Source organism: Artibeus jamaicensis, unplaced genomic scaffold, assembly GCF_021234435.1.
Source record: "Artibeus jamaicensis isolate MK-2021 breed Jamaican fruit bat unplaced genomic scaffold, CSHL_Jam_final scaffold_1689, whole genome shotgun sequence".
NCBI lineage: Eukaryota > Metazoa > Chordata > Mammalia > Chiroptera > Phyllostomidae > Artibeus > Artibeus jamaicensis.
The window spans coordinates 6,923,682-7,066,670 of NW_026522029.1; the positions used below are offsets into that span (position 1 = coordinate 6,923,682).

Genomic DNA, 142,989 nt, shown 5'->3' on the forward strand with positions numbered 1-142,989 from the left:
GGGTCTTAAGCAACCTGTTTGCCCTCAGTAGGGCCCATAAAAAAAGTATTTCAAGTAATTTTCTGTCTCCTTAGGGATAAAAGTTTAAGGCAGACTATCCATCTAGTCATTCATTCATTTCTTCACTCAAGAAATATGGAGTTCAAATCAGAGATTTGGCAAATAAGCAAAAAACACCCAGTCAGAGCAGCAAAATGAAAAAAGAATAAAGAATAGGAATAGTATAAGAAGCCTCTGGGACAACTTTAAATGTACCAACATTCACATCATAGGGATATCAGAAAAAAAAAGAGAACAAGAAATAGAAGACCTATTTAATAAATGATGAAAAACTTCCCTAACCCGGTAAAAAGAAATAGACATACAAGTCCAGAAATTGCAGAGAGTCCTAAACAAGATGAAGCCAAAGAGGCCCCATACCAAGACACATCATAATTAAAATGACAAAGGTTAAAAACAAAGAGAGAATCTTAAAAGCAGTGAAAGAAAAACAGTTATCTACCAGGGAGCTCCCATAAGACTGCCAGCTGACTTCTCAACAGAAACTTTGCAGGCCAAAAAGGACTGGCAAGAAACATTCTAAGTGATGAAGAGCAAGCACCTACAGCCAAGATCACTCCACCCAGCTAAGCTATCACTTAGAATTAAAAGACAGATAAAGAGCTTCCCTGACCAAAAAAAAAAAAAAAGCTAAAGTTCTTCATCACCACCAAACCAGTAGTAGTACATGAAAAGTTAAAGGGTCTGCTTTAAGGAGAAAAAAATAATTTAAAATGTAGACAATAAAATGGCAATAAATACATATTTCTCAACAACTGAATATAAAAAACAAAATAAGCAAACAAGCAGAACAGAAACAGACACAGGTGTGTGTCAAGGTCTGGTCAAGGCCTGGCCAAGGTTATCCAACTGTAGAGCAGAGACCATTGTCTAGGAGGGAGAGATTTGAGAACTCTGGCTCCAGGAGCTCTTTGTACTGATGGAAAAGGTCGTCTTTGTTTCCAGTGCGCAGATGCGCTTCCCCAGTCCTGGCTGTCGTCCTGGCTGTCATCACGTGTCTCTGGCTGAGGCATGACAGCTACGAGAAGAAAAAAGAAAATGCCCTCTTGTCTCGGCAGAAACTGAGCCCTCTCGTTCTAACTTCCCACTCCCTCATCTACAAATGAATCAACATCCATACCCAGTCTCACCTCTCCCCCCCAAACTAAGTATTCGTTCACCACATGAAGCCAGTCTTCTGCCTAAACCCCTGACTTCCACCTTCTCGCCCTCCTCTCAGACTTTGCCCTTTCTGCCACTTTACCTCTCATCCCTGCTGGTTCCTACCCCTAATGATCATAAACACAATCTTTTTTTTAAAAAGGTTTTATTTATTTATTTAATTCTAGAGAGAGGGGAAGAGGAGGGAGAAAGAGAGGGCTAGGGACATCAGTGTGCAGTGGCCTCTCGCATGCCCCCTGCTGGGGACCTGGCCGGCAACCCAGGCATGTGCCCTGACTGGGAATTGAACCGGCGACACTTTGGTTCCATGGCTGGCACTCAAACTACTGAGCCACACCAGCCGGGGCCATCTCATTATTTATAGATGTCTGAGGCTACTTCCAGTCTGAAGCTGATTCAAACGGCGTTTCCATGATCATTCTTGTACACATCTTTGTAGTGTGCATAGATGCATATTTCCTCATCCGTTTTTAAAGGAAGGAAGTAGTTTGGGTGGGACCAGCTTGAAATAGGTTAGGAAAATTAAGGCCCAACAACACTCAACCAATGGGACAAGTTTACCGTGAACACGTTTTAAACTGACACAGATGCCTGAGACGCAGGTGCAACCAAGGGCATGTGCTCAGGGAAGACATGTGTCCTTGTGCTCGGGAAGACACAAGGACAGGGAACAGAAACAGACTGTGTAATTAAGTACAAAATTGCAGAGGCCCACGGGAGAGGCAACTTTTAGAATCTCCGGGCTATGACCAGACAGCTTAATACCAGGGCTGGATTCCCGAGGCCTGCTGACCCAAAGTCTGCGACATGAGAGTCACCCTGAGGCCATACACAGGAGGGGACAGGAAGCTGTAGCTTGGTGGGGGGGTCGTATCCATAGATCTTAGATCTCTTTCTGCCAGTGTCTTATTCCCTCTGCCTCACATGCCTGAAACTGAGACGAAAACCCCTGAGAGAGGAGCAACTTTGGGTGGACTCCACTCCCTCCTACAGAGGCGGGTCTCGGGAGGGGGAGGGCGCCAGGGCAGTTGCCTTGGGAGTGGGCGGGGCTTATCAGATGCAGATTGTCAGGCCTGACCACTGAAGCTAGAAGTGTGGGTAAGTCTGGAAGCCAGTGGAGGTGAGAAGGGTGAAGAAGGAGCTGAAAGGTTGTACTGAGCTCTGGGATTAGAAAACTGGGAGTGCGGAGAGCCCCGACCGGCATCGCCATCATCCCTTCCATTCGCATCACAGCACAGTTGACAAAGAGCTTTCTGTTCCTTTCACCTGTCGTTGGTGGTGGTGGTGGGGGGGGGGCCGGTGAAACTTACCCTGATTTTAGGTTCCGTTGCCTAGAAACACGCTGGATGGTTTGTTTCTTTTCATTTTACATTTGACATATCAGTGAAATCATATGGTTCTTTTCCTTTTTCATCTGACTCACTTCAGTTAGCGCAATACTTTCCAGATCCGTCCACGCCGTCGCAAATGGCCAGTCTTCATCTTCCTCTGCCTGAGTAGTAGTATCCCATTGCCCACAGGTGCCGCATCTCATCCGCTGAAGGAGAAAACAAACGAACAAACAAAAAACACTCACAGACACAAACAGCAGAATGCTGATGACCGGGGGCGAAGGGGGTCGTGGGGAGCCGGGAGGAGAGTAAAGGGTCAAACACACAGCGATGGAAGGAGACGAGGCTTCTGCAGGCGGTGAGAACACACCAGAGTGGACACAGATTTCGAATTACACGGCTGTGCCTCTGAAACCTGTGTAACGCCCTTGACCTGTGTCACTCTGGTAGGTGAGGAAAAAACGAAACGGGCCGGAGAGAAGGCAGGGTCAGGACCCCAGGCAGCACCTGCCACGCCTCTGCGGAGGAAGCCCGTCCGCTCGGTTCCCCTTGGCTCCTTAGGGAAGTGGAACCGGGCTGTAAGCAAGGCAGGCACACGTGTCCCTGGGGTAGAAGGACAAATACGGCAAAAGGTCTAGAAACCGCAGTTCCTGGGGGAGAAATGGAAGGGCTGGAAAGGTGTGCCCGCTCTGAACAAGCTACTCCCTTCTGGGATCAGTGGGGAGCGGTCTGGAAGGGGCGCGGGGGCCCGCGGGACACTGGTAGCCGGTGCGGCGAAGGTAGGGGCTGGCCTCTCCCGGACCCCGAGCGCTTGGGGACTGGGGGTTGAGAGAGGCACGCTTCCCGGGGCGCCCCACGGAGGGCGGGAGCGCCCTCGGTCACCCCGGGCCGCCCGCCCGGGCAGAGGGAAGAGCGGCCCGCCCAGGTGCGCCGGGGGTTGGGCAGAGTCCGGAAGGTGCGCCGCCCAGCTCCGGGCCCGTCCCCTCGGCCTCCCCCCGCGTGAAAGTGAAAGTGTCGGCGGCGCGGAGGTCGGCACGGGGGCGGGGCCGGCGCGGACCTGGGAGCGGGCGCCGGGCTCCGGAGGGGCCATGGACGGGCTCGGCCGCCGCCTCCGAGCCAGCCTGAGACTGAAGCGCGGCCGTGGGGGTTAGTGCCGGGCCGGGGCGCGGGGCACGGGCGCGGTGGCCGCGCGGGGACCGCGGTTAGGACACAAGGTGACCGCGGCACGGGCCGGGGCCGGAGGCGCGGGGTGTCGGGACCCGGGAGCAATCTGCCGCGTCCCCGGGAGGGCCGGGCAGGGCTCAGGTGAGCGGAGAGAGGGCGCAGGTCGGGGTGGACGGGGCCTGCTGGGGACCAGCTCGGAGGTCAAAGGAGCGGCCGGGCGGAGCGGGGGCGGTGAGGGGGTAGGCGGCCGGGCAGAGGAAACGGTGGTGGGGCCCCGGGGCCACGTGTCCTTCCATCCAGGAAGCTTGTGGTGCAACCGCAGGGCGCCCGGAGCGCCCTCCGGGGAGACCCCGCCCCAGCCCCGCCGCGCCCCGCCCCTGCACCCCGAGTAGCTACGGGCCAGAAAAGCCGGTCTCCCGGGCGACGCGGAGCCCCCGCCCTAGGCCGTCGAGGGGCCGCGGAGCGAGTGGCCGGAGCTCAGCGGCAGCCGTCGAGCGTGAGAACCACACCAGTCCCGCCTCCCGAGGCCCCTCGGTGAAGTGAGAAGTCCTCCCGGCGTGGTCCGGGTCACGTTAGAAGTCGATGCTCATTTTCTTCTTTCTCAGCGGGGCGACTGCGCTTTGGAAAGAGGGCAAAGGGGAATTTGCTCATTTTTTTTCATTCATTCGGCAAACATTGACTGCTGCCTACCTCGAGCCGGTCCTGCGGCCGAGCAGCCGGAATCCTGGGCGCTCCGCCCAGAGGTCCGGCTGTCAGAGGAGAAGGTAGCTCACCCGACAGCGCAGATCCACCCCCAACCCCACCCCCGGCAAATGGAAAGGCTGAACCCAGCCACCCGCTACTTCCCGGCCCAGAGCTGGGGAGGCCTGGGGCCTCCGCCATCACCCCTGCCCTCCACCCCCAGCCCCGCCGTTCTGCCTGAACATGGGGTTCAGTATCTGTGGTTTCACCCTAATTGAGGCAGAGAGGTCAGAGGCCACGCACAGGTGGGGATAAAGGTCTGGGATAAAGGTCTGGGACTGTGCAGTGTCCGGAGCAGAATGCGGGGTAGGGCTGCGGTCCTCGATTCCAGGAAGGTGCTGGCCTGGTTTCTCATGGTCTCTCTAATCCTGAGATGGCTGTGTGAATGGAAGGGGCCCGCTTCCTCAGCCCAGAGGAGACAGTCCAGTCATTCCCACCCACCCTGGCCCCCAAACCGAGGTCGTGTTTGTGCCCGAAGCACCTCCTGGACGTTGAGGAACTGGGAGATCAGCAGCCAGTGCTACCTGTCCTGAGGTCTGCCACCTGCCAGGCCTGGGCAGTGCACCCTTTCCATCCTCCATACCTGGGGTCTGTCCTCCACCCTCCCGGGGAGTTCCACGTCCCTCCAGGGCAGGTGTGTGTAGGAGTGTGCATGTGTGTGCGCGTTTGTACACACAGGGATATGTGAGTCATCCTGGTGGGAGGGGTGGCAGTGGGGGTGGTCCCGGGTTGCCAGCAGCTGTGCTAGAAGAGGAGGGGCAGCCTTTCCAGAGGAAGCTTGCAGAGACTCCTCTCCCCGAACTCTAGCTTGTTCTGGGACTTTCCTCAGGTGGCTGTGGGAGGCGCTTGCCGGTGGAGGAACAAGTGAAACCGGACTCCTGACTTCCTTAGAAAGGGTGGCTCCCTCCGCAATTAAAAACCCAGGGCACTGATTCCTTTCCAGGGCACTGGGGATTAACCCAGATGACCTAGATGGAACGTGCCTGTTTGACAGACGGACGGACGTGCCTCCTCGGCTCATGACCCCCTGGAAAGACAGATGAAAGCCATCTTCCTGGATTTCCTGGGCCTCCACCTCCCAGTCCAGTCAAGTTTTGTTTGCGTTTATGCGTTTTGCTGTGCTCTCGGCCAGCCCGACAGAGCAGAAGGGAGTGGGCTGTAGATTGCAACTCAAAGGACCTGGGGAAAAGAATCATCTCCCGTGGTTCCGGGACGGTCGGTGAAAAGATGTGGGTTCTCCAACCAGAGGCCCCCGCGTCTGTGGGACATTCTCTGTGTGCTGCGTCCAGAAGGCAGGAGCAAGGGCGCAGGACTCTTGCTGTGACCACCCCCAGCAGATCCTGTTAACAGTCCCTGGATTACGCTGTGCCTCAGTTTCCCCCGGGGCATCAGCCAGGTGCTTATTCCTCAGACAGGTGGTGAGGATTGGAGACAAGTCTGCGTGAGCAGTGGTGAGAGTTCTGAGTGTCTGGGATCACTGTTCTCACCCTGACAGCATGCGTTACCCCCTTAGCTACTGCGATAGGGCTTCTCCCAGGAGTCCTGGTGGGGCCACTGAGTGCTGGCTTCTATTAGCCCAGGGAAAGCTGGGTCCAAAGCTCTTAAGAGCGAGGCAGCTGTCTCCTCCATTCCAGCACCCCGCTTTCTTCCAGCGGCTGCTAATTCTCTGCAGGAGTGGCAGGCTCTGGCATCAAATGTTTTTAAAGCCTCCTGGCTTCTGTTGGGCGCAGCTTCCTGGCCCAAGTGCTTCTCTCCTACTTAGTGTGTTCACTCACTCGGGGGTTTTCTGCGAGACTCCTAGGCGATTTATTGCCGTTCTGTCTCTCTTTTTCCCAGCCTCCAGACACAGCCTCCAGAAGCCTCTAGAGCCCCAGGGGCCAGCTGCTCTGCTTTTAGCTTGAGCAGAACTGTTGACCTGGCCCAACAGAAAAAAAAGTCTGAGCAGGAGTAGGGGTGTGGGGGGATCACCCTGAGGCTTTTGACCTTCACTGAACGACCCTCAGGCTGCTGAGGCAACCGGTTCACCACTGTAGGCCAGGGACACTGTCTGGAGTCAGTGCCTCCAATTCGAAAGAGGGATCCCCTGCTGGGACCCCAGAACAGGTCCCAGTGAGAGAATCTGTCTCAGGAGGTGTGGCCAGGCAGAGAGAGGTGCCCCCCTGCAGATCAGAAATATCAGGAACTCTCAGCTCAGAGATGGACTTCGCTTCCGTTTCACCACCAAGACAGGAGACTCTTAGTTTCGTCTTGATGTCCAGGTTCCCCTCTTACTGGAACAATTTCTCTGTTTCAGTATCAGGGAAAGCAATGGCATCCTCGCCGTGGGGAGTTTGGTCCTGTGCTCTTGCTTGCTACCCGGAAGTCCTGGAAGTTCTGATGTGCACCAAGTGGTCTCGCAGGGGGCCGGGGCAGCTGTTGGCCAGGCAGAGAGGCGAAAGGCCAAGAGTCAAAGTTAGGGGCTAGGAAATCGAGGTCCTGCGACCAGCCCAGTGAGGTTCCAGTGCCTACAGTCTGAACTTATCTCGAATTCTTCTCTTTCCTGAGATTGTAAATAAACCCTCAGTACAACCTGCAACCCAGAATTCAAAGCTTTTAGCAGCTGGGCCTTTGGAGGTGTTTACTCACGACCTTTTGTCTCACCACACCCTGGGGTTCTTGGGAGGAGCTGAGGTCTGAGCTGCCGAGCCAGGATGCTGCTGCCTCCGTCAGTGCAGGCGTCCTGCCGCCTTCCTGGGTCCCGTCACATCCTCCTTGCCCAACCATTGGGTGCCCAGGATGGAAACTGCTCCCCCTCATCTGGAAGACAACGTGGGGCTTGTCTTCAGGGCGCTGTGGTCGGATGCTGAAGCAGCAGCCCCTTTCTCAGGCTTTCTGTAGCCAGCCTGTGTTGGAGAAAAGGGCGGCGCCCCATGCCCTCGCAGGCCCAGGACGATGGAAGGACAAGGGGTAGGCAGGATGCTCAGGCTGCTCCCCAGATGGCTGCCTCGACTCCGCGCAGGTCTGGACTGGGTTGCCCACTTCCCTTTTTCCATGGTGACGCTCTTCCATGGGGCTGTTTCTTCCTTGAAATGCTTCTTTCTCTTCCTTTTGTATCTTGACTGCCACCTAGGGCCCCACGTGACTGGGCTGGGAGGCTTTCTGTGCAGGATTCCCTGTGGGGGGATTGGTGTGGTCACAGCCACGTGGCCATGGACCTCTTCTGACTTAGTGAGCTCCGGGCTACTCGGTGCACGCTGTTTTGGGCCCCGTGCTGGGCGCCCTATAGGTGGGCAGAGTCTCTGTGGCACCCTGGGGCACGGGGCCTCCCAGGGGCCCTCCCCAGTGTATTTCCTTGGCTTCCACATCAGTGGTTCCTTTTCTCCCCCTGGCTCTGCGTGGTTTCACATCTCCCAGAGCAGGCACGGAAACTGCCCACTTGGCTCCGGTCCTATTCCAGGATCCGAGGCCCCAGGCATTCTCCAGGGGCCTTGGCATTGGCGGGGTGGGTGGGGGATGGGGGCGCCTGGAGGTGCCGAATTTGCCTGCAACCCTGCAGTCTCCACCTGGGGCACAGATCTCTGAGACACTGAGTGGGCACCATGTCTGGTTTTAGGGTCTGTCCAGGGCAATCCGGGGGAAGCTGCAAAGGAGCCAGAAAGGGCCCCAGAGCACTGTTTGTCCAGCTTCGGTGGAGGGCAGCACTTTTTTGAATACCTCCTGGTGGTTTCCCTCAAAAAACAGCGGTCAGGGGAGAATTATGAGCCTACGATCACCTACCAGTTTCCCAAGGTAAGGACTGCAGGAGGGGCCGGGGGCAGAGGACAGGGTGTCTGAGAGGCAGTGCGTGTGGCGGGTGGGGGGGGGCCCTCTCTCTCTCTCTCCTGCCTGGGCTGGCTCAGTCTGGAGCTGCCCTGAGCTTGCCCACTCCTGTCTCCCCGTAGGCCCGGCCCTGGGTTCTGTTATCACCCGCAGAATCTAGGTCTGGCTTCTCTGCGAGGCCCTGACCTTGGCGCCCTAGCTGGGAAACTAGGCTAGTTCTCCTGCCCCTTTCTGGACCTCCTAGTTCTCCCAGATTCCACCCCCAGCCACCCTTCTCTATAGAGAAACTTACCTTCTACCAGAACTCCTTGCAGGCACCCCCTCCCTGGGCTGGGTGGCAAGGAGAGGGTGGGGCAGCCACACGCTGGGCTCCTCGTTTGCTCCTGCACTGGGTGACAGAGATTTCATTGACCCTGAGAGTGCGACAGATGAGCTGGCCGTGTGTCTTCTCTGATGTGGTATGTCGCTGACGTGGTCCCTGCAGGAGGCTGGGCCTTCTGTGCTCAGGTGTGGCCCTGGTCCCCTTCCTGACTACGCAGACCCTCGGGACCCTGAGGTCTCACTCTGGTTCATGTAGATCTGGCCCAGGAGGGGCTGTTTCCGCCCTGGGGTCGCTCCTGCCAGACCCAGAACCAGGTCCCTGTGTAGAGTGACCCGCAGAGGCACACTTTGACCCCACACCAGTGGAAAGCTTCTTCTCAGAAGGCTTTAGGGGCCTCAGATGGAGCCTGCCCCCCTCCCCAGCCCTCTCCGGCCGCACCCAAACCCACCGTGGGCGCATCTCCTTTCCTGTCCCTTCCAGCGGGAGAACCTGCTTCGGGGCCAGCAGGAGGAGGAGGAGCGGCTGCTCAGTGCCATCCCCCTGTTTTGCTTCCCAGATGGGAACGAGTGGGCACCACTCACCGAGTATCCCAGGTAACTGCTCGGCCCTGCGCCGGGGACTCTGGGATTGGCAGGGAAGGGACAATGTGAGCTGTGGCTCCTCTGGTCCCTCACTTGGTGTATAAGCCCATTTCTCACCAGCTTTCCTCCTGATGGGGAGGGATTCAGTTGATTGATTTATAACCACCTGGCCTGGAGGCCCTGGAGACCAAGGATCTTAGCTGACCTGGTTGACCATGACCTCTGCCCAGAGAAAGGCGAGATTCCCTCTGCTGTGCTAGGAGTGGCAGGCTGTGCTTTCACTCTGGACATAGTGAAAACACTACGTGAAAACACTGTGTTTTCACTTCTGTGTCAGAAGCTGGACGTAGAGGAAGGCCCCTGGCCTCAGAGGGTGGCATAGCAAAGTCCCTGATAGAATGAGCGCCGGAATTTGGCTGTGAGTTCGAATGTTGGCTTATGAGTTCGATGACCTTGGATAAGAAGTGTCCCCTTTGCCTCGGTTCCTTCAACTTTAAAGCGGGCACCATCATCAAACCTATGTCAGAGGGCTGTTCTGAGAGTTAAATGAGGTGATGCATTTGGAGCTTGACATCAATAAGCACTTAATACATTCCTTGTGCTGTTACCATTCTCATGACAAATCGGCAGCTCCCTGAGCCCTCTTCACCCCCCTCCGTTCACCCGCTCCGCTCCACCCGCCCCCCCCCCCCACTGGCCACCTTCTGCCTTGCAGCCTAGCGCTCAAATGAACATCTGTGTGCTCTCCCCAGGGAGACCTTCTCCTTCGTCCTGACCAATGTGGATGGGAGCAGGAAGATCGGATACTGCAGGCGCCTCTTGGTCTGTGCAGCTCAGAACTGCCCCTTCCTCTCCGCCGCCTGCTCGGCTCCACAGCTGGGCTGGCTCCAGCCTCCACTGCCAGAGCCCGGGCTCCCTGGCGGCGGGGGTTGTAGTGAGAGCGCAGCTCAGCACCGGTGGTCATGTTAGTGCCCCCTGCAGCCCCGTAGGGACAGGGACACATGCCATGGCCCCCCCCCCCCCGGCCCTGCAGGGGCCTCTGCTGGCCCTGCCGTGGTCTTTGTTCTCCCCACTCGAACCCCACCCTGCCCTCAGTGGGAGGCCCCACCTACTCCTCCGGGCCTTCTTGACCAGGCCTTGGGGCCTCGGCCCTGGGGCCTCCCAGAGCACAGCCCGGGATATGAAGTCCTACTCTGGCTCTCATGGGTCTCCAGGTCACTTTCACAGTGCTGTCCTCCCTCGCCATTTTCTCATCCTGCAACACACTTGTCCCCTCTCTCCGCTGACCCCAGACGACTGCAGTGCTTGCCTGTGAGCCCACCAGCCCCCTTTGACTTGGGCGGCCGCTCTGGCCTCCTTGCAGCCTGAGCCGTGACGAGGGCCTCTGCACAGGCAGGCCTTCCTCCACCCAGCCTACCTCTGACCACGAGTCCTCCAGCCCCAGTCACCAGCCTCATGGGTGGGGGGGACTCAGGGGCGGGGGTGGGTGATAGGGAATAGACAGGAGGCCACAGGTAGAGATACAGGACAGACACAGGGAAATGAGGGGGCGGTGGGGAGGCGAGTAGCAGGGGCATGGGCGAAGGCCCTGGGGGGGCCGCCGCCCTGAAGGAGGCTCTCTGCCCCCCAGCCTGCCGGCCCTGGCCCTCGGCTCCCCAAGGTGTACTGCATCATCAGCTGCATCGGCTGCTTCGGCCTGTTCTCCAAGGTAGGGCCCCAGCGGATTCCTCGGTGGGTAGGGGGGCTGTCAGGCCTGTTCTGCTCCCCTGTCTGCGTGGTTGCCTGCCTTGCCACGCTTCTTAAGCCCTCAGGGAGCCCCACCCTCACAGCCAGGGTCAGGCGAGGCCCACGTGAGGAAATTGAGGCAGACAGGGGCTCGGGTTGGACTTGACTTTAGGGAAGAGTGAGAAGTGAATCCAGGGGACCATCTGCCCTGCTGAGTGCCCAGGGCTCCGATTCCAGGTCAAGTCAGAAAGCAGCTGGAGGGACAGTGGGGGGGGGGGCAGGTTAGAGATGGGGAGTTTTCCATTTCTTCCTCTGTCAAATGCGTACAATGACTCAGCACCTTCCTATCTCATGGCTGGTGTGAGGCTCAGGTGAGGTGGTCTGTGAGAAAGGTGGAGCTCTAAGAAATGTGGAGACAGTTGTCGTACAACGTCAGACTCCCTCCCACTCGTCCCTGGGCAGCAGGGACATCAGGGCCTCCGGGACTTCTGCTGGAGCTCCTCTGAGAGCCCGAGTTGGGGTCAGAGTGGGCCCTCAGAATGGACGGGGCACAAAAGTGTCCTCTGCCTGAGCCAGCCCCTTGGAAGACGAAGGCAGGGACCTCCGTCAGCCCCTGCTTGGGTGGGGCGTGTACCTGCGCAGGGTGCTGGGGGACAGAGGCTGGCCCTGGCCCTGGAGGGGTGCCCGGGGGAAGCTGGAGGGCAGAGTGATGCCTGAGACGACCAGCCTCCTAGGCTCCCACTGCACCGAAGGAAGTGGTATCCCCGTGGTTGATGCATTTACTCGAGCATGACTCTCTGGGGGAGGCAGTTTATGCTGATGTTAGAAGGAGAACATGGATGAGTTGAGAGAGGATGAGGAAAAGCACTAGGCTGGTCCATGCCAGGGCGGAGAGTGGACCAGCTGGTGAAGGGGCCGGGAAGAGCCACAAAGATTGGCTGGACCAGCGCAGGAGACACACGCACGCACGCACGCACGCACGCACGTGCGCGGTGTCCGTCGCCAACCCAGTCACCTCCCTTTGAGCCACGCCTCCCGTGGTCCTTCCCCGCAGATCCTGGATGAGGTGGAGAAGAGGCACCAGATCTCCATGGCGGTCATCTACCCGTTCATGCAGGGCCTCCGGGAGGCGGCCTTCCCTGCTCCTGGGAAGACTGTCACTCTCAAGAGCTTCATCCCTGACTCGGGCACTGAGGTGGGTTCCAAAGAACCCACTCCCCGCCGGCTGAAGGGGGCAGGCTTCTGTAGTGTCTCTAATCACAGCCCTTCCGTTCACCGGGTTAACACTCAGAGAAACAGAGCCAGGCTCGGGCCTGGGTCTTGGCTGGATTTATTGGCAGAGCTGAAAATCAGACCCAAGGTTTCTGGTCCTCCCAACCGGATGCTGGTAAGGACCTGGTCACTGTTTGAGCCACCAAGACTTTAAAAAAAAAAAAAAAAGGTTTTATTTCTTTATTTTTAGAGAGGGGAAGGGAGGGACAGAGGGAGGGAGGAACACATGAATGTGTGGTCGCTTCCTGTGCGCCATCTACTGGAGACCTGGCCTGCAACCCAGGCACGTGCCCTGACTGGGAATCGAACCAGCGACCTTTTGGTTCACAATCTGGCACTCAGTCCACTGAGCCCCACTGGCCAGGGCAAGTCTTTTATTTATAGTAAATAAACCATGTGAGCTGAGGCTCCTGGTGCTAGAATGGACTATGCCTCCAGCCCCCACCCTGCCACTTGCCTGTATACCCCACCCTTGTTTCCCTATATCTCTACCTATGGGCTCCATCTGTCTATGTCTTATTGCCTCTCCCCACCCTGGGTCCCCACCCCTGGGTCCCCACCCATGCCACATGGGGATGCCATTGTTTTTAGGCACTAAGCAGACAGAGCAGAAAGTAGAACATTGGTTCTTGCTTTTGTTTTTTTAAAAATTTAATAGTTTTCCCCCCTTTTTTATTGAATTTATTGGGACGACACTGGTGAACAAAACCATGCAGGTTTCCGGTGCACAATTCCACAGCCCATGCTCTGTACACTGTGCTGTGTGTTCACCACCCCAAGTCATGTCTCCTTCCATCACCACTTACCCAGAATATTGCTTTAAGTATTGCAGTGCTGGGCCCGTTCCCCTGGACAACTGTGGGCCCCTCTGATCCTCGGCTCCCCCATATGTAAACCAGGGGAGGGGCTGGGCTTTTCCCCTTACTCAAAAAAGAAGGATGGAATGATTGCTGGGCACCCAGCTCACTAGTTTCTGGCTCTTAACACGGTGAATAAAATGAATGTGATCCCTGACCTCATGGAGCTGAAAGTCCGGTGGGGGAGATGGACGTTAAATAAGGAAACAGACAAATAGATCATGAAAAATGTATGATTGTGACAAAGGGCGAAAAACCCTGCATGCTTAATGAGAAATGACACATAGCCTCAGGTGGCCAAGGGGGGCCTCTGAGACTTGAGGGGGCACAAGAAGGAAGGGAGAAGGGCAGGGCAGGGAGGTCCTAGCCCGCAAAGTGCAGGACAGGCCCGAGGACCAGAAGGAGGGGATGGGGCGGAGCACGGCCAGGGAGGTGGCATGTGCTCCGTGAGGCTGGGACGGAGGCAGGACCTCATGGGCCATTCAAGGGAGGACAATGTCCCTGTTACCCCTAGGAGGAGGGAACCTATGGGTGGCTTTTCCTCAGGAGAGAGAGAGGAGCAGATCCGGCCCCGTGGGGACAGTGGAGGCCGGCAAGGACCCAGCATTCTGGGGCCCAAGAGAGGTCTCACTGTGGTGACACCCTCTGTGTCTGGCTTCCCCAAGTTCATCTCCTTGACGCGGCCCCTGGACTCCCACCTGGAGCACGTGGACTTCAGTTCTCTGCTGCAGTGTCTCAGCTTTGAACAGATTCTTCAGATCTTCGCCTCTGCAGTGCTGGAGAGGAGAATCATCTTCCTGGCCGAAGGTCTCAGGTGGGTCTGGCCACTGAGCAGCTTGGCTGCTCTGTGTGGCATCCTCGGAGTCAAGGGAACAGCCGTGAGGGCCTCGAAGGGTCGGGCTGCAGGACCCGTGTCCTCCCGCTTCTGGGTCTTGATCTGCGCTGCTTCTGCCTCCAAACTGGACTGGGGCCCAAGCTGAAGCAGGTGTCCGATTTAGCCCTGAGAAGGCTCCGACGTGTCCCAGGGACACCCTGGGCCGACACCTGGCGGGTGGGTGCAGGTATGATTCTGCTCTTAGAAGGCTGAGGGAGGGAAGAAGGGCAAGGATGGGGCAGAAAGGAACATAATAGAATTAAGGTCAAGGCCATTATCCACAATGACAAACACACGTCATCTATCCAGTCACTCATTCAACACTGTGTGTCAGCTGTTTGTCCTATGCCAAGCAGTCAGGAGGACACAGACAAACAAGACATGGTCTTTGTCCTTAAGGGGATGTAGAATTCTCTAGAAGTTGAAAGCCTAGGTGTTCAATCAGCAGAAGGAGGTTCAGGTGCTGTTCTTCTGCCTCAGCTACGCGGTAGGTTCCCTGAGGTTAGCTCCTTCGCTTCTTGAAGTCATGACTTTCTCATGGGTAGAACGTGAGGAGAATGGTCAGACCTATCTCATTAGGTTGTGGTGAGGACTCCACAGTCCGCATCAGGCACAGGTTAGTAAGGGAGAGCTGATATTCTGAGTAATAAGCTCCCCATTCAGTATGTCCCTGTGTGTCGTCACAGCAGGGCACTGTCATGTCTTGGTCTGAGAAAGACAGCGGGAGACACAGGACACAGGGAGAAGGAAAAAGTATCACAAAACAGTGGGAGGTTCCCCTTCTCTTCGTGTCCGAGGAGGGAGAAAGCCAGTGATATTGGCCCGACTGCTCTGACTTTACCTTTTAGGGAAGAAGAAGAAGGAGAAAAGGATTTGAGGGACCCAAATGTTAGGCCAGAGATGGTCAGGTGAATGTCATAAGTTTTAGAGAAAAGCAGGCTTGGGCAGGGAGTGGGCTGAAAGGCGCGAGTTGTGGGCGAATCCAAGAGGGAAGTGGTGTAACCTTGTGTTTTGGCCCCAGCTTCTCCCCTCCCAGCCCTGCAGGGAAAGGCGAAGTCTCCCTGGGGCTGGGGCTAGGAATCTGGCCCTTCCCCTCCCTCCGATCAGTGCTTAGGAGTGACCGCAGGTGTCAGCACCCCTGTGGCCCGGACTGGGCGAAGCCTGCCAGGACTTCCCTCTCTGGCCTTAACTTTCTCGGGGACATCCCACCTTCCCCACTTCCTCCCCGCACCCTTGGTCGGATTCCTGAAATGCAGGCAGCCAGGGGACTCCAGTCAGCCTGAGCCTGGGCGAGACTCAGGCTCTGCCTCCCTCAGGAAGCGCTGTACTAGCTCCAGAGCAGGAACTGGAACAAGGTTTCCGCATCTGTGTTTTCCTTGGCTGTGGTCTGGGGGTCCCCAGGAGAGATGAGGAGCTATGGCAGCTGGTGGGGAACAAACGAGTGGGGTTATGCGTGTGGGTGGGCGGGGAGTGGGTGAGGGGTTGGCCTGAGCTGGGACTTAGGAAGTAATTACCCGGGAAGGCCTCGCTGGGAAGAGGCGAGGGCCCCCTTTGTGGGGCTTTCCGGGTAGGAATTGCTGGGAGAGGTTCCTGGAATCCAGGAATTTCCCAGGCTAACTCAGCCACCGGCCTGGTAACTTGAAGTAACCTCCAGTGGCCAGAGGGAGCCGTGAGAGGTAAACACTGGGGCGCAGTGTTTACGTGTTCGTCTCCTTAACGACACTGTGAGTTCCTTATAAGCAGGTCAGCGTCTTGCACTTCTGCTCTCCACACCCTGAGCACAGTGGTGAGCACACAGAAGGATGCTCCGTGGACGAGCTGTTTGAGCCACGGCACTTCTCCTGCCCCCCTCTCTGCAGGGCCACTTGTATTTTTGTCCAGTAGTGAGCTCAGAAGCCTGAGAAATAGGGGCCCTTCTGCACCTGTGCATGCGGCAGGCACCGCAGCCGCGGCGGGTGGTGGGCAGCGTGGGGGCCCCGGGGAGGAGGCGCCGGGAGGCCGCTCTGACTCTCGTCCTCTGTGTCCTGTGCCCAGCACCCTGTCTCAGTGCATCCACGCCGCCGCCGCGCTGCTTTACCCCTTCAGCTGGGCACACACCTACATCCCCGTGGTCCCCGAGAGCCTCCTGGCCACTGTCTGCTGCCCCACTCCCTTCATGGTTGGAGTCCAAATGCGCTTCCAGCAGGAGGTTTTGGAGAGCCCCATGGAAGAGGTACGACCCAGGAGGAAGAAGAGGAAGTGTGACCTGGGGCTGGGCAGACCTGGATTCGAACCCCAGCTCTGCCACTCGGGTCTGCATGATTTGGGGCAAATTGCTTTACCTCCTGAGGCCTGAGCTGCTGCTTCCATAAAAGGGGGGGGTGACGGTGTCCAGTTTTTCGGGATTCCAGGGGAGATCACCCACATGAAGTTCCTTGCCTGGTGCCGACATAGTGGACACTCAGGAAGAGCCAGCTCTCTCCTCCTCGCTGCTTTCCCTTTGGGCTTCACAGGCAGCATGTACTTACTGAGAGGTCAGCCGACTGTCCTAGGCCAGCTGTCCCACTGAGCAGGCCCTGGGGTGAGCCCTGTCCCATCCCAATGGATGAGCACAGCTGGTCTACACAACACACTCCCCTGGAATTCATGCACATTCCTTGGACATGAGCTAACGAATGCAGCCCTACTGAAAACCGAATCTTGAAAATGCAGGTTTCTGTAGCATGAGCTCTCTTGCTGGTGAGCTCAGAGCTCCGTTGACAACCGGGGGATAGCCCTCCGATTTTGCCAGCTGATTCCGGGGCAGTGCCCCAGATGCCCCAACGGGCTGGGTGCTGAAAACGGACGCTCAGAGCATACGTCGGTCCCCAGTGTTGGAAAGACAAAGTGTGTGTCCTGCTTGGAGCTGTCAGTAGGAGCTGCGAAGGGTTTGCATGTTACGTAGCTCAAGTGAGAAGAGCAAACCAGGTCCGTGCGTCTGCCCTGGCTGACCTTGACTATGTCTCCATCCAAATGTCCATCTAGTGGACATTTCGGAGGCACAGGGAGAATCCAGTGTTGCTGGGAAGGAAAGAATTGTTTCCCTTCCTTGCTTCCTGGTCCTCCTCAGAACTGCTGAGTACACACGCCCTTTGAACGAGCCCTTGCCCTGTGACTAACTGGGACAGAGTATCAGCCCTGTGTTTAGCAATAAGACCTAAAATGTCTCAATATCATTAGTTACAAAACTTCCTGATGCTGCAGCTCCAGCTTTTCAGAAGCTGTGGCCCCTCCCACTGAGGGCAGGGCGGGAAGACACCCCACGGCCAGCAGAATTCTGCTCCTGCCACTCAACAGCCTTGGCCTACTTTCTGCCTCAGTGGCTGTTCTGCAATGGGCAGGGGGTGCGGTGGGTGTGGGGGCTTCCCTGACCCCCCACATAAGCCTTCTGGAAGGGATTACTTGATAGTAATAGACTCAAACACTAGAAAGATTTTGGGGAACAACTTCACAAAAAACAAACTCTTCCCCCTCACGCTTAGCTCCCAACCCCCAAAACAAACAGCCTTCCCTGAATGAAGGCAGGTGAGACTAGCATAGCACCCAGACCCCCTTCTGCACCTGCGCAGGCGCACGTGCGCAAGCGCGGGCGCGCAGTGGTGTCAGGTGCGCACAGGTTCGACTTCTCTCCCCCCGGGCGCGGCTCACCATGGTGCCTGCTCTGTCCCTTGGCTTACTTTCCAGTCCCCGCTTCTCCTTTTATTTGGAAGAAGGGAGTACGGAGGGATTGTTCACCCAACTGTCAAGAGCAATTGTTCCAAACTGAAAAGAGGAGCCCAGCGGGCATCTAAGTGCCCACCCGGGTCACTCGGCCGGAGGGGGGGGGGGACTGTGGCAAACTGCTGAGCCTGTGCTGAGCCCAAGGGGGCAACTGCACTCAGCTCCCTCTGAATGTTGGTCTTTAGAAACGAGGGCCAGTGTTGACTTCCTGACTTTTTTAAAAGCCCCAAGTCTAAATTTTCTGTGAAATGTTCCAATTTAAACATTGGACACAAATTCAGTCTGAGAATGCTCTGAGGATCCGAGAACACAGCTACAGGTTGGAATCCCACCGGTGGGCCGGCTCTTTGTAACATGTGCTCTCCGGCAGAGAGGGAGCTGGCCCCAAACCCAGGCCTCGGAGCCCCAGCCCTGGCTCACCTGCAGCCCCCTGGTCTCCGCACTGCCTTCTCTCCCTCTTCTTGTCGACCCTGCGCTCCTTTTCTTCTCTGGCTGTTTCCTAAAGCTCGGAGGGAGTTTTAGCCTGCTGCAAGCATGTACAGGTGAAGAGGTGTCCATCCCTGTCCTAACGCTGGCCCGAGGGAGGGGGCTGACAGCCAGTGCAGGGAGAGGGACGCCACCCTGAGGACGGGGCACTCTGGGCATGGAGCTGGCTCTTGGACTTCTCCGAGGTATGACTTCAGGCTTCTTGAGTCGGGATACACCTACCTGCCTCCACAGGACTGCTGGGAGGGTGAAATGAGATAAATGTGAAAAGCACTTATCTTGTTCTAAATACTCCACCTATAGAAAAATTACTCAATGCTTAACTAGGTGGGGCGTGGCTATGACGTCCCCCATACTATGTTCTCCTCTCCCAGCTGTGTCCCCTCTCCCACACCCTCGTCCCCTCTCCCAGGGAAGGGAACTGAGATTTCCAAACCCGAATGGCGAGGAGTGAGTGTCAGACAGGAAATGAGAATCCAAGAGGCTGATATTGTTGCTACTAGGGCTGAAATGGCCACGTAGGACCCTCTGCGGTCTGTGAAGACAGGGGAAGAGAGAAAGCCATTTCCGTGTTTCTTTCAGGTCCTGCTGGTGAATCTTTGTGAAGGAACCTTCTTAAAGTCAGTGAGTATCCGGGCTCTCCGCAGCCCCGCCACCAACTCCCCGACTCTAGGCTCATCCACGCCCCACTGATTCCAACTTCAGTACTTTTGTTGAGCGAGAACCCGTGCTCATAGGGCCTTTCCTCCCTCAGGGAGCCCAGGACAGACACCCAGGTGACTTCACGACACGGCAATCAGGCAGTCGGTGTTAGAGCAAGGGTATAAACCAAGTATCAGAGGGGTCGGGAGGAGACTTACTAATGTTTACAGTCAAACTGAAGGCCAAGAAGCAGCTTCTGTTGCTTTTCTCCTGTGTGGCCAATTATTAGTTAATGTGGGGGTGGAGTCAGGGGTGCTCACTTCACACCTCCTCCCCGACTGCCTGGCCTCTGAGCTGACTCTGTCCCCTACTAGGTTGGTGATGAAAAAGACATCCTACCGCCCAAGCTTCAGGACGACATCTTGAGCTCTCTCAGTCAGGGGATCAGTGAGTTACAGAGTAAGTCCTAGGCCCCTCTTATTTGGGGTTTCTCCACGAATCCTGAGGGCATGATTCCCGGCCACTCTCCCAGAACTGAAAATGAACCTACTCACAGGCCTGGGCCAGTCCCAGGGGCCCGGCTTCTCAGGCAAGTCTGAGCTTTTCTTCCTCCTCAGCAGTGGCAGAGTCCCCAGAGCGGGCCTCCCATTTACTGAGTCGATCAGTAGTTATGAGCCCCCCGCCCCATCCCTCCCCACTCCCCAGAGCTTTCCCTGCTTCTGCTACCCTGAGGTGGCCTCTGTGTGTCCTCTCCCAGCTTCTGAAAAAATCAACGAGCATGTCTCAGGCCCTTTTGTGCAGTTCTTTGTCAAGACTGTGGGACACTACGCTTCCCATATCAAGCGGGAGGCGAGTGGGCAAGGCCACTTCCAAGAACGGGCCTTCTGTAAGGCTCTGACCTCCAAGACCAAGCGGCGATTCGTGAAGAAGTTCGTGAAGACTCAGCTCTTCTCCCTTTTCATCCAGGAAGCGGAGAAGAGCAAGAACCCTCCGGCAGGTAGGTCTCCACCCCTAGGATAGCTGTGGTCTTATCAGTGGAGTTGTGAGGAAATCAGCTGAAGCCCCAGGAGATGCGTCCTGGGCTGATACTTGGCAGAAGTTGCCCTCTGCCTTGGCCAGGCCAGTGGGAGGTCCTTGCTCTTTGAGCCTGGAGCTAATTCCCACTAATTATTCCTTATATGCTTGTTTTGGGGCCAAACAGAATAGTGGCTCTCTGGAGGCCCGGAGGGCATGGGAGTTCCCCAGCAAGAATGTGGGGAGCAGAGGACAGAAAGGCTCTTTCTGAGTCAGGCCCCCGAGCCCGCAGCCCGCCAGGCCAGATGAGACGCTCTAACACAGGCATCTGAACCCACAGGCTATTTCCAACGGAAAATACTTGAACATGAGGAACAGAAGAAACAGAAGAACTCGAGGTAAAGACTGTGAAGTAAGACCCTTGGTGAACAGCAGTGATGGGATCTGCGACCGGTTCTGGACTTTGGCCTGGAACCACGTGGTAGGACCGGCCGAGGGCTCAGCCCCAGGAGTCCAGGCTTCTTCTGCCTCTTGCTTCAAGCTGACGTCCTGAGTCTGGGATCCATGGAATCTGCTTTCTCAAGACGTTGGAAGCCTTGACCTCTGGGCTCACAGAGCAGCGCTGGCTTTCAGCAGAGGCGACGCAGAGCAGGGAACAGTAGCACAGGTGTTACAGACTTAGAAGCTGCTGTAGCCGCCCCGTCCCAGGAACCGCCATTACCAAATCCTCCAGAGCAAGCGGCTGTGGACACGTGAGGATAAGAATAAAATGAAAGCCTTCTGTTGTCTGTACGTGTTATCTTGGGCTTCCACCACGGGGGAGGACCAGAAACACAGGGGAGTGGCTGTGAGCGTAAACCACCAGCAGTGGAGGTCCTGGTGGCCCAGAGCTCTGGGGCTGCGTCTGAAGCGGCAGAATTCTGGGGTCCCCAGCTCCAGCAGGACGGGGAAGGGAGACAGGCACAAGCGGCTGCCACACTGGGGACAGGACAGCAGTTCCTGCTTCCAGACGGGTGCGCTTCCCAGCATCCTGGGCGGCTGGGCTGCTGGCGGGAGCAAACCAACTGCAGTCCCGGGTAACTCAAGGGCAGGAATCGCAGCCACAGAGGCCAGAGCAGAGCACTGCGCTGCTTCCATAAATAGGCAGTTCGGAACCTGCAGTTTCAGACATCCAACTTCCCACTTGTTATTTTGGGACACCCAGCCCTGGTCTTTACAGGGATCCCCAAGCTGACTTTTTTTCCTCTTGAGAAAAGAGAACCCTAAGAGTCTGAAGGTTAGTAGTCGCCTTGTCTTCCTTCCCTCTACACCTTCACTACTTTCTGCTGAAATAGTGGGGGGATGGCGAACTTTTAGAAGCTTCTTGTCTTTCAAAACCTCCACCTCTTTAATGTGTGTGTGAGTGTGGACCCCGAGGCCCCAGAACTCCAAAGAATGCAAATGTCTTTGGAAGGTGGGACAGGGTGACACCTACAACAAAAAGCCCATCAAGAAGAGGTTGAACATAGCTCTACGTTTTAAACACAGTTCTACGTTAAACAGTTTCTACAGAACAGAAAGGTCACAGGACGCATGACAATGCAGCCGACCAAATTTTCTTATTTATTAAAGAACAAAGTTTGCTTAAAGTTTTAAAGATGACATTTAAACTTAGGTTGCCCTTCTGCTGAATAAAACCAAGGAAAAGGCTGGCTTTCAGATCATATATTTATTTAAAAAAATAAAATGGATTGACAAAGGTACCACATTATTCTGCATGCTGACAGGGTTCCCCAGCCTGTGAGAGACACAGTTTCCTGAATAATAAAAAAATGACTCCTCAGCAATGTGAAGAGGGGAAACCATTCAATCCAATTTCAAGGTCTTTATCACCAGGTCCACCTTGCCAGCTGGTGGGACATATCTGTGCCACAAGCTGAACTCCTTAGTACGAAAGTTTGGGAAGACACTAAAGAGATGTTGCTGAAAGATGATTTGTTAAAATGACAAAGCAACCGCCTTCCGGCCTGCAAATATTCTATGTAAGAAATCACCGAGGGGGATCTGCCCCCGTGACAATTTTACTCCGAGTCCAGGACAGTTACAAATGCAGGCATTTCTTCCTGCTTTCGTGGGCCAAACCCTGTATCACCAACACGCACATTTGAAGGACAGGACTTGGAACTCCCAGTCTCACACAGGGTCATAAAGGAGTGTTACCAACAACAAAGAATAAAAGTTATACAACAATGATTATTATAAATTATATTTGTTCTTGTCCTCCCCACATTGATTCTTTCCTGCAGAAAGCATGAGTTTCCAGCACAACACCGATACATCCCTAGTGATGGTTAGGCTGGGCTGCAGAGGCCTTGATTCTGAAGACGTGTATATGCAGGTGCGACGCGATCTGGTTGCAGACGCTGACGCAGTAGCGGATCAGATCGAAGAACGAGAAGACCTGGAAAGGGGGAGACAATCAGACAGGTTCCTGGGGCCTGCCCGCCGCCCCTAAGCTTCCCGGACGTGGGGAGGAGCGGCGTCTGACCCTGTGCTCTGCAGATTTACCCTCAGTTCTGCGCACTCTAGTAACTCCGCATCCCGTTGATTCTTCTCTATGTCAAGGATCAACAAACTCTTCCTCTGAGAGACAGTCATTATTTCATGCTTTGCAGACCTCACTATCTCTGTCACCAAAGCCCCATGTGCTCTGCCGTCACAGCGTGAAAGCAGCCACAGACAACAGATGCACGAGTGGCCATGGCTGTGCTCCAGTGAAGCCTTATTTACAAAATCAGGCCGCTGGCCCACAGGGAAGTTTGCCAGCTCCTGCCAGATGCAGGGAATTTATAAGCCCTCATGCAGGCAGAAGTAATAATAGTGCAAAAAATGGCCCAAAGACAAAGCTCTGAGGAACTCTCACAAAAGTCCCACAAGTGTGGTTTTGACATTCCAATAGTTACAATTCTAAGATCTACTCTTGGCTCTGGCCCAGCAAAACAAGATAGTAAGTAGCCACCACACCATGCAATGCAATACCCACCAGGGCAATCCAAAGTACAATGTATTCATCAATGAAACTGTTAAAATACTGGTCCAGAAACAGCAGGGCCGGGCCTATAAACGCTGTGTCGTGCAGGTGCATCTCACTCTTGGTCATGTGTGCCACCTAGGGATAGAGGAGAATCCATGAGGCATGCACTTTTACGTCAGAGCAACTGTGAGCCACTGAGCAAACCTGCATTGTTCTGTGGCGTCGAGTTTCAGGAATTCGCTAGCAGTATCTGTTGCAATTTCCAAAACTAAAACACTGACAACACAAAGTGTGTGAGAGCTACACACCAAAGGGGTCTACCATGTCAACTAAAGCCCCCAAAGCTGCTTCTCACTAGGAGCCTAATTCAACTGGATAGTTGGAGATTGACGAATGCAGATGAACAAAGCAACCGAATGCAACCATGGAGAGAAACTGTAGTGGCTCCCAGGGCTTCCGATCATCTCACTGCAGCTTCACAGAAGATGCAAACGGTGCCCGTGCTGATGTCAAAAAGTTCTGATCGGAGGGGAGCAAACCCTAGACCTCCTCAGCACACTCTGGAATGAAAACCATGCTACAAAATCAAAATAGGATGAAAATGAAAAACAAAATCTTTCGTGCTTACCACAAGCTTATTGGTGATTTTAGCAGACACGAAGCCGAATGTCAGTATATAAAGGCAGGGGTGCTTTTCAAAGAGCTGGACCGCTGACTTCTTGTAGATCATCACAGCCAATGTGATCACGGATCCAATGTGGAGGAAAGGAGAAAGAACGCTGGTTCCCTAGGTGGGGCAGAGAGAAGAGGGGCCACGGCATTCGATGGTGATCACCTCACCCTGCTCAGCCCCCGGAGAGTCTCTCTTCAGGACGGCTAAGGAAACGCGGGGGCCGCATCAGTGATGCACACACTGAGGACTCTACTGTCACGCGGCCAGGCTCGCTTTTTAAAGAAGGCCACATTTTGGAACATATATGTATATAAAGTGTGTGTGTATGCACCACAAAATGTGCACATAAGAACATAAATGGATGCATATATGAATAAAACTGAAGTTCTGGATACTACTTTTTTTTTTTAAGACTGAGTGGAAACTCCTAGTTACGAGTTACTACTTCACACAATTCAAACAAAAACCAAAGTGACCACAGACCATAAACCATGCCTGGGAATCCTAAGACATACTCACGGCGATCGTGGATCCATTTTTCCCAACTCCACCCGTGAAGATCACACGGAAGTAATTCGTACAGGAAAATATGGTCCCTGCTACAGTACAAAGTGCAGGGAAAATTTTCACTTGGATATTCAGCACTGGAATCTTTAGTAGGTAGAGAGAAAGAACAATTAGAATACATACAAATTAAAAAACGAAAACAGGACAGGCAAACATTCAGTTCACACTCTGAGTTGTTCGCCATGCCCTCCAGTTTACTAAATACGTAAATCAATGGAAGTTTCTCTCTCCTTTCCATTTATAAGCAATATGACAAGTCTCAGATGAGGCTATCCAGAAATTAATCTCACTTCCCACATCAATTAGAAAAAAAGGACCCAACTTTATCCACTAAGTCACACACTAAGTCCGGCTCACCCCCGCCCCGTTCCGAAGTCTGGCCGCAGTGAGCCAAGCTGCCTTCCAGGGCTTACCAAAGAAGTGCACTGTGCCTTCCTCACTGTGCGTTTTTCACTCTACCTCTACCTGTGATTCGTTACTAATTGTTATGCTAGATAATGCATGCATCATAAAAGACTAAAACCTTTGCAACTAGACTGAAAAAAAGCTGTAAACCAGAGAAGGGAAGACCAAAGTTCTACTCAGAGGAGTTCCCAGCCCAAACTGTTAGAGTGCAGGCAGCTGGGAAACGCAGAGGGCAGCTAAGGAGGAGTTGGCGTGCGGGGAGGGGGAGGGGCGTGGTGAGCACAGCCAGGTGGGGGGACAGCTCCACGGCTGGGTGTCCAAAATCCGCTCGGAGAAAACTACTCCCCAGAAGAAGTAAGCGAAACATTTTCATAGCGTGCTGAAAATGACTGACTTCCTCAAAATAAGGGGGACTGAAGAGTTCAAGCTCATGTATTAACCTGGCAAGTACAAATCCACCATTTAACACGAAATATACCTGTACTAATATTTAAAATCATTTGGGAATCTCTCCCTTTCTATACCTCTCCATTAGCTTTTCCGAAGTCTAGACTTTGGTCCAATACGGGCGGAGAAGAAAGCGCCAGTAAAATGACATCATCTCACAATGGAAACAAATGGCTGTAGGAACAAGATCCTGCAACACACTAACAGGTAATGAGTTCTTACGGTAAAATCGTTTTAACGAGGGCTGTGCATGCTTTTTTTTTTCCCAAGGGCAGCCATCTGCCTACACTTTCAAAATCGAATAGGAAATGTGAAGTTTCCTATCTGCATGTATAAAACTGCAGTAAAATTGGTAGAGACGTAAATCTTAATGTTTTAGATCATCAATTTCTTCAACAATCTCAAGACCTCAGTTTGTTTACACAACTCTGTGACCTCTTGCAAAACTGCAGCTCTAAAAAACAAAAAAACAAGCTGAAACCAACTGTTCAAGTTTCAAGTTGTACTGTGGCAGTGTTTAAGTTTCTAAAGTGAAGTAGGTCAACTTAAAACGCCGGCCCAGAATCCTCGGGCCATCCTCCATGGGTGTCTTCCTTTCCTAATTCATCTCCAAACCCCACACGCCCAATCCAAGACTTGTTTTCAATTAAGGGGAAAACCAACACCATGGCTGCTTTGAACTCCAAGAGAACATTCTGCTATAGTCCAGGAAACTGGAAATATTAAAATCTCAGTCAGGTGCACCTGGCTGAAACTCAATATGCAGGGCGGTTTCTTTCTCCCCTGCCCGGTGATGAAGGACCAGTTTGGCAAGAGGGAAACACTATACTCGCCCAGATCTCAAAAGAAGGGAAGCGTGACAGGGCCCTGCCCCTGCCTGGGCCGGCGGGCTGAACGCCAGCGGGCTGAACGCCAGCGGGCTGAACGCCAGCGCCACCATAGCAGGGACCTGGGCCGCAGCTGAACTGCACAGCGTCACAGCTGAACTGAATATTTAGAAAGCGCTTTTAGGTCATGGAAATAGTTGACCTTTGGAAGAAGAGAGAATAAACAGAAACGTTAGAAAAGCCAGCAAATTAGTAAATGGCTTGGACCACCAGGCAAGCAAGCAAGCAAGCAAATACAGACTCAGAAGCAAGTACCATAAACATTCTTAGGACCCTCTTCTCTTCTGTCCATGTTAGCTACACACACCAAAACACAGGCTGCTGAGTGCAGGATCTGGTTTGATTTTATATTCTCTCTCGAGCCCCGCATATTGTAAGGGCTCAATATATACTTGTTGAATGAAGATCTTTTCCCTTTTTCTTACTCTCAAAGTAGAACTACTGTTTTGAGAGTGTACAGACACACTTACTTGCCCTGGCCGGGTGGCTCAGTCGGTTGGAGCATCATCCCAGACACCAAAAGGTTTCAGGTTTGATTCCCGGCCAAGGCACATACCTAGGCTGCAGATGCGATCCCCAGTTGGTGCATGTATGGCAGGCAACACATTGATGTTTCTCGCTCTAAAAATCAATAAATGCATCTTCAAGTTAGAATTAGAAGTAAAAACAAAAAGACACACTGTGCCCCCACAGTAAGAGAAGAAAGGAAGTCAGCTACCAGAAAATCTGAGGCAGAGCGAGGGGAAAGCTGGGGCCAGGTATCCCAAGACTCTCCAGTGGTCCCTTAAAAACCTGCACCAAGGGAACCACTTACAAGTGTTGCCATTTTCACCTCACACACAAGCTTAAGGGGGTGGGCACATTCCGTCTTTCCCAATCTTTCTCCTTCTGTTCGCCTGGAACTCATCCAAGGTGGACCAAGTGCATCCACTCCGTAGAAACAGCCAGAAATCGGCATGGAAACACCTCTATCCCCGGCCTGCCCAGAGTCTAGGCAGCCTGTGAGGCTGGACGGGGCAGGAACTCTTGCAGGTCATGGCCTTTGCCTGCAGCCAGGGGAAAACCCTCTGGATTCCTGCCACGAAATCATGTACCCAAAATAATGCCAAACTATTGCAATTCATGTTTTAAAAGGTTAGAAATAGAAAAAAGAAAGATCTTAAACCCTCCAATTTACCAGATTTCAAGGGACCCATGCTTTGGCAATAGTTTGGGTTAATGTAGGGTATCAGTTACTTACTGATAGACTAGTTTTCTTATGAGCATAGTAAGAAGTTTTTATAGGCTTTGTAAATTTCAGCAAAAATAAAAAGTATTATTTTGAGATTAGATACTTTCTTCCAAAGAATGTGGATAGGACTATTTGTAAATCCTTTTTAATGTAAGTGAATTCCACAAAGCTACAACGTAACAACAGTTAGTGTCCACTAAGTGTTCAACAGAAATCCCACTTAGGTCGTGTACTTTAGGAACAGATATGAATTACACGACCCAGTAAGCCTTCAGTTCTCCCTATGAATACGGTGTCTCATAGTTTAATACACATTTAACCCACTGCCACAGTTAGAAGAATCAAAGGCAGTGAAAGCAACCATGAGGGGATCGTTTGTGGGTCTCCTTCCAAGTAACAACAATATTCCTCTCCACCCCCTTTTTAAAGACTGATATGGTGATATGGAGAAAGATAATTCCAGGACACTCTAAAGGGATCCATACCTTCCGGGAAGCAACACACACGCGCACGCGCGCACACACACACACACACACAATGTGCTGCTGTGTTTCTCTCAACATGTGAACTGTGCACTGACTTTTATGTGTGGAAATATTATTTTCCTTAAAAAAAAAGAAAAGAAATAAAAAACAAGATGAAAAACACCCACCCAAATCAACAAATATGAACTACAACCACGGTAAAAACGAATCCCTTTTAAGAAAAAAAAAGAGCAGAAAGAAATGGGCAACCCATATGCAGTGGACATAAGTCACTTACCTTTGCAAGCAGCTGACCCTCTGGAATCAGCTTTATGAAGTCTTTTGCACTATTTCTATTTGTTTTTACCATAAATTTGCCTTCTAAATGTTAGTAAATGAGGATTTAATGAGGATTTGAAATGATCTTTTTAATGAGGATTTGAAAAGCAATTTCTGCTTTATGACATCAACCTCACAAGAGATGGACATTTCCACTTCCAGGCCCTGAACAACCCCCCTCTCTGCTCGGGTGCACACGGGAGCTGGAGCACTCCATGCAGCGGCCTCTCCTGTGCGGACACACGCAGCAGCGCATCCGCAGGGCCAAGTGCAAAGGGAAGGTGAAATGCCATGGTCTCGGGTCTGGCACGGGAACCTGGAATCGCTCAAAGGGCACAGAGTGGTCCCCTCAGCCTCCAAACATCACCAGTGATGTCAAGTGCTTCCCTTCTGATTGTCACCAACTGTGGCAACAGTTGGGCCAGTGATGCCAATAGTAAGACGGGGCCCTGGATGTCTGTCTCCCTGCTGCCACCCCACCTCCCTGACACTGGCACTGGACTGCCAGGCCTGCAAACTCTGTGTCAGTCTTGGGTCCTCAGATCACTTTTTAAAACATTTAGCAAGAAAGGAGGACTATATGATCTTAATTATCAACAGACAGGACAAAGTATTTGATCCTCTTAAAAGAAAAACATCACATCTGCTGTGCACACGCACGGGCTGTGTGTATAAATCCGAACTGAAGCAATGCGACAGGACATGTGACACGGGCAGTCACGCATGTGTGCCTGCTGCTGACTCACTTCGGGACGATCACGCCAGAACCCCACTTTCTCTGTTATCACTGTGCTGAAACTATCATAATTTATATCTGTTTAAGATATTCAAAATAATTTTGGAGAAGGGTAGATTTTGGCAGAAAACACAAAGCCTATGTAAATAATGTAGTCAAGAGATATACCAAATTTAAGTAGAAGTAGGCTTTATGACCCAGTTTTAGGAAAAGAAAAATCTCTCCTTCCTCTATGGCTAAATTGTCTTAAAAATGCAGTTACATAAATTACACACACATTGTGTGTATATACACACATGTATATAAAACTATGTGTTTGTGTGCACATGTGTATACACATGCGTGTGCACACACACACCCTAGTGGAGAACAAAAGTAGTAAAATTCTGCAGTGAAATCTACAGATCTCGGATTTCACCAGCACTGGGGACCCTACTGGCTTTTGAGACTGATGTGAATCTGAATGATATTATGTACATGACTGAAGTTTCAAAATTTTCCTGGTTGACAATGGATTATTTTTATTCCTGCATCTCCCTGCTCACAATACTATCCCCACCCCTCTAAGTGTGCAGGGCATTAAACAAGTTCTGGTAATAAATCTGAGGATTCTTCCAGTGTCTCACTCACCATCTTATACTGACTTGGGTGAGGGAAAATCCTACAGCACTGACTTCAATAAGCATTTGTTCTGTTTTGGGGGCCAGAGTTATTTACTACCCTGAATTTGTTACTCAGCTTAAGCATATGACAAGAAAAAAAGGTCTGATTTAATCTAGTCATTAACTTGACACTCAGTACTTGCTGTTTCCTCAGCTGTAAAACGGAATGACCAATAATCATTCCGACAGCCTTCAAAGACAGCCCCGGAGTGCGCCTACATGTCCCACGGAACCCAAGGAGTGGAGCCCGCCCGGTCCTAAAGGGAGTTTGTGTCCAACTCTTGCTGAGACTTGACTTTTTCAGAAAGAATAAAATAATTTTACACATCGCTCTTTAACCCGATTACCTTACATGAGAAACACAAGCAAAAGACAACATGCATTACGGGGGTACATAATGTGAACAGAATTACCATAGATTGCCAAAAAGGTGGTCCTCCAATCACTGCCAGCAAATGCATGATTATTATGAAGATTTGCACTTCAGTCACATCAATTCTAATCAGGTACAAAAAGCCAAAAAAGCAGAATTACTCAAAACAATTTCATGTTAATTAGTTGCAAGCTTAGCAGCATCCCTCTATCATGCACAATAGAAAAAATCTCAAATGTCGAGGACAGGGGAAAAGGGGGTGTCAAAAATTTGTTATGAACAAAACCAAATAAAATCCAGAGCCTTTTAATTGAAATTGAGGAATTTCACAGAGCAATAAAAACCCCTCCTTTTTCTGACTCAAGTTTGGACTGAACCTATAGCTTAACCTTTCCAACCAAAAAACAAAAACCAAACAACGGAGGCACCTTAAATTTTGAGTGTTAAGCAGAGGATTGTGTTGCACTGCGCTGCTCCATAATAGGAGGTCTCGAAAGAAGTGCTTTGTAGTGTCAGGGGAAAAATGGCGAGCTGTCACTAAAGTGACGAAGTCACCGAGACCCTGCAAAACGTACTGCCCTAGAGATGGATCCGTTTAATGCCTTCTGTGCTGTGGGTGTGAAAAAAGTTTCACCCGGTTCTCAAATTCTTAAACTTAATAGTTCAACCACCCTAAAATTTCTGGAAAGAAGGTAAGGAAAGCAGCCAAGAGGTATTAGCTTTGAGGCAGCTGGAAATGATCTTACAGTCTACAAGAGACACACCTGGTGTAAAAACAGGGCAGCGGAAGTCAATAGTCGGAAGTCTGGGAAGAAGAGTGTGGGCAGCAAGACTGACGAGCAAAGCACACAGTGGTGTTTCTTTCCTGCCGGTACTTTACAGAAACTGGAGATGTCATTCTCAGAGTACTGGACACAAATGCCTTTGAATTTCGAGGACTTATCCTACAGATATGCTTGCACCAAGTGTCTGCACCAGTTATTCATTACAGCATTATTTATAACACAGAAATTATGAATGAGGGCATGGCTGTTGACATTACGATACTTTGATGTAACAAAATATTTGGTAGCTTTAAAAAAAGAGTGGGCGGCTCCATACAGTGATATGAAAACACATCAAAGATTTTTTAGATAAAAAACATGTGCTAGAATGTGTATATTATTTTTAGTATAAAAAAGAAAAATAACTCCATTTTCATTTCTGCCATTCATTGCATAACAAATTTCTAGAAGGATGCACACACACTGAGAACAGTGGTGACGTAGCGATGAGGCCAGTGCGGGGACTGGACGGCTGGGAAGTGAGGACGGGAGGGGACTGTCTAACTGCATTGCCTTTTTTAAGTGCAGTTTTTAAAACAAAGTAAGTTATCTTTTAAGAGAGCACTTTTTTAAAAAGTCTAAGAAAAATAGACATCAACAACAGCAGGGGGTTCAACTCCCAGAGCAGAGCTCTCACTTCTGAAACTGATGGTGAAAACAACCTACAACATGAGCCGATTCGGAAGTTCGTGCGCCCATCATAAGTAACCAGGTTGAAACCAGTCTCTCACCACTAAAAAAACTTGGTATTCGTTTGCTCAAGAATGTTTTTTTAAATAAACTTATTATACTGAAAACATATAGTGATATACACATTTCGGGGGGAAATGGACTGAATTAGGCTAAAAAGAATCTGTAGCGCTGACCTGGTGAGTGGTGTTGCCAACAGGGGAAATTACACCCAGTAGCAGACTCAGGAGACTGAGCAGGTGTCAGAGATGATCGATTCTGTCTTGGGTGGAGGAGGGTAGACATCTTACAACATTTTGCTGGATATGTGAAGTAGCCTTTTGGGAGGGGAAGGGCCAGAAGTATAGAATTACAAAATAAAAATGGAGGGAGCCTCATGCAATTATTTGTACCTTGGATAAATGTAAAAGAGAACAGAAAATACGAGAGATCTTCACAAAGCCCCAAGCTGGAGTACCTACCACATGCATTGGTCTGAATTCCAATCAGACTCACTATTAACTGAGGGATGTGGAAGGATTAAAATGACATTCTGGCAAAGTGGGAAAACCTATTCATCATTTGTTTTCCAAAAATTTTTTATGTCATATGCATTTCAAAGATATACTTGCAGTTAACTTGCAAACATAAACTGTTCAGTTAAACTACACATGGTAAACGTAACTGGGCTGTGTTTGGGGGCTGGAGCTTGGTTAACACAACATGCACTGGGGCGACATTCGGGACGGCAAGGAAACCCTGGTCTCAATTTGACTTGTGAGCTATCCCTCAAGAAGCAGCATTTTGTTTACAAAGTCATGGAAGCTGTCTGGGATCCTATTCAGAGACTAGATTGCTATTTCTAGATTTGCAATTATTAATAAACGGACCTGAAGTCCTAGGGAGCTTATGCATAACCAGCATATGGCATTCATTACGTACTTTACCAGAAATACCAGGGGTGAAGATGAAGACTGGTTGACTGGGATAAAGATCAGCTGGAAATTCAATATACTGCCTTTCAATATTTTAGTTCCTGCCCTTGATAAGGGGCAAACTGGGTATGGCAAGCTTCGATTAAGGTTACATAACATTACCTGTACAACTGAGTGATAGCTACAAGTGTTTTAAATTCAAGTGCCATATGCAGAGTCTAAGCATCCATTTTTGAGGTCAGCCGAATGATTTAAAACAGTATTTATTCACCACGTGAATGACCACATGGATCTTTAGATTATCTCTGAGGACACAAAAAACCCCCAACCCACCTGGTGACTTTGAGTCAGAAGAGGAAAGCAGCCAAAGGCCAGAACAGAGTTAAGTCCTCTTAAAGGGGCTGAAGTTTAGGTCTCAAATTTAGGAGGCAGACTATTCTTATTGCCTGGAAACAAGATTAAAGAGGAGTCCCTTATTTAGCAATAATCTTGGAGTTAAATGAAGGGATCCCAGACATATTCTTCCATTCAAACTAGCATAATCAATTCTGGGAGTAATCTGGAAACTATTGGGAGTCACTACTATAGGTCTTAAAATTAGTAATAATGATAATGACCACGTATTATATGCCAGTCACTGTAGTTACTGTGTTAGATTTTTGACTCAATCTTCAAAAATTTCCAAAGAGGAAGGACCTATTACCACTATTCTATAGATGAGAAATTAAGTCAGACAAGCTAAGTGACTTTTCCAAGGGCCCGTGACAGAGACAGTAAGTAGTGTTCCTAAACGCTTCTAATTTTTGTGTACTAATCAGCTGAGATAGACATTGTCATATGTTTCTAACTTGCTATCACTAAGATGTCCATATGTTTCAGGATGATGCTTCTCATATCCTAACATAATTTTCCCTAAAATGGTAGAACTCGACAGGCAATAGATGACATAGAAAGGTTAGATGCTAATAATTAAATTAATTTGGAAACAAATTAGAAACAACCACTCTTTGTGAAGCTATTTTCCTCCTGAATTTTGTTTGGAAAAAAAAAAGGCACATCTGACAATTTCATTTCAATGACCAAATCTGTTAAAACAACAAATACTAAGAGCAAATCTCTGCAAGTTAGCAGCAACTGCTAAAAGTGAAGAAGACAAGTATTATCTGGAGAAAAAAACATTTTTCATGATGTTAAAATTCAAATGCATTCATTTCTACAAAAATTTTAATAGGAAGGGCTCCATAAATATAGGGTGCTTTGTTATCATAGATTAGAAAGTAAATAATGTAGTCAATATCTTGACCATTAACTTCCTTAAGAATATTGGTGGAAATGACCTTGGGTGAAACCATGTGGACAGCTGCAGTGAGCATGAAGTATCAGGCCACTGGCATAGCACCAAGACAGGCTCGCAGTGAAGGGCCGCTAACGTACAGCACACCCTGCACTACACGCATGCAAATACGTTGTAAAGACAATGGAAAATGGCTTTACTTTTGTTCTTAAAAAATGCCTATAGTACTTAGTATTCTCTACATGCCAAATTTGTTTTGGGGAAAAAAAGACTGCAGAACATCCCTCACTATTACTTTGTCCCCAAAGCCATCCTTACTGCCACTGAACAACTGGATTTACAGTGCAAATAGATACCTCTCAGAAAGAACTCTGCTACCAGAGACTGGGTACTGCTATCAGATTACTGAGCCATTCAGGGGCATGAGGTCTCACTTTGGGAAACTGAATGCAGCCTTGTATTGCTAGAATCATCTGTTGGGTGTCCATATGAACAGTTTTCCAATACTCCCTAACTGCAAAATAAACAGAATCTAAGCTCTATTTTTCTTGTCAATAAACTTTTTCATATTAAAGTGTGAAGGATTCAGGGCCAGGCTACTGGGAAACCATTTCCTAATAAATTTTGAAAGTTTAAAAGTAGTAAGGTAAAAAAATCACACTTCTAATACATGAAGACAAAGATACATTACTTACTCTTAACATTAATTACAGAAATATGTTTTTATTTTTTAAAAAACCTGAAAAAGCAGTCAAAGGATGACTATAGTAACAGGAAAGTTAAGAATACTTAGTTTTAAAAGCACAAATAAGAGGAAAACAGAAACCATAATAGAAGAATAGCTTCTAGCATTACTTAAAAAAACAAAACAAAACCTGAAAACAGAGGCGGAAGAATTAGCACTACATTACTTTAAGAAGTTAAGAGAATAAACAGAATCATTTCTACGTGACTATAAAAAAATCCCCTCAACTTACCTAAGGAAAACTCTGCTTGCTTTATTCTGTTTTCAAAATATAAATATCAAAAACCATTAAATATAATGGTGGAAAGGTATTTATTTAAAAAATACTACAAAGAGCAAAAATGATATTAGGTATAATAGGTAAATGGGATTTTTAGCATCAAATCATCAAAATATTATTTTTTAAAAAACTCTGCTAAATAGGGTGGATTTTTATTGCCCTATTACATATTAAAATTATATTTTCTAATAACCTGCTTGTCTGTGAAAGACCACCAGAGGGACTTTTGATTTTTTTGTTTGAGTTCATCAGTCTGTGCATGACAAAGGGGCTGTCTTCACTGCGTTCACGCCGTGTTCATGACCAGCATGAACATTCTGGCAGTTACCGTGAAGTTCCAGAACCAGGGCCCCAGGGTTCCTGTGAGAAGCTGGCATATTACAATTATGATCTGGGACTCTGTAACATCGAATCTATGCATAAGGAAACAAACATTTCAAAATAACTTTACTCAGAGCTTTTGCTAAAGAGCTCGACTAAATGACACAAATCGGTTTAAAAGGCAGTGTTCTCGTTATGAAGGCATCTAAAGAGTCAATGATACGGTTTATACAGTACCACCGCTGTCCTGTGTTGACACGTGTATTTCTTACCCAAAGCAAAATAGTATAAAAGCTTGAAAATTAAAACCGTCTAACACAGTGAGTAAATGACTTGTAAATCAGCAGCTGCAAAAAGTAGAAAAACGCATAGTCAACTTTCAGTTATCCAGGAATGGTGAGTACCACTTGCCAAATAACCACACCGTGATATGAGTCCCTTGGGCAGTGAGCCCGTCTGCGCTGTCTTGAGGACAAATGCTTCCCAGAAGCCCCCAGGCGGGACTTCTGGGCGTCTGAGAAACCACTGCATCTCACACCCCTTCCCGCCATCTCAGCAAATCAGCTTGAGTCGTGGAAGGGCAAGCGGGAAAATGGGACTTTCTGGGAAATGGTTAGGGCAAATTCGAAGTGGCCATTCCCTTGTCCTGTTTCCTGACAATCTGTTGTCCAGAATCTTATCCTTTTTCCTCTTTCTCTTCCCTTAATTCTGAACCAGCATTATAAACATTTGTGATAAAAATAAGTAAAATGCCCAATTCAATCACTGAAAAAGTTTTGGGACACAGATGGGGACTGAAAAAAAAAAAAAAAACCTAGTGGTTTCAAACAGGCTTCAAATAAAACCGACAATCAAAACTAAGCACCGAGGAAGCTAATGAGACAGAGAGGCCCACAGTTTCACCCAACGGCAACGAAGTCCAAAGGACACTCTAGCTTTTACATTAATACAAACAGTGGTTTTAGGGTGTTATCTATAATATTTTGATAAGATAAGCAGAGTCCAAATGAATGCATCATTTCTGAGAAGAAATACACAGGAAGGAAACAGAAACTAAAGGGAAATCTCCAGCGTTTCCTAACCCATGTGATAGCCTGACCGGTACGGCTCAGTGGGTTGGGTGTCCTTTCCATAAAGCAAAACGCTGCCGGCTGGATTTCTGGTCAGGGCACGTGCCTGGAGCCCGGTCCCTGGTCCAGGTTAAGTTCCAGAGGCAACCTGATTGATACCCCTCTCCCTCCCTCTCGCCTTCCTTTCCCCTCTAAGAATAAATAACTAAATCCATGTGATTCAACATTTACAGATATGCAGATCCTATAAAGTCATTCAATAGGAAGTTCCCTAGTTCTCTTAATCCACAGGAAGTGGACCATACAACAGATTTACTAAGAGGTCTTAGAATACTTATTCTTTAGAGGTTACTGGGATAAGAGGGTAAACTGCCCTGGCTGGTATGCTCAGTGGATTGAGGGCCAGCTGTGAACCAAAGGGTCACTGGTTCGATTCCCAGTCAGAGTATATATCTGGGCTGCGGGCCAGGCCTTCACTAAGGGACACGTGAGAGGCAACCGCACGTTGATGTTTTTCCCCCTCCCTTCCCCTCTCTCTAAAAACAAATAAATAAAATCTAAAAAGAAAAAAAGGAAGGTAAACTGGATTTGTTAGACTGCCAGTAGAATATATAGCCTATTAACTGTTTTCATTTAATTATAGAAAAAAAGTCAGGAGTTACTTAGTTACATAGAAATAAATCGTGGCAGGGTTTTTCACTAATATAAACATGAAACCTCAGAAGCATGAATTGAAAAATGTAATCAAGTGAAGGTGAACACTCTGCCTGTCATAATTATAAATAATAAGAACACTAGAAGTAACATCTATAAATTTAATGGACTCACAGAAGGAACCTCAAATACCATCCTATCCAAAACCCTTTTTTAATGCATTAGAAAATGAGGCCCATGAGAGTTACGGGCCTTGCTCAAGCCGCTATAGCAAAGAGAGAACTTGGAGACAATGTTTGAGGCAAGACATACAGGCCTGAGTTCAACTTACTATAATTTCTTGCTTTCTTCTCTCCTGAAAAGATAACTTGAAGTATTTTTTTCTGAATGGTAATAAGAAAGAATTCCACCTTTCGTAGCATGAAAGATGTTTTAAGGCCCATGTTTTGCATAAATTATAGTTTATTAAAGACTGGCAACCCTCGACAGGGTTTCTAAGTGTTTATTAAAACGGTTCTAACACGTTGACAAGTCTTGTACATAAAAACACCTAGATATGGAAGGTTGAGACCTTAAGAGAGGAAATGTGAATTCCTGCATTTAATATAATCCATAAACATGTTAGAGAATATTTTACAGGTGTTTACAAATGAGCTTCAAGTCTTAATTCTCATCTTCTTCCACTGACTCAATCCTTCTACAAAGTTCTAGCCTCTAAGCCTTTTCCCTCCCCCGGCTTCCACACCCTAAAGGGCTAAGCCAGTCTAGAGGGGTCCCCAGGAGTGGTCCACAGCGCCATGAGACCTCTCCTTGGTCACTCCAGACACACTGTTAGGGCAGAGGTCTGTCTGCATGTGACCAATGCTACATTCTCGGCAGGAGGCAGCTCTCACTTGTGATCAGAGCCAAGTGCTAGAAGACACGGCTCATAATTTCATGGGGGACGTATCCAAATAACAATGGCTTTCTCACCATACTTGACTCTGAACGAAAATTATTTACCTGTGGATTAATTAACTTATTGTGCCTATTTTTGTTCAAGATACTAAAAGCACGTTTAATAGGAACTAAAAATAGTGACATTAGGAGACTAAGAAAAACTAGCCAAAGTTTCTTACTTGGCAAAAATACTATTTTATAATGTTACTAAATGTGTAGCGGCCCAAATTTACTACATATGAAAAAGAAATGCTTGTGATTTTTTCACTCTCGTGTGTAAACATCAAAGTAAAACAATTACAATAGAGATATTTTAAAATAAAATTCCAAAGGTTGTTTCTACTTTCCTCTGAGGAAAAAATTATTTAAAAAAATTTCTTTACTCAAATTGCATTTGAGAGTTGACCTTGTTCTTTCCTAATTTAATAAAAGTAGGGCTTTCTCCTCCATTCATACAACTTTACTTCATTATATGTGAGTCTATTCTATCTGCTCTTGAAAAACACATAAAATCCAAAATGGAAGTTTTGGGACTTCTTTAAAATTAATCTCTGTATTATCTCACATGCCTCCACTACTTTGGCATTTGGATAAATAGCTCCTTAAAAATAAAGCATTTGCAGTAAATTTCTATAAATATTGTAGCTTATTTTTAATTAAAAATGGATTCAGTGTTGCTTTCATGTAAATGCAGGATTTCAGAAAATTGCATACAATTTTCCCAAAACCACTCCGCGGTAACATTATTTAAACTGAGATGTTAAATTCAAACTAGCCTCAACACCTCTGCATTTTTCCCACCATCAAGGCGGGACTGTGGTCTCGGAGAAAGAGGGCCCTCCCACCTAGTCCTTTCCAGTCAACTTCTTGTGTGCGCTGGAATCCTTCCCATTAAAATTTAGACAACACCCTCCTTCTTCCTCTGAGCCGACTCCTTTCCTCTAACCAGTGCCTCGCTGCTTCCCGTCACACCCATTTTATAGAGACCTGCACTGACGGTGTGCTGCCTGGTCCCCACAGCCTGGCTCCTACCCAGCGCCACTACAGGGAAACCACTCTGGATGGCCTCATACTGCCAAATTCAATGCACAATTTTCCATGCTCATTTTGAGTCTTGGCAGCACTTAGCATTGTTCTCTTTTGAACTTCATCCCTCTCCTGGCTTTTCATTTCAGGTATGTCTCTGCCTACTCCAGCTATTCAATAATTTCGTGGGCTTCTTTCTAGGCTTGCTCTCTCTGTTTTCTGCTATTCTCATCCTAACTGGGCATCTAAAAGCCCTCACATACAGGATCTAGACAGAACTCTCCCTTCAGTTGGCTCCTTTTCCCGTGGTACCTTTCTCCGCCCTCCGCCCAACCACCTGAGAGGGTGCAGGGGAGTCATTCCAGTCTCTGCTCTCTCGTTCACTCTCCCCCTCCAAACAGGGACTATGCCTGACAGTTCCTATCTCTTAAACCTCTCTACGGCCCCAGCCCAATGGCTCTGTCACTGTACCAGTTCGTTCAGACCTCACTCCTCACATCAATTATGCAGATGCCTCCTAAGGGGTCCCCTCACTTCTGTCACAGCCCCCTCCCACCCACTCTCCAAGGTGCTGTCAGCCTGAGCTTCCAAAGGTGCTTTGGTTATGTCCCTGCGTTAGGTCCTGCAAAAGTTCCCCACAGACTCAGGGTCAAGGCCCACATCTCCTGGCAGGACAGGGAAGGCCCTGAATTTTCTGGATCTTCTCCAGCCTGTCTCCTGCCACCCCTATGGGTACCCGATGACCAAACAATATGGAGCTGCTTGCAGTTCTCCGAGCACGTATTTTATCAGAGGACCACACCACCAGGGAAACTGTAAGGCTGGCAAAGAGAAAGCTGTGATAGCAAATCACTCCTACAAACACCATCCATTAACTCCTCCTGTGTTTCCACGGTTTTCGCTTTCCTTCCTTCAGTTCCCACACCATATGGTTGGTGCTGCTTTACTTGAAAGGGAAAGAGAATAAATTAGGGCTGGATAAAGAAGCTTTCAAAATAAGGGCCTGAAAGTTAACTCTGCAATAATACCAATGACACATAAACTACGTGAAATCCAGATACTAAAACTTCTACTATCTTCGAACATAGTAACTCCACAAAAAAATTAAAATTTAATTAGGGCAAATCAAGTGATCTTAGAACTCTATTAAGTTTGTAATTCGTAATTTTCCCTAATGCAGACAAAAACTATGCAAACATTAAGATAAAGTAAAAGCTATGAAAATAATATGGAGAAAAAAATACTGGTACATAATATTTTCAATTACCGTTTTAAAAAAAATTATCAGAAATCCTCAACATTTTCTGAGCACTGACAGCTTTAAATTGCACACTCGCAGGCACTTAAAATAAGGAAAACATCTTAAGAGGGGCCGTATACATGTTCTCTAAACCCCTTTATTCTGAAATCATTCTGAGACATGTCTCTTAGTTAGCGTCCAAAATACTCATAATTATTCAGTTGCTGTCATAAGCTAAGAACATCTTATATTTAAATAAGTTTAGCAAAATCATCTCAACTACACCTGTAGGAAACACCTGAATTTCTATGTCCTCTAGATTTTTCACAGCCTCAAAAACTAAACTTATTAGGAATCTCAAATTTAAAACTCCATTAAAGAGTCATCTCAATTAGAGACCGGGTTAAGATGTTCTATTGTTTGCCTTCATATTTTTATTTGGACATTTCATGATGTATTCTGGGTCTTTTTTTCAGCTTTTTTCTCTTTTCATCCTGTTCCATGAGAACAACGGACCGCGAGCAGCGCAGACGGGGACTGTGACGCTGACACTCCAGTTGGCGAGATCCATCCTAAGCTCACGCCGAGGCTGGTTTACTTACTCTCGTGCCAACCGAATGATCAAGAGCTTAGATTGTTATAGATTCATAAAAAAGGTAATAATGTGAAAAGGGTATAACCTAATTAAGCTATGATATTCAGGGATGAGAGCTGCTCTTTGCTCTCATAAACAACCTTTTCTTTCCTGAAAATAAATTTTCATGTCAAAATAAAACAGAGTTAAGGTGAGTAACAGCAGAGAAAAGGAAAGTGGATTTGTCTGATGGAAAGACCAGTGGATTACGAATGAGGAGGGGCTACTACTTTTCTCATCACTTTAAAAATACACATTGGGCCCTTGGCTGGTGTGGCTCAATGGGTTGAGCACCAGCCTGCAAACCAAAGGGTTGTCAGTTCAATTCCCAGTCAGCGCAGAACACATGCCTTGGTCACAGGCCAGGTCCCCAGTGTGGCGGCATGTGAGAAGCAACCACACACTGATGTCTCTCCCTTCCCCTCTCTCTAAAAATAAATAAAATCTAAAAAAAAAAGTTTTAAAAATATTGACTGGAAGGTTCTAGTATTTCCTTTCAAAAACCATGGCAAAAGGACACATAATGGCGACCATTAGGTAACAGCTATAATAATCAGGGTTTTCAACTTCTCTCATTTACCAATTTAGTGATCTGACCAGTCCCTAACACTCCAATACCTACGAAGCACACTCTCCGCATTTGAAAGGAGATAAACCAGCAGTGAGTGTTACTTACATCCCGAATCGCAGCGTCCCGGAGACGTACGTCTGCCAGTGAGCACAGTAGAACATGAACGTCCCGGCAAAACAACAGAAAAACATCCAGTCCGGATTTGTTCCCAGCTGCACCGCAATGCAAGTCCCGAGAACCACGAAAACTGCAAAAGAAAGAGCACAATAAAAACGGAACAACCTGAATTTAACAAGTGAGCTGAAGTGATTCTGCAGGAGGCAGAAAGAAGGAGCGCTGTATAAACGTACCATCTTCTCTCAGTTACCAGGGGTGACAGGAAAGAAGAATATAACCTTTTATGTTATATTTTACCCTATAATTTCAATCTCTTCTTTCGCTACACCATTTAGTGAAACCTATGTTTCTGAAAGCGATGAAAATACTTTAGCATTTTTTTGGAGTATTCCCCAACCTAGTAATTGTGTATTTTTTTATGTATGTAAAAATTTTGGTAATGTTACATTGAGTGATAGTACATTAATGAACAGTAAAAATGACAAGGCAGAGAGTCAAAAAGAAAAAAAAAAGGCCTAGATAATTCACAAAGGGACCTACTTGATTCAGATTGACAGCTGTCTTTTTTTTTTATCATTACCTAAGGACATTCTTTTTGTTTGTTTCACTGCTTCGAGAGAGAGAGAGAGAGAGAGAGAGAGAGAGAGAGAGAGAGAGAGAGAGAGGGGCAGGGAGAGAAAGGTGGAGTTGAGAGAGAAGCGTCGTTCGGCTGCCTCCCGTAGGCATGAGGACTAGGGACCGTGCGCATCCCAGCGGGGATCAGGCGCATCTGGAAGGGGTTGCCCCGCCCAGGGGCTGAACCTGCGCACTGGGTATGCGCTGCAACTGGGAACCAAACCCACTGCCTTTCCGTTGTGAAACGAAGCCCCAACTGAGACACGCTGACCAGGCAACAGCTGTCTTCTTATTTAGCAGATATTATGAACTTCCTATAAAAGTTTGGAATTCAGACTAACGTGCAAAAACGACTATCACTTAAAATAAAAAACACGGTACCTATCATTCTGCTGTCAGAATGGTTAACTTTTAAGTAGAAATTAAAATTTCCCAATACAGCTAATGATCAAACATTAACCAGATTTGCAGTTTTTGAAAATACTAAAACTTGTACGAAATCCCTCATTCTGATAACTGCTACAACACCACCAAGCTCCTGTTGATCACATCCCTTCTGTCACTTCCAGTCATTCACACTCAAGAACAAATTGGCACTACCTGTGGACAGGGAGTCGCAACCGTGGTCGAAGAGCTCCCCCAGGGGAGAGCTGCTGTTGGTCCTTCTCGCCTGCTTCCCGTCGATGGCGTCCAGAGACTGGTAAATGAAAAGGCCGCACGCACAGGCCACGTACGCCCACAGTGGGGCCTTCGGGGGAGACAGAGAACACAAGACCATTGAGACACGTTTGCCGGGACATCTGGCTCCCGTGCTCCATCTTCATTCTCCAGAGTCACGCTGCTGGCTGCGAGCGATGGGAGGGAAGACCCAAGTGCCACAGAATGAAAAAAACCTTCTGAAACGATCCGAACTGTCAAGGGGTGAAATTCCTTGCTCACATGTCTGTTGAAGCAGAAGCTGGATGCCCACCTCACAGGGTCATCACAGAAACCCAGGACAGATCAGCCTAGGTGATTTCTATGAGGCTCCTTCAACATTTAGATTCTAGAGTCAATGAAGGAATAATCTAGCAGTGTTTTTCCCAAATTGCATCTTTCAAGATGTTTATAAGCATTACATGAACAAAGACTTCCATGCTAAACCAAGCTCGTGTGGGCAACACTAGGTTATACGATTTCCCTTGGACTTTTCCCACAGGACTTTTCCCAGCCCCTACACCATGACCATCGCAGGCTGTGAATCCCCTGGACGGGGACTCGATGCACTCCCACTGCCCAACCTGAACACGTAACTAATTTTAAGCACATGTCTTCAACGTTCCATGGAATGACACGGGAGAAATAATGACCCAGTACACAGAATACTTAAAATATGACTTTCCAATTAGCTATGGTCATATTTTTTAAAATATTTTCCCCTAGACAGAAAATGAACCACCAATATTGATTTTAAATGTTGTGCATTAAAAAAGGAGAGCTTCTATTTGGATTGGTCTCTTTAAAAACATAGAATAATGTTTTGTACCACTTCTCACTATTTCCCACACCTAGGCCAGAAGACACTTTTTAGAAACACAGTGTATTTTCTCAGGTATTGGTTATCAAATTAAACTATGGGGATTAGATGCCCAGAGCTGCACATAATCTTCAGTATAGTCTGCACTGCAAGGGTTTGTCTTCCTCTGACAGAGATCCATTTAGGTCTGTTATTAAAGGTCAGGAAGGATCTTTCCTTTAACAGGTTCTTGGAGCCTCAAACTTTACAGGCCTGGGGCTGCCGAATGGACTACGGCACAGACCCTCCCCAGGACCCAGCTCCAAACCGGAAAGCAGGAACTGCGGTTACGCCACCGCGGCGGGCAGGTGCAAGCACCGGACGCAGGGGCCAATCCCGTGAGACTAAGAGCCCCGTCCTCTGGACCCGAGTGTGGCAAGAGCTGCTGCTCTTGCTCCTGGAGGAATCCAGTCCCTGTACAGCAGCGCTGTGTGGCTAGTTTAGATTCATTAAAACTAAAAATTCAATTCCTCACTTGCAGCACGCTCATTTTAAGTACTCAAGAGCAACCCCTGGCTGCGGCTGCCGTAGGGGAGCGCGCAGACACAGAACACGCCCAAGGTCACAGGCACGCCTACCGACCAGTGCTGCTCTAGGGGTCTGCAGGGCCAGGGACTCCCGGGGTCCGAACTTAGGATTCTACTGTGGCAAAGAGTTACTCCGGGGCAGAGGCAACTTTTACTATATAGGCATCACCCTAAAATGCTGCAAGACAGTAATTACCTACACAAGAGAGAGAACAAAGCCTTCTTGTCTTGTCTTTGAGTGTCTCTTTCTTCCTGTGAATCGGCAGAACGCTACACTAACATTCGTCTACTTCTTCCTGGTTGCCATTACGTCACAGCTCTCAGAGGCATTTTAAGAAGGCAGACTTCTCATTCAGGAATCGGTATGGCCTCCGCTGGGCTAGGAGCCTGGAGGGACCGCAGATGAGTGAAGGAACGCAGGGAGCAATCAGGCAACCATTCTTACATGGACGGGGGGGAGCTGGCACGAGCAAACAACCTTATCCATTAACTTGCAAAATCTTCAGAGATGGTTTTGAGTCAATTCAGGTGAAAAATGTAAAGAAACTTGAGGTTTAACTGAGATTTTCAAACAGAACTGTAGTGCATTTACCTGCACTCACATATATATACATATGCTGATACAAGAGTGGTTTTTTCCCCCCTGGGAGAACACAACAGATTGTTAAATGAACGTATGAGGAGGAATTGGAGGTAGTGGTGGGGAGGCAAGTCAGGGGACAAGGAGAATATTTTTTGTTTTATACCTTTCCGTTTGAATTTTTCTAGCTATGTAATTTTTCCCGTTTTCTTTTTAATGTCCAAACGAGTCAACTGGGCAATGAGATCATGGGCACTGTGCCATTTTAATTATCCTTCCATTTTTCTACATTTTAAAATACTTTAACAAAATTTTTAGTGAGTTAAATAAAAAGCACTAAATGTAGCAACACAAAAACAAATGAGTATTAACAGAAAATAGTATTATCATATTCCAAAAGTTATATTTAAACCTGAAAGAGCTCTTATTGGTAACTGTCTATGACCCAGTACAGGCTTTCCTGTGTATAAAATAGATAATACCAATTTCCTTTCTCTCTCTTACATGGCAAGGATAACTCAAGTATATGTAACATAAATCAAGCTGCTAGATAAATTCTAAATTAACTTAAGGATACTAAAACCAAAGCTACTAGCAGATGAGGTTTAAGTGCTTAGTAACATAAATAGATCATGAGAATATTTCGGTATTCCATACAAAGAGCGGGAAATCTACATTTTTGCCTTAGGAGTTTGAAAAACAAAGACTTATTTTCCTGTCTTATCTACGGGAAAGTTTGTTTTTCCCCCCTAATAAAAAAGGCAAACTCAGCTGAACCCACTTTAATAGTGACAGTCTCTTCTTTTTTTTCTTTTCCAAGTTTCAAATATTTATTCATCAGTGTAAACTCCAACAAAAGGCACCAACACGATTTCGACTTTGGAGGGGAAGTACTTCCTGGTCAAGTGAGAAACCGTGCGCGCGGCCCGGAAGACCTTCGTTCCCTACTTCACTGTGACCTACATTCACCGAGTAGGACTTGTACTGACCACTGGGCCCCAGTTTGTTCTGGGCTTCTGGGTTATGCTTTCTGTCCCAACAGACATCAGGACTGAACAATGACAGGCACAGGGCATACAGCACTGCCTCAGTACCCCCGGCTCCAATAAACATAAAGAGGGAGTCGAGCCTGGATGCTGCCTGGCCTGACCACGATCTGCCGGAGCACTGTTGAGGCAGAGGGCCTGGCGGCGGGTAGCCAGTCCTGACATACCTTCCTACTAGAAAGACTGATATCTGAGACTCTGATGTAGTTTAAAACACCAGTAACTTAAAAATACATGAAAGTTCATAATACTGCAGACATTTAATTTGATGCTCACCCACTGAGAGGCTGAAAAATATTAGAGCTATAATGAATGAGAATTTCCCTGGAATTCCTGACTATGGAACACTGAAAAAGAAAACAAGTAAGAAATTCAATGAGAACTTAGATGAACTGTGAGTCCATATACAATTAATTTATTATTAGAAAAAAATCAGGAATGGGAGGGGTTGTGAAAGAATAGGTTATATACTCAATATTTTGGACCAGTGAATAACTATTTATCATTTACTGGGCAGTAGGTACTAGGCACTCTGAATGCACGATCTTATTTAATCTTCCTAATACTCCAAAATAAGGTTTAAAAGGATAAACTGTGACTCACTCCAGATCACAGAGATAATAAGAGCCTATCACGGAGAACAGCCATGACCCATTTTAATGTGTTCTAATCGAAGCCAAACAGGAGTGCCACCACACAGCTGTAAAGGCACCCAGGCGTGGTCTCAGTGGGACATGACCTTCCCCTGCAGGGCACTGAACGGGGGCTCAGTCACAGTCTACTCTGATTCCTCCCAGCAGCAATTCTGAAAAGTGTTCTGTGATTAAAGTGGTTCCTATTCTGGAACTTTCCCCAAAGATTTGACTAATTCTAGGGTTACTCCAATAGTTCCAAAGCACTTAAGAACAGAGGCTGAGGAAAAGTATTTTCGGGAGCATGGTGCCTGGCACACTTGGGGTGGGCAGTTAGGGGCCGAGCTACCTCTTAACCTGCTCTCACTCCCCGATCGCCATCCTGGAACTTGCTCAGGGCTATTGGAAGGCTCTTACTGGAATCAACTGGCTCCCCTGTTGTTCTTCTGTACATCTAAGGACGTGGGATATCCAGTCCAAATTCCTCCGGAAGTAGCTGCTAGGTTCTCAAGTAAGCCACTTGTAAAACAGCTCAAAGGACAGGTGATGAAGAACCCACGGACACATCTGTGGAGGAGACTAGTCCATGACATGACCGCAGCCTGACCGCTGCAGGACCTGCCAGCTAAACCAGAAAGGTCTGGACCAGAACAGAGACAGCTTCTGGAGAATCCCCCCAACGGTCCCCCAGAAGCTGCTCCTGTGCCCCAGACGTAAGTACTGGTTCCTGGAACAGGCTGCTGCCCTGCCCCCACCAAGCCCGTCACACCCAGGTCCTCTACCCATCCTGTCCCGGGAAATGTTCCCAACCACATGTAAACAATCATATTGGTTTTTGTTTTTAAAGTGTCCTGACTGATCGAAGGAAGACAGTTAAGAAAATGAGGAAAAAGCAGAAATATGTTCACACACTCTATGGACTGAGTCTGTAGTGAAAGAGGAATGAAAATCAAGTCATTCAGGGACGAGGGGGAGTGACCATCAGGAATAAAAAAAAACAACTTCAAGTGATGAAAACAGGAAGGGACGGATGACAACAATTTTATCTCAAAGGGCAAATCGTGTGGAAAGATCACTTAAGAAAATTGTTACTTCCAGCTTCAAACAAGACATAAAATGTAGCGGCCATTATGACACATGGCTCAAAGTCACTCTGACACCGTTAGTTCAGGGTTACCCGTGATGGGTCATTCTGATTAATAACGGGAAAACAAATGTTTGATTCTTTCATCTACTTGTTTGCTTTTTGACAAGGTAATTTTAAAACCAAAGAAAACATCAATTTACCCATTCTGACAAAGGGTTCTAGTTTCGGTTTTGAGCAATGACTTCAGAGAGTAAAAGAGGAAGCGGTGGTAGAGAGTTGCATCTGAGAAGACACAGGGATTGTCTCTGACAGCAATTCGAGTCCCTGCTTCCTTTCTTTAATGGTGGTCATGGCAGGAGATACATTGCATTGACTTTTTCTGATCGCTTTTGCCTGGTCACAGTGACAGAGACATACCTGAGGCCTATCAGCCACATGTTTACAGGAAGAGAAAAGGGATATTCAACAACCTCCCTGGAACCCCTAGGGGAACTCAAGAGTTAGACATTCTGGCTGTAGTTATAGCTGATAGGCCTCAGTGATTAATGCACGTGGAAAGCTATTATTTCGAGAATTTGAGTATATACCCTGCATGACTCCAGGAGGTCAACAAGCAATTCAAACTCTGTGCCCCAGAGGCCTGCAAGCCATGGACTGGATGGAGTCTGAGCCACTGTGTTCAGGGAGGGAATGTCAGCGATACAGATGAAGAACTGTTGACTAACAGATAGAGAAATACTAGGAAAATCACTGGATTGCTGGTCTTATCTGATTAACCTTCCCCCCCAAATCCCTTACCTACCCTTTTCTTCTCCCTATGAAAAGGCTGCCGTGGGATGAGATGCTCAGACGGTTTTTGAGAGTACACAACCCACCATCTTCTCAGATGGCTAGCATCTGAGTAAAGCACCCATCAAGATTCAATCTTTGTCTCTACCTCCTGGTTCCGGGAGTGACAGGGAGCATGAACGCTGACTTTTCCGGTTCAGAATGGAGAGAGCAGCACTTTTGATAAGGCTAATTTACCGCCAGCCACCTCACTGCCAGACTTTATTCTCTGATTATTTTAACCTTTGCAAAAACTTGATTCAGCCATTCAAAATGAAATAAAAGTCTTTCGTAAAGAATTGAGATTTACTAATTTTAAAAGGAACACTTTGTATGTTAATCCCTGCTAACATTAATAAACTTACCAGAACCAGGGTCCACCCTTTACTTAAGCATAGTATAATGAGGTAGGTGGTAGTCTCGAGTTTTATTACCAGTCTGTGAGGATATTTCCAAACAGTTGACGGACAGCTGTCAGATTATCTTATCTTTCGCTGCCATGACCTAGAAACCCCAATGACAGTGTCTGGCGCCTAAGAACTGCTCTTGTCGGGAAGGAAGGCCTCTTACCTGCTCTGTGGCTGTAGGGCAATAGAAGACTAACAGAACAGTCGTGCAGATGTTCACTGACAAGCCAACGATGGTGATGAGGTTTGGGGCGATCCAGGAGGGAACCCTGCCCACTAGCCACTCCCAGTACCGCTGCATTAAGGGCTCAAGCAAGGACCGTCCAGCGCTCTGGTATCTGTGCTCTTCTAGCCGCTTTAGCTGGTGTCTCGACAGCGGTGGTGTCGGTAACTGGAACAACTTGTTCAGGATACACCCGGGAGTGCTCACGTGCCCGAAGCCCCCGGGGGACTCGAGGTGAGAGTCTCCATATCGTTTCCTTGTTGACCGATGCCCACTCATGGACTTCGGCTTTCTTTTATTTGGAGAGAATACTTTATCTTGTTTTATAGCTTTTTGTGGCTATTTACCTGGGGGGAAAAGAAAGTCAGTCAGCCATTACAACAATGCCAGTAAATTTCTTTAAAAAGTTAAACTGGTAATAGAATAATGCGTATCAAACAGGAATCGGAAAACCAGGGGTCTGCTTTTAGTTCTTGTTCTTATTGAGCCAAGTGAAGTCATATGACCTCACCTTTAAGTGAAAAATCCGAAGGCACTTTACCAGTAGTGTGCTTCCTGCGCCCTTACAGTTTGCCTGACTTCGAAGCGCGTGCTCCTTCTTCCTCTCACTGCTGTCAGTCGTATAAGGGAGCCAATCCTAGAAAAGATCTGGTCACTTCGCAGATGTGAAAACTGAGGCTCAAAGGCACGCCGTGAGAGCTGGCAAACTAGTATGAACATCAGAGGAATGACCTGAATACTGTGGGCCTTACGCTAGACTTTAATTTAATGCTGATAGTTAACATTTACTGAGCACTTACTGTGTACTAAAAACTTGAATCATGTCTTATATATTAATTCATTTAATCCTCACAACAGCCCTAGGAAGTAGGGACTATTGAAGATCCCTAATTTTACAGAAAATGAAACTAAGGCCCAGACAGTCTAATTAACTTGTAGAAGTGTGTAAGTGAGGTTCAGACAAACACAGGCTTTCTCTTTACGCCAGATGAAAAGACAAAACTTCTTGGGAGTGGAAAGGACTATTCTGTGTACGGCAATCCAGGTGGGGGCAAACAGCGAGGAAGACGATGAACTTTCAGAGGATCAGATGTGTACTAGCAGAGTGGCCCGGGAACCAGAGCAACGAGGTAAAGGTCTGAGCGCGAGGTGGTGGCTGTTCACCGAAGACTCGGAGTCAGCACATGACTCAGATGGGATTGGAGATGACACAGTTATGTTACTCAGCAATGTAAGAAAGTAATGGCAAGTATATTTTCCAGATTAATAGGGTAGATATATATGTATTTTTTGGACCATAAGATGCATCTAGGTTTTAGAGGAAAATAGAAAAACAAATTTTGAAGCAAAAGGTGTGGTAAAATATTTAATTGCATACATAACATAATATTTCACCAATATAAGTGTAAAAAGAACTAAACAGCAGCATTAACAACCATTATTCCTCCCAAATGGGGGGGTGGGTCTCATAGTCCGAAAAATGGGGTAGTCATCCCAATACAGAGAGCAGTGAGAACACCTAAAAACTAGTATGGGACCTTACAGTTGTGAAGTGGTAAGGGCCTAGAGTAGGGCAGTAAAAATGGAAATATGAAAGTCACATATTTAAGTAATTTTGCCCTGGCTGGTGTGGCTTGGTGGTTGAGTACTGGCCTGCAAATGAAAGGGTCACCAGTTCGATTCCCAGTCAGGGCACATGCCTGCGTTGCGGGCCAGGTCCCCAGTAGGGGGCGCATGAGAGGCAACCACACATTGATGTTTCCCTCCCCTCTCTCCCTCCCTTTCCCCCTCTCTCTCCTTTCCCCTCTTTCTAAAAATAAATAAAATATTTTTTAAAAATCTTTAAGTAATTTTTTTAAAAGAAAGGAGGGTGAAGGCACAGAGAAGAAGAGTAACCAACAGAGACTAGCAGTACTACTGTAAAAAGGCGGGGGTTGAGAGAGAAGCCAGCTGTTTACTTCGGCTTTTGGCGGCAGGATGGTGAGGGGAGGACCTGGGGAAGAGGGTGCGAGGTGTGCACATGCAACTTCCAAGTGCAGGTGTTTCAGACAAAACTAAAGCACCGGCATCGGGTCCCAGATGAGAATTTCCAAGTTATCATCTTAGAAGCTAAAGTCTAGTGGAAGGCAATAAAACAGAAAAGTTCTCGAAGGGATTAAGTATGAAAAGAAAAGGAAACTCATGATTAGTGAGCAGGGGGCAGAGAAGCCACAAGAGGATTTTTTTTTTAAAGAAATAATCTTCATAGAACTAAAAGGAAGGGGGCACCAAACCGAGAGCGGCGCACTCTGACCCTCTGGAGTTCAACACGGAGCCATCCTGGCTGCTGCAGAGACCTGCAGAGATGCCACACTGCAGGAGTCCTAAAGGCGACGGCGGGGTCTCGGACATCCCCACGGTGGGTCTGGTACCAAAACGTGCCCAGGACTTCTTGCCTCTGTCGCCGTAAGTTAACAAATTCCAAAATTTCAATGTCATGTAAGATCTAAAGTGGCATCTCAAATTGCCAGCAATTACAACACGCAATAATTGTGTGTGTGAAAAAGGGGTTGCACACTGAACCTGACCAGTTCAGGGGAGGGCTGCATGGCGGCCACACAGACTCAGAGACCAAAGGTCACCACACAGGATGGTCTGAACACAAAAATCCTAAGGAATGGCCGGCCTGTAGTTTCCTCAACAAAGTCCATCTTTAAGTGAGCCTGCCCACTGTCTTTCTGCACGTAAGATAACATAGCCTCGGAATGTCTCCTTTCCCAGACCCCTCAGGGCACACCCATCACCCCAGAGCACAGACCACAGAACCCCTCATTGTTACCTTGTTCCTCCAACACCACCCCCACGGGCTGTAAATGTTCATTGTCAACCAACCATCCTGCACCCACCGATGTAAAAGAAATTGGTGTCTCTATGTTGCACTCTTTATCCAATCTCAGCAAGTCCCCAGCTTTGCTTTTTCCCACCCCTCAAATCTACCACCAATGAATTTCATGTAACACCCCAACATCTCCTCCTTTGATTCTGATTATAAAATAAGCTGCAAAACTGCTGTTCTCTGAAACATTTTCTCAAGCCACTGAGATTTGGCTTCCTGCAACTGTTGTCAGTTTGCCTCAAATAAATTCATCAAAGTTCTCTATAGGTTTGGGCGTTTAAGTCAACATGTGTCACAAACCAATTGATTAAAACTGTCGTTAAGCAATATTTATGTAATGTCACACCACCAGTTACAAACCGAGCTCATTTTAGATCAAAGGACAGGCTGATAACCAACACAATACTCAGCTTTGTGGTCAGCCAGATTTTCTATTCAAACTGAGTAACGCATTTTCATAATTGATAAGCTACAATCAATCAGCTCTTATGGAATTCCACTTGAAGGAATAAAAAGTTTAGCCAACCTAATTAATGTTTTATGACTGTAATAGTACTCCATCCCTTATTTTTTGTTTTTAAGGTGACATATTGACGGTGCTAGCTTGCTTTTGGCACTAACAGCCACCAGCAACTGATCCTAATGGTTTTAAGTTTGAGCATTTGGCAAGACTGTACGATAAACTGATACTTTCCTTCTGAGTGTTTTCCCTGCTGACCTAGATTTTTTTTTTAGCCTTCTATTTCTCTTTTAGAAAAAAGTCTACATTTTGACAAACCTTTCTAGATCTAGCCACTGTATAATTCACACATGGGGGAAAAAAAGCCAGTAAGTGTTTGAACATTTCGATTTGGCAAGATTGTCTCTGTGATGCTATTAGCAACAAGATTGCAAATATACCTTCAGATCCATGTAGCCTCTGATATACTTTGCTTTCAACACAGACGGGAGATTGGAGAGCCACCAGCATCTCCACTCTTCCTTCCTCCCATTACACCCGAAATACACAGGCTGTTGACATGAAAATCATCTCAGGAAAAAAGAGGAGCTCCCGGATTTTTGCACAGGAAAAGCATGCATATTTCAAGAGAGCAGAGCACAGGGCAGGTGACTACAAGAGGAAGACAGGACTACCTGGAGAGAAAGGACACAAGGATGTGGCCTGGAAATATGGAAAAGAGGTACAAATATTACAAAAAGATTATTTTAGCCATTTAGAATTTTTATCTAAGCCAGGCCTCTATGCCCAAGAAGATAAGGAGCAAAATGTTATTTTCTTGTCATACGATAAGGAACTTTAAAAAAATAAAGTAAAACTACTGTTGGTCAGCCTGGAAACTTAGCCACCAGTCATACGTTTTCAAGAGAAAATGGATTCCAAGTTAGAAATGCATTCAGCCAGTATGTGAGTGCAGTAAACTAGAGAGACACAGCTCCAGCTCCTACGTCCAATGGGAAAATAACTCCAGGTAAACAAGCAAATAACATTACACACTGTGATGGGTACTATGAGGAAAGCAAAGCGTGGAGCCAGAGAACAGCTGAAGGTGGCTGAAGTACAGGAAGAGGCAGCACTTACACCAAATTCGGAGGGAGAAAAGGAGCTAGCCATTCCAAGGGCAGGAGAAATCATCCCTAAAAAGGGAACAGGCCCTCAGGCAAGAAAAAGCTTGTCTCGTCCAGGGGCCTTTGAGATCAGCAGGGCTGAAGAGTGGTCAGCAAGGTGGAAGAGAGGAATAAAATAAGGATGGACAAGCAGGACAATGCAGAGGTGTACAGACACGGCAAGGAGTTTCTATTCTGCTGTACGGGAAGTCATCAACGAGCTTATGAAGAAATCTGTAATTTTGTAATACTGCCTATTTGTTAACTGAGGATATGTTTTCATAAATCATCAATAGTAAAAGCAAATGCTTTAAAGTAAAAAACTCCCATCACCTGGAATTTCATTTCCAGTTATTACCGATCACAGTCCTATAGTTATTATAACCTTTCTACTTGTCATCAGCAAAATGCTCCTCCTGTTATAACCTGGCTATAGGTCAACTCTCTTTGCACAGCACTAAACACATTTTAAACTTGCTCTGGTTGCTGTTTCGTACTGGTGGCGGTGGTAGTGGTGGTGGCCGTGGTGGTGTTTTGATTTTTCCCCACCTATTCTGTAAGGTACGTGAGTGCAGGGGCCATGCCTGTCTTAACATTCTTTACCCAGAATCTAACACCAAGTAGGTAATAAGAACTAAGTAGTTCTTATTTGTGGAGACAATGAATAATATGGCTCATCTAGTATGTAATGATCACTTAGTTGTTGCAGACCCTGAGGAAACAGAGACTGACATATGCCATCCACACCCACAAGAAGCTCCAAGGGGGTCGTGGGGTGTCTTGTAAACACCAGAGTTATAACAGCTATTGCAGGAATCCAGAGGAGAGGGCACATAGGGCCTGACAAAAATATTTCTTCATGCAGGCATGAAGACTCTTACGTGGAAAGTCCAACAAAGGTACAAAAATATAATCAGAGCTATTTCACGAACACCTTCACTTAAGTTATACGCAATTTGTGGACCTTAAGTCAGTGATGCAAAACATCTGTCCTTACAGCGACTGAGACTAATGGCACTCAGGCTACATCACTCCTGTGTTCAGAACTGGGGAGCATCTGACAGGTATCACACTGAAAAAGGAAGCCACTGCTCAGCAAAACATCAGTGAGCTTACACAATACCCAACCTGTAGTGGGAGATTCCAGAATCCCCAGCTCCCCGTGCCTGGGTGTGCCAAGTTTTGAGCTGCACTGATTCAGCAGTACATTTGCAATCCTTCCAAAGGTACTGGTGACCACACAGCTCTCCGAAACCTTCCCTGCACTGCTAAAGGAAAACACTAATGGCCAACACTATTTGCAGGGCTGAGCACAGTACAGAAAGCAAAGTAACACAGAAAGAAAGAAAACCAGCAGGATCACAGGACTACATTCAGCATTATTTAACAAGTGATACACAAACAAGCCAGCAAAAACAAAAGCCTTTTCAGGAGACTTGGAAGCAAAAACAGTACTGTGTAAAACAATTTAGATCTACCCTTTTACCAAAGTGAAATCTCGCATTCCTTAAAAATAGGAAACAACTTCCTCCAGTTAAAAAAAGAAAAAAGCAAACAGCCTAGCATTTTGTAGATTGTTTCCTGTTCCCTTTAAAAAAAAAAAAGGCAGCCCAGCGTGACCCTCGAAAAGAACATCGCTTTGAATCAGCTTCAAGAACTACTGTTGCCCAGAAAACAAGTCGACAATGCAATAAAATGTAATTGGAGTTATTTAAAAAAGTGTGTTCTATAGCAAACATTTCATAGTGCTTTTAAGGTAAACTTTGAGAGACTGGGTGTGGGAAAGGAGAATAAAGGTATAAAACCATGGTTGTAACTATTCAATCATTTATTAACTGGACAACAAATAAAGACGCCTCTGCTGGAACAGGTTAATTCAAGAGGCAGATTTATCTAACTTATTGCTTAAGGGGAAGGAATGTAAAGACTAGCTGCATTAAGGGACTTTGACTAATTTTTCTCAGCACAGAACAAATACGCAGCAAAATGCCTTTAGAGTCTCAATCTCTGGAATTTTATGCCAACGTCAACAGTTGTACAGTAGTAATGCTCGAACTGTCCTCACCACGGTCTAACTCGTGTGGTTAGCCAATCCAACACACACACACACACACACACACACACACACACGGAACACATCCCTACTAGCTCCAAAGTAGGAGCTGAGTATCTGTCCGCATACAAGACAAGGCACTAATATTTGATACAAGATAACTCTAAATTTGCTCACTATCTGAATATGGATTCACTAATGAACTAAGAGATTTCATTGACACAAAAAACCAAAAATGACACAAAAACGGCAAGCACCGAACCGGAGAAAACAAGTCAAACGTGGCTAAATGTAAAGATCCCATTCATCCAGCGCTCCCGGAACACCGGCAAACGCCAGCCACCCTCCGGCCCTCTCTCCTTCCAAGAACAGTGCTCAAATACACTCTAGCTGGCGAACTCAGAGCTCGTCCACACACACTGACGTTTCGAGAGAAGTTGCTGACCGAGACGCGTGGCACAACCACGAAACACCAGCACCGCATTCCAGAGGGAAGGCCACCCCGGCACAGGATGGTGTGGACCTGCCAAGCAAGGTCGGTTCCGCGTGGGCAGCGCCCCCAACCCCGGTCCGCCCAAGCCTGGCCCGCCGAGGCTCTGCCCGCTCTGACTCCCGCAGCAGTCCCCGGGCTCCCGCGCTGGCACTGGCCACCCCGAAGTCTCCCCTCAGGCCCGAGGGGCCCTCGCCCCTCGCGCTGCCGCGCGCGAGGCCACCCAGCGGGAAGAAGGACGGTGTCCGCCTCGCGCGAGTCCACACACAGCTATGCCGACGCCCCACCCCGCAGCACGCAGCGCTCTCTGCACAACTCCCGAGATTCGGGAGCCCCAACACACGCACACCCTGACCGTCTCCCCAAGACCGACACTCCCAGACTTACCCGCACACCCGGATAAGCAAGCACACCACTAGAATGAAGACCTCCGCCTCCAGCCGACTGAGTGACTCTGATGGGCGGCAGCACGTTCACGACACTTTCGCGACGGCCGTAAAGGAGCACGGGGTAGGAGCGATCGGAGGCGCGGGCGCGCTCCTCCCCGCGGTGAGCGCGCCCGGGCCCGCCCTCCCTGCGCCAGTGCGCGCCCCGGGCCCCGCCCCGTCTCTGTCCAGCCCGCAGGCTCCGGGCCCCAGCGGTCAGCCCCGGCGGGCTCATCCCACCAAGGTAGGCCGAAAAGGGGTGAGGAGCGGCCCCAGCCCTCTCTAGGGGTGTGTGTCAGAGGGTCGGGAGGGTCCGGCAAGCCGGGGATGTGGGCGCATCCTGGAGACCCGAACCCCCCGGGGCGGGCGTGCGAGTCATGTGGCAGCTTTGCTGCTTCCAGAGACAACACTGTGAGAGGCGCGGGAGAGGGGCCGAGTGGTGGCCGCGGGAGGGCTCCAGGGTTCCCCGGGGTCGGGGGTTCTTGCAGGCTGGGCTCCGGTCTCCGCGCCTCACCTTCTTGGTCTCTTTCCCCCTCCCCCATCCCCGCTGCCCTAGCCCTGCCAAGCTCCTCCTCCCGCATCTTTTCCCAGCCCTCAGGCGAAGCCGGGCCAAGGTCTGGGTCCAAATGTTTCGCGCCTCCGGAAAAAGGGCTGCGATCTAAACATGCAGTCTCCTGGTTTTGTTTGTTTTAAGCGGTTACAGAGAACTTTTGCCCCAGTCCCACAAAAACTGAGGTTGAGGACGCGTTCCAGTTGTCACTCTGGGTTCAGATTTCTCGGTGGGGAGGTCGGGGGAAGGTTTGAGATAGAGATCTGCGGTGGCGGTGTGTGTTTGTTTACTCGAAGTTCAAGTCTACTGAGCGCAGTTCTGTCGCGGGGCTGGCGGAGGGGTGAGCCCAGGACCGAAAGGTAAAGGCAAGTCCTTTGTGTGCACAACAGGGCTTTACCGTAAGAGGCATGTGAAAAACACAGAAAGGATTTTTTTCCAGATCTCCCAGATACTAACTTATTAATCAGTTCCCAAATGCAGTTCTGTCATTTACAGTGCATCATCAGATTCTCCCCCAGTTCCCTGTAATATTTGATCCAACTTATTAAAAAAAAGTTGCTTAATCTTCTAGACTCTAGGGTTTAGGCATTGCAAGAAAATGTAATTTGTTAGACGGCCAATTTAGAGTTTAGAAACAACCGTTTTCTTCTATACGGCGGGCCTTCTCTAGAAGAAGCATGGGGCTTTCTTTCTTCACTTGTAATATCCAGAGTTTTCTTTCTTATCATTTCTTAGCAGCCACCACTTACAGGAGACAGCATCAGGAGTTCATCTTATTACCAGTGGCATTTAAATATTTGTGAAATTAAAAAAATTGTAACTGCAATTCTGATTCATGGAATGTTAGAGAAAGCAGAGAAAATAGGTGAGAGATGCAAGAACATTTTGTAAAACATCTGTCGTGCCATGAGAAGGTTATTCCTGAATCTTTTTAAGGATTCGCAAAGGTTTCTTAAATTATTAACCATTAAACTTCTTATTTTGCTTGGTTGGCAGTTTGCCAGCCTTGCTTCCAGCTTTCCAGTGTGAAAATACCAGGGCAATACTTCTCTTGCTCACCTAGTCCGTGCACGTGAATTTCCCAGATGTCATTAACAAACTGGGCAACCATTTCAAGCCTGCTTCTCGTGTAAATTGTCAGTTGGAACAACTAGAACTCCCCCCCCCCAAACCTAAGGAGATAGGAACTGAAAATGACTTATGTATACCAAGAATTAAGTGTTTTTCCCCATCCCTGTGGCTAGTATGGCTGTGCAAAACTGATGTTAGCTGTCATTATTATATGTTTCCTTGGTTCTACTCAAAGGAACAATTTTGAGATGGCTACTTTACAAATCAGAATATAACTCGGAGAAGCTAAACAACTTGCCTGAAATCATGCAGCTGGGACACAATAAAGCTAGGATTTGCACTTACATAAATCTGATCTCACAGCTATGTTCTTTCAGTTGGATCACAAAGAATAGTGCTTTATCTTGCTTAATAATGAGCTATTATTCTTTCATTTTTGTTTTTCCTTCTACCAGGGAAACTCAGTCGTTTTTTTATCTTTTTTGAGGTTAATGAAAGGTGTCTAATAGAAAGGATTCGAGAATTGATATTCTAGACGTAAAATAGTTAATTCTAAATGGTGCAACATCATTATAAAACACACAAGTATCAACTCTATAGGAAATAATAGCGTATTAATAATGCAATAGCATAGTGTTCTGCCCGTGAACAGTATTGGTGCACTGACTTGAAATTGTACATTTTTAAAAGCATCTGAGTTGAAACAACCTCTGATTGCCTTCGTGTGTAGATTTCAGGATATACAAAGGGGCAGGTTTGGGCAGATTTGAAGACTGATACTGAAACAGGTAATGCATCTTTTGCATTCTAAAAGAGGAACAAACATCTATTGACCACCTGTGATACTATGTTATCCATGTGACCTATTGCGTATATTATGTCATTTAGTTCTTCATTAACCTCATGAAGTGAGTATCATTTTAGAACATTTCACAGTTAATACTAAAAGCTAACATTTATGTCAGCATTGTGTTCTGTTCTTTACTTGTGCTATATCAGTGCAGTTTTGGCAACGACTGTCTAGCACAGTGCACTAGAACTTTCCCATGAGAAGGGAAACGTACTCTGTCTTCACTGTCCTGTGTGATAACCACTAGATGTGTGTGTCTTTTGATTACTGAAATTTTCAATTTTATTTTTAGTCAATTGAAATTTTAATTTAAGTAGCCACAGGTAGCTAGTATCTACTGCATTGGACAGTGCAGCCTTTGCCAATAATATTACGCTCAATTTTTAAAAGGAGAAACTGGTTCAGAGAAGCAGTTTAATGAAACTTGCCCAAGTTCGTATAATTTTATAAAAACAATCTTTTGAGCAGAGGAGCAATACAGGGAGGTTGATTTGGTGGTGCATGTGGAATGGATGGAGGGGAAGGAGGAAGGCAGTTAAGCTGAGAGGGTGGAGACTCTGACTTGATTGGTTACACTGGGAATTGGGGGGAAGAACAGTTGCAGGTGACTGGGGGTAGAGTCGCCACCACTTAGTGGCACCCTGTGGGGGCTTTGGAAGAGAGAACCCACGGTTACTTGGAGGTCTTAGAATCTGGGTAACCCTGAAAAATGATAATACTGTTTACTAAAACAGAGCAGTCAAAAACCTTTTGGGGGTTTAGAGGTTTGGTTCTGGCAGTTTGTTAACTCAGAAAATATTTGTTGAGCCAGGCCCTCCTCTGCACTTAGGTAGAGCAGTGGGCTCCCCATGGTGGATTTTATCCACTTAAGACACCCTCCTCCATTACCCTCCTCCATTTTCATCCTCTGGAGGACAATGAGCTGTAAGAAGGTGCAGATCCAGTGTCCTCTTATGCAATGGACATTATTTCCAGATGCAAAAGGACTAGGAAGGTATGGGTAGAAGATGGCATTTGATCTCCATTCTGAACACCAGGAAGGATTTGGACGTACAAAAAGGATTAAATGAGGAAGAGTTTTTGTTTCTAGCCGTGGGGTGGACAAAATGTTTTCAAAATTCCTTTTGCCAAAACACCTAAATGTTAGATAAGTTACATTAGCCTTTGAAATGCATGGCAGGTCTTGTAGGAAAGACAGGGAGACCCCCAGGGGGAAGAAAGTCAGGCAGCTGAGGCCGGAGGAGTAAACTCGAAGTGTGTCTCCTTTGGGGGCATTTGGCTGATAGCAGAAATGAAGCCCAGTTGGGGATAGGCGATAGGCTCCCCCTGCTCCCTACCCGTGGCAGAGAGATAAAACCGTCCGCCTTTGACTGGATGGTGTACAGTTGAAGGTGTACAGTTTCTAGAGGCAGCATTCTTGGGGTAGTTTGTGTAAATGGCATTTCAGGGGATGACTTTATCATAACAAGTAAAATGTAAATATCTCTATTCGAACTCATACAACTCATGGCCTTACACAAGCCTCTTCCTGCAACATTATCCAGAATCCTCAAAAAAAAAAAAATGTGTACAAAATCAGTGAATGGTAGGCTAGGAAAAAATACTCTATCTTGGCAAAAGAAGATCGCAAAGAAATTTATTCATTTCCACCATAGCTCTAGATAGGGGAATAAAGGTACTACCTGAGAAGAGAAAGTGTTAATGACGTCAGATGTTAGACCTCGGTCCTTGAATTCAGCTAAGAAAAGAATTCAGAGCCAAGGAACTCAAGTCCAAGTGAAAGTGTATTTAGAAAGTTACAGGGGTAGAGGTAGTGAACCCTGGAAAAAGTGAGCCACGGAAGAAGTGAGTCAGCTGGGCTGCACAGACTCAGGAAACAAGTTACAGAGGCAAAAGAAGGAGCCTTGGAGCTTAGCAGCAGGGACATGTGCTGGGCCCAGGGGGAGTGCGGAGTTCCTGGAGGCACCTCTCCTTACCCCCTCCACCCCCCAGACATGTGCCCTCTGGGAGTGTGCTGGGTCCTTTGTCTTAAGGGCTTTCATCGGGAAGTCTCCGGGAGGATCTCAATAGAGTATTCATCAGCTTCCCAGGTGTTTCTCAGGGTCCTGGTCTCCACTGATTGGTCAGCACCAGAGCAGGGGATCATTTGTCAGTGCAGCTGGTCCTGATGTCGGCAGGAACACGGTGGTGTTCCTCCTGGTCTCGCTGCTTCAGAAGCCTAGTTGTTAGGGCTACTGTGCCTAAAACTCTGTCTGTGGTCAGCAGACCCTAGGCTTTGTTCCTACAATTATTTGATGCAGACCGGAAACTCATTGTCCTGAGGATGTAATGCTTAAGGAACTGGTCATTCAGGGGCTTGTATGGGAGCCCCATGAGGCTTTTCTCCGGCCCCCTTGTTCCTCCTCTAAAGGGGTCTGCCATGTGACTAATGATATGCAAGAGGAGGAAAGGTCACCCTGAGGGTGAGGTCCCACTCTGCAATAATTGTCCTCCCAGTTCTGCCTGCTGCTAGGTACCTAGGGCTTTCCACCCTGGTGACTTTCCTGTGGGTCCCATCCTTTCAAGTCTAACTCCCTGCTGTATCAAGACTGCAGGGTCTGCCCCCACTTAGGCCCAGGATTCAAACTGACATGGGCTAAAAAACCTGGAAGCCAAGAAATTAAAGTTGGCCCAGGCTGGTAATGTGCCAGAGTACCTAGCAAAAATAAATACAGACCCTCCCTGCAGTCATTCACCCTTAGTCACAGCCTTGTAGGATACTGTCAACGGAGCTCAGCATAAAAAACCATCAAACTCATGTTCAAGGGTTGGCAGAACCAGCACACGGGGTACTAGACTCCTAGGGATTTTAGACTTGAATAATCAGAAACAAATTCAAATAATATTTAAAGACATGAAAGGAGAAAAAGATTTTTGGAAGTACTGTGCTTCAAAATTTATGGAAATTGAGTACTGTCCCTGAAACCTACCCTGGGGGAAGCACTCTAGGAATGGATCTGGGAATTGTCCTGATTAAGTAAATAGATGAGAAAGTGGTGGACTGTTAAGGCCTGACGAGGGAAGTAGAACAGGAAGGAGATTATGATAATTCATATTAGAATTACTCAAATCAAGCCTAGAATGATGGCTTTAGGGACAAAGGAAAAGAAACTACCTTAGCAAGATTTGACTATACATGTTTAGCAACAAGTCAGCTGATCGGAGTAAATGAGAGGTACGAGTCAAAAGTGTCTGAGGTTTCACTATTTGGAAAGTCAGTCGCAGAAGAGGAAGCCGAACTCACTGGAGGGTGGGTGGAGATAAGAGTTGTAAGTCTGTACAAAGTTTATGGGAAATTCCTACGTTTTAGTCCATTAAACTGAGAAGATACTCCTCCGCACATGAAATTATTTTCACATGCTTACGATTGCAATTTGTTGATATTTCTATATTTGTCGGGGTCCAGCTTAGCAGGGTTCAGAGTCCCTGAAGGATGGACGGCACAGGTGACAAATGAAGAGTCAGACACCCGGTTGGATGCCGGAGAACAGGGACTGACCGAACTCGCAGAGTTTGATTTAAGCTTTATTTTTGTACAGAATGTTACATGGCATCAAAAGAACAGGTGCATGGCATGAAGTTATGTTAAACAAAGGTTATTTTGACCAGGAGAGTCATTAATTAGACAATTAGAATTAGCTGATGTACAGAGCTTTGGATGTCTTATTATTTATTAAAGTTCTTATAATTAGGCATGGGGCAATTATTTCTACTTACTTAGTTTGTAATAGTTAATTAGCTTGTCCTGCTTCTTTTATCTGTCTAATTCTACTTGATATATATTCCTGTTTTAGGGAGAGGAGGTGCTGCTACTCCATCAGCTTTTAGATATTCAGGGGCTACTTCATTAGGGGGGACTTTGTTCTCTGGCCAATAAATTATTTTGTATAACTTCATTGGAATTATGCGGATCATTGGGCCTGAAATGCAGGTGTCTAAAAATCCCACCACCTACTAATCGCAAAAACAAACATGCAAGGGAGAGGTAGACAGGAAATCCAGCCACAGTTGCCTCTGCTGTGCAGAGGCATCTCATCCGTCCCGACTGTGTCAAGGGACAGCGCTGGTCGGCTCCCGACATATATTTATTTTAAAAAATGACATGCACGAAGAGACAGTGTGTGTTCTAATTCACACTATTGACCCATTATTACTTATTGACATCCTCAGTCCAGAGTGTGAGGGAGAAAGCAGTGATGTGTGGTCTGTGTGTGTTTAGGCCCTTTCTTTCCCCCTTTCACGAAGGAACTGGAACTCGAATGGTGAACAAAACAGTGGGTTCCTGCTCTCACAGAACTTGAAGTGTGGTGAGGAAGATAAAACCAAAACCAGCAGGCACCAGCTAAGTGCTGTGCGTGTCCTGGGGGGAAGTAAGGGGTGCCCGTGGAGACAGAGCAGGGACACTCAGCTGAAGGCGAAGAGCTGAGCCTTGAAAATGGGCAGGAGTTCCCTGGTGGCAGTGGGGAGGTACAGGCATTGGCACCGGGGTCTGCTCGCCCAGACAGCACAGTGTGCGTGAAGGTGTGTGCGAGAGCGCGGCGTGTTTGGAGATCTGGGAGAAGTCTGCTGTGGTCGTGCAGCCTGGCAGTTGGTGGTAGAATGGAACGGCCTGGGTTTGAGTCCTGTCTCCACTTCCCCATGACCTTGGGCAGTTCTCTTAACCTCTGTAATTCTGCCGTGAGAAGTAAATGCATTTAAAGTGCTTAGTACCACTGCTGACACAGGGTAAGTCTGCTTTTGTGGTGATGATGAAGATGATGAGCAAGGAATTGGGAGCAGAGTGGTCACAGAGGAATAGATAAATCGAGTAGAGATGAGACAATGCAGGGACCTTCTAGACCATGTTAAGGAGGAAAGAACCTTTAAAAGGAGATAGGGGAAGCCCTGAAAGATTCTTCATGGGAGAAGAAGGTGGTCAGGTTGATATTTTAGAACTAGATGGGTCATTCTGGTTTGAGGGTGCTGTCTAGATTGGTTGAGGTCCAGTCTGGAGGGGGACCGTTTAATGGGCTGTATTAGTGAGCTGGCCAAGAAGTGGCAGTGGTTTAGGTGGGGTAGTGGCAGCGAAGGTGGAGAGAAGAGGTGGATTTAGAGGACATTTAGGAGGAATAAACAGTGCTTGGTACTTGATTTTGTGTGGAAGGATGGGAGAGAGGTTTCTGGTTATGGCAAGTGGGTGAGTCTTGCTTTTATTTACTGAGAAATTGAAGGAGAGCAGGTGTTCAGAGATGTGTGGGCGACGATTTCAGAAGGGGAACAGCTCAGGGTGCTAAGTCCCAGGTTTGGGGAGTGGGGTGGCTGAGGGGGAAGAGATGAAATGCTCGTGAATAATCGCGTCTGGTTGGTTTTTTCCTACTTCAGAAGACCTGTTTGAGATGTGGTGGTTTCAGCAAGGCCTCAGTTTCCTCCCTTCGGCCCTCGTGATTTGGACGGCCGCCGCCTTCATCTTCTCGTACATCACCGCCATCACCCTCCACCACGTCGACCCTGCTTTGCCTTACATCAGGTCAGTGACCTGTCCTGTACAGGGGACTGTGTGTGTCTCATTCATGGTCTTGTGTTGAAGCTGAGGTGTAACATTAGCATTTTAAAATTCAGAGTTTATGTTTGGCATTGCAGGGATGAGAAGACTGTAATGAGGAGGGTGCCTTTGGCTCTCCCTGGGTGCTGGAGACATGTGGAGACAGAGGGCTAAGATTCAGGTGGGGAACTGCTTAGTGAGTTGGGACCCATCAATGTCTTGTCCTCCAAACAAGTATTTGACATCATCTCAGCAGATAGAATTGGAGTAACTTCACCCTAAAATGTAGAAAATGCTGCAGACAATAATAATATTAAAAGATAATAGTAGCGATGAACATTTATAGATCCACATACTGTGTACAAGGTAATGTTCTCAGCATTCTTCGGGTCTTAAGTGAGTGAGTCCTTACGGCCATCCTTTGTGGTGGGAACTATTCCCCCATTTGAGGAAACGAGGTCTGGGAAGGTTCAGTGATTGTCCAAGGACGCACGACTCAGTGAGGGACAGAATCGAGATTCGAGTTCATCGCTCGGGGTGCCTCTGGAGGCCATGCTCTTAGTTTTTAGGACATGTCGCCAAGATCCTGCTGACTTGGTCGGTATCAGAACTTGTTGACGATATTTTTGGAATTTCAAAATTACTGGTAAGGATAGGTCCTCGGTTTCATGTATGTCTATAACCTTTTTCCCCCGACTGTAAACGCCGTATGTGTTTATCATAACAAATTTGAAATGGTACCAGCGTGATGATCAGCCTTCCTCTCCCATCTCCCTCAAGTTCTGCCTCCACACTGGCGATCAGTGTTTGGCGGATTTGCTCCCAGAGTTCGGCCTGTTTTGGTCGTGTTGGAGTTGTTTCATCTATTTGTTTTCCTTATGAAAAGATAACTTTTCCAATACACAAAAGAGGAAACTTTTAAAGGATGAGAAGCCAGCAGGCAAATCTGTTTTTCGTAAATGTCAGGAAGAGACCCGGGTGTCCCTGTCACGCTTGTTTCCACAGAGGTGCAGTGTGGTACGGAGAGTATCAGCCAATCGGGGGCCCTCGGGGAAGACGTACAAAGCCCAAAGATACTTCTTACTTAAGGTTCCAATTCTAGGATCATTTGATACATGATCACCAGTGTTTACTACCTTGCCAGAGCTCATGTAGCTTAAAGAGCAGGTCATTCTTCAGTAACTCCAAGAGGAGATACATAGAGAAGGTTCCTGAGGGTCCTGCATTTTTATTTCCCCTTCAAAAACTTGTCTGCTTTCATTTTAAAGAGTTTTAAATAACTTAAGAGGCCCTTTGAGTTCTTCAGTTTCAGTTCTCTGCTGGTACTGCATGTGATTTCCTGACCAATAGTCCCCTAGACACTTCCTTTCCTGTCTTTTTTTTCTGCTAGTAAAATTACCCCAGGTTCTTGCCCCAACATTATAATATATTTAAACTCAATGCTACTTAACTTTGAGCTCTGTTAAGCTCATTTCCTTCACCCAAAAAATGATTAAGTTAAGCTAGTTTTTTTCAGTTCGTAAACCCTAACTAAAAAGTTTGTTACAGCTGCCAAGGACATAGCCAAAAGTAAATTTCACTTCCAAAACAATTCTGCACATTGGCGTCCGGGGTCCCCTGGGTTTGAGTGGTGCCCCGGTGGGTGCGTGATGCCGGCCCATGGGGTACAAGATGAAATTATTAGAACTTCCTTTGTGTACTTTTTAAATCTCAAAATACTTAAAGTTAACATGTGTGGAATAATACATATATTTTGAAGTTACGTGATCAGACTTTTTTATGGTGTGTGATCAAAAGCGTGCGCTGACCCCTGGGTGGAAGGCGGTGCTCTCATTTGCAGGCCAGTTTCCGTCTGTGTTCGGAGCCAGGGAAGGAGCAGCCTAGCTGGCCCACTTGGAAACGCACGCTTTGTTTACTTTTTGGCTAATCCAGAACAAGAACATCATTTGGAGTGCAACTTCTAAAGTTGCACCATTTTTTTCTGGTAGGAGTAGTACATACATGTTATTCTTGAAAAGTTGAAGGGGAGAGAGATCGGCAGCAACAAAAGAAAACAAAATCCCCACTCCCTGAACGCGATCAAAGAATAACAGAATCTTTTGTATGTGATGATACTTTGTAGAGTAGGCCTTCAAATTTATGTTTGGTGCTTTACTGAATCCACACTTGACGCTTTACCTTTCTTGAACATAATCCAAGGGTTCACCGAATTTTCCTGGTGCCTTATCAGGAATGCCTTTGGGTTCTCATTTTTGTTCTCATTAGTGTCTTATCTGAGATCCTTACTGTCTCTCTCTTGAATTGCAGCATTTCAATTCAAGGCCAGAGACTGTCTCTCTAGGCATTGCAGCAGCTTGAGGGAAGGGGAAGGCATGCACGTGCAACGTGTGCCTGCTGCTCTGGTCGATGTTTCACATGCGTGACCACAGTTTCAGTTCTGTCCACTCAGTGAGGCTGGGAGGAGACTAATAACGCCGTTTGGCAGAAAGTCTTAGGAAGATAAAGAAACACACCCAAGGCTCCACTGTTAGTAGATGGTGGGCTGTTAAACTGGATCTGTGTACGCCAGGGCTCCCCAGCCTGTGGGTCACCGTTGGGCCTTCTGAAGTCTGTCCTGGGTCACCTTATTGTGTGCCCTCCGCCTCCCCCCCGCCATTCCCACAGTAGGATAGCAAGCCAAGCTCCCCTCACCCATCCACAGTTGGCTTAAGCTCCGCCTCCTGTCATGTGACCCCCCAACATCTTCCACAAAACTGGACCCTAGTGCCAAAAAGGTTGGGGCCTGCCAGTGTACACCACACTGCCCTGAGAGACAGGCATTGCGATGCACTGTAGTAGCTGGTTTCAGTGCAGGTCTGGCCAGAAGGCTGTGCAGGTCAGCGGTCTGCTGGAGGAGTGGTCAAGGCCACGGGGAGCTGAGGGCTCCAAACCGGTCTTGAACAGGAGCGCCAGGAGGCCAAGGGCGTTGTCTCCTGTACTTACCACTACATTCCTGTTCCCAGAATGCTGTGTGGCACATGGTAGGTGCCTGATGAATGTCTTTTAATTAATTAGGAAACGATTAAATGTTAATTGAGTTACAGGCAGCGTCAACAACAGGTAGCAAAAGACCAAGTTGTGCAATGACATGTGACGGTCAGAGAACATTCAGGAAAGACAGATAAATGTCTGCCCGATGGATGTGAGTTCAGCGCATTCCTGACATGCGAAGGGTGGCTTTTTGTCAGTTTACATTGATTTCTGTTGCATGAAAAAAATAAAGTGATATGAAAAAAGTGAACAAGGCAAATATTGTGAGCCTGAATGGTCATGCTCCGTTATGAAATTACAGGAGGTGAGTGTGGGTTTATAAAAAGATAAAGGACTCAAATTTCTTATCCCTTAGAAGAAGTCCACATGCCTCTTTTTTTTTTCTTTCAGTGACACTGGTACAGTCGCTCCAGAAAAATGCTTGTTCGGGGCAATGATGAATTTCGCCGCAGTTTTATGTAAGTATGAGAGTGGTTTTAACCGACGAAATTTATAACTAAATCGCCCTTTGACCTTTAGACAGTATTTGTGTTACTTGTTTTACTTCTTAGTCACTACACTTGAGGGAATGTTATCACTAAATTATCAGTCATACACACGTTCCTTTTAAAAGAAAAACAATTTCTAGAAATGCCAAATTATGGAAAATCTTAAAGAAAACCGTAGGACCAGTTGACTACTCATTTGAATACAGTTGCAAAGTATAACCTAGTGTTCCCGGAGGCCTTAGGGCCTCATGTCGGTTTCTTAAGCGGCCAGGAGAGGTCAGAGTGGTGCACATTGACCCCAGCGAATTTCCTTTGGGGTGAATCATTAAGAAGTTGGACAATGGCAGTGGGACCACATTTAGATTTTTGAGTGATATTCTAATGCCAAAGGGGTGGAGTTCTACAGTATTTCATGTTCCTATTGATTACTTATTTTTTGAACCAATTCTTTATTAATGGTTTACTAAAACATTCTTTTTTCCACCAGCTGTGATTGTTTTAAACATTCACATTCTTTCATACAAGGTCAAAAATTACAGTCAAGTAAATGATTCAATGTACAGAAATTCAGCTTTTCACTAAAGTTTTTAAACTTTCTAAAACTATATTTGCTATACTTTTGAGTTCTTTAGTAATATTTTGCTATGGAAAGTTCGAATTGGCTCTTTCTTGACTGATAGAGAGGGTGAAGTGTTTGTACCTTCTGTGGAATTGCTACATCTGCTTGGGGCAAGTTGTAAGATTTTGAAATAAAACGAAATGAGAGTGAGGCAAATAATCTCGTGGTAGTTTTTGCCTATGCACATTTTATCCATATTCTAGAACTAACTACTTGAGGCTTTTAACATTGAACATACGAGTATTTTGTTTTATATAACATTTACCACTTGAGATTTTCAGAAAACACAAAACTTGCATCTTAAATTTTATTCTAACTATTAGTAAATATTAATCCACCCCCACCCCCTGCTCAGTTCCACAGAGATTATCAGTAGTTTTATAACGCAACCTTAAATTTTCTTTAAAATCTACAGCTTTCGTTTTTCATTGTTGTTGTTGTTGTTGCTGTTGTTTTCCGGCGTGGGGATGGTCATCTCCCAGATTAATTTAAAAAGGGAAATCTATGTTTCTGGATAGTAGTGACCTTGAGAACTATTCATTGGCAATTTATGTCTCAGTTATTTATTAACTCGTGTTTTTTGGATTCTCTCTTCCCAGGCGTTGCTACCATTTACGTTCGTTATAAGCAAGTTCAGGCCCTGAGCCCTGAAGGGAAGTGTGTCCTCAGATTAAACAAGGCTGGCCTCGTGCTTGGGTTGCTGAGCTGTTTGGGCCTTTCTCTCGTGGCCAACTTTCAGGTTTGTGTTATAGCCCAGCCTGTTTTCCTGAAGTACCTAAACCCTAAGCATTCAGTTACATACTGATCCTGTTTCTTTTTCTTAACAAAACAGAATTCACTGCTTTGAAATTATTCAGCCTTTTTAGCAATAGCTGCATTCACGATTAGAAAACTCCATTCTCAGTAATCTCTTGGCCAAATATAAAGTATTCTATCTTTTTAAGGATAGACAGGACTCTATTTATTAGACACTTTATTACTACTTAGTTGGCGATTACTCCAAGACCAGAGAGAATTAATATAAGTCTCAGTGACACAATTATAGATTTAAGCTATTTTTTTAAATATGCCTGATGAGAGACACGCCTTTACATGTTTTGCATCCCGGTCAGACATCCCCATCGATCGCCTGCATTCCTAGGTGCCCAGCCCCTAGGTGAGGAAGCAAAGGAAGGATCTGTAGCTCTTCCAGCTTTTTCTGGGGAACTCTTAACATGAAAGTAGCAGTCCACCTTCACCAAATATTTGCAAACTCTCCACATTTATTTCTACCATGTTCTTTCAGATAAGCTTTTGTTACTGCCACTTCTTTCCTGGGCCTGTGGTGCTTTTTGATTGATCTCTCCAACAATCTTTAAAGTTTCCATTTAGATATTTGGTAACCTAGTTAGACATCTGATAACTAGTCAGACATAAAAACACACATCATACAAATACATATATTAGAGGCATACTCTGTCTGTCTTATTCAAAGTTCTCTATTCCTGTCATGTCTGGTGGTTCTTTCCTTTTTTTCAGTGTCTTAGTAATGGCTAACACTAGGAACCTCTGTAAGTATGATGCTTACAGGGCTGTGCTTGCTGCCGTAACCAAGCCCAGAATCCCAGTGTCTGTTTCACACATACATGTATCCGGTGCACGCACAACAGAGACATTAAGAAGGCGAATTACTCAGAATGAGGGTACAGAGGTAGACAGCAGTCCAATCCCATAAGACCTTTGAGTAAATGAAGCAGTTGGGCAGTTTATCACATTACTTTCTCTCTCGAGTATATCTCTTTTCATGTAACTTTAGACCTGTAGAATTTTGAGCAGGGGGACAGCCTCATTCTGTATCATTCCCCTTACTAACGTCTCCACTGTACGTACAATGGGGACGTTAGTAAGGGGAATGATGCCTTTGTGCCTTCAATAAGGCAGGTTTACTGAACTCCGTTTCCTATGTTGCCTGTGCTGCCGGACCTGCCACCATCCCGAGCCCAACCCGATTCAGGCACCTTCACCTCTCGGTGCCAAGCAGACTTCTCCCCCCCCAGAAGCCTTTTCTGCTGACGGACTTGCTGCTGTGTAGTTCAGTTCTCTGTTTGCATTCTCCGAATGCAAATTAACTCTTCATAGCACTTATTACAGTCTAACTTTAAAATATTTGTGTTTTATAAGTTTTGTTTTTAATAATTGTACTCCAGCATATTTCTCCATTAGTTATGGGCACAGTGGTTCTGTCCACCATGGTGTATTCAGCTCCTAACATAAAACTTAGCACAAACATGCTCTCATTAAATAGTCACCGACTTCTGAGAGAGGCCAAAGGGACTAAGCAGAATGAATAAAAAATCTGCTATTACTGTAGTTACTTGCATTTAAAGTGACCTAATAATTACACCACAGCATTTGAAAAATCTGATTTAGAAATACAAATTTAATTTCTTTGAAGACAAGTATGTATAATAGTGATCAGCAAAACAAATACGTGGTAAGTGTACTCATGCCTACTTAGCAGAAGTTTTCTCTTCCTTGGAAATTTATCCTCAAGGAAACTTGCAAGGGATACAGAGGCAGAAGTCTATATTAATTTCCTAGAACTACCATGTAACCATATACCACAAAGCAGTTTTATACAACTCTGTTCCAATAAAAGTACAGTAGTAAATGCTCTCCATTGTTTGTCTTTGCTTTTTAATCCATTGGATTTGGTTCATAGGGCTGTGTGGGATCACAGCAGGCATCAAACGGGCGGTACCTGTGTTCAGCTTCATCAGTCTGTGTGGGAATATTTTCAAGGGGAAAATGGTGCAGACTCCGCCGACCAGTGTTGTCCGCAGTATTGTAGATGGGACGGACAAATTCACGCCGACTACACGGCACAGCCATGCTTTAAGTGAGAGAGCGCCCCGACCCTTGCCCGGACAGGCTTTTATTGCTTTTCTGGGAGCATTACCTCAAGGAAGGTCTTAGTTCATCATTGTCAGGCAGTAATGATCAAACAGTAGATAACATTGAAAGAACTATGAGGGCTTATTCTGAGTCAGGATTAGTTAGCTCAAGGTCCGTAAAACTTTGGGGAACAAACTCATTTCATGCTTGGACCCTTATCAGAAAATTGAGGGCATTCTTAGCAAAGCAGGTTTCACAGGATTTTACACATTCTTTTTTAGGCCTGATTCCCCAGGGAACTCCTTGTTCCTGCCCAGGGCTGTATTGCCCTCTGGCATTGTTTCAGGCTTAAGTCAAGCTGGGGAAGTGAGGCAACCAAGAGATTAGGAGACTTCTTGCAGACAGAATGAGGACTCAGGCTGTGTCAAAGCCAAGGGGCGAGGGTCCATCACCCCCTTTTTCTATAGCCCACTAAGTCTCCCTGAGGGCCCCTTCATGACCACACCTGTCTTAGGTTGTCCCACCCTTGAGGAATCTTACCCATCATTGGCTAACCAGTCACCTGCCTGTGGCCAAGCAGAGTGAAGTAAAAAGGGGCAGAGGCAGCACCCCTAACAGGAAGATAAACTTTGTCTCCTTAGTGGCTTATGGTCCCAAGGTTTTTTTTACTCAGCCTTAGCCATGGGGCGAGGTTACAGCTTCTGAAACTAGGCAGGGCAGTTCCCTGCAGGAAAAATTTACCCATATTTCTGTTGTTAGCCCTAAAACAATTTCATTTTTGCCTAGATAAATCTACATAATTATGAACTAAGAAAATATTAGCATTTTATATTACAATTTATGGATGCTGAATGTTTGGATTTTTGTTGTTGTTGTTACATAGAGTGGTAATGACGACAAATTTTTTTCTCTCCTTAGTGCTCATAACTTACTGCCAGTTTTAACACCCAAAACCATATCAGAGTCTCCCTTTCTCTCTCCAAAAGGAAACCAATGACTTTGACAAATAAATTGTTATACTTTACTTCTTCCTACTAGAAACTGTGTCTTCAATTTCAAAAATGGACTCTGTGTTCTTGGGTTAGCACCTTGATTGTAGAAGGAGGCGACCAAGCCCTGGCCTCTCCGTTCCCTGAGTCAGACCCTCTCTGCCAGGCACTGCGCTGTGTGCCCCCGCCCCCAACCAAGTGGAGCACATGCGGCGTCTGGTCAGACAGACAAGTGGCTTCAAGGAAGGCTTTTGACCGTACACCTTTTAGAGAACTGGGCCATCGTGTTTTAAGCAGCGGGTGTTACAGGGAAGGGGACTGTGTAAATGCTTACTATGAGAAGAGCGAGGTAAAGGAGGGAAAATTACAATTTACGATCATCCCTTGCTGCATAATTTTGAAAATCAATCAAACTAGAGCCACGAAGAAACGTTTTAATTTCTTGAGTCTATAAATCGTATTTAGATTTAAGTTGAACATTTCTACCCCAATATTCCCTACCACTCTAATCCTCTTCATGTTGCACTCTTTTTTTTTCTCACCCTTGTCAGCATCTCACATACTGTGGAATTTACTTATTTCTAAAGTTTATTATTTATCATTCACACAGGTTCACTTGAATGAAAACTCTGAGGCCATATTTTTGTGGTTTTTTTTTCACTAGTATACCAGAACACCGAACAGTGCTTGACATACAAGAGGCACCTAGAAATGTAAACACATTAAATGGATGAATAATGACTATCTTATTTTCAGTCGTGGCCTATGGAATAATTGGAATGACTACAGTCCACAGGTTTATGCAAAATATTGTGAAAGAAAATGACCCCGGGAAGTAGTTAGAATCAGCAGAGGGTTTCCACTCAGGGAATGTTCTAGTGAAATCGCCAGCTTGCGCTTTTAAGCACTGTGTTGGTGGTGTGCGTTCAGCCCCTTTCATTTTCTGTTTCTTCTTGCTGCCTTCAGAAAACCACCTTCTTCACCGTGCACATCTGTGGAGCCGTGCTCACCTTTGGCATGGGCTCACTGTACATGTTCGTGCAGACCGTCCTTTCCTACCAAATGCAGCCCAAAATCCACGGCAAACAAATCTTCTGGATCCGACTGCTGTTGGTGATCTGGTGCGGAGTGAGTGCGTTTAGCAGTATCCTTTGCTGAATGTGTGGCTACGCTGGGAAGGGAATTGAGTACCAGCATTTAAGTGAACACTGTTGGCATAGTGGAAGTAGTCCTTTTGTGGACACTGAGATTCTTGAGTCAGCGACCCTAAATTCAAGGATTTGAGGGATAGAATTTAAATTTTACATAGGACCTCAGTAACTAAGATAGGAACAAAGATAATGTTTAGCCTACTCATGCTCACTTTCAAAGATGTTGTGGGTGAGATAATATCTTCCCTGAGGACAATTATGTCGCAGAAGCTTGGGATAGAAGTGCTGGATTACTGAGTGGGGGAGGGAAGCTGGCTGTGGCCACATTTCATAGTGAGCCTCTGGGCACATTTGAATTCTACTGCCAAGTCTCCAAGAAGGAGACTCCAAGGTCTCCAAGAAGGTCTCCAAGAAGGTCTCCAAGGAGGTCTCCAAGGAGGTCTCCAAGAAGATGGGTTTGGACCTTTGAAATTAATGTATGAGTAACCCTTTTGAATGATGATGATGATGATGATTTTGAGAGTACATTTACAAAGCTGGGGACAGTGAAACAAGGAAGTGCTTAGGATAGAAGCAGCGACAGGAGGGAGACCCTAGGCGGGGCTGCTGTCAGCTCACTGAACAGTCAGAGAACGGGGCCTTGGAGACAAGTACAGAGGGTTGGTCTGAGACCCGTTGCCGCTGTGTGGAGCTCCCTGGGCGCAGGTCTTGTGGGGACCCTTGGAGTTCAGGAGATGCATGTCTGTGGGGGAAGGAGAGGAGGTAGGGAAAAGTGCATCAGCTCTCTAGGGAGGGACCCTGCACTCCCTGTGGGCCTTCAGAGCAATTTTTGTGTTGAATCTAATTTAAACTCACAACTCTTGTCCGAGAATCTTCCTTGACGGGCGTCTCCCCTAGTGCTGACTTGCTCGTCCCTCTTGTACAGTGGCAGTTTTGGCACAGACATAGTACAGAAGCTCCACTGGAACCCTGAGGACAAAGTAAGAGCTTAGAGTCTAAAAAGCTTCCTTTTATATCACAGATGAATTTTGACATGTTTTCCATTTCATCACTAATAATGAAGCATTTTCAGGTGAACAGTCAGTTGTGTATTAAGATTATTTTCTATATATGATAGAGGTTATGTAAAATTATTTATATTCTGTCACTTGTGGTCTGTGGACATTTCCAAGACATGGAAAGAATTGCGATGGCAGGGTTGTGTCAGAAATCGACTCCTCAAAATAAGGATATAGTAAGAGACTACAACATACCCAACTGAGATCTTCTGTTATTAGACTACTTGTCTTCTGAATTGAAAAAGTGTTTTCCCACTTTTTATTTTATGGAAGTGTATTATCATGGACTCTGCATTTGGGTTACATAATATGGTAGGTATCTGAACAGAGAGAGCATCTTTGATCCGAGGAAAAAAGAGAAGGGACATACTAAATAGATAATGAGTGTATGTTTTCACAAACCACTCAGTGGCATTTTATTTTAAATCATTTTGAAAAAAAAATCAGTCCTAATAGGACATGTTTGCGAAAATGAATGATTAAAACAATTTACTCGATTCTTTGAGGGTTGATCCATATATTATTTAATGCTTTAAAAAGAACAGTTATGTTTATCAGGAGCATTGTTTACTGAGGTTTTGATATGTTCTGCTTTTGGATGAGTCTCTGGCTCTGGGAAGGCCAGTAACTTCTTGATTGTTGAGCAGGAGTTCTGTTCTGCCCTAGTTATTCAGATGGAACCTTTCCGTGCTCTAGACAAAGCTGTGATAGCCACATCATTTCGGAGGACTTTCCTAAAGTCTCCCATTAATTCTCAAGAGATGTTGAAAAAATCTAGGGTTTATAAGTATTATGGTTTTTTTAAAAAATATTTTATTTATTTATTTTAGAGAGGGGAAGGGAGGGAGAAAGACAGGGAGAGAAACATCAGTGTGTTGTTGCCTCTCGCATACGCCCTACTGGGGAATCTGGCTTGCAACCCAGGTGTGTGCCCTGACTGGAAATCAAACCAGCGGCTCCTTGGTTCACAGGCCGGAGCTCAGTCCACTGAGCCACACCAGCTGGGGCAGGTTTTTTATTTGAGAGAAATTCTAGACCATTTGAATGAAATTTTACAGAACTGTTCTTTTTTTCATTGCCACTCAAGGGCTATGTGCTTCATACGATCACCACTTCAGCAGAATGGTCTATGTCGTTTTCCTTCTTTGGTTTTTTCCTGACCTATGTCCGCGATTTTCAGGTAAGAAAACACAAGACTGGATTTATGTGGTCTAACTTCCTGCAGGTGGAGTATGAGAACTTTCTAAAGTTTCACCATTTCAAAAAATAACTTTCTAAGCAGTGATGCCGGAAGAGAAACTTCTCAGGTCAATTGTTTCTCTGTTTGCAGAAGTAGTGTATTACTAGCAAGACTCTTGTTGGCCATCCCCAACACTTAGTTAGTTTTACTGATTCTTCATAGAAATGAAAGATAAATGAGCAACTTCTGAATAGAGAAGCTTGGTTTTCCCAGCTCTACTAGTACTGCAGATGGTACCTTTGGCAGTACGAGAGCTGTCTCATTCTTGTCACTCGTTAGAATTGATTTGCATTCCTAATCCCAAAAGATATCTTCAGAACATATTGAAAATGTAATCTGTTATGAAAGAACAAACTTCTATGTATGATTTTCTTTTCTGTTCCAGAAAATTTCTTTACGGGTGGAAACCAGTTTACATGGATTAACCCTCTATGACACGGTTCCTTGTCCTATTAACAACGAACGAACACATCTACTCTCCAGAGAGTTCTGATGAAAGGATAAAATAATTCTGTGATGATTATCATTCTCAGGGATTGGGAAAAGATTCAAGAGTTACTTCTGCTCTGAAATTTCCAACCAATTAATCAAGGCTGACAGTGATGGGTTCTGATAATCAAGAGATGTGAATTAAGCCATTTTATCAATTATTTTAAAGGATATCTTCAAGACGATCATGTAAAAAACATTTATGCCTATACTTTTTTTAAACTGATAAGAACAGATACTACACTTGATCTTAGCCAAAAGGCCAAGAAGTGATCCTATACTTTTTTTAAATCCCAGAAAATAAAACCAAAGGACTAAAGCACTGTAGAGTTTTTCTTCTACTTTATTTAAGCAAAACACCAGAAATGCACCAACAATTTGCAAAACCCAGCATTTTTACGTTTTAGAAATTATTGTAAAGAAATTCTTTTCCCTGGAATCCACCTAGAAAGGGAAGCAGACCCGGATTCACGGGAACACTGTCATTGCTTCAGCTTCGCACAAGTGGTTTTGAAGTTATTCACTCGGTTCCTGCCACAAGGCCAGATCCTGTGCCAGCTGGTCTGTCACACATCGTTGCAATGATTTCATGAAGCTCAGTCTCTGGTGTGAGATTTTAATTCCAATTGAGAGAAGCAGCTACAGTTGAATTTACTCCCCTCATGTTTCACATAAAACAAAGGTTAGTGTTCATTCACAAGGCTAAGAAGTTGGTGAATAACAGCAGATCATTAAGAAGATTAGCTTAAACTGCAGTCAAGAGCTTTTTAGACCTTTCTTTATAGCAAATTATAATTACTTGTAAAAGTAGCCTTGGACAGGCAAATACTGAGCCTTTTTACAGGGATGTGATCTTGTAGAACTCAAATTCTAAAGGACACAACGAGCAACCCAAAGAAGCTAGGTGCAAGATCATTGTGATACATTTACCGAGACAGTTTTCTGTCCCTCTGGTCATGCAAGCGATTGAACAGCTTCTGCCCGAATCCCTGTCTACACAGGTAAAAAATGGTTTACAGATCCCAGATAAAATTCAAAAGAAGAAAATGCTCATTTGAAGGTATCTGGCGACAACCTGGTTTGCAAAAGAATCACTGTAGAAGATGAACAAGGTTTATCTTTTTAGAAGGAAATAGTTCTACAGCCAGAATAAAAGAGGAGAGGAAGCAATTTAAAGGAAAATGGTTATATGGTGGGACCAGAGAGCTCAATGGATGAGTAAGATGCTAGAATAGGACTCAGTGTTTCTGAAGAGTTCTGGACTAAGACCAAATGGAATAAAATCCTGTTTATATCAAGCAACAGTGAACATGGGAGACATTTCAATAAACATCGATTAGCATCACTAGAAGAAAAACTGGGTGTGAAGTTTAAGAAACTGTTACTGTGTCTCTGCAAGTCGTAGTGCAACCACACCTGAGAAATGGCACGTAGTCCTGATTGCTGTGTATCAAGGAAACGAATTCAGTCACGAAGACCACAGTACGTATGGGGAAAATTGATAGCATTAACATTCATGAAAATATAAATTATGTGTGGGTGAGGAGACACAGGGAAGAATGTTAACTTGTATGTTCATATTAGAATATTAGGTTAAAGATATACGCTAACACATTAAATTATTTTAAAATAAAAATGTTACTTTGATTGTGTTTTAATTCCATTGTTCATCTTTTATCCTTAGAAATAACATAGACTCAATAATAAGTTCAAGAAGGGGTTATAATTAGAAATTTTTGAATATCTGTTTATCCCTCACCTTAAGGCTTAAGTAATGGAAGATAACTACATACTCCCTCAAAATATACTTGTGCTTTGCCTCCACTGTCAGATACAATAGGTTGACTGAACAAATAATACACTTCTCTTTAATTCAATTAACGTTTTTGTATTGAATGCTTGGCTTTAAAAGTAAGAGGTTTTAGGCTGACGACATTAGCACTATGAACTGACTGTGCAAATCCATTTCTTTTTTGTCCTGGGGAAACAGCAGATGACATTTCCCAGACTCCTTTTCAATTGAGAATCGGCACAAGACTGAATTTTAGCTGGTAAAATATAAATGAAATGGATGTGTTTGAAAAACGAGAATGCTCTTCCACAATTTTTTTTCCTTGTGCCAGTTGGATATTGATTAGGAGATGACACAGTCACATGATAGAAGGAGCCTGTACTAGTCCACTTTTAACCAGATATTGGAAATTCAAACTAGAAATCCGATATAATTTAGGCATCTTTTTATCCTTTTCATGTACTAAGGTTATAGTGTGTATTTCTAGAACACTGTCATATATGTATTATAAATGCTTAATGGATTTATGAAAGGGGAAGACAGCTTTTCCTATCTCTTCTGCAGTGTCCTCTGCAGACTCTCTGTGAAATGAAGTTCAGTTACTACTATCGACTTATCTGTGCCCTTGTAAACCCATGATATGCAGTTGGTTTTAGAAAAGAATGTACTCATTTATTAGGAAGGCTCTTTCCAAGGCATCAGGAGTCATAAGCAGTTCTTTCCTCCAGAAGGTATGGTGATTCAGAGAGTTTGCCTTGTCAGAAAGCCTGAGTGGAATATAGAGAGAATGCCTGAAATGCAGCGTGACCGAAAAGCACAGAGATTTTACTGAAATCTCACCCAATGCTCAGATCCCAATCTGTGCTGAAAGATTTGTCCACTTAAAATACTTAAGCAACTGGTAAAGTGAATCAAACCAAAGCAGCAACAAAGCTAATTTCCGCCTCAACTACAGATATGATTAACTCCGCCTCCCATTCCAGGAGTCCCACGAAGTAACAGGCATGCCCTTTACTGGAGGTAACTTACTTATTTTCACACCTACTCTGCTTTTATACAAAATATCCAGCATACAGTAAGAAATCAGGACATGCAAAGACGCAGAAAAATGTGATCCAGAAAGGAAACAGCCAATAAAAGCAAACACAGAGATTCCCAGATGTTGCAATTATTGGGTAGATAACTATGATAAAAATGCTGAAGGAACTAGTGAAAATAGTGGAAAACATACATGAAAAGATGGGGACTTTCAGCAGAGACAGGCACACCTTGAAAAGTACAAGAAAGTTCCACAATTGGATATGATTACACATAGAGAAAAGGGTGGATAAAGTTGAAGATGGTATTTGAAAGTATAAAAACTGAAAATTTGAAAAGAGTAAAAATAAAACCAGCATGTGAGTTTTGAAGGCAAAATCAAGTAGACTTACGTCTCGTAATTGAGGTTCAAGGCCTTAAATCTGTAACAACCTTCAGAAGAGAATAAAGAGGATGGTAGAGAAGAAATGTTTGAAGACATACTGGGAATTTTTCCAAAATGGACATTAGTGAAGAGAAAATTGGCAAATTCAAATGAGTTTTTTAAAATGACTGATACTAGTCAACACCTAGCAAGGCTAATATATGAGGTTAAGTGGTGTTCTCCCCAAATTCATGTTCATCCAGACCTTCAGGGTGTGATTGTATTTGGAAATAGGGTATTTGTAGATGTAATTATTTATGATGAGATCATACTAGGTTAGGATGAACCCTAGATTCAATGATTAATCTATGAGAAAACTACCTACCTCGTGACACAGAAATGGAGAAGGCAAAGTGAAGACGATCAGAGCCTGGAGTAATGCAGCCTCGAGCTAAAAAATGCCAAAGGTTTCCAGCAACCAGAAACTAGGAAGAAGTGGGAAAGGGTTCTCTCCCACAGCCTGCAGAGGGAGCCTTGATTTGGGATTTCTATCCTCCAGAAATACGAGAATAACTTTCTGTTCTTGCAGGCCACCCAGTTTAAATGGTACTGTGTTATGACAGCCTAGGAAACTAGGGGGAAAAAACCTGATCAAGTAAAAAAGAGAAAACACAAATTACTAATACCAGGAATGAAAAAAGGGACATAATTTCTTAGCTATGTGACATTAAGGGTAACAAGAGCAGGTTATGGACAACTTTATCCCAATAAATTCAACAATTTGAATGAAACTAATGTATTTTGCAGTGTAAGTTGTCAAAAGTGATGCAAGAAGAATAAATCTAAAAATAGCTCCATGTTTATTAAAGTGTTGAGTTTGTAATCACAGATCTTTCCCAGAAGAAAACTTCAAGCCCTGGTTACTTCACAGATGAATTTTATCAAATATTTAAGTTAGAAATGATACTAAGTTCTACACAAACTCTCTGAAGGAACAAAGTGAACTTTTCAACTTGTTATATGAGGCTGGCATAACCCCAGTAACAAAACTTGACAGATCTGAGAAAAGAAAAACATTCATGTCCCTCATGAATATAGCTGCAAAAAATACTTAACAAAATAGTAGGATATGGGGCTTAGCAAGGAAAAACAAATGATACAGTGTGACCAAGTAGAGTTTATCCCAGCAATATAATTTATACAATGACATAAAGGAGAAAACTCAGAACAAAAATTTGATGAAATGGAACACTTTTAGGATAAAAACCCTGCCAAACCTGAAACAATGTCACCACTTTTTAACAGGCACTTATAAAATCTAACAGCTAATTAATGGTTTAATATTAAATCCCTTTCTTCCAGGATTGGACAAAAGGCAAATATAATTCTTGCCTTCTATTCAACATTGCAGTGGAAATCTCACTCACTGTGACATGAAAAAAGGGATAATGCATGTTTACAAAAATCCTATGAAGTTTTAAAAACTAATTTTAGAACAATAAGTGTACTTAGGTCGTTGGATAGAAATTCAATAATGCTGATAAACTACAATTCTGTAATAACACTCAAAGCCTGAAATATAGACTATTATCTACAATGTATAAAACAGTCATACAACTAGGAACAAATCTAATGACATGTAAGATCTTTACACTGAAATTTGCTATTTAAAGAATTCTAAAATACCCAATGGAAATTGCTGTTAAGAACTCTAAAATACCTAGCCACAGTCATTGTACTGCTTAACTGTTTTGATCAGCAGTGGTCTGCATACTGACAATAGTGGTCCCGTAAGATCCTAATGGAGCTGAAGAACCATCACCACCTCTTGACACAGCCATCACACTGTAGTAGCACAGTGCTTTACACAAATATGTACATTGTGTTACAGTGTGCAATTCAGTGCCATGCTGTATAGCTTAGTAGCATACACACCATAGAGGAACAGAATTTGATACCTCAGAATATGTCTGGCCTAAGAATTAGTTTAGACAGATGTGGAAGAAACTTTGAAAAAAACATGGAGTTACTTTTTGTAAAAGACATTTACATTTTAATGGGAAATCTCCATTTATAAAATATCTCTTGCTACACCAAGGAAGATGACCTTATCTTGACAAATTCTTAAAAATGCAGAAGACGAGGACTCAAGTCTGTAACAACCTTACCCTTGTTGCTGTGCTTTTCCTGTAACCTTTCACAACTGACAGTCCTCGACCCCACACCTTTTGTCTTCAGCCGAGAGGGTGTGTACAATGGTGGCTTCATCCATGTCAACAAACGACTTTTTTTCTTCGTCTCTCCAATGTATTGCAGAAGGTATACATGTTATTAAACTTTTATTTGTTTTTCTTCTGTTTGTCTCATTACTGGGATGTCTCAGCCAAGAATCCAGAAGATTAAAGGGAAAATTATTTTTCCTCCCCTACAAAGCAATAGGCTATACCATATAGCTCAAGTGTCTAGTAAGTTATACCATGTAGGTTTGTGTAATTGCACTTTTGTGACATTTGCGTATGATAAAATCACCTAGTGACACATTTCTCAGAATGTATACTTGTAAGCAGCACATGACTATAAGTGGGGAGGTATGTTACATTTATGATGAGAAGACTCAATATTGTTAAGACACCCAATTTCTACTTGATCTACGAAGTCAGTGTTACCCCTAGCAAAATTTCCAGCATGGTATTTTGAAGAAATTGCCAAGTTGATTCTAAAATTTGTAAATTCACAGCATCTAAAATAGCCAAAGAATTCTTGAAGAAAATTGGAAGACAAACACTAATTTCAAGATGTATCATATTACAATAAACAAGACAGCTGACATGGGGATAGACAGATACACTGATGAAACAATAGAGTCTAAAATAGACAACTCATACATAGTTGATTTTCAACCAGAGTCAAGAAAATTCAGTGAGAAAGGGGAAATCTTCAACTGATGCTTTTTACATCAGAACGTCCAAATACAAACAATGAACTTCAGCCTTTACCCTTGTCCTATCTAGACATTTCGAGGTGCATCGTAAACCTACAGGAAAGAGCCCATAAAATTTCTAAGTGGAAACACAAGAGGGTCTTTGTGACATTGAGGAAGACAAAGTTTTCATAGGAATGTAAAATGATACAGAGGACTTTTTCAAAATGTAAGATTTCTGTTTCTCAAAAGATAAGAATCTATGAGCACTGGACTGCAAAGCAAAGGGTCTCCAGTTGGATTCCCAGTCAGGGCACATGCCTGGGTTGTGGGCCAGGTCCCCAGTATGGGGCACATGAGAGGCAACCACACATTGATGTTTCCCTCTTTTTCTCCCTCCCCCTTTAAAAATAAATAGGCAAAATCTTAAAGAATCTAAATGGGCAAATTACAGATTGGATGACATATTGATAATTTTTATATATATGAAACATCAACAAATCAATAATAAAAACTATCCAGATTTTTTAATGTGTGGACTTGAACAAATACTTCTCAGAAGAAGATATATGAATGGGCAAATTGCACATGAAAAGATATGTAACATTACAGCGGTAATGAATGCTACAATGAGGTACCACTACATACCTACTGGTATGGTTGTAATAAAAAAGACTGATGACAACAGATAATAGGTAAATGTATGAGAAACTGGATCTCTTATGTTGCTGGGGAAACAATTTGGTAGTTTCTTCCAAAATTAAAAATTTCTACTCACTAATCCTGCAAAATTCATTCATAAAAATTTACCTAAAAGCAGTAAAAACATGTTCACGAAGAGACTTTAACAAGAATCTTCTCAGCAATAATATTTATAATAGTCCAGTTATGGCAATAACCCTTTTGACCATCATAAGGGATAAAACACGTTGAGGCATATTTATGTAACAGCTTACTGCTTGGAAGTGAAAAGAAAGAAGTTCAAAGATATGCACAACAGCATGGATGAATCACAAAGGCATTGTACTGACCAGAGAAAGCCACACACAGACATAAATACATAATATGTGATTTTATTTATTTGAAACACAAGAGCAGGCAAAACTATGGTGATAGAAATCAGAAAGTGATTGCTTTATGGAAAAGATTGACAAGAAAGGGGCATGAGGGTTATAAGTTTAGTTGTGACCCCCCCATGCATATGTTGAAGTCCTAATACTCATTACCTCAGAATGCGACCATTTGAAGATAGTGTCTTTAGATTAGTAAACGAGAAAAATGCAATAAAAACAAAAAGTCAAAATATTAAAATTTCAAAATAGATGAATAGTTCAAATAAGACTATTAGGGTAGATCCTAATGCAAGCATGAGATATTACAAGAAGAGGAAATTAGGACAGGCACGTAGAGAGGGAAGGCCATCTGAAGGCACGAGGAGAAGGTGGCCATTACAAGCCAAAGAGAGAGACGTCAGATGAAACCAACCATGTCAACACCTTGAACTCAGACTTCTAGTGTTTGATATTATGAAAAGAAAGTTGTTTATGCCACCTACTCTGTGGTACTTTCTGTGGCAGTCCTGGAAAATGCGAAGATTTTACTGGGGATGATGCAAACATTCTCCATCTTGAAATGAGTGGGTGTGACAGGTGCCTACTATTGTTAGCTCACCATACTAAACATTTCAGATCTATACTCGAACTTCTGATCAAGATGACAAAGAAGGGAGATCCTGATCTCATGAGCACATGAAAACTATACTTTATGTGGAGCAACTATTTAAGAACAAATTGAGGACTAGTGAAAAACAGTATCTGCAACTGAGGAAGTAAAGAAAAAGCCACATTGAGACAGGAGGGGTAGAGACACAGTCTAGTTAGGACCCACACCCTCAGTGTGATATCCCACAGGTGTGAGGGATATCACATTTGCAGAGGATGGACCCACTGAGGAGTGAAGGCTTCAAGAACCAGGTCAGGCTTAGCCCAGGAGACCAGCACCAGCATCAGGAAAGGCAGCCCCCCATCTGGTTTTGAGGACCAGAGAGGCTTGCTTCCAGGGAAGCTGAGGGATTGGGAAACCAAGTCATTGCTTTTAAAGGGCTGATTCACAAACACACTCTCAGCCCCAGGGCAGAGGCAGCAGTGTGAGAAGCATCTAGGTAGTAATGAAGCAGATATACTGACAGACTTGGGAGCATATGCCAGAGGGTTAGGGATCCCTTGGAACTTTCTCCAGGAATGGAGGCACTGGCATGTGCCATTTTCTTCTGGTCTGCTTTGTTTTGCTCTCCTTCCACCTAGCTGGCACCATATTAATGGGGACCAGTTCTGGCATTCTCCATTAGCCTACTTGCTATTTGCCCCACCCTATTGTCTCTGAGGACTTGGCCATCCTAAGCTTGTCTTGCCAATACAAACCAAAGCCACTGTGAGGCAACAGCAGAGTCTAGGCCCCAGCCACTCACATGGGAGACTTGCATCACACACCAGTGCTTTTACATCAGCTCTTCTCATCACTGTCAGCAGTGATGTAGCTCTTCTCATCACTATGTGCAGCAGTCTCAGCTGGGCCTCACACACAGCCATGCTAGGGACAAGCCAGCACATCAGTGTGCCAATAACAGTTGCAGCCAGGCCTCAGAGACAGCTGGGCCAGGGCACAGACCTACTCACCAGTATGCCCACAACAGTTGTGGCACAACTGCAACAGGAGGGCACACAGCCCACCAAGGGGGCACCTCTGGAACATCTGGCTCTGGTGACAAAAAAAGGGGGGTGGTACATATTTAACTCCACAGGACACTTTCCATTTAAAACCACTCTTTCAATATCATGAGATGTAGCTGATTTACCTATTGCCTAAAAACAAACACGGAGACTTGGGCAAAACAAGGAGATGGGAATATGTTTCAAAAGAAAGAAAAGAAAAATTCCAGGAAAAGAATGAAGTAAAACAGAGATACACAATCAAACCAAAGATAAAGGGTTCAAAGTCATGGTTACAAGGGTGGTCACCAAACTCAGGAGAAGTATGGATGAACACAGAAAGAACTTCAACAGAGCGATAGGAAACATTAAAAAGAGCCAAACAGAACTGAAAACTACAACTGAAATTAAAAGTTCATGAGAGAATCAGCAGATTAGATGATACAGAACAGTGGATCAGTGATATGGAAGATAGGGTAGTTGAAGTTACCCAGTCAGAACAGCAAAGAGAAGAGGAAATTTTAAAAAACAAGAGAATATCAGGAACCTCTGGGACAACAAGCATACTCATATTTGCATTATAGGAGTCCCAGAAGGAGAAAAGGGAGAAAACTATTTGAAGACATAATGGCTGAAAACTTTCTTAACCTAACAAAGGACGCAGGCATCCATGACCAGGAAGCACAGAGTCCCAAGCCATATGAACCTAGAGAGACCCACACCAAGACACACCATAATCAAAATGTCAAAAGTTGCTCTGGCTGGGAGACTCCATTGAAGCATCATCCCATATACCAGAAAGGTTACAGGTTTGATCCCCTGTCAGGACACATACCTAGGTTGTAGATTCCTTTTTCAGTCATGGTACATATGGCAAACAACTAATTGATGTTTCTCTCTCTCTTCTCTTTCCTTTCTCAAATCAATCAACATATCCTCAGGTGAGGATTAAAATATGAAAATTTCAAAAATTAAAGAGTCTTAAAAGCACCAAGAAAATAAACTAGTAACATACAAGGGAACATTCCTAAGACTGTAAGCTGATTTTTTTCAGCAGAAACTTCAGGCCAGAAAAGAGTGGCTATTTCCAATGAAATTTCTTCATAATTTCCCTTTCAGATTGCTCAGTTTAGTGTAGAGGAATGCAACTGAGTTTTGTATGTTGACTTTGTATCCTGTTCCTTTGCTAAAATTACTCTAAATTTGTGAGAAATCTTTAGGATTATTTATATAGTAGATCATATTATGTGCAGATAATTGTACTTTTTTCTTTTTTTAATTTTTAAATTTAATTGTTGTTCAAATATAGTTTTCTGTCTTACTCCCATCCCAACCCAGCCCACCCCCCAGTGCTCCCCACCTCCCTCCCATTTCCATCCCCCTTAGTTGTTGTCCATGTGTTCTTTATACTAGTTCCTGTAAATCCTTCCCCTTTTCCCCTGAAATTCCCTCCCCTCTCCCCTCTGGTCACTGTCCACCTGGTCTCTATTTCAGTGTCTTTGGTAATATTTTGCTTGCTTATTTGTTTTGTTGTTTAGCTTCCTGTTAAAGGTGAGATCATATGGTATTTGTCTTTCAACACCTGGCTTATTTCACTCAGCATAATGCTTTCCAGTTCCATCCATGCTGTTGCAAAGGGTAGGAGCTCCTTCTTTCTTTCTGCTGCATAGAATTCCACTGTGTATATGTACCACACCTTTTGGATCCATTCATTTACTGATGGGCACCTAGGTTGCTTCCAACTCCTGGCTATTGTAAATTGTGCTGCAATGAACATTGGGGTGCATAGGTTCTTTTGGATTGGTGTTTTAGGGTTCTTAGAATATAATCCTAGCAGTGAAATTGCTGGGTCAAAAGGCAGGTTCATTTTTAGTTTTCTGAGAAAATTCCATACTGTTTTCCATAGTGGTTGTACCAGTCCACAATCCCACCAACAGTGCACTAGGGTTCCCTTTTCTCCACAACCTCTCCAACACTTGTTTGTTGCTTTGTTTATGATGGCCATTCTGACCAGTATAAACTGGTATCTCATTGTGGTTTTAATTTGCATCTCTGTGATAGCTAGCGATACTGAGCATCTTTTCATGTCTCTGGATCTTCTGTATGTCCTCCTTGGAGAAATGTTTGTTCAAGTCCTTTGCCCACTTTTTAATTGGGTTGCTTGTCTTAGAGTGGAGTCCTGTAAGTTCTTTGTATATTTTGGAGATTAAACCCTTGTCTGAGGTATCATTGGCAAATATGTCTTCCCATACAGTTGGTTCCTTTTTATTTTAATACTGTTTTCTTTAGCCATGCAAAAGCTTTTAATTTTGATGAGATCCCATTTGTTTATCCTTTCCTTTATGTCCCTTGCTCTAGGGGACATATCAGTAAAAATGTTGCTGTGTGAAATATCTGAGATTTTCTTGCCAATGTTCTCCTCTAGGACTTTAATGGTGTCACGGCTTATATTTAAGTTTTTTGTCCACCTTGAATTTATTTTTGTGTATGGTGTCAGTTGGTGCTTGAGTTTCTTTCTTTCTTTCTTTCTTTCTTTCTTTCTTTCTTTCTTTCTTTCTTTTTCTCTTTCTTTCTTTCTTTCCTTCCTTCTTTCCTTCCTTCCTTCCTTCCTTCCTTCCTTTTTTTTTTTTGCATGTAGCTGTCTAGTTCTCCCAACACCATTGTTGAAGAGGCTATTTTTAGTCCATTTTATGTTGCTGCCCCCTTTGTCAAATATTAATTGACTGTAGAGACTTGGGTTTATTTCTGGGCTCTCTGTTCTGTTCCATTGGTCTATATGCCTGTTTTTATGCCAGTACCAGGGTGTTTTGATTATAGTAGCCTTATAATACAGTTTGGTATCAGGTATTGTGATCCCTCCTACTTTGTTCTTCTTTCTCAAAATTGCAGCTGCTATTCAGGGTCGTTTATGATTCCATATACATTTTTGAAGTTTTAGTTCTATGTCTGTGAGGTATGTCATTGGTACTTTAATAGGTATTGCATTGAATCTGTAAATTGCTTTGGGTAGTATGGACATTTTGATGATGTGAATTCTTCCAGTCTATGAACATGGTATATGTTTTCATTTGTTTGTGTCTTCCTTGATTTCTTTCTTCAGTGTTGTGTAGTTTTATTTATACAGGCCTTTTACCTCCTTGGTTAGGTTTATTCCTAGGTATTTTATTTTTCTTTTTGCTATATCGAATGAGATTTTTTTCTTGATTTCTGCTTCTGCTGTTTTATTGTTGGTATACAAAAATGCCTTTGATTTCTGGATGTTGACTTTGCATCCTGCTGTTTTGCCAAATTTATCTATTAGGTTGAGCAGTTTTGGGGAGAGTCTATAGGATTTTCCATGTACACTATCATGTCATCTACAAACACTGACAGTTTTGTTTCCTCCTTTCCGATTTGGATGCCTTTTATTTCCTTTTCTTGTCTGATCGCTGTGGCTAAAACTTTCAATACTATATTGAATAGAAGTGGTGAAAGTGGACAACCTTGCCTTGTTCCTGATCTTAGTGGAAAAGATTTTAGTATCTGCCCATTGAGTATGATGTTGGCTGTAGGTCTCTTGTATATGGCCTTTATTATATTGAGGAATGCTCCCTCTATTCCCACTTTACTGAGTGTTTTTATCACGAATGGGTGTTGTACCTTATCAAAAGCTTTTTCCACATCTATTGATATGATCATGTGATTTTTGTCTTTGCTTTTGTTTATGTGATGTATTACATTTACTGATTTGCGAATATTGAACCATCCTTGCATCCCTGGGATGAATCCCACTTGATCATGGTGTATGATCTTTTTAATGTATTGTTGGATGCAGTTTGCCAATATTTTGTTAAGCATTTTAGCATCTATGTTCATCAGTGATATTGGCCTGAAGTTTTCTTTCTTTGTTGTATCTTTATCTGGTTTTTGGATTAGGATGATACTGGCTTCATAAAAAGAGTTTGGGAGTCTTCCATCCTTTTGAATTTTTTGGAATAGTCTGTGAAGAATAGGGGTTAGCTCTTCCTTAAATGCTTTGTAGAATTCTTTTTTCAAACCATATGGTCCAGGACTTTTGTGTGTTGGGAGATTTTTTATTACTGCTTCAATTTCATTTGCTGTTATTGGTCTATTCAGGCTTTCTGCTTCTTCTTCATTGAGTTTTAGAAGATTATCTTTTTCTAGAAATTTGTTCATTTCACCTAAATTTTCAAATTTCTTGGCATTCAGTTCTTCATGGTAATTTCTTACAGTCCTTTGTATTTCTGTGGTATCAGTTGTAATCTCTCCTCTTTCATTTCTGATTGTGTTTATTTGGGTCCTCTCTCTTCTTTTCTTCATGAACCTACTTAAAGGCTTGTCTATTTTGTTTAGCTTTTCAAAAAACCAGCTCCTGGATTCATTGATCCTTAGAATTGTGCTTTTAGTCTCTATGTCATTTAATTCTGCTCTAATCTTGGTTATTTTCTTCCTTTTACTTGCTCTGGGCTGTCTTTGTTGTTGTTCCTTGAGTTCTTGTAGGCATAGGGTTAGATTGTTTGAAATGTTTCTGTCTTTTTTAGGTAGGCCTGTATTGCTATGAACTTCCCTCTCAGAATTGCCTTCACTGTGTCCCCTAAGTTTTGGGTTGTCGTGAGTTCATTTTCATTTGTTTCCAGAAACTTTTTGATTTTTTCCCTAATTTCATTCTTGACCCATTCGTTGTTTAATAGCATGCTATTCAACCTCCATGATTTTGAGTGTTTTGGGTCTTTTCCCTTGGGGCTGGTTTCCAATTTCAGTCCCTTGTGGTTGTAGAAAATGCTTGGGATGATTTCAGTTTTCTTAAATTTGTTGAGGCTTGTTTTGTGTCCTATCATGTGGTCTATTTTTAAAAATGTTCCATGCGCATTTGAAAAGAATATGTATTTAGCTTCTTTGGGATAAAGGGCTCTATATATATCAGTTAAGTCCATTTCATCTAGGGCATTGTTCAATGCCACAATATCTTTGTTGATGTTTTGTTTGGAAGATCTGTCCACTTTTGACAGTGGGGTGTTATAATTGTGTTGCTGTCAATATCTTTCTTGAAGTCCTCTAAGATTTTCTTTATATATTTGGGTGCTCTTATGTTGGGCGCATATATATTTACAATGTTTATGTCTTCTTGGTGGAGTCTTCCCTTGAGTATTATGAAGTGATCTTCTGGGCCTCTTTTTATGGCCCTTTTTTTGAAGACTATTTTGTCTGATATGAGTATTGCTACCCCAGCTTTTTTTCCCTGGCCATTTGCTTGGAAAATTTCTTTCAAGCCCTTCACTTTTAGTCTGTGTAGGTCTTTTGTCCTGAGGTGGGTCTCTTGTAGGCAGCATATGTGTGGGTCATGCTTTCTTATCCATTCAGCTATTCCATGTCTTTTGATTGGAGCATTTACGTTTATGGCTATTATTTTCTTTTCTTTTTTTTATTGATTATGCCACTACATTTGTTCTATTCTCCCCTCTGTTCCCCTCCACCCTGCACACTCCTCCCCCACCATTCCCCTCTTTAGTTCATGAACATGTGTCTCAAGTTCTTTAGATTCTGTATTTCCCCTACTATTCTTACCCTCCCCCCGTCTATTTTCTACCTACTGTCTATACTACTTATTTTCTGTACCTTCTCCCCCCTTCTCCTTCTCCCAATCCCCTGTTGCTAACTCTCCACACGATCTTCATTTCTATGGTTCTGCTCCTGATCTAGCTGTCCTCTTAATTTGCTTTTGTTTTAGCTGTGGTTGTTGATAACTGTGAGTTTGCTGTCGTTTCACTGTTCATATTTTTATCTTATTTTTCTTAGGTAAGTCCCTTTAACATTTCATATACTAAGGGCTTGGTGATGATGAACTCCATGAATTTGGTCTTATCTGAGAAGCACTTTATCTGTCCTTCCATTCTAAATGAAAACTTTGCCGGATAGAGCCATCTTGGATGTAGGTCTTTGGTTTTCATGACTTGGAATACTTCTTTCCAGCCCCTTCTTGCCTGTAAGGTCTCTTTTGAGATATCCGCTGACAGTCTGATGGGAACTCCTTTGTAAGTGACTGTCCCCTTATCTCTTGCTGCTTCTAGGATTCTCTCCTTCATTTGAATCTTGGCTAATGTAATGATGATGTGCCTTGGTGTGTTCCTCCTTGGGTCCAACTTCTTTGGGACTCTGTGAGCTTCCTGGACTTCCTGGAAGTCTATTTCCTTTTCAAGAATGTGGAAGTTCTCTTTTATTATTTGTTCAAATAAGATTTCCACTCATGACTGTTCCTCTTCCCCTTCTGGTACCCCTATAATTCGAATGTTGGAACGTTTAAAGATGTCCTGGAGGTTCCTAAGCCTCTCCTCATTTTTTTGAATTCTTGTTTCTTCATTCTTTTCTGTTTGGTCATTTTTCCCTTCCTTCTGGTCTACTCCCTTGATTTGAGTCCCACTTTCCTTTTCATTACTGTTGCATTACCATTCATTTCAATTAGTTTAGCCTTCATATGTTCCTCTAATTTGTGACTAAAATCAACCAGTTCTGTGAGCATCCTAATCACCAGTGTTTTGAACTGTGCATCTGAAAGTTTGGCTATTTCTTCATCTCTTATATTTATGGGCTCTGGGGCTCTGAGTTGTTCTTGAGCCATGTTTTTATCTGTTCGTGCCTGTTACATATGAGGAGCGGAGCCTTAGTTGTTTACCAGGGCGGGTCACCCAGGTCGCTGATTTGTGACGCTGATTTGTGTGTGGGGGCGGGGTCAGAGAGGGAGTAATGGCGGTCCTCTCCACTGGTCCAGTCTGTCCCACCGCTCGCCCCTGCCTGTTTATCTGAGCGAAAATGTGCGAGCCCGCCACCCTGTGCCTTGCAGTCTCAATGCTCGCCTCTTCACTGGTTTATCTGCACGCAAATGCTCGATCAACGGCAGACAGCCACCGGTGCCTCTTCCCTGAGTCCGCCTGTAGCTAGCCCGCACCTGGGATCCACACCTTCGGCTGCCTGCGCACCACCCCTATCTTGGATCTATTTGGCCAACCAGCTCCGCTGCTGGCTTTGCCCCTCTTACCAGTTTAGCTGAGCATTTCGTTGTTTTTGGACTCTGAATTGTCAATTTTCTGTGTGGTTTGGTTGCGTTTATTGTTTTTAAAACTTTGTTGTTTTTAGATTTGGTTGTGTGCGGTCACAAGGTGTTTCCACCTACGCCTCCATCTTGGCGGAAGTCCCCCACGTGTAAGGTTATTATTGATAGGTACTTATTCATTGTCATTTTTATACCTGTGTTTCTCTTTGTCTCTCTCTTTTCCTTTTTTTCCTTAAAGCAGTCCTTTTAGTATTTCTTACAGAGCTGGTTTTGTGGAGGTGTATTCTTTTAGACTTCTTTTGTCTTGGAAGCTCTTTATTTGGCCTTCTATCTTGACTGAGAGCCTTGCTGGGTAAAGTGGCCTTGGTTGCAGGCCTCTGGTTCTTATCATTCTCTTCTGGCTTGGGGTGTTTCCATCGAGAAGTCAGCAGCTAACTTATTGGGGCTCCCTTGTATGTTACTTCCTTTTTCTCCTTTGCTGCCTTTAAGATTCTCTCTTTGTCTTAGAATTTTGCCGTTTTAATGATGATGTGTCTTGAAGTGGGCCTCTTTGGGTTCTTCTTGATTGGGACTCTGTATTTCCTGGATTTGTGTGACTTTTTCTCTCACCAAATCAGGGAAGTTTTCCATCATTACTTTTTCAAATAGATTTTCTTTTTTTAAAAAAAAGATTTTCTTTATTTTAGAGAGATGGGGAAGGGAGGGAGAAAGAGAGGGAGTGAAACCTCAATGTGTGGTTGTCTGTAGCACACCCCATACTGGGGATATGGCCTGCAACCCAGGCATGTGCCCTGACTGGGAATCAAACCAGCGATGCTTTGGTTCGCAGGCTTGCACTCAATCCACTGAGCTACACCAGCCAGAGCTCAAGTAGATTTTCTATCCCTTGCTCTTCTTATTCTCCTTCTGGTATCCCTATTATTCAGATATTATTATGTTTCATGTTGTCTTGCATTTCTCTTAATCCCTCTTCATTCTTTCGGAGCCTCTTTTCCTTTTGTTGCTCTTTCTGGGAGTTTTTTTTCTACTTTGTCCCCCAACTCACTGATTTGATCTTCTGCTTCATCAATCCTGCTTTTGATTCTTTCCACTGTGTACTTCAGTTCAGAAATTGTATTCTTCATTTCCTCTTGGTTCTTGGTGATAGTTTCTATTTCCTTTTCCATGCTGATATAGTCTTCAGTGAGTTCACTGTAATTCCCCTGTAGTTTCTGGTAGCTCATTGTGAGCTCTTTGAAGTTTCTGATAACCAGTTCTTTGAATTCAATATCTGATAAATGACTTGCCTCTGTTTCATCTAGCTTTCTTTCTGAGGCTTCCTCCTTTCCTTTCATTTGGGTATTATTTCTTTGTCTTCCCATTGTTTGTGAGACTCTTCTTGTTAGCTTCAGCTTCTTAAATGGATTTGTTCTGTCTTCCTGGGTTTATGGTGTGAAATTTTGTAGTATCATACCTGTGAGATTCAGTGGTGTCTCCTTGATCTCCCCAGCTCACTGGTCTTGGGCTGTCCTTTACATGGTGCCTGAGTTTGTCTTTGGGATTTGGTTGTTTGGGTGTCCTTCTTTTGTGGGTCTTTCCCACCAGCTGGTGAACTGATGGTCCCTCTGTTTACCACCCATTTTAATTTGTTGTGCTAGTGAGGGCGGCGGGTTGTGTTGAAGTTAGTTCTTCTGTGTGTAAAGGGTGTTTTGGGGATTCTCTTTGGCTCTTGTTCAGTTGTTTGCACTTGGTAGTTTCTCCACTGTTTAGTTGTATTTCCAGATAGGTCTTGGATTGAGGTTTGTGTTTTTTCTGCTCTCTCCTTCACCTTCTTCTGTTGTTATCTTTTGGTGGTTCCTTTGTTGTTGGATTTCCTCTTCCAGTGGGTATCCTGGTGTTCACCACTTCCACCTATTCTTTTTTTTTATCAGTTGGAGGGGAATGCAAAATGGTTTATTACAGCAGGAGAGTATTCTATGATATTTACAGTAGCAGCCGGTAGAGAAGAGATAGGAGATCCTTTGGGTATATATAGTGATAACCGTAATCTCCAATGCAAATAGCCACTGTTTAGAAAGGATGGAAAGAAGATAAGGCTCTTATTGGGGAGGGAAGGTTTGTGAGCTGGATCTAGAGAGCAGTGAGGTTGTGGGAAGTCAGATTCTGAGGTAAATTGAGAATAAAGAATGGTAAATAGGTGTAGTGCGAGAGAGAATAAAGTTAACCACTACAGTATCATAGTTCAGGAAACAATGAAGTGGGCTAAGAACTGGGAGTTGTGTTGTGTAGTATTTACAATAGTATGGGATAGCTATTATTTACAATAATATTAGAGCAACTATCATATGACAGCATCTATGAGATACCAAGAATAAGGAGTATTGGACCTTCAATAGTGTGTTGATGGAGCACTGGTGAAGTAAAGAACAGTAAATTAGCAATAGACTATGAATAAGGGGACAGGGGAAACCTGTCAGATGATGCAATATATCCAGCCAAAGCAAAGGAGACTATACAGAAAGAGGAGGAATTCAAAGATACTATTAAAATAAAAGATGTAAGAATAATGAAAAAAATAATACAAATATGCAGTAACTTGTAGTTTCTCTGCTATAGCAAAGGGAAATTTGTCTCTCTGTCTGTACTGTTGGGATGCGCTCTCTTTGGGTCCAAGTCTGGTCTTTTTGCAGTTACAAGTTTTTTGTCTCACTTGTGGGGGGGACAAAAAAACAAAAACAAAAACAAAAAGGTAGCAGAAGGGAGGAAAAAGTGATAAGTTTGTAAAGAAAAGAAAAAGGAATAAAACAAGAAAGAAGGAAAGAGAGGGGAAAAAAGTACTGAAAGACAAAACAATAATAAAGTTAAAAAAAATAAAAGATTACTTAAAAAAACAAAACAAAACTATCTCTTGTTGGTTTCCAGCTGGCCAAACTGGATTTTCTGGTCTCACTGGCTGCAGCAGGCTGAGGAGCGATTGGTGTGGTCTTTCTCCCTTCCTGGTATACTCAGCCAGTCTCATGAGCACTCTCCCAAGATTCAGACCAGAGCCTCTCCCCAGCACCCCACCAAGGGAATGCAGGACCTTTTTAGAAACTTTTTCCCCAGGAGTCACCACCCAGGGCTGGGGTGTGGGCGCTGGTGTCTGGCCAAGCTTCCCTGGTCCTGCAGGCTTGGGTGCAACCTTTCCCAGTGCTATGGGGGAATGCAAGGGTGACTCTCAGTTCTCCCAAGCCAGGGACTATAGACTCCACGGGTGATCAAGGCCCCCTGTTTGCTTCCTTGTGCCCATTCCTCTCTCTGACACTTCAAGCACACAGGCCTCTTCCAGTATTTTTCAAACTGCTCCCAGCCAGGCGGGGAGGGAGCTTATGATCCTTTCTCCCAAGGACCTTGTTGCCAGACCTCGGCTCCCAAAGAGTCTGAGGCAGACCCAGACTGGGCCCCTGGCACCTGGCAGAGGCGACAGCTGTGGCCTGTAGCCTCTGTGCTGGTCTCTAGAACCTTACTGACCTGCAGCTGTCTCCTCACTGTCTGGTCTTTCAGTGTCCACTACAATTTCTGGACTCCTATTTTTCAATATGCTGGGGCACTCTTGGCTATTTGCTGTGTTCCGCTGCAGATCAGCCAGGTTTTTCTCCCATGCGTGGGGGAAAGCGGAATCCTCTTTGTCCTACTCCACCACCATCTTCTCATCCTCTGTACTTCTTCTTTACAATTTGAATACCTTTTATTTCTTTTTCTTGACTAATTACTCTGGCTAGAACTATGTTTAATACAAGTCTTGTCCCTGATCTTATAGGAAATGCTTTCACCATTGAGTATGATATTCACTGTGGGTTTTCACATATGGCTTTTATTATGCTAAGGTAGGTTCCTTCCTTTCCTGGTTCATTGAACATTTTTATAATGAAAAATGTTAAAAATTTTTTTCAAATGATTTTTCTGCATCTATTGAGATCTTATGGGTTTCTTTCTTTCTGTTAATGTGGCATATTTCATTGGTCAATTTTTATATGTCAAACTATCCTTGCATTCCAGGAATGAATTCCACTTGCTCATTGTGTCTACTTCTATGTTACAAAATTCTTGTTTTCTAGAACTTTTTGAGGATTTTTTTGCATCAGTACTCATAAGAGATTTGATCTATTGTTTTCTTAAAAGATTTTGTCTTTCTTTGATATAAGGGTAATGTTGACCTCATAGAGTAAGTTAGAAAGGGTATCCTTCAATTTTTAGAAAAGTCTCAGAAGTGCTGGTATAAGTTCTTTTTATAATATGTGGTCGAATTCAAGGGTTTTCTTTGTTGGGAGGGTTTTTTTCTAAATGACTGATTCAGTCCCATTACCATTTTTAGTTTTATTAAGATTTTTTATTTATTTATGATTTAGTTTAAGTTTTCTGTTTCTAGAATTTCATCCATTTCATATAGGTAATCCATTTTGTTGGTATACAGTTGTGCACAGTACTCTCTTATAATCCTTTTTATTTCTATAGATTCAGTTGTGATGTACCTAGTTTTTTTTCTGATTTCAGTAATTTGAATCTTCCCCTTCGCTTAGGTTTCTTAGGCTTGTACAGGTTTGTCATTTTTGTTGTTGCTTTCAAAGAACCAACTTTTTGTTGCATGGATATTCTCTATTGGTTTCCTGTTCTTTAGTTTGTTAATCTCTGCGGTAATCTGTACTATTTTCTCTTTCTTTGCTACTTTTTGGTTTATCTTGCATTATCTAGTTCTTTAAATTGTGAAGTTACATTCTTGAATTGTTATAATAATGTACTTTGTAATTACATTTGTAGTGGAAGCATTTATACCTATAATTTCTCCCCTTAGCAATTCTTTTTCTGTGTTCCAAGAGTTTTGATGTTTTCTTTTATCTATATTTTCTAGTTTTCATTGTGATTTCTTTTTTATCTATTTCTGTTAAGATTATGCTGTTTAATTTCCACAAATTTGTGAATTCTTTGGTTTTCCTGTGGTTATTAAAAACTTTTTATCCTCACCCAAGGAAATTTTAGTATTGCTTTGAGAGAGACAGGAAGGGGGAGAGAGAGAAATATCGATGAGTGAGAAACGTTGATCAATTGCTTCCTGTACATGCCCAGACCAAGGATTGTATACTCCTGGACTGCAGATCAAACCCACAACCTAAGTATGTGCCCTGATCGGGAATCAAAACCTGAACCTCTGTTGTGAACAACACTCCAACCAACTGAGCCACACCAGCAAGGGCTTTAGTTTTCTTGAGGCTATTAATTTCTAATGTCATCCCATTGTGGTTAAAAAATATACATAGTGTGATCTCAGTCTGTGGTTATGTTATGACAACCCTGACAAACTAATACAGATTTTAGTCCATGAAGTGGGATGTTACTATAACTATCTAAACAAAAAGTGCCTTTGGAACTGATTAGTCGGTGGACCCTGGGTGAGTGTTGAGATGCATGTTAGAAAAAAACCTCTGTTGCTTTTAAGAGACTATTGGTAGAAACACAGATGTTAAAGATACTTCTGATGGGGCCTCCTATGGGAATAAGGAATGTTACTATACACTGGAGGGAGGGATGGTTATCCTTGTTATAAAGTGAAATTGTTTAAGAAGGAAAGATATTCTTTAAATATTGGGTAGAATTAATCTATGGTGCCATCTGGTCCTGGACCTTCATTTATTGAGAGTATTTTGATGACTGCTTCAATTTTATTACAATGTGTCTATTTAGATTTTTCATTTATTTCTGGTTTAGTCTGAGAAGGTTATGTGCTTCTAGAAATGTATGCATTTCTTCTAGATTGTCAAATTTATTGTCATATAATTATTCCTAGTATTTCATGATTATTTGTATTACTATGATGTTGGTTATAATTTCTCTTTCATTTATGATTTTATTCATCATTGCTCTCTTTTCTTGATAAGTTTGGCTAAAGGTTTGTCAATTTTGTTTATCTTTTCAAGGAACTAGCTCTTTGTTTTATTAATCTTTTTCATTAAAATTATTGTATTTTTACTCTCATCTTAATTATTTTCTTCCTTCTATTTACTTTGGATTTTGTTTTGTTTTGTTTTGTTTTGTTTTGTTTACTAGGTCCTTTACATGTAAAGTTTATTGTTTGTGTTTTCTTTTTGTGTCTTAAAGTAAGCTTCTATAGGTAGGAACTTCCATCTTAGATATGCTATTGCTGCATCTCATAAATTTTAAAAAGTCGTGCTTTCATGTTTATTTGTTTCAGGTAGCTTTTGATTTCCCATTTTATTTCTTCTTTGATCCATTGGTTATATAGTAGCATGTTGTTTAGAATCCATGTATTTGTGGGGGGTTTTTTAGTTTCCTTTCTGTAGTTGGTTTCTAATTTAATGCTACTGTGGTTGGACAAGATTTATTCTCCTTTCTTCCCTTCTACCATCTCCCTTCCCTCCTTCATTTCTTCTTTCTTTCAGAGAGGGGGAAGGGAGGAAGGCAAAGAGGGAGAGAAACATTAGTGTGAGAGAGAAACATTGACCAGTTGCCTCTCACACTCGCCCTGACTAGGGACCAAACCCATCACCTAGGCATGTGGTCTTACTGGGAATTGAACTGTCAACCTTTCTCTTTGCAGGACAGTGCCCAAGCTATTGAGCCACACTGGTCAGAGCTCAATGTTCATTTTCTTAATGTTATCTTCCAATCATGAAAAATTTTAATTTTACAAAATCTATTTTATCTATTTTCCCTTGGTCTCCTGTGCTTTTGGTATCATAAGAAATTGCTGAACTCAAAATTATGGGGTTTTATTTCTATCTTTTCTTCTAAGAATTTTATAGTTTCACCCTTTATATTTACTTAGTTGTCTATTGTTACCTTCAGCTCTTTGATTATATTAAAGATGGTTAATTTAAGGTCCTTGGTCATTAAGTTCAATTTCTAGGCTTCCTCAGGGATGGTTTCTGTCCACTTCTTTTTCCTTTGCACAAATTATACTTTCCCATTTCTTTGAATGCTTTGCAATTTGTTGTTGAAAATGAATACAATAATGTGGTAACTCCAGAAATGAGATTCTCCCCATATCCAAAGAGTTTTATTGTTGGTTGATGAGGACTAATATATTATTTCTTTAATGACTTTTAGAAACTATTTTTTAACAAAGATTGTATTCCTCGTCATGTGTGGTAACTAATATCTCTGTTCCACTATCTGCATAAGTAGCCAGGGATCTGACAAAAACTTCCTTAAATTCCTGAACCCAAGGGTAAAACGAAAGGAACCAGTGTTCTGTCTCTTCAGATTCTTTAAACAGATGTCACCTGGAAATTACTGCTGCCTGAGTTTTGAATGATCACCCTCTGTGCTGTCCCTGCAGTGAAATGCCAGTCAGATCAAAATACACAATCCTGAGTTTTGAAAGACAGAGTCTTTATAGACCCCCTGGAACCAATAACTCACACCAGAATGTGGACCACCATGCCCATGGCTAGCTGCTGCAGGACTGGGGCAGGAGGGTGATAACTACTGTCCCAAACACAGAAATGGACTGATATTTACCAGACTAGTTCCTCATCAGGCGCTCCACTGGTCACTGCCAACTTTCCACCCAGACTCCAGAGTTCCAAAATAGTTTATTGTGATAGTTCTTATTGTTTTAGTAGTTGTTCTGCTGATGGGATTGATTCCTGGAGCTTCTTTATTCATCATTTACCATGTTGACTTTTTTCTGTAGATTTCTGTGTCTTCCTTATTTCTGTATTCCTATTATTGACTTCTTTTTTGTTAAATATGCATTTGCTAGTCTACTAGTTTTACTTTCTATATATTTTTTAGTCATTTTTCAGTTATTTTCTCAGGGATCACCCTGGAGCTTATAATAAACATTTTAAGATAAATCATTTTAGTTTATGTTAATACTTAATTTTAATACCATACAAACATTTTGTTTCAATATAGCTATATTATCTCTCTGTATCATTTGTGCTATTATTTTTATTTATACTACATGTTTATAAGGCCATTGATTTTTGTGCCCATCAACACCATTTTATAATTATTGCTTATGCAATTTTTTTTAATCAAATAGAAAAACAGAGTTACAAACCAAAATATGTTTTGGTAGTATTTTATATTTACCTCTGTAGTTACTTTTAGCAGTACCTTTTATTTCTCTGTTGAATTCAACTTAATTTCTTGTGTCCTTTTATTTGGGCCTGAAGATTTTCCTTTTAGTGTTTATTATAGTTCTGACTTGCTAGTGACAAATAAATTATCAGCTTTTGTTTGCTTGGGAACATCTTAATTTTACCTTTATTTTTAAAGGATGGTTTTGTTGGACATTAAATTCTTGGTTGATATTCTTTTTCTTTCAGCAACTTGAATATGTTACTTTATTGCCTGCTGTCCTTCATGGTATCTGATCAAAAGACAGCAGTGAATCTACATGGGGATGCTTCATACAATGAGTTATTTTCTCTACTGAATATATGAAGCAGAAATTGACAGAACTAAAAACAAATGACAAATCCACAATAAGAATTTGAGATTTAGCATATTCACATAAAGGATTTTAAAAATTTCAATTACATTATTATCCATCCTATCCTAATCAATATTTACGGACAGCTCTGCCCAGGGGTGCTCTGTCCATCTACTAGGCCTTTTAGCAAGTCTGAATAAATTCAAGGGAATGAAATCATACAGTGATTTTACTGTGACAAAGGGAAATTAAGCTAGAAATCAATGACAAAAAGATGACTTTTTAAAATGTCTAAATATTTTTGGAAATTAAGCAACGTACTCCAAATAATCAATTATTCAAAAAAGAACTCAGTAGAAGATGGGAAATGTTTAAGTTGAATGATAATGAGAACTATTTCAAAACTTCAGAGATACATCTAAAGCAGGACTTAGAGGGAAATATAAAGCTTTAAAGACATCTGTTACAAGCCCTGACTAGTGACGCTCAGTTGGTCGGGCATCATTCCGAAAGGCAAAAAGTCACTAGTTTGATTTCTGGTTAGGGCGTATTCCTGGGCTGTAAGTTTGGTCCTGAGTTGGGGCACATACGAGAGGTAACCATTCAATGTTTCTCTCCCTCTTTCTTCCTCCCCCTCACTCTAAAAATAAAATTGTAAATACATTTGCTATAAGAGAAATTTAAAAAATCTATGCTTCTGCCTTAAGAAAAATAGAAAGAAAGTAAATTAAGCCTAAATATACTAGAAGAAAGAAAACAAGACAATAGCAGAACTCAATGAACAGATACACAATAGAGAAAATAAGAAAAGTTTGTTTGTTGAAAAGTTTAATAAAAATATTAATACCTAGCAAGACTGTTTAAGAAATAAGAGAGAGAAAGAAAATCTAGTATTTCAACACCTAGAATTTAAAAAGATGGCATGTCTAACAGGAGATACTTGCTGTTGAGGGGAATGAGAGTTTGAAACCAGGATGACTCTCCAACCTACCTGATGTGACTCTTACGTCTTTACACCTGAGCTGGTGCTGGGGGAACCAGGAAAACTGGCTCCTATCTGGTTGTCTGGAGTGCTGCAAGGCTTACTGGCAGCCTCCTCCCCCACCCTCGTCATGCTTACACCAGTCCTACCACTGGCTGCAGTTCCTGTTGTAATGTTTTGAAAGACTCCTGGCAAAGAAAGGTAGGCCCTGCTGTGTGTTGGCAAGACACACCGACAATAACTTCATAAGGCTGAGGGTCACAGGAAAGAAAAGTTAACCAAAATATCCAATAAGTGTGGGATTGGGTAAACCACAGCTTGGCTAGAACCAGCTTTTGAACAATGTCATCCAGGTCATATTCAGATAGTGTAACACCCTCCTGGAGCCCGACTAGTGTCCTCTGCTGTCATCTAGTGACAAGTGATGTGAACATAAAATTTTCTTAAATGTTTTTCAGTGACTAACTTTTAAAAAAAAGTTTAAGCCAGTAGACTGGACAAAACCTTATTTTTGAGTGACTAAAATTAATTTCACACAGGATAAAATTCCTAATTTGTGAATGGTACATAAAAGAAACACTTTTAATGAAAAGAATGAAAAATGATACTGTGCTATATTTGGTTTTTTAAATGTCTGATGTGTTGTTATTTAATGTAAACCTAACATTTGATGTCTAGAATGCAAAGATGTGTGGATGCTGAAAACTAATTGGCTAAAGAAAAGTCACATTTGTTAGGGGCTAGAAAGAACATTGAATGATAAAAATTCTGGCAATTATAAGTGTATTAATTTGTCTTTTTATGTTAAAGGTGTTAATGAGAGGTAGAGTGTGGATAAAGGGTTAAATTCTTTTCTCTTCTGCCTGAGAATTATATCTTCTTAGCTTCTTAGCTCTGGAAATAAGTAAAGGTGGTATATATTATGTTATTAAGCAAAATTTGCTTTGGTTAAAATGAACCCTGATTGGTTAATTCAGTCTGGACTTGGACAGCTGTAACTACCTCATTAGAGCCATATTTGGGGGATTTCTATAGTGAGAAGCTCTTACAACTAGGCAGCTTCCTGTGGGAACCCTGGAAGGCATACCCTTGTAGTGGTGTCTAGCTTTTGGGGAGCATGAGGCTTTTAAATAGAAAAGCTTCCACATTTCACCCAATGTTAGTCTCATTTCTTTGAAACTGAACTCTTACTTGAAAGGCCAGAGAAGAGGGCTCCTAGGTGGCAATGTGGACTACGGCAGGAGCTGAAGCAAGGTTTAGTTCCACCAAAGAGGACCCTGTGGCGAGCTGTGGTGCATGTCTCATAGCCTCTGAGTAGACCTAAGAGAGGCCTATGACAGTTTTGTAACACTAAGTGCTTAGTTGAACCTGAGAAGCAACTCAAGTTGGGAGGCAATATCAGCAAGATGGTGAACTTGGAGATCCCAGTGCTTGACTTCCCCACAAACCAGCAAACAGCTCTGTGAAAGCTCTGGACTACAGTGAAGGAGCAGCGGGAGCCCGTGGAGCACAGAATATGGGCACGGCTGCACAGAAAAGCACAGGAAGCATTTTTGCCTGCCTCACCTTATCTACTAACCTAATCTACAGTTCAAAGAAGCTTGGCACCAAGAAGCTTCTCCACCCATTGGAAAGAGTTCACCCCAGGTGGAAAATGGGAACAGAAGGAGCCCAGCAATCCTCATCACCACCAGGGACATCTGCAGCCTTTGTTACCAAAGACCCCAACATCCTTAATTGACACTGGACACAGCTGATGGAGCTGCCCAGAATTCCTGTCACCAAATTTCCTCCCCAGGGCTGGAGCCCCTGGTTGTGCTGACACCTCCCTGTTGCCTGAGTCTCTTTTGCACCCAACTTTCCAAGTTCTGGATGCTCCTTAGACTGCCATTGTTCCAGACCTGGTGCCAGAAGGGATCTTCTTGGCTTGAATGTCTTCACACAGACATAAAAACAAGAGGACCAAGCAGTCTTTCCACCAAGGACTCCAACACTCCTAGATACATCTGCCAATGAAGATACCTGCAGCCTCAGCCACTGAAGACTCTGGCGGTCTTCACTGATATTGATGACAGGTGATTGAGCTGCATGGCAAGTACTCCATGATAAGCTCCATGATGTTCCATGATGTCCTCCCGAGAACTGGAAACTCTGCAGCACACCAACTGGTGCCTTTACAACCACCTGCAGGTGAAAGTTTTTGTTCATGAAGTCAGTCCAAAAGGGCTGGAAGAGGTAATCTCTCCCTGAAAAGTACGGACATCAACACAAAGCCATAAGAAACACAGAAAAGTTTTTTAAAATGACAAAACCAAAAGAAAAAAAAATTCAATAACTGAGACCTACCAGATACCTGTAAAAGAATTATCTAAAAAGGGAGCTCTACCAGTTACATGTAAAATAATTTAAAATAATTATTACAAGGCCTTTTAAGTTAAAAAAAGACAACTCAATTAACTCATGAAATAGTACATAAAATAAGTTCAACAAAGAGAAATCTTTTTAAAAAAGAAACAAGGAATAAGACAGGGTTGTCCACTTTCACCACTTCCATTCAACGTAGTATTGGAAGTCCTAGCCAAAGCAATCAGACAAGAAATGGAGATAAAAGGCATCCAAATTGGAAAAGAGGAAACAAAACTCTCATTGTTTGCAGATGATGTGATGGTGCACATAGAAAAATTCTATAGACTCCACAAAAAAACTGCTCAACCTAATAAATGAATTTGGCAAAACAGCAGGATACAAAGTCAATATCCAAAAATCAAAGACGTTTTTGTACACCAACAATGAAACATCAGAAACAGAAATTAGGGGAAAAAATCCCATTTGATATAGCAACAAGAAAAAAATAAAATACCTAGGAATAAACCTAACCAAGGAGGTAGAAGATCTGTACTCAGAAAACTACACCACGCTGAAGAAAGAAATTAAGGAAGACACAAACAAATGGAAATATATACCGTGTTCATGGATCAGAAGAATTAACATCATCAAAATGTCCATACTACCCAAAGCAACTTGTCGATTCAATGTAATACCTATTAAAATACTAATGGCATATTTCACAGATGTAAAACAAACACTTAAAAAATTTATATGGAACCATAAGTTACCCTGAATAGCTGCATCAGTTTTGAGAAAGAAGAACAAAGTAGGAGGAATCACAAAACCTGATACCAAACTGTATTACAAAGCCACCGTAATTAAAACAGCCTGATACTGGCATAAGAAAAGACACGTGAACCAATGGAACAGAATGGAGAGCCCAGAAATAAACCCAAGTCTCTATGGTCAATTAATATTTGACAAAGGGGGCAGAAGCATAAAATGGAGCAAAAATAGCCTCTTCAACAAGTGGTATTGGGAGAACTGGAAAGCTACATGCAAAAAAATGAAACTTGAGCACCAACTTACACCATACACAAAAATAAATTCAAGGTGAATAAAAAGATGTAAATATAAGTCGTGACACCATTAAAGTCCTATAGGAGAACATAGACAGTAAAGTCTCTGATACTTCATGCAGCAATATTTTCACTGATACATCCCCTAGAGCAAGGGACATAAAAGAAATAATAAACAAACAGGGTCTGATCAAAATAAAAAGCTTCTGTGCAGCTAAAGAAAACGACATTAGCCAACCATATGGGAAAACATATTTGCCAATGATACCTCAGACAAGGGTTTAATTTTCAAAATATATAAAGAACTCACATGACTCCACTCTAAGAAGACAGGCAACCCAATTAAAAAATGGGCAAAGTACTTGAACAGACACTTCTCCAAGAAGGACATACAGAGGGTCCAAAGATGCATGAAAAGATGCTTAGTATCACTAGCTATCAGAGAGATGCAAATTAAAACCACAGTGAGATACCACTTTACACCTGTGAGAATGGCCATCATAAACAAAGCAACAAACAACAAGTGTTGGAGAGGTTGTAGGGAAAAGAGAACCCTAGTACATTGTTGGCGGGATTGCAGACTGGTACAACCACTATGGAAAACAGTATGGAATTTCCTCAGAAAACTAAAACTGGAACTGCCTTTTGACCCAGCAATTCCACTGCTAGGATTATATCCTAAGAAACCTGAAACACCAATCCAAAAGAACCTATGCACCTCAATGTTCATAGCAGCACAATTTACAATAGCCAAGTTTTGGAGACTACCTAAGTGCCCATCAGTAAATGAATGGATCAAAAACTATGGTACATTTACACAATAGAATTCTACACAGCAGAAAGAAAGAAGGAGCTTCTACCCTTTTCAACAGCATGGTTGAACTGGAGAGCATTATGGTAAGTGAAATAAGCCAGGCAGAGAACTGGAGATCATTATGGTAAGTGAAATAAGCCAGGCAGAGAAAAACAAATACCATATGGTCTCATTATTAACAGGAACCTAATTAACAAAATGAACAAGCAAGCAAAGGACAGCCAAAGACACCGAAATTGAGAACAGGCTGACAGTGACCAGAGGGGAGAGGGGAGGGGATAATGGGAAAAAAGGGTGAAGGGTTTAAAGGTACAATTATAAAGGACAAATGGACAATAACAAGGTGGGGTAGAAATGGGAGGTGGGGGGGAGGCAGAAAACTGTACTTGAGCAACAATAAAAAAGTTAAAGTAAATATAGTAAAAATAAAAAATATTTTCCAATGGAAAATAAAAATAAAAACCACAAGAAATTTTCTGGTGTTAAAACAAACAAAAGTACTGGAACTGAAGAATACAATGAACAGATTCAGAAGAAAAAATCTGTGAGGTTGAATTCAGATCTCTTGAAATTATCCAGTCATAGAAGAAAAACAAAATAAGAATGAAAAAGGGTAAAAATAGTCTACAGAATTATGGAACACTAACAACTAAGGAATTTACCACCACTAAACCAGCTCTACAAGAAATGTTAAAGGGTCTACTTTACATAGAAAAGAAAATGTCATAACCAGAGATAGGAAAATATAGTGAAGAAAATCTCGGTGATAAAGGCAAATATATAAGAAACAGTAAGTCAGCCATTTAAAAAACTAATAATGAAAGTTAAAAGACAAAGGTAGAGACTTCCGGCCAAGAGGGAGGTGTAGGTAGACACACTGTGCCTCCTCACACAATCAAAATAAGGACAACAATTTAAAAACAAAAAAATAACCCAGTACTGACAGAAAATTGAACTATATGGAAGTCCAACAACCAAGGAGTTTACACACATTCATCCACACCGGTAAGAGGGGCAGAGTCAGGGGCCTGGGACAAAGAGGGCTCATGGTAGGGTGGCTGGCAGACTGGCTGGGAGACCCTGGGCGCACAAAGCAGCAGCTGGTGGACCCAGCAAGGCAGTGGATTGTAGAGGAGCATGGTGAGTTGGGTTCCACTTTGGGTCCAGATAAACCAGGTGAAACTGGGGAGCGAGACAGACCATGCAACCCAGGGTCCCAACATGGGGACATAAATCCTGAAAACATGAATTGAAAACACCTGTGGGGATTGAGGTGCTGGGGGAAACTCCTGGCCTCACAGCAGAGTTTGTTGGAGAGACCCACAGGGTCCCAGGATGTACACAAACCCACCCACATGGGAATCAGCACCATAAGGGCCCAATTTGCTTGAGGGAAGTGGGGGAAGTGACTGGAATCTGGCGGAGAGGGGAGCAAGCACCATTGTTCCCTCTCAGACTCCTATTCCACATACAGTGTCACAACTCAACAACTGGGTTGCCTGGCTCTGGTGAACACCTAAGGCTCTGCCCCTCACTATGTAACAGGTGCAACAAGACAAAAAAAAATGGCCCAAACAAAAGAACAGATCAAAGCTCCAGAAAAAAAATATATAACTAAGCGACAGAGATAGCCAACCTATCAAACGCATAGTTCAAAACACTGGTAATCAGGATGCTCACAGAATTGGTTGAATTTGGTCGCAAATTAGACAAAAAATGAAGGTTACACTAAGTGAAATAACGAAAAGTGTAAAGGGAACCAATAGTGATGGGAAGGAAACTGGGACTCAAATCAATGGAGTGGACCAGAAGGAAGAAAGAAACATCCAATCAGAAAAGAATGAAGAAACAAGAATTTAAAAAAAAATGAGGAGAGGCTTAGGAACTTCCAGGACATCTTTAAATGTTCCAACATCCAAATTATAGGGATACCAGAAGGAAAAAAGGAAGAGCAACAAGTGGAAAAGTTATTTGAACAAATAATAAAGGAGAACGTCCCCATTCTTGCTAAGGAAATAGACTTCCAGGAAGTCCAGGAAGCTCAGAGAGTCCCAAAGAAGTTGGACCCAAGGAGGAACACACCAAGGCACATCATCATTACATTAGCCAAAATTAAAATGAAGGAGAGAATCTTAAAAGCAGGAAGACAAAATGAGAGTTATCTACAAAGGAGTGCCCATAAGACTGTCAGCTGATTTCTCAAAAGAGACCTTACAGGCAAGAAGGGGCTGGAAAGAAGTATTCCAGGTCATGAAAGGCAAGGGCCTACATCCAAGATTGCTCTATCCAGCAAAGCTTTCATTTAGAATGGAAGGGCAGATAAAGTGCTTCTCAGATAAGGTCAAGTTAAAGGTGTTCATTACCACCAAGCCCTTATTATAGGAAATGTTAAAGGGACTTATCTAGGAAAAAGAAGATAAAAAAACTTGTGCAGTAAAATGACAGCAAACCCACAATAATTAACAACCACACCTAAGACAAAAACAAAAGCAAACAACTAGAATAGGAATGGAACCACAGAAATGGCAAACACATGGAGGGTTATCAACAGGGGAGTGGGAGAAGCAGAGATGGGGAAAAGGTACAGAGAGTAAGTAGCATAGATGGTAGGTAGAAAATAAGGGAAGGGTAAGAATAGTATAAGAAATGTAGAAGCCAAAAACTTATAAGTATGACATTTGGACATGAACTAAGGGAGAGAAATGTGGATGGGAGAAGGTGTGCAGGGTGGAAGGGAGTGAAGGGGGGAGGAAGGGACAACTGTAATAGCATAATCAATAAAATATATTAAAAAAGACAAAAATAACTGGAACTATAATAAATAATCAGGGATGCACAAAACAAAAAGGTGTAAAATGTGACATCAAAAACACAAGTGGAGGGGAGAGTAAAAATGCAGTGCCTTTAGAACACATTCGAACTTTAATGCCTGACAGCCTACTATAAATATAGATGGATATATATGCACCTCATGATAACCACAAGCGAAGAAAACAAAAGTCAAAAAAATAAAGGGATAAGAACCCAATCAAAATGCTAAAGAAAGCTATCAAATCAAAAGGAAATTGCTAAAGAGAAGAAGAAAGGAACAGCAAACAACAAAAACAAGCAAAAAATAGCAATATGCACATACCTATCAATAATTACATGTAAATGAACTAAGTGTTCCATTCAAAAGACATAAGGTATAAAACTAATATTGAATGTAAAACGTAATAGAAAGAAAAGGACATACGGTGTTAGAATGGATTTAAAAAGACACATCTAAATTTATGCTGCATACAAGAGACTCACTTCAGATTGAAAGACAGACCCAGAATGAAAGTCAAAGTATGAAAAACCATATTGTCCACTATCACTGGTGAAGGGAAACTTTAATTCGCACCACCTACATGGTCTTCAAATATTCAAGCAAAGAATTTAAAGTAGTATGGACATGGGCAGCTTCCCCAACCGAATGGCAAAAAAAAAAAAAATGCAAATAGCTAGGAAGTACACATTTATTAGTATTAGGATAAATAAATTGTGGTGTTATGTAATGGAATATCACGGTAGCAGAAACAAATGAACTGCTGGTATGTACAGCAGCATGGGCAAATATCATAGAAACAATGTTGAGCAAAGAAGATGTTTCATATTGTTCAACTTTATTTATGTGAGAGGTAAGAACCAGCAAAACTAACCCAAAGCAATAAAAGTCTGAGTATTGTTTATCTTTAGTGGTGGGATATGGAGTGGTAAGATACAGGGTGGAGCCTACTAGGGTTGAAAAATATTCTACATGCATGTATGTGTAAATAAAAATTTTCCGAGTTGCATAGTTAAGATTGATATAGTTTATTGTGCATAAGTAATACTTTGATTAAAAAGTGATTTTACAAAGCAAATGAAAATTGCCTAAATGCAAATTCAACCTACAAGGACTCAAAAATTAAGTTTCAAGAAACATGATTTCACATTCAGAAATCATAATTAGAATCAATGTAGCAGAAGAAGCTCCACAGATATTTCAGATGCAGAGTCAAGCTATAAAAGAAATGTTTACTTTGCTTACAGAATAGAATTAAAGTAAAAAACATGAAGGTGTATCAGAATGCCATAGACAGACAGGTTGAAAAGGACCTAGAAATTCTAGGAAGGAATATTATAAATAATGAAATTAATGAATCAATAGGCTCTCTTGAGAAACCTTCTAGTTCTGACCAGGATGGAATAGTTTATATTTTACTAACTCTGCCATGTGTGTGTGTATGGAATATATATGTATATATATTTCATATATACACATATATATGTATGTATACATATCTGTGCGTATGTAAAGTAGGTTCCCAGACCCGATTCCAGTGTGGGTGTGGAGGCCAACAAGCAATTCTTGGACACCAGGGTGTCACTCACTTTTGACACTATCAGCTGGAGATAGAATCAGGCTACACAGGCAAAGGGCTCGGTCCCAACACACTGTCCCCAACTTCAGATGCCAGTTGCAAGCTCAGGTTGTCACTCAGCTTCTGACTAACCCCCTACAGCCTGGAGTTTCTGACGACCCTTTCCATCTTGGGATGGCGATCTCCAGTCCAGGCTGTTCCCTGTATTCCTGACCACCTGGCTATAAGTACATCCGAGGTCCTCACAATCCCCTCATTGGGCTTAGTTAATTTGCTAGAATAGCTCACAGGATCCAAGAAAACCCACTCAGTCCCTGGATTACTAGTTACAGAAGATATCAAAGGCTTCAAATCAACAGAAGGACGAAGAGATACATGGGGTGAGGTCCTGTTGTGTTTATGTTTTGCTTGGGGAGGCAGTGAAAGTAATGCTCAGAGACTGAGTTTGTCTTTGCCAGCAATTTATTTAGCATAGGTTTGCTGTGGGAATTGTAATAATTTCAAAAGTCAATAACATACAGAATATCTCTTAATAAGCCAAATGAAGAGATAACATACTCCAAACAAATGAAAGATTAATCATACTATTGTTCCAGGCAAGAAGAGGTGAGAGGAATAATGTCCAAATTTAATATGAGGTGTACCTTTTCATAGGTACCAACCAGAATGACTTCTAGATGCCAGTGCCAAAGTAAAGGCCCCCTGTTGCTATAGAGCACGTTGCTAGGGAAAAGAAGAAGCCAACGTTGATAAGCAGGATGATCTTTTTTTCACAGGACCACTGCTGGATTTATCATCGTTGTCCAGGAGGAATTCCTACCCAAGACATGAGCAAATGCCCCAAGGGTCTTTGGAGAATTTTTTCGTTAGTGAAGAGTCACCTCGCCCAAACTAGAGCTCCCCTAGTTGCTCCTCCAGGCCATCTTATCAATAAGCCCTCAGCATAGCCCTTAGCATCTGGGCTGCTGACTGCTTATCAGTGACAACAGGTGTAGGATGATGACTAGGCACGAGTTACTTCATACTTATATCAAAGCAACTTTTTTCTCCTTTGTCATAAACAGGAGGATGAAAGCAGTCCATTTAAGTCCTAAACACAAGGGTTTGAAATTACATTAAACCTATACACAACAGGTCTGATCAAGGAGCTTCTGTCCTTGTGTAGCCTGGAGACCGGCATGGTGGCACATAGAACTGTGCTTTCCCAGAGTGGAAGCTCTCCAAAAAAAGGGACCCTGGAGCTCTACTTCGGGGTTTTGTGGAGGTTTCATGACATAGTCATAGTTGACTATTTTGGCAACTGGATTCAATTGCCAGACTTGCTTATCTCCCCGAAGTTCGAAGCAGTGGGTCACAGGGGGGAGGGGGACTGAAAGTTCCAAATCTCTAATCTCGTTGTTGGTTCTCCTGGGGCAGCCAGTGCTCATCTTTGGGTAAAGTTCAAGTATCACTTTATTAACAACAAAAAAACTTAACAAGTTCCTGTGAGCCAAGAACTGTGGATAAAAATCAAATATCTTCTAAATCTTATTATGGCAGTCCAGCCCCAGTCTTCATACACAGATCCCTCACAGCAAAGCAATTATATAAGTAAAAAAACCTTTCATATTACTAAAATCTCATTTAGTCATTAATATCCATCCAGTCAATCAAACATCATATGAAAATGTCTCCCAGGAGCATGTCACTTAGGTTTGCAAGCTGCCATTCAGCCTCATCAGGTTCCAAAAGCAGGGGTCGCCTCAGCAAACATAGCTTCAGCTTCTCAGGCATCTGGTAGAATTTAGCTACAACAATATCATTCTTTTGCTTTCAGACTCCCTCATGATATTAATACAATGTGGGATTTCCCTCACGATTAACCCACTTATCCCTTTATTCTCAGCTGTTATTTCTACCTTCTCTTCACCTGTCATTTCCACCCTTGGAAGGACATTAGGTTTGGAAGGACATTAGGTTTGGCCTCTGTGCTGCTCCATAGCGCTGGCAGTAAAATTAGTCTTGCAGGTGCCTCTCCTCACCCCACTCCCACTCATGCAGAGAAGTGTTACGCAGGTACAGAACTGGTAGGATGTCCCAACCCTGGGGCGACACAGCAGCACCTGCTGTCAGCCCAACTTTGCCAGGTGGGGCAAAGGCATAATCCAGCCTACCAAGCCCTTAGGAATTCTGACATAAAGATTTAAAGGTGGGGGTGGAGCCTGCAAGACCCAAAAAGGGAACCAATCCCAGTGGGCCACGTGTGAAGTCACACTTAAATGGCCCTAAGTGGGGCTGGCCCAGGAACCAAGGGACTTTCTAGGTTACTGGGTGCAGTTCCTCAGTGCCAGGGGCTGGACTGAGGTGCAAGTATTGTAGAGATTATAGCATCTGAAACCCACAGTGGTAAAAAAGGAAATTTTATAATAGCGTTGAGGATCAGTCCGCTGATCTTCCTACAAAAGGATCTCTAACTTCACTAGTAAGAACAGTCTCTGTCTTTTGTTGACAGGACAGTTCTTGTTAGCATTTTGTGCCTTGGAAGGTGCAGGAGGAATGTGTCTAGAGTCAGCCCCTCTCTGCATCACCACGGCTCCCCCGCTCACTTCATGGACCCAGGTGGCACACCAAAAGGTCCACCCGGTGATTTCAGTCACCTTCTGAACCTGGAAGGGGCTCTTCTGGTGAACATTGGCATGTCCTACTTTGGTTTGACCCTTAAATTCCCGGAGTGATATCCAGAGAACCACACCCCCTGCAGGCATTTCTTAATAGTCCAGTTTTCCATTGCCCATTTACCTGACCCTACAGCCAGGCCAGTGCCTACTGCCCATGAGTCAGTAGAAACCCAAATATAGGGGCTTTTACCACTGTTCAATTTTTCCATCACTGCTAGGAAAACAGTGCCAAATTCAGCCCACTGAGCCTCTTTAGTTTTACCTTCCTCAATCAGAGGCTTGCCATCCACTGGTCTCAATGAGGCAGCTTTCTGAAGGGCATATTGTCCATTTATCTTGGAATTGCCATCTGTAAACCAAGCAGCTCTTTGGTATTCAGTTGAGAGCTGACCATGTGGCAATCAGCTCTGCAGCCCATCTGGTGGCTCCACGGTCCATCCTAGAGGGGAAAAGACTACCTGCTCATGCATATGAGTGCTTCCTTGCATTTCCCCAGCAGCGAATGCCTGTATAAGTGACTTCTATTTTATTATAAAACTCTTCTGAATACTGACTTTCTATTAGAATGTTTCTCTGATAACACCCAAGACATTATGGGTATCTCAGGTTTCTTGATTATTTTATGTCCTTCACCCACTGAAGCAGTCTCAGTTAATGTCCAATAGTGGCTAATAATTCTCTCTCAAATGGTGGTTCCAACCAGTTGGTAGCCTCTGGGACTTTTCTGGTCCATGGCAGCTGCTGGGGGGCACTCATGGGTTTTTGCCGTAAACTTCAGTCTGAATGAAGATGGGTGGCAGACACTTCCAAAATCACGTCTGAGTTGGAGTCCCAGTGGCCCAAAGGCATTGAGACAGCTATTGCCTTTTGTCATTCAGACATGGCCCACTTTTGTTCAGGTCCCCACTCAAATATAGCTTCCTTTCAGGTAGTCCTGTAGATGGGAGCTAACCATATTCTCAGATGTGAAGCATTCATCTTCCAAAATCCAAATAAATCAATCCAACACTGGGCTTCTTGTTTGGCCCTAGGGGTGGGTAGTGACAGCAGGGTACTTTTAGTTGCTTGCGGAAAATTTGTGGGTGTCTCCTGCCCAGGTATTCCCAAGAATTTTATGATCTGGGCAGACCAGTGGATCTCTGCCAATTTATTAACCAGCCTCAGTTGTTCGTGGGCATTGCCTTTGCACTCAAATCAGTCCTAGGCTATAGTTTGGTTTCTGATATTATCATGACATCATCACTATAGTGTGTCATTTCATTTGAGACCTGAATAAAGTCCAAATCAAGTCCAAATCCCTTAGGATCAAATTATGGTGATAAACTGGTAAATTCAGATAATCCTGTGGCAGGACCATAAAAGTAATCTGGGATCCTTCCCACCTGAAGGCAAACTGTAGTTGGCGCTCTTCTGAGAGAGAGAGAGAGAGAGAGAGAAGAAAGCATGTTCAAGGTCAGCCACTGAGCACCTGACTCCTTCAGTCTGCTGGCCTCTCTGTATGGTGGAGACGTTGTTCAGAACTGCTGAGACTATGACCAGCACCGAGGCAGGAAAGTTAGAACAGGGAACAAAAGCCTCCAGCTCTACCTGTTCTCCCTTTCTCCATCCTGGCTAGAACATCCCGGAGGTGACTTTTACTGATCACCTGTTCCCCCGATTCTTCCCCCAAATTTCATGTAGTTGAGACAAAAACCAGTCTCAACCAGATTCAGCAGCTATATTGACCTAAAAATGACCACAGCCATTATTATATCATGGGGGAATTTTTTAACTTTTTTTCACATTATAAGAGAAATTTTATTTAGAAAGATACAGAGGTAGAATTGAGCCAGCTGGGCCATGTAGGCTCTGGAAAAAAAGTTGCAGGAGCAAAAGAAGGGCCCTTGAGAGAGGAAAGCAAAGGTAACAGCCTCGGGGGGAGAATAGGGGGTCGAGAAAGGCACAGTCATGCTCCAGAGAAGAAGAATGTGCCTCCATTTTATCATAAATTTGCACTGTGGCTTCGGGACCACTCTGCCCCTGTGAACTGCCATGACAGTTCTGAGAGGACCAAAAAAGGAATCACTACCTGGAGAGGAGGGATGAAGACCAGCTGCATTAGTCGTCACCCCACCAGTGTCAGAAGCTGAGGACCACCCTATCTGCCCCTCCACCTACCTTTAATACAAACCTTCCATCCATACCCCATACGGGCATCCTATTCTCTGAGGTTGCCCACTCTTCCTTCTCGAGTGTGTACTTTTGCTTTAATAAGTCTACTGTGTTAAAGATTTAACAACCTTTTGTTAATTTTTTTAATCTACTATCAAATCCTTTCTTGGGTGCTGACAAGAACTTTGACCCCCTTACCGGTGTCAACCGAGGTCTCCCTTGGCCTCCCCGGGTGCTGCCTGGCATCAGTGCCATTTTATTTAAGCCCCGACAGTCTACCATTAGTTTCTGAGAGCCGAATGCCCTCTGTACAGGTCACACAGGGATACCATGCAGTGAATTCATTGGTTGTAGCATTCCAGCTTCTCGAATGTCATTAATCAAAGTGGTCCCCTCTTTTTGGCCACCGAGCATTCTATATTGCTTTCAGTTCACCACCCATGTGGGCTCAGGCAGTTCCAGAGATTTCCATTTAGTGCGCCCAATTAAAAAAGGCCCATGGCCAGCCTAGCACACCTTCTGGTTTATAGGATTAGGAGAAGCAACCCCTAGTCAGATATATAACATCCATCTCTGCAACACATTCAGGTAAAAGAGATGTGACACCCTTACACAAAATCTATTAAAAAGCCCAAGCTTTCATCCATTCGAAATTCACCTCAACCCCATCAACCATTCATCTTCATATCCTCTGAATTGAACCTTATCCCTCATTGAGACTTCACAACAGTTTTGCGATCACACTACGTTGGGCTCCTGTACCAAAGTGTCCCAGAAAAGTTTCTTTTTCTCACTCTGGTTATTTTACCCAATTCATGCATGTGGCCTTAGGTCCTGGGCTGAGGTTCAGAGCCAGAAAACCCTGGCCTCTAGGTCAATTGTTATCCTGATGAATCTTTCTAACCATCATTCCATGGGACACCTGGTCAGACTCCTCATCATAATCTCTGCCTTACAACTCCAAATTCCTCCAAACTGGGGTAAATAGAACAGACCTGTTTGGGTCTTTTAATATTGAGGACCTATAGTGGGCCCCCTTGATCTCAGTCTCTCATAATGCTGTACCAACACTTTTGTTTCGGCTCTATCACTGTCCACTTGATTCGCCCCTTTCTTTCAATAACCCCCTGAAGACTTTCACTCTGCTGGGCTGAGTCTCTGGACTCTCCCCTTTGTTGATCCCCATTTTCTTCATTACTTTGATGTTTGTAGTATCAGTAAGACCTAAGACCAATAGAGGGAAGCCGAGACAGCCAATCTGGTAATGTTCTCAAACCGTTGTCTGATTTTGTAGCAATAAAGTTACATGGGGTGCCCATCCAGCAGGGACCCCCTTAGTCACAGTATTTACCATAACCGGGGTGATGGACATATTCAGCAGGTGAATATCCTGTTCATCACAAAGCCAGATCCACATAGCTTGTGTATCAAATGTATCAGCTACTTCATCTGGGGAGTTCCATTCGGCATTTGTGGGGAGGAGTTAGCTAGTCTCCCTTCTCCGATAAACACACTTTACAATTGTTTGTATCCAGGCCACAAGGCTGGCTGCTCCCTCCAGAGCTGCATCGACACAAACATGATCTTCCACTCTGCAGCATTCAAATCCAAAGACAGCCTCCAAATGTGTTACTCTCATGATCTACTTTAGTCATAGATCTAAAGTCACAGTGCTTCTTAAAGAACTATGAAGCTAGTGATATTAAGCCACAAAAAGAGCCAGCTCCTTCATGCTATAATTTCTAGTTTCAGTTGTTCCTTGGTTTTGCCTGGCCCCTACAGTAACTACTTTCTTGGTGACCACAGGTCTTCGAGGTACTTACTCATCATTGTCCCTGCATCATTGTTCCCTTTCTAGGTGGCTTTGAGGCTAATGGCTGATGCTCAGATTGAGACAGGTCAGCTTGGTTCAGCATCAAGGCCTGACCTGCACTTTTTTTTTTCCGTTAATTTCCTTTTAAAATTAAATTTATTGGGGCTACGTTGGTTTGCAAAACCATACAGATTTTGAGTGTATGACTCAATAAAACATCATCTGCACACTGCATTGTGCACACTTGCCCCAAGAAAAGTCTTTTCACCCTCTTTGCCCACCTTCAGCTACCCCCCCCATCCCTCTGGCTATCACCACACTGTTGCCTGTGTCTATGTGAAATATATATATATATATATATATATATATATATATATAAAAAAAATATATATATATATTTTTTGCTCAATCCCTTTACTTTTTTCCAACCCTCCACCCCTTTGACAGCTGTCAATCTTTTTTACCTGTCGTGCCTCTGTTTCTATTTTGTTCCTCAGTTTATTTTGTTCACTAAATTCCACACATAAGTGAGATCATATGACCTTTGTCTTTCTCTGACTTTAGTTCACTTAGCATAATAGTCTCCAGGTCCATCTTCGCTCACACAAAAGGTGAAGAATTCCTTCTTTTCATGGTCATATAGTATGCCATTGTGTAAATGTACAACAGCTTCTTTATCCACTTATCTACTGATGGGCACTTAGGTTGGCAGTTTCATTTTTTTAATATATTTTATTGATTATGCCATTACAATTGTTCTATTTCCCACCTTCATTCCCCTCCACCCTGCACACCCCCTCCCCCACCATTCCTTCCCTTTTGAGACCACGTGTCTCAAATTCTTTAGATTCTATATTTTCCATACTATTCTTGCCCTCCCCCTATCTATTTTCTACCTACCGTCTATGCTACTTATTTTCTGTACCTTCTCCCCCCATCTCCTTCTCCCACTCCCCTGTGGCTAACCCTCCAGGTGATCTTCATTTCTATGGTTCTGCTCCTGATCTAGCTCTCCTCTTAGTTTGCTTTTGTTTTAGGTGTGGTTGTTACTAACTGTGAGTTTGCCGTCCTTTCACTATTCATCTTTTTTATCTTCTTTTTCATAGGTAAGTCCCTTTAACACTTCATATAATTAGGGCTTGGTGATGATGAACTCCTTGAATTTGGTCTTATCTGAGAAGCACTTTATCTGTCCTTCCATTCTAAATGAAAGCTTTGCTGGATAGATCAATCTTGGATGTAGGTCTTTGGATTTCATGGCTTGGAATATTTCTTTCCAGCCCCTTCTTGCCTGTAAGGTCTCTTTTGAGAAATCACTGACAGTCTGATGGGAACTCCTTTGTAGGTGACTGTCCCCTTAGCTCTTGCTGCTTCTAGAATTCTCTCCTTCATTTTAATCTTGGCTAATGTAATGATGATGTGCCTTGGTGTGTTCCTTCTTGGGTCCAACTTCTTTGGAACTCTCTGAGCTTCCTGGATTTCCTGGAAGTCTATTTCCTTTGCCAGATTGGGGAAGTTCTCTTTTATTATTTGTTCAAATAAGGTTTCCACTTGTGGCTGTTCCTCTTCCCCTTCTGGTACCCCTATAATTCAGATGTTGGAATGTTTAAAGATGTCCTGGAGGTTCCTGAGCCTCTCCTCATTTTTTTTTTTTAATTCTTGTTTCTTCATCTTTTCTGTTTGGTCATTTTTTCCCTCCTTCTGGTCCACTCCTTTGATTTGATTCCCAGTTTCCTTTCCATTACTATTGGTTTCCTGTGCATTTCCATTCATTTCAATTAGTTTAGCCTTCATATGTTCCTCTAGTTTGTGACTAAAATCAACCAGTTCTGTGAGCATCCTGATCACCAGTGTTTTGAACTGTGCATCTGAAAGTTTGGCTATTTCTTCATCGCTTAGATTTATCGGCTCTGGGGCTCTGAGTTGTTCTTGAGCCATGTTTTTATCTGTTTGTACCTGTTACGTATGAGGAGCAGAGCCTTAGGTGTTCACCAGGGCGGGGCTACCCAGGTCGCTGGTTTGTGACGCTGGATGTGGGGGCGGAGTCAGAGAGGGACAATGGCGGTCCCCTCTGCTGCTTCCTGCCACTGGGGCCAGAACAGTCTGTCTCACCACTTGCTCCTTCACCGGTTTATCTGCACAAGAATGTGTGACCGTGGTCAGCCCTCAGTAAGTCCACCACCTTGTGCCCTCAGTGGGTCCGCCCACTACTCCACACCTGGGATCCTCCCACGGCTGCCAGCATGCCTGGGTCACGGGCTTGGTCGGTCTGGTGGATCTTTCCTGCCCAACCCTGCTCTTGCTGCTGGCTCTGCCCCTCTTACCAGTTTGGCTGAAGGGTTCATTATTGTCAGACTTCCGTATAGTTCAATTTTCTGTGGTTTGGCTGCATTTTTGTTGCTAAAACTTTGTTGTTTTTAAACTTGGTTGTGAGAGAAGGCACAGTGCTTCCACCTACACCTCCATCTTGGCGGAAGTCTTTCATCAGTTTCACTTTTAATTCTTTGAGGAAACTCCATACCGTTTTCCACAGTGGTTGCACCAGCCTGCATTCCCACCAACAGTGCATGAGGGTTCTCTTTTCTCCACATTCTCACCAGTGCTTGTTTGTTGATTGGTTGATGATAGCCATTCTGAGTGGTGTGAGGTGATATCTCATTGTTTCAATTTGCGTCTGATGGCTAGTGACAGCATCTTTTCATATTTCTATGGGCCATCTGTATGTCCTCTTTGGAGTAGTGTCTATTCAGGTCCCCATTTTTTAATTGGGTTGTTTGTGTACTTGGCATTGAGTTGTATAAGTTCGTTATATAATTTGGAAATTAACCCATTATCAGATGTGTCATTGGTAAATATGTTCTCCCATACAGTGAGTTCCCTTTTCATTTCCATGATAGTTTCTTTAGCTGTGCAGAAGATTTTTAGTTTGATATAGTCCCATTTGTTTGTTTTTTCCTTTTTTTTCTTACCTGAGGAGACATATTAGCAAAAAACATTGCTGTGAGAAACATCTGAAGTTTTACTGCCATCTATTCTACTAGGATTTTTATGGTTTCATGACTTATGTTTCAGTCTTTAATCCACTTTGAGTTTATTCTTCTGTATGGTGTAAGATGGTGGTCTAGCGGGGTTTTTTTTTTTGTATGTATTTGTCCAATTTTCCCAACACCATTTATTGAATAGACTGTCTGCCCCATTGTACGTTCTTGCCTCGTTTCTAAAAAATTAATTGACCATAAAGGTGTGGTTTTATTTCTGTGCCCTCTACCCTGTTTCATTGATCTATATGTCTGTTCCTGTGCTAATACCATGTTTTTTCATTACTATCATGTTGTTTTGATTACTATAGTCTTATAGTATAGTTTGATATCATATATTGTGATACCTCCAACTTTGTTCTTTTTTCTTAAGGTTGCTGAGGCTATTTGGGGTCTTTCGTGGTTCCATATAAATTTTTGTAATAGATGTTCCAGATCTGTGAGATAGGCCATTGGTATTTCAATGCAAATTGCATAGAATCTATAGATTGCTTTGCGTAGTATGGGATGTTACTTTTTTCTATCCATGAACATGGCATATGATTCCACTTATTCGTATCCTTCTTAATTTCTTTCTTCAGTGTCTTATACTTTTCTGAGTAAAAGTCTTTTCCCTCATTGGTTAAATTTATCTCTAGTTACCTTTTTTTTGTTACAATAGTAAATGGGATTGTTTTCTTAAGTTCCCTTTCTGTTATTTATTATTGGTATATAAAAATGCCACTCATTTCTGAATATTAATTTTGTATCCTGCTAATTTGCTGAATTTATTTATTAGCTCTAGTAGTTTTAGTGGAGTCTTTAGGGTTTTTCTATGTACAGTATCATGTGACCTGTGAATAATGACAGTTTAACTTCCTTGTTTTCCATTTGTATGCTTTTTATTTCTTCTTATTGTCAGATTGCTGTGGCTAGGATTTCCAGTACTATGTTGAAGTAGAGTGGCAGACATCTGTCTTGTTCCTCATACTTAAAAAATGCTTTAAGTTATTATCCATTGCATATGATTTTGTCTGTGGGTTTGGCCTTTATTATATTGTTATTATCCCTCTATTCTCACTTTGCTGAGAGGTTTTATCATAAATGGGTGCTGGATTTTATCAAGTACATTTTATGCATCTATTTATATGACCTTGTGATTTTTATCCTTAATTTTGTTTATGTGGTATATCACATTTATTGATTTGAAGACATTGTACTAAATTTGCACCTGCAGAATAAAGCCCACTTGATCATGGTGTATAACCATTTTACTTTATTGCTGGGTTTAGTTTGCTAATATTTTGTTGAGGATTTTAGCATCTGTGTTTATCAGGGATATTGGCTTATGATTTTTCTTTGTAGTGTCTTTATCTGGTTTTGAAATTATAATAATGCTGGCCTTGTAAAAATAGCTTGGAAATATTCCCTCCTCTTAAATTTTTTGAAATAGTTTGAGAATGATAGTTCTTCTTTGAATGTTTGGTTAAATTAACCTGTGAAACCATCTGGTCCAAGACTTTTTTTCTGGGAGTTTTTTTCTTAAATAGTGCTGCAATTTCATTAGTTAAGATAGATCTATTCAGGTTTTCTGATTCTTCCTTATTCGGTTTTGGAAGATTGTATGTATCTAGGAATTTATCCACTTCATCCAGGTTGGCATATATTCATCAATTTCATTAAGTTTATTGGCATATAGTTGTTCATAGTATTTTCTTACAATCCTTTGTATTTTTGTGCTGTCAGATGTTACTTCTCTTCTTTATTTGGGTCCTCTCCTTTTTTTTCATGGTGAGTCTGGTTAAAGGTTCATCAATCTTGTTTATCTTGTTGAAGAGCCAGCTCTTGGTTTCATTGATCTTTTGTATTGTTCTTTTCAGTGTGTAAGTTATTAATTCTCACTCCAATTGTTATTATTTCTTTCCTTTTACTTACTCTGGGCTTTGGTTGTTGTTGTTCTTTTTTTCTGGTTCTTTTAGGTATAGGGTTAGACTGTTTATTCAAATTTTTATGGTTTCTTGAGGTAGGCCTGTATTGCTGTGAACTTCCCTCTCAAAACTGCTTTCACTGTATGTTATAGATTTGGGGTTGCTGTGTGTTTCTTTTCATTTGCTTTCAGGTAATTTTTAAATATATTTCCTTGATCTCAATGTTAATCCATTTCTTGTTTAATAACATGCTATTTAGCTTCCATATAGCTAAGTGTTTGAGTGCTTTTCAGGTTTGTTTGTTTTTTTTTTTTGTAATTGATTTCTAGGCTCACAGCATTGTGATCAGGGACTATGCTTGATATGATTTCAGTCTTTTTAAATTTGTTAAGACTTATTTTGTGTCCTAATATGTCATCCATATTTAAGGATATTCCAGGTCACTTGAGACGAAGGTACATTTTGTCGCTTTGGAATGGAATGTTCTGTAAATATCAGTTAAATTCATCCAGTCCATCTGCTTACATTTTTTGAATAGTTTGAGAAGGACAGGTGTTAGTTCTTTGAATGACTGGTAGAATTTGCCTGTGAAGGCATCTGCTCCAGGGCTTTTGTGGGCTGGGAGTTTTTAGATTACTGCTTTGATTTCACTAGTTGTTATTGGTCTATTCAGATTTTTTGCTTTTTTTCTGATTCAATTTTGGAAGATGGTGTGTTTTTAGAAATTTATCAATTTTGCCTAGGGTGTTTCTTGGCATATAGTTGTTCATAGTAATTTCTTATTATTTGTTGCATTTATGTGGTGTCTGTTGTTACTTTTCTTCTCTCATTTGATTTTATTTATTTGGGTCCTCTCTCTTTTTCTTGATGAGTCATGTTAAAATTTTGTTGGTTTTGTTCATTTTTTCAAAGAACCAGTCTGATCTTGATTATTTCCTTCATTCTACTTGCTCGGGGCTTTGTTTGTAGTTGTTTTTCTAGTTCTCTTTAGGTGTAAGGCTGGGTTGTTTATTGGAGATATTTCTAACTTGTTTAGGTAAGCTTGTAATGCTATGAACTTATCTCTCAGGACTGTTCTTGCTGTGTACCATACAAAGAAAACCCTATAGGCTCCACCAAAAAACTATTCGACCTTATATATAAATTTGGCAAAGTAGTGGGATACAAAGTCAATATTCAGAAATCAGTAGCATTGTTCTACACCAGTAATGATCTATCAGAAAGAGAAACTAAGAAAACAATTCCATTTACTATTGTAACAAAAAAAAAGTACCTAGGAATAAATTTAACCAAGGAGGTAAAAGACCTGTATTCAGAAAACTATAGGGCACTGAAAAAAGAAATTGAGGAAGATACGAATAAGTAAAAGTATATACCGTGTCGATGGATTGGAAGAATTTTTGTCATTGAAATGTCCATACTACCCAAAGCAATTTATAGATTCAATGCAATTACTGTTAAGATACCAATGGCGCATTTTACGGATCTAAAACAAACATTCCAAAAATGAATATGGAATCAAAAAAGACCCTGAATAGCCTCGGCAATCTTGAGACAGAAGAACAAAGTCAGATGTATCACAATACCTGATATCAAACTACACTATTGTACAAGACCACTGTAACCAAGGCAGTCTGCTGCTAGTGAGGGGAACTTTAGCCAGTGAGGTTCCCCAGAATTACTGCAGATGGACATGAAGAGTCATCCCAGATGGAATCTTGTTGATCTGGTGGGGAAAAGGCCGGTGATTCCCTCTAGTGGAGAATGCCTTGAGCCCTTCTCAGACATGGCTTTTATTAGAGTTGGTAAATGAAGGGGCACACAGCACATGTGCACAGCTTATCAATCAATGTCCAACAGGCTATAGTCATAAAAAACTAACACTATCTATAAATAACAATTAAAGAAACACAGAAATCTTTTCAGGTTGGGGTCTGTGAGACATGCAGGCGCCAGATGGCTATAAAGGCATACATCATGACGTAGGGAGTTTCGCTCCTTATGCCTTGGACACAAACATCTGGATTATACTAAGAGAGCTTATCACTGAGCAGAGCCAGCCTCAGAGGACAAAAATGTATATTTCAGGCCTGATTCCCACGGACCCTCGGTGCCTGCTGAATCATGCTGCCACCTGCATTATGACCTGGTTTTCCAGGGAGACTAACCAGCCCCTTTCAGAGCTTGCTCTCTGGGGGCTACAGTCTCTGAAACTACACAGAGCAGTCCCAACAGCTAGCATGAGCACAGACACGCATATCAATGGAACAGAATAAAGAGTCCAGAAATAAACCCATGTCTTTATGGTCAATTAATATTTGAAAAAGGAGGCAGGCGAGAGCATACAATGGAGAAAAGCAGTCTCTTCAACAAATGGTGTTTGGAGAACTAGACTGGTACATGCAAAAAAAAATTGAAACTAGACCACCATCTTACACCATATACCAAAATAAACTCAAAATAGATAAAAGACTTCAATATAAGTTGTGATATCATAAAAATCCTAGAGGAAAACATAGGCAGTGAAATTTCAGATATTTTGCATAGCAATATTTGTTGCTGATGTAGCTCCTAGGGCAAGGGAAATAAAGGAAAAATAAACAAATGGGACTACATCAAATTAAAAAAACTTCTGTATGGCTAAACAAACTAGCATCGAAATGAAAAGGGAACCACTCTATGGCAGAGCATATTTGCCAATGATACATCAGACAAGGGTTTAATCTCCAAAGTATTTAAAGAGCTTATACTACTCAATGCCAGGAAAACAAACAATCCAATTAAAAAGTGGGCAAAGGACTGGAATAGACACTTCTCCATGGAGGACATACTGATGGCCCATAGACATGGGAAAGATGTTCAATGTCACTAGCCATCAGAGAGATGCAAATTAAAAACCACAATGAGATATCACCTCACAGTCTCCAAAACAGCTATCATTACTACATCAGCAAACAGCAAATGGTGGTGAAGTTTTGGAGAAAAGGTAACCCTCATGCCCTGTTGATGGGGATGCAAACTGGTGCAGCCACTGTGAAGACAGTATGAAATTTCTTCAAAAAAATTAAAAATAAAACTGCCTTTTGACTAAGCAATTCCACTGCTGGGAATATGCCCTAAGAATCCTGAAACATCAGTTCAAAAGAATTTATGTGCCCCTGTGTTCATAGCAGCACTGTTTACAATAGCCAGCCAAGATTTGGAAATAGCCTGTGACCATCAGTAGGTGAGTGGATAAAGAAACTGTGGTACATTTATGCAAAGACAAATACCATACGATCTCACTTACAAGAGGAATCTGATGAAGAAAATAAACTAATGAGCAAAACAGAACCAGAGTCATAGAAACACAGAACAGACTGACAGCTGTTATAGAGGAGAGGGGAGGTGGGGACTGATAGAAAGAAGATAAAGACATTAGTCAAAAAACCTATATAAAGGACCCATGGGACCTGGGAAACAGTGAGGGGACTGATTATGCAAGTAGGAGTGGGTTGGGTGAAGGAAGTGGTGGGGGAAATAGTGGGACAACTGTAATAGTATAAACAATAAAATTTAAAAATTGAGCAATTCCACTGCTGGGATTATATCCTAAGAACCCTAAAACACCAATCCAAAAGAACCTATGCACCCCAACGTTCATAGCAGCACAATTTACAATAGCCAAGAGCTGGAAGCAACCTGGGTGCCCATCAGTAAATGAATGGATCAAAAAATTGTGGTACACATACACAATGGAATTCTATGCAGCAGAAAGAAAGAAAGAGCTTCTACCCTTTGCAACAGCATGGATGGAACTGGGAAGCATTATGCTGAGTGAAATAAGCCAGGTGTTGAAAGACAAATACCATGTGATCTCACCTTTAACAGGAAGCTAAACAACAAAACAAACAAGCAAGCAAAATAAAAACAAAGACACTGAAATGGAGAACAGGGGGACAGCGACCAGAGGGGAAAGGGGAGTGAATTTAAGGGGGAAAAGGGGAGGGATTTAGAGGAACTAGTATAAAGGACACATGGACAACAGCTAAGGGGGGTGGAAATGGGAGGGAGGTGGGGAGCACGGGGGGGTGGGCTGGAAAGGAAGTAAAAGGCAGAAAACTGTACTTGAAAAATAATTAAATAAAAAATGGCCCCCTCCCCCCAAATTTATCCATCCAGTGTGCTATGTAAGGTCACTCTTGCCTTGTCAATTTTTTGTCTGAAAGATCTGTCCATGACAGTGGGGTGTTAAAATTCCCTAATATGACTGTATCGCTGCCAATCTGTCCTTTAACTTCCACAAAGACATTCTTTGTATATTTAGGTGCTCCTATTTTGGGTGCATAGTTGTTTACAAGATCCTCCTGGATCTGTCCTTTTAGTATCACGTAGTGACTTTCTTTGTCTTTTGCTCTATGGCCTTTGTTTTGAAGTTTATTTTGTCCAAGTATCAGTATTGCTATCCAAGCTCTTTTTTAATTTGTTTGTTTTCATTTGCATGGAATATTCTTTCTACCCCTTCACTGTCAGTCTGTGTATATCTTTTGTTCCCAGGTGGGTCTCTTGTTGAGAGTGTATATATGAGTCATGTCTTTTGATTGGAGCATTTAATCATTTACCTTTAAGGTTATTATTGATAGGTACTTATTTATTGCCATTTTTTCTTTATACCTGTGCCCCTGCCCCCACCATTTCTTTTTTCTTCTTAAAGCAGGCCCTTTAACATCTCTTACAATACTGTTTTGGTGGTAATTAAACTCCTTTAGGTTTTTTGTTTTGGGTTTTTGGTCTGGGAAGTTCTGCATTTCATCTTCAGTTTTAAATGATAGCCTTGCTGGATAGAATAATTTTGATTGTAAGTCCTTGCTTTTCATCACTTTGAATATTTCATGTCAATCCCTTCCGGCCTGAATTGTTTCTGTTGAGAAATCAGCTAACGGCCTGTGAGGACTTCCTTGTAGATGACTGTTTCTCCCTCGCTGCTTTAAGATTCTCTCTTTGTCTTTCAAATTTGACATTTTAATTATCGTGTGTCTTGCTGTAGGCTTCTTTGGGTTTATCTTGATTGGTATTCTCTGTGCTTCCTGAACTCGTGTGACCTTTTTCTTCACCAGGTTAGGGAAGTTTTCAGCCATTATTTTTTCAAACAACTTCTTTATCCTTTACTCACTCTCTTGTTCTTCTGGTACCCTTGTGATGCAGATATTGTTACACTTGATTTTTGTCCCAGAGGTCCCTTAGACTTTCCTCATTTTTTAAAATTTTCTTTTTATAAGCTCTGTTTGTGTGCTTACTGTTATCTTGTCCTCTAAATCACTGATTTAATCCTCTGCTTCATCTAACCTTTTGTTGAGTGCTTCTAGTGTATTCTTCATTTCAGCTATTGTATTCATTTCTTCTTCTTCTTCTTCTTCTTCTTCTTCTTCTTCTTCTTCTTCTTCTTTCTTCTTTCTTCTTTCTTCTTTCTTCTTCTTCCTGGGTACAGTAAACTTCATTGATGGTGCGTGACAAGTTAGGCTCCCTGAGCCCTTTCCCTCTTCAGGGGGTCTAGGATGGAAAATGGAGGTCAGGAGATTCTGAGTTGGGGAATCAATTTGGGGCAAAGACTCCCCAGAGGCTGAGGGCTTTTTTTCTTGTCTCTGGAGCTGGTGATCTATGAGGCTTTTACTCCTTGGAGGCCATGTGGACCATAAGGTCCACCACCTTGTTGCTGTAGCCAAATTCATTTTCATACCAGGAAATGAACTTGACAAAGTGGTCATTGAGGGCAATGCCAGCCCCGGGATTGAAGTTGAAGGAGTGGGTGTAACTTAAAGTTTAAGTTAAACTCCTGATGACCAGGAGACAACCTGGTCATCAGTATAGCCCAGGATGCCCTTGAGGGGGCTTTCTGGTGACTGCTTCACTACCTTCTTGATGTCATCATATTTGGCGGCCTTCTCTAGACAGCAGGTCAGATCCACAAGCAACACATTGGGGGTGGGGACATAGAAGGCCATGCCAGTGAGCTTCCCATTCAGCTCAGGGATGACCTTGCCTGCAGTCCTGGCAGTGTCAGTAGAAGCAGGGATGATGTTCTGGGAAGCTCCTTGGCCATCAGGCCACAGCTTCCCAGAGGGGCTATCCAGTGTCTTCTAGGTGGCAGTGATGGCAAGGACTGTGGTCATGAGTCCCTCTATGATGCCAAAGTTGCCATGGATGACCTTGCCCAGGGGACCCAAGCAGTTGGTGATGTAGGTGGCATTGCTGACAATTTTCATGGAGTTGTCATACTTGTCATGGTTCACACCCATCACAAACATGGGGGCATCTGCAGTAGGGGCAGAAATGATGACCTTCTTGGCTCCCCCCTTCAAGTGAGCCCCAGCCTTCTCCATGGGAGTGAAGACATCAGTGGACTCCACAACACATTCAGCACCAACATCACTGCATTTGATGTCAGGATCTCAGTCCTAGAAGATGGAAATGGACTTTCCATAATGTCAAGTTTCCCATTCTCAGCCTTGACTTGTCATGAGTAGAATGCCTTTGAACTTGTCATGAGTAGAATCATGCTGGAACATGTAGACCATGTAGTTGAGGTCAATGATAGTATCAATATCCACTTTGCCAGAGTATAAAGCAGCCCTAGTGACAAGGTGCCCAATATGACCAAATCCATTCATTCCAACCCTTCCCATCATGTCTCATGTTCAAGGCTGTCTGTTGAACAGGAGGAACAGAGAGCCTATTGTAGTAATTTCTGACTGGCCTTTTTTGAATGGCTTCTATGTCTTTTTTTAATGCTTACTATCTCTATGTTTTATTATCCATTTTTATCCATCCCCTCCCCCCTAAGGTCCTTGAGCATTCTTATAACCATTGTTTTAAGCTCTGCATCTGGTATTTGGGTTGCTCCCATTTTATTTAATTCTTTTTCTGGGGATTTCTCTTTTTCTTTCTTTCTTTTTTTAAAAGATTTTATTTATTTAGAGAAGGGAAGGGAGGGAGAAAGAGAGGCAAACATCAATGTATGGTCGCTTCTCGTGCGTCCCCTCCTGGGGACCTGGCCCACAACCCAGCCATGTACCCTGGCTAGGAATTGAACCAGGAACTCTTTGATTCACAGGCTGATGCTCAGCCACTTAGCCACACCAGTTAGGCTCTTTTTCTTTCATTTGGGACATATTCCTTCATCTCCCCATTTCTCTCTGTATATTAGGTAGATTTGCTATGAGTCCCAAACATGTAATGATGGCTTTATGATGTAGGTGTCTTGTTGGGATTAGTGGCACAATCTTCTAGATCATCTGAGCTCAGTACTCCATTAACGCTTCTTGTGGGTTATGTGCACCCTCCTGTTGTAGTTGAGTTTCGAATGCTGTTGGCCCTCTCATGGGTAGAGTTAACCCTTCAGGCAGGCTGACTGTAAAGATAAATCTCAATCACCATGTATGAATGCTGTGCAGGGGCTGCCTCCCAAAGCTGAGTTGTTCCCAGCACGGTCTGGTGGCTGTCAGAATTTCCCTTTGGGGGAAAGGAAATTCTGTGTAGGCAGTCAGGTTGAGTAGTCTGAAGCTCAGTATGGGTTTTGTTGGTTCTGGTTCCACTTGGGTGAGGATCAGGTACAGGTTGATGTCAGATGTGTGCAAATAGCCTCAGGCTACCTGTCTGGAGCTCCCATACTATTCACTGTTTGTGGCTGCATGGACTGAGCCTGGGTGTGTGTGCGAGAGGCCAATCTATGTATAAGGGTTGGCTTCCTCCAACTTAAAGCTGCAGAAAGATCTATAAAAGTCCAGCGCTCCCCGAAGTTCACCCTGCCTGTTGGCTACTCTGCCTCCATGGCTGAGGTTGCCCAGCCTTCCGAAGAAAAACTGCAGAGTGGGTCCAGCTGGCAGCAACCCACAGACCCTTCCATGAGTCATGAGCTCGATAGGGTGGAGCAACTGAGGTTGAGAGGTCTGGACTAGCAGGTTCCCTACTTGGGAACTGTGTCATCAGACACTCAACAGGAGGAAAACGGCCCCTACTCCAGAGTCAAACCATACAATCTCTGCCACAGTCTTTAATTCTAGCTCCCCCAGGAGGAGCATGCTGCAGGTTCGGGTTGGATGCAGCCAGCCATCCCCTCTGCAGGAGCAAGCCCAGTGGGACAGAGACACTGTGACGGGTATGGATCAAAAAGAGTTTCCCATTGGGGGATGTATCAGACGAGCCCACAATAGGGGGCCAAGCACTTTGTCCTGGTCCCAGATAATAGCTTCCATGGGACACACACTCTAAATGTCCCAGCTGTGAGAAGCCCTCCCTTCTCCCACACCAGAACTGAGCTCAGCAGGGCCAGGCCACCTGGGCTTGGGAGGGCAGATCTGAGCAGTCTGTAGGGGGTGGGGGCGGCACTTATTTCTCTTCCTGGGACAGCTTGGACTGAGCTGACAGGGTAGAAAGGAGTGGCTCCCTTGTGGCAGCCACCCAACCCAGTACCACCCATCTGATTCTCGGACAGAAGCCTCCCCAGGAGATGGTGGACCAAAACTACCACCTCTGCGTGGCACTCCTCTCCCTGCACAACTGAACTCAGCAGGAAGGGGCCGCAGAGTGGTGGGCCAGGCCAAGTGATTCAGCAGGTGGGGAGCCTTTAGCTACGAGCTCAGGTGGGGAAGAATGGTACCCTTCCAAAAGCTACGCAATTCAGTCATCACCTAAGTCTCTACCAAGCGCTTTTCCAGAAAGAGAGCACACAAAAGGTCCCTGCTGGGTGCCACCGACAGATGCCTTTGCAAGACCATAGCACAACAGAATGGTGTCACCAGTAGTTAGAGGACCCAGCAGTGCACTTCCCACGTTGGTGCTGTAACAATAGGAGTGCTCTACCCTGGGAAGGTGGTGTATGGGACTCTAGCAGACTCTTTCTCTCCCAGGTGGACTGAATCCCCACTGATTTCCACCACCAGATGCTACTTGGGTGCCTCTTCTAATCTCTGTTGCGCTGGGTTGGGGGTTCCTGTCTGAGGTTGAGACCCCACACTCCTGGCAGGAGGGCACTTTTGCAGGTGAGATATCACTCATATCATTCCAGCTTCTCACCTGCTGCACATGTCTCCTCCCTTCTTACCAGTCTCTATGTGGCTTTTGTAAATCCTTTGTTAAAATATAACAGAATCCTTTGTTAAAATTAAAATAACCAATTCTTCAGTTGTTTATTCAGGTTGATTGCTCTATAATTTAACTGTAAATCTGTTTGGTGGGGGGAGCAGGGGAGTGTAGCATCCACCTATCCTGCAGCTATCTTGGAAACCCACTTTTATTTTCATTTTGGCTATTACAGAAAACAGTAACCGTGGAATTGTATATTTAGTGTGGTTTTTTATATTATTATTTTGGAATTCCTTATATATCCAATGTGTCAACTCCTCCAGAGTTGGGTCTGCTACTATTTCTAAACTCCATTGGTAAATTTTACCTTCAGTAACTGATTTCGGCACAGCACATTCATTCAAATCTCAGTGTGGTTTCATATCACGGCTGGCTAGGTAGCCATCCAGGAATCAAAGGTTCATCATTTCTCCTCCTCCTCCCCATGTCTCATTTCTCTTCAAAAACCACAATGTTCCATGAGCCAGGGCCATTCTAGCACATTTCAAATGACACCAACTAAACTAGGTTCGGAGACCCGACTCCAATGTGTGTGTGTGGACACTTTCTGACATCAGCAAGCAATCCTTGGACACCAGTTTTTTCAACACTTCTTGAATTTATGCTTAACACGTCTTTAACCTTCTTATCTTGTGACAAATTTAAGTCACTGAATTTCCATTATGATGTGTTTAATCCAAAAGTAGTTTAGCAATAGATTATGTAGCTTCTAAAAATTTTAAAGCTATTCTTTATCATCGACTTTAACAAATTTATGGTTGGAAAAGTCTGTATAGTATTTATCCTTTAGACTATTAGAGCTATAGCTAATATATGGTTTCTCTTTATACACATTCCGTGTATGTTTAAAAAGAATCTGAACTGATTAGTGGAGTTATTGGCATATGTAATAGTTTGATCTGGTTTATTGTATTACTTGGAAATTTAACAACTATGCTTATTTTTGTCTGCTTCCACTATTAATTTCTCAGAGCTGTGTGTGAAATCTATATTTGTTGACTTATTAATCTACTCACTTCTGTCAGTTGTTACCTTGTCTTTTAGCTAACAAGATGTTTTAATATGCTCTCATTCCTTTTTAAAAATTTTTATTTTTTATTTATAAAGATAGAAAGGCAATGGAGAAGAAGGGCTGAAGATTGGGGGCAGATTGCCGGTTTTTTAAATCCTCACCCAAGGATATGTTCATTGGTTTGAGAGAGAGAGAGAGAGACAGACAGACAGACAGACAGACAGACATTGGTTGCCTCCTGTACACATCCCTACTGGGGATAGAACCCTCAACCTAGGTATGTGCCCTGACCAGAGATGGAACCTGCAACCTTTTGGTGTTTGGGATGACACTCCAACCAACTGAGCCACCCCCACCAGGGCTCTGATTTCTTTTTTGGTCTCACTTTTATCCCTTTAATAATGCTGTTATGCTATTCTCTGTGCTTTGATTTCTTCATCTGTATATAATAAGTAATTTTGTTAAGAGTAAATGAATTAATATTCATAAAGCACTTAGAATAATACATGGCACATAGTATAAGTATTACTTAGTATGTAATGGGTAGAGGTGGTAATCGAAGCCATGGGTATGGTTGAAATCACTTAATAAAATAAGACAGTTAAAAATAGGAGAATCAAAGACCGAGATTTAAGGAACTCCCTTATTTAATGGCTGAGGATAAACCTTGGAAAGAGATTGAGTAGACAAAAAAAAAAAAAAAGAGGGAAAAGCCAAAAAAGTATATTGCCAATGGCATCAAAAGTAAACAGAATTTTTTTTAGGATATTATTTTTTAGAAAGGAAAGGGAGGGAGAAAAATATTGATTGGCTGCCTCTGGGAGGCCCCCTAGTGGGAACCTGGCCTGCAACCCAGGTATGTGCCCTGGCCAGGCATGGAACTGGCAACCGCTGTTCCTGCAGACCAGCGCTCAACCCACTGAGCCACACCAGCCATGGATGAAGGAATAAATAGCGCTGTTGAGAGATTTGCATGAATGTGAGATAAACGATTGCAACCGCTTAACAAGTGGTTTAATGACTCTCCTTGACCTCCCCCATGAGGAATGAAGGTCTTACTCTGCCATTTGCTGGAGTGCGGCCAGCAGACTCGCCTCAGTTATCAGCCTCCTTGAGTAGATACTGCGTGCTTAAGGTCCTACAACCTTCCTTGGCAAAACCTGCATCTTCACTGGGGAAAACTTTGAAAGTTCACCTCAGTTTTAGAAATGTGGGATAGGCCAAGGCATTGTTAAAACTTCTCTCTGCTCAATTTTGCCTCCTTTCTTTCCCTTCCACAGATTCTGATCCCTAGTAAACATCTTCTATACAAAAGTCCATTGCAAAAGTTTGCCTCCAGGGGAACCCAATCTGGGACAATAAGTTTCATTCATAGGAAGTGGTGAAGGACATGAGGAGAAGCCAGAGTGCAAAAGAAATAAACGATGAGAAATACAGAACAAGCCAAAAATGGGTAACTTGTAACTTAGCTTTCCCAAATAGGAGGATGACCAAAACCAACTGGAGAAAAGCGCACCCCCCCCCCGCCTTTGGTATAGAAGATATTTGACTGAACGATAAATGTCAATTACATATACAGTATTCTGTATCATTGAAATTAACCTTTAACAAGGAATGAAGACCAGTTAGAAAGTATTACTTTGTTAATATATCAGGACACAAAGTTCTTTCATCAGTATTAGCTCATTAAGGAGTTAGGGTAACAGGTAACCAGCATTTTTAAAAGATCGCCATAAACTTCGCAACTGGCTACCTTAAGTCTGTGTCCTAAACTTAGTGTCAGTTTACATGGGTACTGTCTGTACCCAGTAAACTGGGTCTTTAAACCGCTCATGCCACAACTTCCTTCTAGCTCCTGCTGAACTACAACTCCCACTCCTTAAGTCAGAGACTGAATCCGTTTCTCGGGTAACTGATGGCAAGAACTGAATGTCAGGAATCATGAGACTCCTGAAAAACTTTTCTTTGGCGATCCAAATAAAGACGCCCAAAAACCCCAACCCCCCCCCCCAACTACATGGTAAATGAAACTTTTAGAGAATGAATAAATTAACTATATGACAAAAACAATCATTTTGATCAAGGCATGAGCGTGGGTTGGAGAAAGAAGTTAGGTTAAGTCTAGATGCGAAGTTTCACGAAAGAGGAAATAATCGAGAAGTCTCCAGAAAGTAGCAATAATTCGGCGCTAGCTGCAGGCAGGCGTCTAAAATATGCTCACGCCACCAGATTATGACGACTCCTCCAGCCCTCCGGCTTCTGGCCGGGAAGGAAAAACTACCCTTCCTCTGAACACAAAGGCAGAAAATTTACAATTGACCCCGGAAACATTTTATTTTGCGTAGGTCACTGGAGAAGTTTCGCTGGCGATTTCGTTCCTTGATCCGGAAGAAGAGATAGCAAACCTCACTTGTGATTGGATTGCGTCATAAAGGCGGGGCTTTAGCGAGCCAGTCACCTTGACAACCGGACGTGACGCTCCCAGAAGCCCCTGGCTGAGCTTTTCTAGGGCTAGCAGCTTCGATGGGCGCGGCCTTCACCGTGGACCCAGCACTGCTGGGGGCGGTGCCATTAAGGCCACGCCTCCGCCCCGCCTCCCGAAGGCTCTGATTGCGAAGTCTTAAGCTTCGGGGGGCGGAGACTCGGGCGGTTTCTCACAGAGCTCTGGGCAGGGCCAACACCGTCAGCGGTGTCCCATTTTTCCGGTTTCTGGGGGCTGCGCCGGTTGCCTCCGAAGCTTGGAGTTACGCCTTCTGGAGAGCTCGCTAGCGCCCTCCTTTCAGCTTCGCACCCCCTTAGAGTTCCTCCGGGGCAACTTCAACCCAACATTTCCTCGCTCCGATTCTCGCCTCTTGGAGGACCCCGGTCCCACACTATCCACTTTCTTGGATGTGCTGACCCTTCCCCCTCCCCTCTAAAATGTCCAATAACCTGCAGGGAGTCTTCTTGAAAGCTGCAGAGGAAAAGTCAGGCGACGCCTCGCACTGGTAAGTACAGGTTTCCAATCTCCTCCGACACACCCGCCCCTCGCCCGGCTCTAAGCAGGATGCCGAGTCGGCCGTCGTTTCCTGTCACTCCGCAAGTGAGAGGCGTCTGCGCCCCGCCGGGCCAGCCGCCCCGGGGGAGGCGCTCGTCGCTTTGGCAGTTAGAGCCCTTAGAGCGCGTCCCTCTCGGAAACGTAAACCCTCCTCAGAGCCTAACGCAGCCGGCCTCTGCCCTGGCCCAGCGTCTCCAATTTCATAGGCGGACCGAATAGATCTCCACGGGAGAGGAAATTCAACATGGCCGACGCTCTTGTGCGACCAAAACCTTCTGGAAGGTTCTCGCGCCCTCACGGGGAAAACAAGCAGTGATCCGCACGGAGTAGCAAGTACAACCCAGGTGGCGCTGGACCTTCCGTGAAAATAGTCGTACCTTAGAAGTGAGGAGAGGATGTGTCGGTGTCATTGATGAGAGTATATGAATTTAGAAACGGAAAAATTGTTCTAGAGTAAGGGAACCGATTATTTTAAAATTTCAAAGAACAGCTTTCTATGGAGAGAAAGAAAAGTGAAAAAAACATTTTCATGTAAGAGCGATCTCTTGGAACAGCGTATTTGAGTTAGGGGTGGTGCGAATACCATCTCTAACTGGTTATCGCTGTAAAAGAACTTTGGTTCATACGGGGAGATTTCAGTATTAAAGACATAACTTGTAAATTTAGAAAATTGCTTATCACTAACTCGGTAGCTCTTTTTTTTTTTGAAGCTTCTATTAATCGACAAATGAAACGGGAACAAAATGAAACGGGAATACTCTCCAGTAGCGTGTTTTAAGTTGTGCACTTTGTGGTTAGTGGATGTATAATAAGTGGTGAGAAAAACGTTAATGGGTATCTGCAGAAGGAAAATGAAGAAGAACGCATGGAAGTTAAGATGTAAAATTCGTGGAAGAGGATTCATGAAGAAAATCAAACTGCCGAGGTGTAATTCTAGCTTCGTGAGGCTAAGAACCTCAGTTTGCATCCTGTAAATAAGGCCACCTAGAGAGATTTTAAAGATTAAAACTGAATATACGTAAAATAATTAGGAAAAATAGAAAAGCACTGTTAAAACGTTATTGTGAGGCTACAACTTTACAAATCGTGACCCCCAGAGTAGATTTTCCTTCGTTATAAGTAGATTCAAAACCTAGTTATAATAAGGACTTTAAAAAAGCATGCATGATATTCTAAAATGGGATGGTCATGAAACGGGGTGAGCTGAAACAATATATATCATATTGAAGATATATATATATATGAAGAACTGCCAAGAAAACTATTCTGGTTGAAATCATCAAAAGAGCCCGCTTTTGTGTATGTATGTTACTTGTTCAGTTATTTCTGGTGGAAATTGGGGGAAGAGGCAGAGATGGTGCTCTGTGTGGATATACAAAAGTAGGATTACTTTATAATGACTTTATTTTTTCTACCTTGTGTTAGTACTTGAATATTGATGATGCCTGACTTACCCTAATTTAATTTGTTTCAGGATTGCATTTAACTATTGGAAATAAGATAGAATAAGAAATTTACATTTTTATTTATCGTGTAGTTTGACTTTTATCCAGTTTCTAACCCTTTGGCTATCTGTATTTGGCATTTTTAAAAACATTACTATTTGAATTATGTTTTTATTACATTCATAAGTAATTTGGAGTTATTATTAACTCATTGATTTATGCGTTTTTCATCTTCTCCCGATTCATTTATTTCTTCAAACCACGTACTTTGGTTATTGGTTATGTAATAGATTCTATTCTGTTTTGTAAGTAACAATCTGCATGATGTCTAAATAGAATTTCGTAAGTCTTTATTGGAAATTAGTTTTCTTATTTTTCTGATATTTGTGATGGTACTAAATTATTTGTTTTTTTATAAACTTAAAAATACTATATATTTTTTGTTTTTATAACAAAATATTACATACTTTTTGAATTTCCTTGAGTTAGTTTTCCTCAAAAAAATTTTTAGTGTGATACAGAAAGTGTATTGTTTAAAATATCGCTAATTTATCAGAGCATAAAATACAAAACTCAAATTTAATCTTATAATGCAAAGAAAAATCTGGAACGTATTTGTGATTGTAGGTATTGAGTTTATTTAGATTCACTTTTTATTCAAGAGCAAAGCAGGATCAGAATGGTATAGTAGAAAGAAGGTAAGCTGTGTAGTTACGGAGACCTAGGTTTATATCCTGGTTTACCACTTACTATCCGTATAATTCCAACATTTGCTTGTAAAAGCACTCATTGAGTACCTGCTCTGTGAGAAACTGCCCTAAATGGAAAGACCAACTAAAGAATAGGATATGGGCCATGCCATGAAGAACGTTACAGTCTAGAGGGGAGGTGACATGTTAAATTTTTAATAGCAGTGTGCACAGGATGCTCTGAAGGCATAGAGAAGAGGAATTACAGGAAAGGTTTCTGGAGCAGCTGAGTTGAGGAATGTAAGTATCAGCTATCCAATTAAAGGTGAATGCAGGCTATGCCCAGGCAGAGGGAATTGGTAAAATAAAGCACCAGTATGGCCTATTGCTAACAACTGGTATTTATTGTTCGATTCTATACTACAGGCAGGATAGACAGCATGTAAGGTTTTGGTTTGCCCTGCTGAAGAGATTAGACTTTATCTCTTAGACATCAGGATATAAGAAAAGGACTGTCATGGTCACCTATGCTTTTTAGGTAACTGATGGCAGTATGGATTTGGGGGTGAGGGATCAGGCATATATAAAGATTGAATTTCACGCCCTGGCTCATTTGGCTCAGTGGATTGAGCACAGGCCTGTGAAGCAAAGGGTCTCCAGTTTGATTCCCAGTCAGGGCCCATGCCTGGGTTGCAGGCCAGGTCCCCAGTAGGGGGCGTGCAAGAACCACACGACACATTGATGTTTCTCTTCCTCTCTCCCTCCCTTTCCCTCTCTGAAAATAAATAAAACATTTTTAAAAGATTCTATTTCAGTTCTTTCAGAGATGATTAGAACTTGAACTACCTGATATAAAGTAAAGGTTGAATTCAAAGAAATATAGAAGGGAAAATAGGCAGACTGGGTCAGCGAATGGCATAAATAAAAGAGGATCAGCTCTGACTGGTGTGGGCCAGTTGGAGCATGGTCCTAGATCTAAAAGTTTCCTGGTTTGATTTCTAATCAGGGCACATACCTAGGTTGCCTAGATCCCTGGTTCCCTGCCTTACAGGAAGCAACCAGTTGATGTTTCTGTCATGTTGTTTATTTCCCTTCCTCTCTTCTTTCCTCTTTCTCTAAAAAGCAATGAAAAAATGTCCTTGGGTGAGGATAAAAAAATTAAAAAGGAAAGGGGATCAATTATGACACCAATTTTCTGGGTAGATAGTGGTAAATGAAGATGAGGAACACACTAAGAAAGATATTTGAATTTGAAACTGAGGCTCAGAGCTGAAAACAATGGCTTGTGAGTCATCAGCTTTTAAGCATTATAATAAAAACCTATGATAATACATCACAATTAGGATGTTATATGATTGGTAGTTGGCTTTCATCCACCTATAACCTTTTGCTCTTAAAAATGAATAGTTAAAATGAGCAGGGGGGGCTTGCTTTGGTTAGGTAATGTTCCATTAGCCGTTCAGTGTGGGTGTAATTTTATACAGTGTAGATGTTATGTTTACTTTTGGTGTGTGAGTGAGTGTGTCAGGCTAACTGACTCTTTTTCATTAATCTCTCAGTTTATGCAATTGAATTTTTTGGACCCTGGTATGTTGGGGTATGCTAAAGTAAACAAGAAAATGGATGGGATTGCCCAAGAGAGCATATAATTCTGAGTAAGTTATTTAATGTTACTAAAACATCTACTTTCTCAGCAATGAAATAGGAATGGCAATACCCGCCTGCTGGGCTGTTTATTATTAGGATTAGATTATTGACAAATATTTATAATAGCATCTATTATGTATATAATATAGTATATTATATGGTATATTTAATGTTATATGCTTTATATATTACGTAACATACATAACTATGTAATGTTAAATCATAGTAAATGGAAAAGGTCTAGCAGCTGAAAAAATATATTTTGCAAAAATAAAAAATGTTTATTAGCTTGCAAAATTTTTATTATTGCATTTCTAATGTGTGCATGCTTCACATCAATATTAGAATAGTAAAAATGTCAGTTGTATAATATACATGTTTAATATTCCCTTTATTAAAATTCTTATACTTTTTTATTAAAGTTTTCACATTTTTAAGACTACCTGATTAATTCACTTATTCTTGGACACCAACTGTATATTTTATTGAAAAATGATTACTAGCATATATGGGTGCTTATCATAATCCCAGCCAGCTCCTTCATGTACTTCTCACAGCAAGCCTATTGTCCCCATTTTACAAATGGAGAAATAGAATTTCAAAGAGGTTAAGTAAATTTACCAAAGTCAGCTAATAATTAGAAGAGCCAAGATTAAAATAGATGTATTTCTATTTTCTCTTTTAAAGTCTTAAACTGTATTTTTCTAATGTAGTTATTCAGTTCAAACCCTAGATAGTTTAAGGTAATTAGCACGTTGATGATACTTTTTAGGTGCCCAAACCAGAGCGTGGGCTGCAGAATCTGATTCTAGTTTCAGTTCTGACATTAGCTAGCAGAATAAGATCTTTAAGAAGATAGAATCATCCCTGGCCAGTGTGGCTCAGTTAACTGGGTGTCATCCCGCAAACTGAAAGGTTATGGGTTCGATTCCCAGTCAGGGCACATGCCTGGGTTGCGGGCCTGGTTAGAAGCAGCTGATTAATGTTTCTCTCCCTCTCTTTCTCCCCCCCCTCAAAAAAAAATAAAATCTTTCTTAAAAAAGAAAAACAGAATGCTTATATAGGGTTTTTATTCCTTAAATGGAAGGTCTTCTACAGATGGGGGGGGGAGTATATCGATTGAAGTAGTATGAACTTTATCCTTATTTATCATCTCTCTCTTTTAGCATTCTGCATTTTAGTTTTATTTTTAGAACTCATCCATTTGTTACTAGGAAATCATGGATTTTTTTATCATAACTTGTAGAATTCAAGTCAGCTAACATTGTCTGCAGTGCGCCAGTTGCTATATTAGGTGTAGAGGACATAGATATGAATGAGATAATCTGCTTTTAAGGAAGTTACGGTTTCTGGTAGATTATGTGAATCTCTACTGATACACTGGCATAGAGGAAGCTGTATTTTCCTTTCACTTTTGGAAGGGATTGGAGGAGAAGAGGGGGATAAAAATCAATTACTAGATTTGAAAACATTTTCTTAGGTCATCTTATTCTTGCACAAAGACTTTCGAATCTTTCTGGTTCTCCTCAGATCACTCCCTGTTTTTGCTTTTATTCTTGGAAGGTGATGTCATGTCCTTTTTCATAGAGAAAATAAAAGCCGTTACTTTAGAATTACCTGAACCTTCTGACACCAAAGCTATAACCTTACCTGCAAATGCACCTAACCTCTCTCCTAGTTCCAATGGAAGGAGATGTTTCTCCAGCTTTCTTTAAGGTTCCTTCCCTCCATCCTGTCTTCTGGTTTACATTTTCTATCTCTTTATCAAACCTAACACTTAGTTTTCCCACTTTCTTCTATTATTACCGGTCTCTCCTTGATGACTCCCTTGAGCCTTTACACATGTTCTGCTTCATCTAAGCTTTAAAGAACGAGAAGGACTTCTTTGACCCCATTTTTAGCCTCCAGCTAGCTGCTTGGCAGTATTTTTCATCCCCTTTACAGTCAAAGTTCACAAGAGAGCTGTCTGTACTTGCTATCTTCTTATCTTTTCTTCAGATTCACCCCTCAGGAATTTGTCTCACCACCAGACTGCTCTTTTAAAACCATCGATGACACATGCTGTCTGTCCCAGTGTACATTTTTAATCTGTAGAAGATTAAAAGTTTCTGGTCAACCTCAGAAACTTGTGATAGAATCGCCCAATTTTCTTGAAACTCTTCCTTTGGCTTCTGTTACGTCAAAATTTCTTGTTTTCTTTTTGCTCAAATAAAATGAGAAGCTGCTGAAACATTTTGAGCAGGGAAGGGCATGCCAATTTGAAGAGGAAAGGATATGACCGAAGTAAAGACCAGTTATGAAGCTGCTATAACAGTCTAAGCTAGAGATGTTGTATGCTTGGACTGGAGTGAAGATGGTTTGAAAAGAACAGATTAAGGGAGATAGAGGAGATGATAGCAGCACCATTTTGTTATTGAAAATAGATCATAAGGAAGTGGGAATTGATTGTTTTTTGACCTAGACATCTGAGATAAATCGATGCCATTTACCAAAGCGAGGGAAACACTGGAAAAGACCATGTTGAGTTTTGGGTGTTTTTGAGATTCTAAATGGAAATGTCTTGAGAGATTTGGATACATAAGCCTGAATCTTAAAAGAGCTGAGATATAAATAGTTGAATTGTTGATATATAAATGGTAATTTAATTGAGCTGAGATATAAATAGTTGAATTGTTGATATATAAATGGTAATTTAATTGAAGTCATGCATACAAAAGAAATCATCTAAGGAAAGCTTACAGAGTAGAAAGAAGAATTCAGTCTAAGCTTTGGTGAATTTCAACATTAAAAGGTTGATTAAAGTAGCGTGAGTTGGCAAAGAAGAGGGAGTCACTACCGAGGCAGGAGAGTGTCATATCTAGGAAGTCTTGGGAAGAGAATGTTTTAAGGAAAGGTGCAGCAGACATTTTTGTACTCGTCCAAATATATCATTTATCTCACTTAATTATTTGATTTTAGGGATTGTGGGTTGAACTAGGTTGTAGGCAAACAAACATGTTCTGTAAAGAGCCAGATAGTAAATATTTTAGGCTTTGCGGATTATGATCTCTGCTGTGACTACTCAGCTCCGCTGTCGTGGCGTGAAAGCAGCCATATACAGTACATGAAAAAATGAGTTCAACTGTGCACTAATAAAACTTTATGGATACTGAAATTTGAGTCTAATAATTTTCACATCACAAAGTCTTTAAAATATAAAAACCATTCCTAGCTTGTGGACTGCACAAAAACAGGGAGGAGACCAGATTTGGTCCGCAGGCTGTACTTACTGACCCTTTCCCCATTACTGGGCCTGGTACCTGAACCATAACAGACACTTAGTTCTGATTCAGTTTGTATGTGCTTTTTGGGGGGTGGGGAGATGATGAAGTGGGTTTTCCTCTTCAAGCTTTGAAAGCAAGAATTCATACTTTTCTGGGGGTGGCCTGGGATGGAAGTAAAAAACAGAAAAGTGTACTGAACAAACAATTAAATTAAAAAAATAAATAAACATGAAAGTAAATCTTAAAAAAAAAAAGAATTCATACTTTTCTTTATGTTCATGCTTCCTGTTAGATGTTAACTTTTCATTCACTAAAAGTAAATATAACACATTGAACCAATATCAAGTGTCCAGAAAGCTGTTTTAAATATTTGTGAGGTAATATTCTTTTGGGTTGAAGACTGAATTCCAGTGCTTCCTAGGATGGATAGAATTTTTGGCTTTGATTTTTATTACTATCTGGGGTTTAGAAAAACACCTATATGCTGTAAAATGCACAAGATTCTAATTGTTTTGTCGTTAAATTTTTTTCTTCACTCGGCCTTTAGTCATATAAGGGCATACTGGTATTATACGACGTGTACTCTGTACTCACATTGCTAGAATTGAGCATAAGAGTATAAACAAGTAAACAGATGAATTAATACATAGTGATAACTTGTGATATATACTATGAAGGAAATAAACAGGTGTAATATTTTGGATTATGAAGGAGGGGAAAGTGTAGTTAAGGTGGTCAGATAGTCGGGAAGTATCATTTATGGTGAGTTACGTGGGTGGGAGAGGCGTACCGAGGTAGAGAAATGGCATGTGTGGTGGCCTTAAGTCCCAAGAGGTCTTGGTATTTTTCAGGAACTGAAAGGCAGATTTAGGTATAAATAACTTAAGGTGTCTACATTCAGGAACTCTACAAATAGTTGATTGTGCAGATATTAACATGGATTTTTTTTTAAATGAGACAATCTGTACTAATAGCTCATAAGTATCCAGATCAAAATTGGCTAGATTAAAAAATAATTACTAAAAAACTAACAATAATTACTTTCAGTGTGTTCCACATTCATTGAAAATCATTCAGCTGAAATCACATTGCAGTATCAAACTGACAGGCAATCGGAACTAGTATTGCGTAATTGCCGTACCAAGGGCTATTTAGCACCAAACTTTGAGTCTCAAAAAATATGGCACACTAAGTTATCACCATAAGAGATGCCTTAGCAAAAGCAGAATGGCTAACACTGGAACTCGTGAGTCATTGTCAGTGGGAAGAACACAACAGATTGGTGGAGGTGGTGGGCAGGGAGTATAAGGGAAGTAGAATAAGCATAAGTAGAGGTGAAATGAGAATCCTGCCCAGTAAAAGTAATAGGAGGAGGACAAGAGGACAGAATTCAAGGAAAAGGAGGAGGGAGGATGCTAATAGTTTAAGAGGAGCATATTCCAGTAGATATAATTTTATACAGGGTGAAACACTGGAAAACTACTTACAGTTTTAACTATAAATGTTTCTCATACCTGTTGCCTAACAATGTGAA

The 142,989-nt window shown here is 43.4% G+C and overlaps 4 protein-coding genes and 2 pseudogenes across 13 annotated transcripts in view; 3 read left to right on the top strand and 3 right to left on the bottom strand.

Annotated features, from left to right (window-relative positions):
• The first annotated feature begins 3,534 nt into the window (after window positions 1–3,534).
• DENND2D (DENN domain containing 2D) lies at window positions 3,535–20,554 on the top strand. Of its 3 annotated transcripts, none has more exons than XM_037152534.2 (12): window positions 3,535–3,698; window positions 8,050–8,225; window positions 9,058–9,170; window positions 9,911–9,980; window positions 10,789–10,866; window positions 11,938–12,078; window positions 13,678–13,826; window positions 15,921–16,098; window positions 18,693–18,734; window positions 19,127–19,211; window positions 19,510–19,749; window positions 20,107–20,554. In XM_037152534.2, the coding sequence occupies exons 1-12, from the start codon at window positions 3,641–3,643 to the stop codon at window positions 20,166–20,168; spliced, it is 1,392 nt and encodes a 463-aa protein (XP_037008429.1). In that variant the 5' UTR covers window positions 3,535–3,640; the 3' UTR covers window positions 20,169–20,554. The 3 variants fall into 3 exon arrangements, with proteins under 3 accessions (XP_037008429.1, XP_037008428.1, XP_037008431.1); XM_037152533.2 differs by lacking the exon at window positions 3,535–3,698 and adding an exon at window positions 7,214–7,455; XM_037152536.2 differs by lacking the exon at window positions 3,535–3,698 and adding an exon at window positions 7,214–7,403.
• Window positions 20,555–21,345: 791 nt separating this feature from the next.
• Window positions 21,346–55,896, bottom strand: CEPT1 (choline/ethanolamine phosphotransferase 1). 3 transcript variants are annotated; one of them, XM_037152539.2, is made up of 10 exons: window positions 55,793–55,890; window positions 48,894–49,019; window positions 48,323–48,729; window positions 42,098–42,245; window positions 40,871–41,012; window positions 29,604–29,688; window positions 23,972–24,103; window positions 23,408–23,566; window positions 22,789–22,914; window positions 21,346–22,206 (listed from the first exon to the last, which is right to left on the bottom strand). In XM_037152539.2, exons 3-10 carry the CDS (start codon window positions 48,659–48,661, stop codon window positions 22,087–22,089), a joined length of 1,251 nt encoding a protein of 416 aa, XP_037008434.1. In that variant the 5' UTR covers window positions 48,662–48,729; window positions 48,894–49,019; window positions 55,793–55,890; the 3' UTR covers window positions 21,346–22,086. The 3 variants fall into 3 exon arrangements, with proteins under 3 accessions (XP_037008434.1, XP_037008432.1, XP_037008435.1); XM_037152537.2 differs by lacking the exon at window positions 48,894–49,019 and having other exon boundaries at window positions 55,793–55,896; XM_037152540.2 differs by lacking the exons at window positions 29,604–29,688; window positions 48,894–49,019 and adding an exon at window positions 34,639–34,723 and having other exon boundaries at window positions 55,793–55,896.
• A 73-nt stretch (window positions 55,897–55,969) lies between these two features.
• On the top strand, window positions 55,970–81,345 carry DRAM2 (DNA damage regulated autophagy modulator 2). Of its 4 annotated transcripts, none has more exons than XM_037152542.2 (8): window positions 55,970–56,074; window positions 63,702–63,846; window positions 67,282–67,349; window positions 68,598–68,737; window positions 72,828–73,005; window positions 73,910–73,992; window positions 75,158–75,250; window positions 75,696–81,345. In XM_037152542.2, the coding sequence occupies exons 2-8, from the start codon at window positions 63,716–63,718 to the stop codon at window positions 75,801–75,803; spliced, it is 801 nt and encodes a 266-aa protein (XP_037008437.2). In that variant the 5' UTR covers window positions 55,970–56,074; window positions 63,702–63,715; the 3' UTR covers window positions 75,804–81,345. The 4 variants fall into 4 exon arrangements, with proteins under 4 accessions (XP_037008437.2, XP_037008438.2, XP_037008436.2 ...); XM_037152543.2 differs by lacking the exon at window positions 55,970–56,074 and adding an exon at window positions 63,124–63,259; XM_037152541.2 differs by lacking the exon at window positions 55,970–56,074 and adding an exon at window positions 63,124–63,251.
• LOC119054609 (uncharacterized) lies at window positions 75,913–76,073 on the bottom strand (annotated as a pseudogene).
• Window positions 81,346–126,888: 45,543 nt separating the features above from the next.
• LOC119054580 (glyceraldehyde-3-phosphate dehydrogenase-like) lies at window positions 126,889–127,904 on the bottom strand (annotated as a pseudogene).
• Window positions 127,905–133,884: 5,980 nt separating this feature from the next.
• LRIF1 (ligand dependent nuclear receptor interacting factor 1) overlaps window positions 133,885–142,989 on the top strand; it is a 15,196-nt gene continuing 6,091 nt past the window's right edge. The window contains exons 1-2 of one of the 3 annotated variants that reach the window (XM_037152474.2): window positions 133,885–134,361; window positions 138,105–138,200. In XM_037152474.2, the coding sequence (XP_037008369.2) occupies window positions 138,169–138,200 (32 nt within the window). In that variant the 5' untranslated portion in view covers window positions 133,885–134,361; window positions 138,105–138,168. The remainder of the gene's footprint in view (window positions 134,362–138,104; window positions 138,201–142,989) is intronic. The other 2 variants (XM_037152473.2, XM_037152476.2) reach the window with 2 other exon arrangements.

Bases quoted from the DNA above. Each gene is read 5' to 3' on its own strand.
- DENND2D (XM_037152533.2), top strand. From the start codon at position 7,389: ATGGAAGGACAAGGGGTAGGCAGGATGCTCAGGCTGCTCCCCAGATGG. The intron at 10,867-11,937 runs GTAGGGCCCCAG...CCTTCCCCGCAG, and splicing joins GCTTCGGCCTGTTCTCCAAG to ATCCTGGATGAGGTGGAGAA. The intron at 12,079-13,677 runs GTGGGTTCCAAA...GGCTTCCCCAAG, and splicing joins TCCCTGACTCGGGCACTGAG to TTCATCTCCTTGACGCGGCC.
- CEPT1 (XM_037152537.2), bottom strand. From the start codon at position 48,661: ATGAGTGGGCATCGGTCAACAAGGAAACGATATGGAGACTCTCACCTC. The intron at 42,246-48,322 runs GTAAGAGGCCTT...TCTCCCCCGAAG, and splicing joins GCCCTACAGCCACAGAGCAG to GCCCCACTGTGGGCGTACGT. The intron at 22,915-23,407 runs GTAAGCACGAAA...CTCTATCCCTAG, and splicing joins AAATCACCAATAAGCTTGTG to GTGGCACACATGACCAAGAG.
- DRAM2 (XM_037152541.2), top strand. From the start codon at position 63,182: ATGTTAAGGAGGAAAGAACCTTTAAAAGGAGATAGGGGAAGCCCTGAA. The intron at 63,252-63,701 runs GTGGTCAGGTTG...TTCCTACTTCAG, and splicing joins ATTCTTCATGGGAGAAGAAG to AAGACCTGTTTGAGATGTGG. The intron at 63,847-67,281 runs GTCAGTGACCTG...TTTTTCTTTCAG, and splicing joins CCTGCTTTGCCTTACATCAG to TGACACTGGTACAGTCGCTC.